Source organism: Chionomys nivalis, chromosome 8 (genome assembly GCF_950005125.1).
Source record: "Chionomys nivalis chromosome 8, mChiNiv1.1, whole genome shotgun sequence".
Lineage (NCBI taxonomy): Eukaryota > Metazoa > Chordata > Mammalia > Rodentia > Cricetidae > Chionomys > Chionomys nivalis.
In genome coordinates, this window is record NC_080093.1 from 75303142 (window position 1) to 75447320 (window position 144179).

Below are 144179 nucleotides of genomic sequence, written 5' to 3' on the forward strand. Positions count from 1 at the left end.
CATACATCAAGAAGGGTGTTAGAGGTGCATACACAGGTTCAATGCCTTAGAAATGCCTGCCTAGGTATACAGACCTGTGCCTGTCTGCAGACTGCTTCCCTTGGTAGTGTTTTGGGAAATCGAGGGGCTTTTCCCACTGTAATATGCTGAAGTTCAGATTCCGGTTAAGCAGGATTGCTGCATTTCAACAAGCTGTCAGATGATGTAGGGCTGGGCAGCAAAATTTCAGAGGACTCTGCACTATCCCTGACAGGAGGAGACCATCCTGGTGGTATATGTCTAGAATCCAGGCGCAGTGGTCAGAGCCAATGTTGTACTGAATTTAACATTTTTTAAAAGTATTATCCCTGTTCCTTGAGGAAATGATTGCCTGCTAGAGTCTTTCAGGTTTTGCTATCAACTTTGAGTGTCTCGATTATTATCAATTATTGTAATTAACTCTTGGAGTAGAGTACGAAGGGTTAACTCTGCGATCTTTTCTCATTAGATAAAGAAGATAAATGTTTGCATCTTCCCGCATTTTCCACACTCAGCATATCTGAAAACAGGACGACTCATCTCCTTGTTGCTTTGCAAGAGGGTTTTAGTTACTGAACTAGTCACGTTTTGTACCAGATGTGAATATTTGTTGTGTGCAATAATTAATCTTCATTGCCAACCTGACTGGATCTAGAATCACTTAGGAGATTGAGATACACTTTTGAAAGTGTCTGTGAGGGTGATGCCAGGACAGGTAACAATGTGGGGAGGCCCACCCCATGGGCTGAGAGCCCAGATGGAATGAGTACTAAGAGGAGAAGGCTGTCAGGGCACCCCCTTTCCCTGCTCCCCAACAAGCATGCTGTGAACTGAGTGTCTCTTCCCTGGAAGCCTGCCATGGTGAACTGAGTCCTCTCACACAGGAGTCAAGACAGTTCCTTCCTCCCTATGATACTTAGTCTTGGTTTTCAGCTTGATTGGATCTGGGATTGACTAAGACTCCTGTGTCTGGGAGGGCATTTCCTGGGAGAATTAACCAAGGGGGAGGGCTGTCCCCCAGAGCGAGCAGCACCTTCCAGCAGTGGTTCACCTGTGGAGAGTATCGAGAGATAAGCTGATACTTTTGCTTGCCCACTTTCACTCACTGGTCTGTGTGCACCTACCCCGTTGCTGTTACTGCTGCCATCCTTCACTGACATCAGACACCAGTTTCTCCAGCCTCCCTGGTATGAACTGAACCAGCAGCTCCTGCAACCCCCCAGCAGCTCCAGCAATCCCCAGCAGCTCCTGCAACCCCCCCAGCAGCTCTTGCAACCCCCCAGCAGCTCCTGCAACCCCCAGCAGCTCCTGCAACCCCCAGCAGCTCTTGCAATCCCCCAGAAGCTCCTGCAACCCCCAGCAGCTCTTGCAACCCCCCAGGATGTCAGGGCCATGTTGGACCGCTGGGGCATCTAGCTCTGTTAACTGAGCAGGTTTGGAGTTCTCCAGCATGCAGAGAGCAATTGCTGGACTACCCAGCCCTCCCTGTGGAAGCCAGTCTAACACTCCCATTGTGATGTATGCTCATTCTCGCCCTCCTGTTCCTCTTGAAGTCTTACATCCTTTTTTGTTGAGTGTTTTAGTCACAGAAATAATAAAATGAATAAATGTGGGTTTGAGAGATCTGATAAGGTATAATTCCACTTTTCCATCTGAGGAAAGACTTCAATACCCCTTTGTGATGGTTTGGCATCTGAGATGAGAGGCTCATCTGATGAGATCTGACTTTGTGAGTCAGAAGGCTTACTAATGCCCTCCACCTTGTCCTTCAGTTGGAACACTGGGAAGCTCCCTTTGATGTGGTGTGGGTCTGAGGAACAGGTTCTTTTACCCAGGTACTTGCCTGATTCTAGACTGAGACAAGACTAGGATTTTCTAATAAGTGAGCCCCACTCAGACAGGGAAGAGGGACTGAATGCCACCACCCAGGTCTACTCTGAGAAGAGAAGAGGTAAGTAAAGAAACAGTAGGGGTCCCTGAAAAGGCCTTATCTCAGAACCCAGTTCTAGAAGGCAAAGACATTCTCTTACAAGAGTTGCGGTTTTGTGTTTTAGTTAATGTTGATGGCGTCAATGTTTCTATTTCTGAGAAAAATGGAGGCTTCATTTTCAGATAACTGAGGAATGAATGAAGTGGTGGTTTAAGTCCCTTTGGTAAGGGCCCCGAGGAGATGGCTCAGTGGCTAAGAGCACTGTTGCTTTTTGCAGAGGATGAGTTAGGTCCTAGCACCCACATTTCACAGCCCACAATCAATCACCTACAACTCCAGCTTGGAGGGACCGGATGGCCCCTGAGGGTAACTGCACACATGTGCACATACACGAGTAAACATGCACACAAATAAAAATAAATAAAACGAAGGCAATTATTGCATAAATACTAGACTTGTCAGTTAGATTTCCTGAAATCTTATCTTTACAAGCTGAAGGTGAGAGTCTTTTTTCTTTATATTTTTTTATCGGGGACAGAAGGATCAGCTCATTATTCGACTATTGGCTGTGATTTGATTCTAGCTCATTTAATAGAGAATAGGTAGAACAAAAAAGTTCAGGCCGCCGATGTATCATTTCATATATAAATTTTGATTTCATATATAAATCATTTATGAGTTGAGTCTCGCGATCTTATTAGTATTGACCCAAGGCTTTTAATTCTCTGTTCTGTCTCTCATCTTACTGAACTCACCACGAGACACTGAGTGGGTAGACTGATAAGTCGGTTTTGTTTTTAAACGACATGAGAAGAACCTGTGTTCTTTACAAAAGTGGTCCAAGTTTTCAGCAACAGGAAACATGTCCTTCTGCAGTAGCCAATAGGGAATGCTATGTTCTCTCATCCATTGCACCTCAGTTACATTTGCAGGCTCTAGGCAGCACAAAACAATGAATCCCTTGGCTAACTGTGCCAGGTAGAATTGGCAGCGTATGCATGAGGCCCAAACCAAAAACCTGTGTTTGTCAGAGAACTCTTGGCATCCAAATGGAAAACACCAAATTACTCCATCCCAAATGTTCATTCACTTGATGACCTGAGAACCATTCGGTTACCATTTCTCCAAAAGATTAATTGCTAAGCACGTGTGATAAGAAAAAAATTAAAGGTAGTTTCAAAACATACTTTATAGAAGGGTCACAATCTCTCTTACCAAGAAAACCCTTCAGAAAAGTCAGGAGTCACTTTACACTTGAACCCTTGTAAAAATCTCCATATCAAAACATCCTTGAAATGATTTTCCTTCGAGCCATGCTTCTTTGGTTATATACAGCTTGCATTGAGCTGAATCGATGCTAATCTCGGATGTTTATATAGGTCGCCGGATGGACTTGTAACAGAAAAGGCAGGAAAATTTAACTCAGCGAAGGCAAAGAAATTGCACCCACATTTGGTCCTCATTCTTGCTGCTGTGAACTTATAGTGCAAGTGCTGGTTGTAAGCAAGGGCTTAGGTGGTTGTGACAAGAAAGGCATGGCTCCATTTCCACAATTGATTGGCAGAGAGGTCAGTGGTCCCAATGTCCCGGGGATAGGGGTGTGGGACTGGGAAAAAATTCTCGTGGTGCTGCTGTCGCAGAAGTCTTGTGGACCTTTGTCTTTTTGAAGGAAGTAATTAAGTCAAGAAATATAGATAGCTTAAGCAGAAGTTTATTTATCAGCGTGAAGTAAACACTCCAAAGAAAGACTAGAGTGAGTTGCCTCAAAGGTGGGGAGCAGCCAGTGGGCTCCACGTTGAGGATTTAAAAGAATTTTCCACAGATATTTAAGAAGCAGGTGGCATGCCCATAGGAAAAGGTGATCCCGTGCCTCTCAGATCATGGTGGAACAGATCTACCTTTTAGAGTGCTCTTCTCATAAACCTCTAGAAAAGCTCTCAAGAGAGGAGTATCCAAGATTCACTGTGAGTGATGTCATAGCGACACCAGGTCTTTATGAATGTAGCCCTTTCGTTAGTGGGATGCCCTGATGCCCTAATCTCTAATATAGTAGGAATAACCTAACTTCAACCTCAAAGATGTTGAACCACAAAGGAGCATCTGACCTCTAGAAGACACAGCTGCAAGGTGAAGCTGCCGTTTCCTTGGTTACTAAGATCTAACATGGTACCTACCTGGCATCATCACCACTTGGGAGTTTGAACAGGGAAGTGTCCAAACGACCGTGGCAGAGAGTTTCTAGATGGTGCAAAACAAAATTGTTTTCCATGCTGACCAACTCACAGTCTCTTATTCACTGTGCTTTGAGCGGTTGTGGACTCCTGTATTAATCACCACACATGGCAGAAAGGAACTGGTAGGTAGGTCCACATGCTCTACACAAGGCCACACATGTGAGGAGCACGGATTGGACTTGAGAGGGGGCGAGAAAAGAGGACACAGTCTGGCAAGCAGGGAACGGGGAAGGTGAGGATCCAGAAGGAGTTGGGAGATGGGCAAATACAATCAGAATACATTATACAAAAGTCTCCAAGAACTAATAAACACACACACAGAGGACCCAAAGCTAAAGATTATAGGGAATTTAGGGATTGACTTTTCATAAGCATGAGAAGGGGGAAAAGCAACATTTTATATCAGCGTATTTAAGCACGTGATGTGATTTTTAGATAGATACTAATCCCTCAAGTAAGTCAGACAGGACACTCCGGTAGTTCACTGTGCCCTCTAATTTCCTAAAAATTCACGTTAGGAAGAGACAAAGGAAAGAGTCATTTTTTATAGATCAAAACAGTGAGGTATTGGAAATTTCATGCAGTTCCATATTTTAAACTAGGGTTGGCAAAACACATTAAAAATATGGCAGATCATCTAGACACAGCAGGCCTCTGTGCCAGGTGGAACAGTCGTGACATTGCTTTCCAAGCTCAAAATCTTCGAAGCTAGGCTGTGGTGCTGTCTGGAAAACTATGAGCAAGAAAGTCAGGACCGCGAGGGGTGCACCCACCCACTGAGACGGTGGGGCTGATCTAATGGGAGCTCACCAAGGCCAGCTGGACTGGGACTGATGGAGCATGTGATCAAACCGGACTCTCTGAACATGGCGGACGATGAGTGCTGACTGAGAAGGCAAAGACAATGGCACTGGGTTTTGATACTACTGCATGTACTGGCTTTGTGGGAGCCTCGTCTGTTTGGATGCTCACTTTCCTAGTCCTGGATGGAGGGGGGAGGACCTTGGACTTCCCACAGGGCAGGGAACCCTGACTGCTCTTTGGACTGGAGAGGGAAAGGGAGGGGAAATAGGAGGATGGGGGAGGGAGATGGGAGGATGGGAGGAGGTGGAAATTTTTAATAATAATAATAATAAATAAAAAAATTAAAATGGCTTTTATCCTATCTATCTATCTATCTATCTATCTATCTATCTATCTATCTATATCTATCTATCATCTATCTATCTACCTATTTATTTTTCTAGTGAGTGAGTTTGCTCGTGTGTGTGCGTGCACGTGCACACATGTGATTTGGAGATCAGAGGGCAGCTTTCAGGAACTGATCTTCCGCTTCTGACATGAGTCCCTGGGATCGAGTTCAGGTCTCTTGGCAGCAAACCTCTTGACCTCCTGAGCCGTCTCTCCAACCCAGTGTCTAGTTTCTTTTTAAATTACCTGAGAACTGTTCTTAGAGATAGTTCTCTCTCTGTGTCAGCAGTTTCTGTAGTCACCCTCCTCTTTATAAAACTTCTATTATTAATTGCACATATTTTATTAGATTCCTTTTTCACACGAAGTCATTGGACACTGGTGGCTAATCATTTGCCCACAGCCAATCTAAATAGCATAATTTGTGATTTAGGTTCAAGGAGGGAAAAGATAGTCTTACTTTTTCCCCCCCTCTACCAATCCAGACTGCTGTTAATTAATAGTTGCTATACAACACCATCTGGGCATCCAACAGAAGCATCTAATTTAGAGTCTCATTATTGTATACGGGGAAGGCTAACATGCAGATTATCCCAGTTCCTGTGAAAAAGGAACAGTATTTTGATGAGTGTCTCTCATATGAAGATCTCTCTCTACTTCTCAGATGTCAGTTTGGATGTGAAGGACGGCTTAGTTCTCCTTTGAACTCACACTGTGAGATCATAGAAGACGCGGTTCTCATTGGCTTTCCTCTCTGCCTTAAACTCCTGGTATAGTGGCTCAAGCCTTAAATTCCAGCACTTCGGAGGTAGAAGCAGGTGGATCACTTTGAGTTCAAGGCCAATCTGGTCTATCTACAGAGTGAGTTCCAGGAAAGCCAGGGCAACACGGAGAGACTCCGTCTCAAAATAAATAAATAAATAAATAAATAAATAAATAAATAAATAAATAAACAATCGCATAAAACAACCAAAAATAAGATGTATCCAGAGGCTCAGAGCTATGTTTCAGCCCAGCTATAGGACTTTTTCACTATGATATTCCCGGACGTGATCATAGTGTGTCCAACCCCCTTTTCTTTCCCTTCCCCCTCTTTACCCACTGCCATTGTCATGCCACCGAGGATCTTCCTGTTGCTCTTCCTTCTCTTCCTCTTGTTCTTCTTCAAGATAAGCTCTTCCTGTGTTACCCAAATCAGCCTAGAACTTAGGATCCACCTATCTCAGCCTACCGAGTGCTGGGATTATGTGTGTGTGACCCTGACACTCAGATTTTACCTTTGGAATTACAGAACTTTCCATCTGGAGTTTTGTGTTGAGTTAGCAACTCTACTTCCCAGATGTCAGTTTGGATGCAGAAGGAGGCTTAGTCCCCCCGCCACCCCGTCTTGTCCTCACCATCACATAGGAAGCGCCAGGCTCTGCGTCTGATGTCTTATTCTTGTTACCACCTCTCAGGCCATGATGTCAGAAAAGATTTGATGAGTGCCGTGAACAACACAATACACATCTGCTCTCTAGCCTCGGGCCTAACAAACTTTGTGGATGACAACTCTTAGAAGATGGTTAAAATGTTAGCATGGAGGCACACACCTCTTCCGTATAAAGACAAGGAATTCAGAGTTACAGGTTGTAGGTTTGAGCCCTCACTGTGGAACTCGGGCCACGCTAGCTAAAGCTCTGGCTTTCAACTTCTTCCTTCTGTGAAACAAGAATGAAATTTTTAGTTATTACAAGTGAAAATGATAAGAAGTCATGTGAGAGGGCCCCATTCCCTTAATCCAGTGTAAAAAAAAATCACGTCTTATTATGTAAAGCCATGGTTGAACTCCTACCTAAAATACCTCTGTGCCCTGAATTCTTCACCTCTGCCATTTTGTCTTTCCATCATCATCTTACCCAGGATCCATTTGCTGTGCCCAGGTCTAATGGTTCGGAACTAAGAAGGCCTCTGCCAGGGTTCCCAGAACTGAGAAGGTGGTGGAAGAGGACTGTGCAGCCATTGTCAGGAGCCTAGGACTGGACTCCATGAGGCCAGGGCCCACCTGTGTTTTGTGAACTGCAGAAGCCTAGCTGGCCAAAGGATGAGGTACATGACTCTCTCTCGGTCTAGAAGAAAACAGAGCCCCTCCCTAGACACATGGGGGCAGGATAGCAATCCCATCAGTGGGTGATAAGATGGTACTCAGCCTGGGACTCTCAGTCAAGCTCCACACTGGAGTGTTCTGGGGCAGACCATGCTTGTTTGTCAGTCATGATCCAATTAGCCAGGTGTCATCAATCTTTTACAGTCAAATGGGCATCAACCAGACACATGTCAGTCATGAAGAACCATCTCCAGGCCTTTGAGACACGTGGGAACAAAATAAATGTCAGACTCATACAAGCATCCATTTTTGTTAACGAGTCTGTCAAGTGAGCAGGGGATACACACTCTGGACAAGGAGCAAGCAGGAAGAAGGCTGATTTAAGAATTCCAAAGTCTCTAAAATTCATTCTGTTTTTCTCTACTTTTCTTTTGCATCTTCCCTCCATGGTTTGGTCCCATTTTCTCTGGCCTAGAGACGGTAATGCATGTCTGTGTGTACCAGGGGAAACAGATTTCGATGACAGGAGTCAGATAAAGTGGTATTGTGTTTTCTTCTGAGGCTGGGCTCCAAAGGGAACAGGTCAGATGATAGAGACAGGAGCAAAATCCCCTCCATCCAGCGGTTACCCTTGCAGCCTCTGCCTTAATCTGTTCATGAATCCTAAACAAAACTGCTCCGGCTGAGTTCTGGCAAATGATGTCATTCCACCTTCTAGTTCTGCTGGCTAGACGTCCAAGGCCTAAGCAATGGCAAGTTCAACCAGTCTCTTTTTCCAAGAGGATGGTTTGTAAGTGCTGTGTCCTTTGGTGGTGCAACAGACAGAAGGGCAAAGCGACTGAACTCACTCCATTAAGCCCCAGGACGGGGTGTGCGCAGTCTTCGCAGCCTATTTGCCTTCTAAAGGCTCTGCCTGTTGCTACACTGCATTGCGGATTAAAGTTCTAAAGGAATCTAGGGGAGGACAGATAGTCAAGCTGTGATTGCCATGTTCCATCATTCACCAGGCTTCTCTTCAGCCAGTTGAGCACCTGAAGCACTTGGTGGCGTTTGTTTAGGTGCCGTAGAATATATGGCGAGCAGTACTCAGCAGTAGAAGTTGAGTTAGTGAAGCAACGTGTCCTCTGTCAGAATTATATACGTGAAGGGTAAAGACCTGGGCCTCCTCCACACAGTCATTCTGCAGTACGTGTGCATTTGATCTGCAGAAACGGAAGATAAAATTGCTGTGCCATTTAAATCGTGTCTCCCTTTCTTTCACTGACAGAAGGGAATTGAGCTGAGTTGGATTGAAGCTTTGTAAAGGGGTGGCTCCCTGAGTCGCCAGCTGAGGAGCATCTGATTCAATACCGAAAAGGCAGTTGGTTCAGGTCCCAGAGCTCAGGTTAATTCCAGGCACCAGGTACTTGAATACCTAGAAGTACCTGGCTGCTGATTTGTCTCCTCGGGTCTTTTCTGGCTGGGGAAGCTGGGAGAGGAGCAGTCAGGCAGTGGTGCACCCCGCGGGCTTCTTCTGATGAGTTGGCTGTGTGCAACTCCTATCTATCCACTCAGTCACACTGCTCTGGTAGCTAGAAAGTGGGCGCCGGGGACGTTTACACCAGGGATATTGGCAGATACTGCAGCTGATGTTGCCCTTTGTTCTGCCACTTCCTCGGAGATCTGATTTACTAACTTGGTATTGAAGGTAGAGAAAAGTTGGTGCTGGGATCCCCTACCTTCAGAACTCAAGTGTAAAAGAGGAGACAAACTGGAGTCTCAAATAGCACCATGTATGGGGAGCATAGGGGCTCTTCCTAGGTCCGTTCTGAAAATTGGTTGGAAAATGTTGGTAAGCAGGTAGAACTCGGATTTCCTTGTAACAGAGCCTGTTAACTGTCTCTCTGACATCCATTTCCCATCTTCCCAGGCATCAACAGTCTAGGTTGATACTTGTTCATCAAATAGACTCATTCTCTGGTTTTCTTTGCAGTCAGAGGTGACCAAAAGATATAAGTGTCTAAATAAAAATATTTGTTGCTGCAGAGATCTTAGGATGCCCCATGAGGGGGGCAGTGCCCAGGTTCTTAAGATATCCCACAATGCAATGCCCAGGTTCTTAGGATGTCCCACAATGCAATGCCCAGGTTCTTAGGATGCACCATGTTTCAATGTTCAGGTTCTTTGTGTCTCAAACCATGAATTGAGCAAGATGCATGTTAATGGGCAATCAAGACCCCCTTTGAAGAGAGAGCAATTCTTTGTCTAAGCTACTGTTCTCAACAGAGCAACCAGTTAAGAGTGCTTGTCCGATGAAGCACCATTTCCATGCTTACTGTACAGTGGCGAAATGCAGTAAGGGTTTTATAGGTGCATGCCAAGGCATTTGCACCTGTTCTCCCAGCTCCCAGAGATTAAAGCAGCGTGTTTATTCTGAACCAGTTTCAACTGAGCCACTTGATCCTGGGTTGGAAGAACAACTTTATTCAAAGTACATGAGAAGAGACAGGGTGAAGGGAATTGCTATGAGCTCAGTTCAGCTAGAGTTGCAGGGCCTCGCAGCTGGCAGGAGTCTAGCAGCTGTGGCAAGCTCTACTACCAGGGAGCAAATAAATGAGAACAAACTGAGAACCTACTATGTGCCAAGCAAGAGTTTTCTCACCTAATCTTCACAGCAAACCTCCTATCATGAGTACAATATATGTCTTAATTTAATAATGATTACGTTGTCCCAAAGAAGAAATAATTTGCCCAAAGTCATACAGCTAGGAAAGAAAAGAGTTTGGCTATTGACCCCCGGAGTGGTGCTCTTTCTAGCTTGTTTCCTGTTGCCTTTAAGGTGAGGCAGGGCAAGGGAAGCAGGGACTGACCCACACTCTATCGAAATGAAGATGTATGTTCACAGGCCACAGTCCCAGAGCCACAGATAGCAGCTTCACCGGAAGCTTTGCTCCATAGAGAGTAGTCTGTGTCTGGAACAAGGTAGCCTGTACTTGCTGCACTCTGCTTCCAAAACAGAATTCCTTACATTTTCCCGTCCCCCTGCACTTCATAAAGCAGCCAAGAGACTGAGTTCTACCGAAGCGGGTAGGTGAAGGGAATGCTACCACCCTGTACAGCCCTTAGGAGCATCATTCATCCCTCGAAGAGGCTATGGGTAGAAAGGATGCTGTAATCTGAAATAGAAAGGATGTTATAGCCTCAAAAAGAAGAGACAGTTTTCTCCAGAACCCTCTTTGGATCCTGGGGTGATGGTGTATGAAGAAGGGACCAAGGCCAGCCAATGGGACATTAGATCTCTGACCCACAGTCTCTTCAGTAACTTACCTCCAACAGTCTCCATTTGGCCTCTTTATCTCTCCTTGCTTTCAGCTCAGCACCAATTGTGGAAAGACAAACACAACCATTAAACCACTTGTCAGAGAGCCTCTGGCCAGCTTCCCAGGGCCAGCCACCTCTTCTCAGAGTACACTGAGTCCTTCTTTCCCTTCCTATCCCTTGACTTGGAGGATCTGCCTAATGCGAGGCTCCTTGCTGTAGCGAGAGAGCCGCGCTCTGAGTCAGTAGCCCTGTTTCTTCTTTGTTTGGGTGGACTTTATTTCCTGTCCTCTTTCTGTGGAGGGGAATGTGGCCATGTGTCACCACCTGGATTCACGAAGGTGTGAGGACTCTGAGTCCCTGGCCTTGAAGACCAGCCAGCCATCTGCATTGAGATATTATCCCCAGAGAGAGGCACACTTCAGTCTTTTGAGGTATGGCTTTGGGTCTGGTTTCCACACCCCCACCTCGTGTGTGTGCCCCCTGAAGAGACCTCTTGGTCTCAGATACAAGAGTCAGACGCCATCGATTTAAACTGCATGGATGTGGGACTTGTTCCACTGTCCTGGGGGCAGCCTGAGGGAGAGGGACCGTTTACACTGAACGAAAACTCAGACTTTGTTGAGCAGTTTCACACACTCTGGATTTCAGTCATTTAAACTGGGATTTTAAAGGTACTTTAACACCTTTCATTTGCATACAGTGATTGATATGCTAATTACAGGAGACATACCTATTCATTAAGATGGGGTGGCTGCTTAGCCCAGGGAGTCTGTGGGTGCAATGCAGAGGAATGATGCTTATCTGCACACAGCATCCAAGAATTTTTACAGAATCATTATGGAAAGTTGAGATAAACGATCATATTTTACTGACTCTTTATCAGAGGCTTCTTTTATGTCCTCGTGAGATTCTGTGTCTCCATGGCCATGACTTTGGCCAGAGTGTGGCTCAGGGCACCAGCACGCTAAACAAACTCCAATAGGAAGTGCTATAGAGTGATGTATTGACATCCACATACAACTTGTCCTGTTCAGTAGCCGCTCAAAGTCCAAGTTCCAGGAGGCAATGGCTCCTCATCCTCCGTGTCACGTTTTCAGATCCGCAGGGGTAAACTCACAGTGCTCTCTCCTCAGCATCATGGGCGTAGTCACCTGCTGTCCTGGAAGACGGTTGGCTCACCACTCACAAGATGTGCCTGAACGTACCGTTAAGGCCTCAGATTTTGTGTCTTTGACCCTGGTAAATCACATCCTGCCTTCCAAAGACCTACAGGCACTTAGGACTTTTACTGAAAACAATAATTCTTCACTTGGTCCCACAAGATAGGATGCAACTTTGTTGTCTTTGCCTTCATTTTGGACCTGGTTCCTTTTCTTTGGGTCAACTGCTCACCTCTGCATGCTGGCGTGATAACCACCCTGAGGGTGCCTACTAGAAACACTAGATGTTTAGTCTATCTTACTCTCCTCCAAGGCTAAAAGGCATGAGGATCACAGAGGCCTTTTACTGTCAGCGTTTTGCAAGGTCCTGTTCACAATCCCCAAAGGCCATTGAAAAATCTTTCATCATTGTCTTAAACCTGCAGTTGCTTCCAATTCCAGGGACAGCGGAGCCTTGAAGGGACAGAGCATCTCACAGATGAGAGATATTACCTACGAATGGGAGGTGTTCTGGAACAGGGGTGGTCACCTGGTCACCAGATTTCTTCTCCCAAGAGATAAGGTCTATTTGTACCATCCTGGAGAACCAGAACTGGGCAAGAGCATCCAAACCACACCTTGACCAGGGTGGCATAATTATGTCTACCTGGGACCATTCTCCCTCTGTTTAAATCTGAAGCTCTAGTCAGTGCTCTGAAGATAGGCTTAGCGTCACATACCCCCTTTATCTATTCCTCTTCCCAGTGTAAATATGGACCCAAACCCCTCTTTCTACTTTTCATCACTATTCATCTTGTTAATTGGTTTATTGGGACAGGAGGCCAAACTGCTTGTTGGGGCTTTTGCCCTAGAACTCTGCTAACTCCTCCATAATGTCTGGCAGAGCCCATGATGGAACCATCCAGGAAGCAAACTGCAGCAGTTTACTTCCTTGGCACATAGTTATCCAAGGTCCTAGTCTTCAGCATCCATCAATACATCCATCCATCCATCCATCCATCCATTAAACATTTGCTGGGGGACAGCTGTAGGTTAGCAACACAATCATGATCTTCAGAGAGTTCATGATCTTTGTTGGAAACACATTTAAATGTCTAACCATTATTTGGAATAATAAAATCTATTATTGACAAACTACCAGATTGTTGTAAGGAGGCCATTAGTTTGTTTCCCAGCTGCCCAACTAGCTCAGCTGGTAGAGCACGAGACTCTTAATCTTAGGGTCATGGGTTTGGGCCCCACATTGGGCACCAATTGGTTGTAAGGAGGTCATTAGTTTGTTTCCCAGCCTCCTAGCAGCTCAGACCCAAAATAATCACACAGAAACTGTATTAATTAAATCACTGCTTGGCCTATTAGTTCTAGCTTTTTATTGGCTAACTCTTACATATTAATTTAACCCATCTTCACTAATCCATGTACCACCATGTGGCTGTGGCTTACTGGATAAGTTTCAGCGTCTGTCTCTGGCGGAGGGGCTACCTGGCTTCTCCCTGACTCCGCTTTTTTTCTCCCAGCATTCAGTTTAGTTTCCCCCACCTATCTACCCTATCAGGTCAAACCAATTTCTTTATTAACCAATGGTATTCACAACATACAGAGGGGAATCCCACATCACCAGATGAAGACAGGAGAGTGAGCAGATGTCTGCATAAGGAGATGGCCTTACAAATGCTAAGCAAGTGATACTTGAATGATGTTTTACTAGGATCCTGGTTTTTGATTGAGATGGAGATATGGGGCAGGAAGAAGAGCAAGCATTTCAAAGCAAAGGAGAGAAAATGAGCCGAAGTATGAAGACTTGAAAGGGCACAAGAAGGCATGCAATTCTGGGATTTTGGAGGAGAGGATGGGAAGAAAGCAGGAGAAGAGTCAGATGATGGGAGTTAGGGCCATCATGGGTGCCATGTGGGAGAGACTGGACTCCATCTTGAGAGTCTGGGACATTCAAGGCAAGATGGGAAATACCTACATGGTCCAAGCAGTTTGTGCATATTAGGGAAGGGGGCTATGTAGGAGCATAGGAGCTCAGGAGTGCAGATCCCATCCAAAAGTGGTCACCATCTCTCATGGCAGAGTATAGGCTTTATGTAGCCAAGTTTCCATTTTTTTTTTTTAAAAAGAAACGGAAACCCTACCCTAGGATACCAGTACTTTCACCTGTAAGCACTGCCAGCTGTTTCAAAGCTTCATGCTGGCCAAGCAAAAATGTATCTGATGCCCCCTCAGTCCTTGGACCTTGAGTTTGCTATTCTCAGTTGAATGTATCTAAGCAGAGATATTATCCAGTCAAAATGCTGGGCCTGCAGTATATGACTTTAATCCCAGATACTCAGGAAGCTGAAGCTAGAAGACCTTTCGTTCAAGGCCAGTCTGGGAAAAACTTAGTAAGACCCTACTCAAAATTTGAAAATCTAGGAGCAGGAGACAGAATCAGTAAAGCCTTCTGAGTAAGGCTGAGAATGTTGGTTTGGTCCTGAGAACCCAAGGTAAGAGCTGGACATGGTGGCATGTGTTTGCAATCCTAGCATGGGAGAAGTGGACACATGTATATCCCTGAGGCTCTCCGTTCAGCCAGCTAAGCCTAACTGGCAAGCTCCAGAAAAGTAAGCGACTCTGCCTCAAAACAAACAAAACAAAAGAGCAAAACCCAAGGTGGACAGTCTACCTGAGAAACAATACCCTAACACTAGCCTCAAGATAGGTCTGTCTTAAGAAAACAGTGTAGATAGCCTGCTTGATACATGACACCTAAGACCGAGCTCTGGCTTCCACATACATGTGCACACATGTGCACCCACACATACATGTGCACATGCTCTGCCATTCTGAACACATGTGTCCACAACACACTAACACAGTAAGAAAATAAATGCAAAAATGTCTGGGCTATAACTTAAAGGACATTTGCCTAGCATGTGTAAGGGTCTGGGTTCAATGCCTCGCCCTGAAGATACAGGAATAAAATGAACACGTCCCTTACAGATCTCTATGCGATCTTTCTGTTCCAGACCCCTATAGCTAGAAGGCATCCCCATCTCCACCCTGGTTTCTCCCCACACAGTCTTCACACCCCCACCCACCCCTGACTGTTCCCCAAGGTCTTCCACATCACTGACTACTTCTTCCAATGGGATTTAGTGATGAAGGAAGGTCAGGCTTAGAGAGAAACACTCAGGGTTAAGGACACGAGAGAGCCATATTTATTTCACATGGACAAGCATGATTCCGTGCATGCCGAACATGAAAGCTCGTGTGAAGAAAGTACCCGTAACAGCAGAGTTATGTGCTTTTGTCCACAGGGAGCAGGGAGAGTCAGAGAGAGAGTGCTATTCAAAGACAGCTTCCTCCAAGCACAGTGGAGACCACAGGCTTTGAAGTCACTGGCTTGTTTCATCATCACAGAGTCCATCTTCTGGAGTGGCCCGAGAAGGGTTTTTGGCGCTGCCTACTGTTGATGGGCTGCTGCTTTCTGAGGAGGGTGGAGGGTGTTCTCCTAGCCTACCGCTCAGTGCTGCTGCAGGGAGATGAAGTTCAGAGGGAAGGTACATGCCACATGGAATTAACAAGTCCACCACCGAGCATACAGTGATGGCATGGACCGCCGTTCTCACAGCAACAGAACCATCTCCACTCAGAATATCCCCCGACACCGGGAGATCCACTCTTGTTACAGCAATTCCCCAAGGCCTCTCACCGGTGGAAGGGAGCAGATTCTGGAACTGGATGGCTATGCCAGAAGCAAGTAGAACTTTCCCGGACAGAGCAGGGACCACCAGTCTCTCGGCCTTTATTCAGCTTCCTGGTTCCAAGATGATCCATCATAGGGTTCAAGATGGGAAGAAGGGCTGGAGACGAGGAAAAGCGACTCTGGGAGGGAACCTCGTGGAAGAGACAAGAGTGGGGCTCTTGTACCTCTGAGTCTCACTCCCACCGGAAGTCCTGCCCAACGGTTTCATAAAATTTAATATTATAAGGTCTATAAAATTCCCGGAGCTGGTCTATGACTTCAGGGTCGATCTGGACATGAGTTCTCCCCTTTGATTTGCCCAGGCATCGCGGCAGGAGGGTCGACTCTGGTTTTTTCAAGCAAGGGAATCCTTTGGTCTTGTTGAAGTAGAAGTGCTTGTCTGTAATGAATCGTTTGATGCCCAGGAAGTCCTGGATGCGCCCCATCTCGCCAGCCGGGTCAGTGATGAGCCGCTCGCCACTGACGAAGTGGATCTGGGCCAGGGGGAAGTACCGCAGCCAGCTCTCCAGGTGCAGCGCATACATGCCGATGCGGATCGCGTTCCAAGACACGTCCACCAGGCCCAGACTGCGGTTGCGAAAGGACAGGCCCTCGAAGGTGGGGATGTCCGGTTTCTTCGAAAGTGTCTGTGTGTAGTCAGAGATGGCGCGGGTCACGGGGTTCCGCACCACCACAATCAGCTTGGTGTCTCGCGACATGTTGAAGATCCGTCGAGGGGCTTCTTGAGTGACGAAATAGCTAGGCGTCTTCTCTAGTGTGATCTGGGTCTCCAAGGTCCTGGGCATCAGGCTCCTGGGGGAGCAGAAGCAACACATCATCAGAAAACCTGGCTGATTTGGGGGCACTGCTGTTAGCTCTCTCCACTTGGTAACCCACGCAGGCCTCTTTCTCCTGTTCCATTTGAGTTTCTTACTTAGTGAGGGAACTCACTTCAACTCATGGTGAATTTTTAAAATAAAATTAACAAGGGTTTCTTGAAGGCAGAAACAAACTGAATATTTGTCACTACGGGGTAAGCAAATTGTTTAACTAGCTAGTAGGGTCCCGTAAATCTATATGCATTACTATGTAATGATCTCCAACATACAGTAAACCTCTGGATCCACGGGTTCTCCAGCCATGAGAGCCGACCAGCCGGGGATCGAAAATGGGGAGGCCAGGCAAGCATAAAGGCCCGAGTTTGGATCCCCAGAATCCATATAAAGATGGGTGTCTGTATGTCTGTGAATACCAGCACTGCTATGCAAGATGGGGAGAGACTCTCTGGGGGCTATTGGCCAGCTAGCTTGGTATATGCAACAGAGAAACAGAGAACCTGTCTCAAACAAGATGAAAGATGAGAAATGGTTTACCTGAGGCTGTTCTCTGGTCGCCATATACATGACCTGCCACACACACATACACACACACACAGAGAGAGAGAGAGAGAGAGAGAGAGAGAGAGAGAGAGAGAGAGAGAGAGAGAGTACAGAGACACACACAAAATATTTTAGGAAAATGCATACATGCTAAACATATACAGATATTTCTTTGTATAGAATATTCACCCTGTATTATGTTCTATAAGCCAATCACCTAGAGCTAAGTTTGGGGTGCACACAAACACTGCGCCGTTATATAAGGGACTCCAACAGCCACAGAGTTTGGTTTTGTGGCGACTTACTCGAAGGACAACCCTATCCTTCATAACGAAGAAAGGCCAGATAAGGCTTCTTATCTTAGGAAGGAGACGCAGGACTCAGACAATTGTAGCTAGTGCCGTGGGGGAAACTGTATGTGGGTGGGGAGAGCCAGGCAATCGGGGATAAGTGAGAATTACATTTGATTGTATAATCTTTTACGCTGCTTGAAATTTTTAATGTGTTTATTATGCATTCAAAAAATACAAAGTAAGCCACTGAGTATTATCCTGGCAAAGAAAAAATTTTCTTCAAATATATTAAAATCTTTTTTTTTTTTTTTTTTGAGGAGCAAAAAGCCTGCTTTTGCAAGAATAGCAACAGTTCTAGAAATGAGTTCTGACGTCTTCTATGGAAGAGCATCTGAGTTACACCCTTTGTGTAGGCTGCAGGAAGCTCAGACCTACCTCTCCTGGCTGGTAGCCACCTCCTGCAGAGTCAGGCAATACAGCCCTCTTCCCCTTGTTTTTAATTTTCTGGCTCTGCTTGGGACTAGTAGGGATGAAGGTAGCAACTCTGCAGTCTCCAGTCCACAAGTCTCTCTCTCCAGCCTTGATGGAGAACACCCCTGTCCACAAGCATCTCTCTCCTGCCCTCATCGCTCTTTTTTCTTTTTTTCTGAAGGTCATGTTTTGTCTTATAATCCTGTATTTCTTGCTGCCAGCAGCTGGGGGGCATTAAATAAGGATGTAACTTTTTTCTTTCTTCCTCTCTGCTTCTTTCTTTGTTAGTTTGTTTCTTTCTCCCCTACACCTCTTTTTAAATAAAGATCTCTGGGTTCTTTCTATCCTAAACCAAGTCAATGTGAAATATTTTGGGCTAGGTCTGTTTTAAAGCTTACTTTTAAAGTTCACACTGAGTCAGATGAGACCAAGAGGAAAGCAGAGTTAAGCCAAGCCCTCTCCCCAGTCCTAGTGCCCTCCAAAGGGACACTTCATCAGCCCCTAAAGCGTCCATCCTCACATTTGTTGGCGTCCCAGACTCCCCATTCCCAGCATCCTCCCTGCCTCCTGTCAGCTCCCCTGGCTCCCAGCTTTCCAGCTTCCACTCGGCCACCAGCGTTTCTCTGCTTTCCTCTAGAGCAGTGCGTCTCAACCTTCCTAACGCTGTGACCCCTCTAACACAGTTCCTCATGTTGTGGTGACCCCCAACCATAAAATTACTTTTGCTGCTATATCTCATAACTGTAACTTTGCCCCTGTTATGAATCATAATGCAAACATCTGCGTTTTCTGATTGCCTTAGGTGATCCCTATGAAAGGGTCGGTTGACCACCCCAACTCAGAGGGGTGGTGACCCACAGGTTGAGAGTCACTACTTCAGAACCCTTTACAGGAAAACCTTGGGCCTTGTCATTGAAACTGTTACATTTCTAAAATGTTTCACCCTGCGATCTATTTTAGGGCAGTGAAATGAATTTAGTGAGGACTCCCCCAAAGACAGATCCACATGAGACCTGTGGGTGTGACTTTATTGGGGGAAAGAGTCTGTGCAGAGGTAAAGGTGAAGTCCCATTCCTGGATGTGTGGGACTCAAATCCAAGACAGTGACCCTAGACACACAGGGAAGAGGGTAAGCGGGCACAGTAAATCAGCAAACCTGCAGGCCAGGAACAACACTGTTGCCACCAGAAGCCATCACAGGCCCAGAGCAGTGTTCCTTCACAGTACGTCCAGGAGACTGACCGTGTTAGCCATCTGACCTCCGACACTGTGGAAGAATCACTTCTGGTGCTTCAGTGTTACCTGGTTTCCAGTCTGTTACGGCCGTCCCAGGAAATGACTGGTTACAGCTTTATCTCCTTTGACCTTTACCACAGTTCCAAACTGATTATACCTCTCCTCAACTTTGTCTATGAGCAAAGCAAAGCAAACCAGCCTACAGTTCACAATCCCAGAGAACCTAGACAACAATGAGGACCCTAAGAGAGACCTGCATGGATCTAATCTACATGGGAAGTAGAAAAAGTCAAGATCTCCTGAGTAAATTGGGAGCATGGGGAACATGGGAGAGGGTTGAAGGGGAGGGGAGAAGAAGTGAGGGGACCAGAGAAAAATGTATAGCTCAACAAAATCAATTAAAAAATTTATATGAGCTTCTCAATTTTTTTTTTTTTTTTTGGTTTTTCGAGACAGGGTTTCTCTGTGGCTTTGGTTCCTGTCCTGGAACTAGCTCTGTAGACCAGGCTGGTCTCGAACTCACAGAGATCCGCCTGCCTCTGCCTCCCGAGTGCTGGGATTAAAGGCGTGCGCCACCACCGCCCGGCGAGCTTCTCAATTTCAATTGCTTCCATATTCTGGATCCAATGATCAACAATTTCAATATCATCACCATATAACACTTAGTCTCTCAGTCTCTAACAATGTAGCATTCCAACTGTTCATCACTTCCAATTCTGCACCCAAGCTTCCAACCAGCAGACGGGATTGCCTTCAGACAGTTATCAGTTCTAGCTTTGGCTGACTCTTCGGCTGTGTGTTTGTACAGCACCCCTCTCATTCGGCAATGCTTCACATTCTCTCTGTAAGCTCCCAGCTCTGCTCCTCTTACTCTCTCTTAATATGGGACAGTGTCCCCACACAAGGAAGGTATAAGCCCTCATAGCCCGGCTCTTTCTGTTTTCCTCTATCCCATCTTGAAACTGACTTTTTTCTGCATCCCTCCCCAGGCCCTTCTACTAGATTCAGAGAACAAGGTGTGCTGGGCTCGTGGTCCACCTGTGAGAACAAGGTGTGCTGGGCTCGTGGTCCACCTGTGAGAACAAGGTGTGCTCGGCTTGTGGTCCACCTATGAGAACAAGGTGTGCTGGGCTCGTGGTCCACCTGTGAGAACAGGTGTGCTCGGCTTGTGGTCCACCTGTGAGAACAGGTGTGCTCGGCTCGTGGTCCACCTATGAGAACAAGGTGTGCTGGGCTCGTGGTCCACCTGTGAGAACAGGTGTGCTCGGCTTGTGGTCCACCTGTGAGAACAGGTATGCTGGGCTTGTGGCTCACATGTGCTCACTCACTTCCTTAGCCTTCCTTGGATACCCATCCTTAGGCTCTACATTCACTGTGTGTGAAGGCCGAAGCAACTGATAATTTTGTTTCAAGAGCCAAGGTATGTTTCAACGCTTATGGACTGAATGTTTTAATAGTGGTTATTAGTATGAACTGAGCCAAGTTTTATTTTAATTTTGGCTTTGTATTCTTTTCTTATTTTTATTCCTTTACTCCATTTTAATAATTCCATATTTATCAAAAATTTTAAAATATTTTTTAAACAATCTTTTCTCATTTTACATACAAACCCCAGTTCCCACTCCTTCCCCTCTTCCTGCTCTCCTACCTTCCCCCCCAACCTCCCATTCACTCCTCAGAGAGGGTAAGGCTTCCCACGGGGAGTCAACAAAGTCTGGCACATCACCTTGAGGCAGGACCAAGGTGGGCCAAGTTTTACATGTGGGATATCAAGCCAGGTATGGTAGCATGTCTGTAACCCCAGAACTTGGAAGGCAGAGGTAGGAGGATTATGAATTTAAGGGTAGCTTGGGCTACATAGTGAGACTCCCCTGCCTCAAAAGGAGGAGAAGGAATGGGGGAATTAAAAAAAAAAAACCCAAATGCATTTCAATAGAATCTTAGGGTGGAGTTTCCTAGACAAAAATTTGGTATACATTATAATTAGAGAAGTGGGGTTAATGTTGAGAGTAGATATATTGCATTTATGGGGCAGGGCCTTAAACCACTTCTAATGGTTTTCCAAACTCTGTGGGAGTTATTCATGCAAAGTTCTTCCCCGGCATAGAGACTTGGCATTTGATAGGCCATTAAATATATTTCTTTGTTAAGATACAATAGGGACTATCTGAGAAGGAAATGATGGAGACAGTATTTATCAAGCTTTGGTAGACCAACTGTGAACTTTTGCCTTCAGCATCTATTAACATCTCCCCCTTTGTTAGTTTGGAAATTTCTGATCAATTCTGGTGACCTCTAGAGTGGCACAGTGTCCCGCTGTTGGACACTAATAGACACTCCGCCATTCTAATTTCTAATAGGCACATCAGTTGCAAAGCCAACATAATCAGTGCTAAAACAGAGGGACCAGGCTACGGGCTGGAGAGTAAATCAGCGGGCATGAGCACGGACTGTGAAAGCGTGCGGCTCTGGGTTTGGATTTTGGTAACCACAAAAATCGCCAGGTGTGGCTAAGAGAGGCATCAGAGACAAGAGGATGGCTGGGACTTGCTGGCTACCAGCCAAGCTGCAGGTGCAGCGAGAGACCCCATCTCAAGGAAATGAGGTGTAGGGGAAGTGTCAGGTGTAGGGACACCCAAGGTCCTCCTCTAGCTTCCGCACACACGCGCACACACACATAGGCATCCATACGTCCATATTTGCATCCATGTGCACAACTCACACAGACACATGTCCACACACATATGCATCTCTACTTGTATACACGTGCACATTGTACACACCACACACACACACACTTATGCGTTGCACGCAAGCCAGATTATAAGTAAATTCACAGTAGCTGTGCCAAAAGTTGCAGGGCTCCTGTGCACAGCAGCCTTTCTCTAACCCCAAAGAACTCTCTGGCTGTTCATTTCTTTACTTCTATATTCATCTTCCTCTAGGTCATTGGAGAAGAGCGTGGAGCCTGTGATGATACCGTGGGAGGGGGAGGCTGGATGTCCCCTCCATGTCCTGCACACACAGGTGGGGACATGAGACTGCGCCTTAAGGTTTTCCTTTTCTCCTGTGCCACAGATGGAATTTTGCTTGTTTACAGTTTCTAGCAAACAGCAGAATGCTGCTCCCACTGCACATCCCTCTTGAGTCTGTATCCCTTCCTTTCTATGTAGTTCAGGGAAAAAATACCGGGAGACTTGTTTGGACTTGTGCCCCATCTGTTGTTTTAACTTGCTCAGCAAGGATTTTCCCACAGCTAGTCACAGTCTGGATTTCTCTGGACAAAGTCTTGTGTATGGGAAGTTTTCCTGCATCTACGTCTGTGCACCAGATGTTTGCAGCGCCCATGGAGTCCAGAAGAGGGTGTTGGATCCTCTGGACTGGGGTTATAGAGGATTGTGAATCCCCATATGGGTGCTGGTTGAACTTGGGTCCTCTGGAAGAGCAGCCCATGCTCTTAACTGCTGGGCCATCTCTCCAGCCCTTCTCTATATATTTGAGATTTCAATGGAGCCAATGACCTCTCTAATCCAGGAATGTTCTGGATTCTGAGTCTCTTTCAAATTCCTGACTTTCTCCAATCTGTTCTGGATCTTTCCAATAGGTTATTTCCCCTTTCTCGTCTTCTCTACAATCATCCTGAATGACCCACTTCCTCTCCCAGCCTTCAGTCATCATATGGGAGGTGATTCATACGTCGAAATGGAATCTGTAACTTCAGCTGTTCTGTGTTCTACACTTCACCTCAACAACCCAACTTACTAGCTTCCTCCTCAAATCATATTGCTATAAAGGCCATGTCTGTCTTTTTTCCTGGGAACATCTGCCTTCCCAACCTTCCCAAGTCTGTGTCCTCCTCACCGAGTCACGGGGTGTCCACCCATGTTTTCTCTCTGCTGCCATAGCTTCCCCTCTCGCATGCATGCTTCTCAGGGCTTCAATCCACTCTGCCACCAGGGGAGACTCTCTAAAGCAAATCAACTCAAGCCTCAGTGATTCTTCTGAATAAAGCCTGTATTCTGTGGAATATGAATTAATCCCCTTCAGTTCCTGGTTAGCTGATGGTCATGCCACACTGAACATAAAACCTGCTCTCCAAACCCAAGTGTTTTTTTTCATACGTATTTTTCTTTTGTCGAATGTAGTTTTTGTTTCTTTTCTTTTTTGGGTACATATGTCTGTGAGTCTGTATGTGCACGCACTTACGTGTGGAGGCCGGAGGTCAACCTCAGGTTTCATTCATCATGAGACCAGGTCTCTCACTGGCTTGGAGTTTGCCGGTTCAGCTAGGCTGGCAGCTGTGGAGCCCCAGGGGATCCATGCATTTCGGCTTCCCCAGCACAGAGATTGCAAGCATCTGCCACTACCACTGTGCTCAGCTTTCTGTGTAGATTCTAAGGCTGGAACTCCTCTCACTTATGTGGCAAACACGTGGCCGGCTGAGCTGTCTTCACACTCCGGGGTTTTTCATTTTCCAAGGGTTGGGACCGGCTTTTGTCTTGCTTGTTCTGACGAATGCTTCCTCCTCTTTACAAATCCAAACTGAAGTCACGCATCTGCGACACTTCCTTGTCATCTCCTGGCGTTTTGTATTCATCGGCATCATCCTGCCTTTTGGTAATTATCTCTTATGTCTCCTTTTATTACCAGAGAGTATTAGCTAGCTATCTGGACATGCCTCTTGTTTATTCTTGCCTTCGGCATATAACCCCGCCCACTATCAAATCTCAGAAACAGGTCTATTGGGAAGGGTCCGGGTGGGTTAGCTTTTTGTTGCTGTGACACCAACATAAAGCTCTACATAATCAACGGATAAGGAAATACGTTTGTTTTGGCTCACAGTGTTGGACGGTGCAGTGTGTGGTTAGTGGGCTCCATTTCTTGGGGCCTGTGGTGAGCATGTAGGGAACACGAGGTTGAAGAAGGTCTGCTTGGCAGGCAGGAAGCGCAAAAGGTGCTGCCACTAATACCCTCTTTAAGAGCATAGTTCAGTGATCAAAGGCTTCCCACTAAGCCCCGCCTCTTAGAGGTTCTGCCACCTCTATGACCTCCCACTAGCACCACAGGCTGGGGGCTAAGCTAGTAACAAATTGGCCTTTGAAGACACCGTTGCAAACCACAGTGTGGCTTACAAGTCTTAGGACATCAGTACAGGTCTATAAGCTTAGCACTTCTTTAGCATTCTGGCAGAGGAAGGCCTTGGCAGAGAATCCTGGGAAGACTTCTTTTTTTTTCCCATTGTTTTAAAGATGTCGCTGTGGCCATAGATGAAACGGACTGAGGTGAGAAATCCCCGTTCTGCTTCCACCACTCACTCCAGAGGCAGGAAAGAAAATGAAGCGCAAAGGGGCGCATCACGCAGTGTATCTGTGTTGCTCTCTGCGCTTGCTCCCCAGTTCAGGGTGCAACGCTGCCCCCTGGCGACGACCCTGGGAGCTCCTGGAGAAGCACTTCACCTGGACCCCAAGCCAGACTAATTCAATGTGAAACTCTGAATACAGGGCCCAGAAGCTCTGAATGCAGGGTCCAGGAGCCTCAGTGTGAAAGGCTGGTGAGCAAAGGCGGATGGAACAGACTGTGCCACACACCCTCACACAGCTTGTCATAAGTAATGGCTACAGTGCGCCCCATGCTGCTCCCCCATACATCCCTACTCAGTGAGAATGGGGTAAGGGTCTATGGCTTGGTATTTTTAATTCTTTTTAGACAAAGTCTCATGTATTTTAGGCTGGCCTTAAACTTCCTTTGTAGTCAAGGGTGACCTTGAACTTCTGATTTTTTTTTTTTTTAAACCTTCATCTGATGAGTGCAGGGATCACAGGTTTGTGCCACCACACGAGGTTTCTGTGGTTCTGGGGATCAAACCCAGGGTGTGCATGCCAGGCAAACGTTCTCTCCGTGGAGTCACATCCTTAGGCCCCAATCCATTTTAACAGCGTATTTAGAATTCCCACCACCATGATAGGGCTGTGAGCGCTCAGAGTTTGGATTGCTGTCTTTGTCCATAGCTGTATTCTCAGTGCTGGGGAGGAGGCAACTCTGAAAAATCTCATTGAGGGGAGCAAGAAAAAGAGAAGGCTTTCACTTGGGAAGAGCGAGACCGGGTGGGGGGGCATGCATTACTACCTTGTCCCACACCTCAGAATTCTGTGCTGTGTCATCTGAAGGAAAAACTCAAAGATTCTTGCAGAACTTACTAGAGAGAAAAAAAAATCTATTTTTTTTCCCAGACATGACAAGATAGGTGTGGAGAGCATCTTAAGGGAGGACAGTTTCTTTTAGCTTGTGATTCCAGAGGTTCCAGTGTGTGAGCAGCTGGTTTTGCTATTCCTGGGTCCGCATTGAGGCAGGATCTTCCTGGTGGGGAGCACACGCAGCACAGAGATGCCCAGCAGCTGAACTGCTGGAGCTCTGGATGACCTATAGGAAGCTAGACTCATGTGTAGAGCTTTCGGCCAGGAAAGGAAGCCACCAATGCTTCTGGGGAGCTGAGTTTAGGTGCAGACCCCAACATGGGGAGCAGGAGACTTCACTTCCCCCAGTCCTAGTTAACGTTAATGTCTTGAGGTGGAAACTGTACCGCACATGTCTTTACATACACGGCACATAGTAGGTGCTAAAGAAATGATTCCCCCAGTGAATATGAAACTGGAGAGGGGGCTGAATGGACACGATAGGACCCTCAAAATTCTGCCCTCCTCCCCCAGTGAGACATTTTTTTTTTCCAGCGAGACTTCAGGTCTTTCTAGTCTTTCAGTGTGAACTCAGTCAATGGACCAACCAATTTGGTGACGGCATACGTGCCAGTTTTAGTCTGTGTCCACTCTATAGCGCCACCATCTGGGGATAAAACCCTCAACATGCTAGCCTTTGGGGGGCACTCCCTAGCCAAACCATGATAGGTTTTCATCATCTCGGGGCTCTCTGCAAATTAGCTTTCTGACTCACATTGGCCACCCAGCGGTATACAGATGGTTCCCTCAGCTCCCGCTGTCCGCACGAGGTGCATCCCGCACACACTGGGCCTGCTGGAACTGGGCATTGTTGGGAACATGGAGTAGGCGTGCCTCTGATTATTACAGAGTCCCTGGCAAGCTTCCTCTTTGCTAAATCTGTGTGTTCTGCACTCATGCTCTGGAAGGCCCAGCTGCCTGGGGGACTTTGGTGATTTATTAGCTCCTGAGTGGGCAACGAGGCTCCTTGAAAAGCACCGCGGTCTCCAGAGGGATAATTAGCAGCCGCGGTGGAGGGAAGAGGCCTCGTTGCAAAGAGCGCATTCTGAAAGAAAACCTGCTAAACCTCCATGCCCGGCCAAGCTCCAGACACTTGTGGCTATTTACCCTTTGACTGGGGTAGACATGGCCTGTGTCAAGAGGCCACTTCCTTCTGTGTCCAGAGCAGCAACCTTATAACGGTTAAGTGACCCAGGAGCAAAATTGTAAATCCGGTTTAAGCTCGAACAGTCACTATTGCCCATACGATACTGAACCAGAGAGCACATCTGCAGCTCTTTTGATTCTGGCGGTGGCCACTGCTGGGTTACAGCCAGAGTGGACTATCTAAAGTCCAGTCAGTTCTTCCCTAGGCTATTTTTTATGCTGAGGGACCTTTGACATGTGCCCTTTGCATGAAGCATGTCTTAGCCTGTGTAGCCGAGTATTGCCTCTCCCGTGAAGCCTTCCCTGACTGATCTCATTTCCTTCACCTACAGGAATGAGACATTCACTTCTATCCTTTAGGATCCCACGGCACCTATTCTCTGAACTGAGCATCCTTTAGTGTCAGGTCCCTAAAGGCAGGAATCCTTCCTGCACCTCTCTGTATCAATACGGCCCATTCCTGTACCACCATACATTCAGGTGTTCATTAATTAAACAAGCATGCATTTAGCATCTGCTACATCCCACGGATACAAAGATCACACCTTTTTTCCCCTTAAGGAGTTAACAGCCTTGTGGAAAAATGGATTGAAGGGGGGGCTGTGCATCCGAACTCAGCTCCCCACAAGAACCAGACACTTCATTCTCTGGCAAAGGGTCTATGTCTGAAGCCAGTTTCCTGTAGGCCCCCAAAGTCCCCAGTTAGTTCTTTTTTTTTTTTTATTCTTTTTTACTTAAAATTTCCAACTGCTCCCCGTTTCCCATTTCCCTCCCCCTCCTCCCACATATTGCCCCCTCCCCCCGCTCCCCTCCCCCTATCCCCACTCCACTTCTCCTCCCCCTAGTCCACTCCCCCTCCCTCTCGATACTGAAGAGCAGTCCAAATTCCCTGCTCTACAGGAAGACCAAGGTCCTCCCACTTCTATCTAGGTCCAGGAAGGTGAGCATCCAAACAGGCTACGCTCCCACAAAGCCAGTTAATGTATTAGGATCGAAACCTAGTGCCATTATCCTTGGCTTCTCATCAGCCTTCATTGTCCGCTTTGTTCAGAGAGTCCAGTTTCAACCCATGCTTATTCAGTCCCAGTCCAGCTGGCCTTGGAGAGCTCCCAATAGATCAGTTCCACTGTCACAGTGGGTGGGTGCACGCCTCGTGGTCCTGATTTCCTTGCTCATGTTCTCCCTCCTTCTGCTCCTCATTTGGACCTTAAGAGCTCAGACGGTTGATCCAAATTGGGTCTCTGTCTCTCTCTCGATCCATCGCCAGATGAAAGTTCCTGTGCCATTCTCCTTGAACCTGGAATGGCTACCAGAAGCCCAGGGCAATGTCCCCAGTTAGTTCATTGGGGCACCTGAGGATAGGGAACCTGAAATGAACCTATCCTATAATCATACTGATGAATATCTTGCATATCGCCATAGAACCTTCATCTAGCGATGGATGGAGATAGAGACAGAGACCCACACTGGAGCACCGGACTGAGCTCCCAAGGTTATAATGAGGAGCAGAAGGAGAGAGAACATGAACAAGGAAGACAGGACCATGAGGGGTGCACCCACCCACTGAGACAGGGGGGCCGATCTATTGGGAGCTCACCAAGGCCAGCTGGACTGCTACTGAAAAAAACATGGGATAAAACTGGACTCTCTGAATGTGTTGGACAATGAGAGCTGACGAGAGCCCAGTTAGTTCTTGTTGGCACCCAAAGCCCATCAACCAGTCAACTGATTAACCCTTCACTGTCAAGGCTGCTCTCCTCGTTGCCCTAAAGATAGGAAGTCGATGCTCTGGACAGTAGGTAATGATCAGCAGAGATGTACAACTGGCCAAGAGGCAGAGAGGAAAGATTGTGGAATGCTCAGCCCTAAGAGGAATATGGGCCCCTTTCCCCTCCTCTAAAGGCTCAGGGATCATTTCAGAAGAAGAGCAAGGAAGAGTGTAAGAGCCAGAGAGGGTGGGCGACTACAAGGAGCCAGTGCTTTCCAGACACAGCAGGGCAGCTGTGCGTATGAACTCACAGCGATTGTGCCAGCATGTGTAAGACCTGCGCAGGTTCAAGCCTGACCGAATCCAGCACAGGGAGGGTGTTTCACATGAAGTCCCCGCTCCTAGTCATGGAGTCATTAGCAATTGTTAACTGCTAGGCGAGAGAGAGAGACAGCTTCGCCTAAGAAAAGTCAACTGCTCTCCAGTGGAAGATCTCATATCCGAAAACATTCGGGCAGTACAAACGTGCCTTGAGAGGAAACAAAAGGCCACAGAGTTGGGTGGGAAGGAAAGGGGATGGAGCTAGGAAAAGTTTGCAGAAAGATGAATATGATAAACACATTGTATGAAATTCTCAGAGAACCAATATATACATATATTTGAAATTTGGTGACAGTGTAGAGATAAGGAATCTTTCCCAGGGGATAAAATTCACAGGTGGCCCAGCCCTTGACAGGCCCTCCTAGCTGTTGAGGGAAGACAACATCACCTAGTCTCTCTGCCCCTTCTGTTGTGACTCTTAGTTTTCAAAGGTCTCTAGTAAAGCTGTACATGAGCATTGTGGGGTTTGTCTTGAATTCTGTTGTGCAGGTGCAGATGTGACTCATGCAGGGGGCACTGGTTCTTTTAATGGCCAGCATGCATTCAAAGTCTTCAATATCAGAATTCAAGAGACAGTTTATTTTTTTTTTATTGCAAAATCTTCATAACTTGCCCCTCATAAGGGATGAATGCACAACAGCTATCAGCCACGGACAGGGTCATACACCACCAATGCAGACAAGAACAAGCCCATAGCTGCTATTTAGCCTACAGTGTCTCAGCCAAGATCTCTTCTACGCTCAGAAACAGAAGCATCTTGCTTTCAGCTTCACAATTAGCCCAGCTATCAGCAGTTCTGGCTCCTGTTTGGGGGCTGTGGTAAGTGGGACACAGAGAAGAGGGGGGGGGATTCACCAACGCAACAGTGTTGCTGTCTGGATGCAAGAGCAGCTTCAGCAACTGGAGGAAAACGTGAGAACATGAAAAATTCATCTTGGCACCAAGACAGCCTTTCTAGGCATGAGATGGAAACCATGGAGAAGTTAAAGCACATTAGAAAAATATGTCTCTGCAAGGGGAAAGAATTGCACGGAAAAGGAAAATAACAGCACTGGCTAATTCTTGTAGCAGGTCAGCTGGGAACACAGAGGGCTGGCTTCATATTTTTTCATTTACGTATTCTATATATTTTCTCTGGCTCCTCACAAATAGCAAGTTCTGGAGAAACAGCCAGTAGAAGAAAGGAACACTAACAAAAGGAAGCCACCTATGGAAAATAAGTTCATGCAAACAATCTTTGTCTCTCAACACACTCTTTTAAAGGAATGCAAATGAAAATCATGGTGAGATCCCGTTATTCACCTATAACAAACCATTCATCCACTGATGATGTGGGTGTGGGGCAGGGAGGGGTGCACACACGTGTCACAACGTATTTGTGGCAGTCAGAGGAAACCTCAGTCCTCACTTCCATCTTGTTTGGGACGAGGTCTCTTGTTCACTGCCTTGCACGGCAGGTCGGGTGGTCTGTTCTTGCAATCACCTGTCTCCGTTTTCATCTAGCCCCTAGGAGTACAGGGTTGCAGACGCATGCTACCGGGTCTGTGCCTGGCTTTACATGGGTTTTGAGGGTCTGAACGCCGGTCCTCTCACTTTCCTGGATGCCCCTTACCTGTGGGGTCATCTCCCCAGCCTCAGGCTGTATAAATGGTGACATCTGTAATTTAACAAGCGTGTGCAGAACGAAAGCCTTCCTGACATGGCAGGAGCACCGACCAAGCACTTCTAGGAGGGCAGTGAGACCAGCGCACAGGCTCTGAATACGGCCATTGAGCGTCTGCAAATTCATCTGCTCAAATGTGTGAAGACTTGTGGGGGATGGGGATGCTCACTGCAGGAATTGTGGTAGAGATGGAAAGGTATCCAACAGAGAGGCCCCATCTTTCCTCCTTGGGACCTCCTCCCTTTTGTGACCTTGTTTGCTCTGTCCCAATAGGTTCCCAAGGGTTACTTTTCTTCTTACCACACCCAAGGAGGGACCACGGCTGGGGCTTGACAGGAAGAGTTAGTGGAAATGTGGTATGTTGCTTCAAGGCCAAGGTGATACTACAACATCATCACCCTCTTCCCTTGTCTTTTCTGGGACAGAAGACTCTAGAATGGGACCAGTTCAACAAATAGGAGGGACGGTGGTCCCCCTCCAACTAGGAGATGCCCTCGCCCTCTCTGAGCTATTGTGAGCCAGGGACAAGCATTCTGTTTGTTTGTTTGTGTGTTTGTTGTTATAGCTGTGAGCATGAACCTAACTACCACACACTGTAGGTAAAAGATGAAGACCAGGACCAAAGCTGGGTGGCCATTAGTAGGATGTGGTTTAAATAAACCATAATGAGGTTGCGCCGTGGATTATAAAGCATCTTTTAAAAGCGAGACAGATCTATTTAAAGACAGGCATGGAAGAGCGTCCAAGGTGCATTATTAAGTGGAAAAGGCAAACTGCTGTCAGGTTAATGTGACACTATTTGCGTTCACGATCTACATCCATATGCTGGCATGTATATGCATGGGACACTTCTGAAGTGATGGCCGAAGTGTTTTTAGCAGTGCTTCCCTTCAGAGAACGACCTTGGGAGGTCTGCAGTGGATGGTGGTGTGCAATGGGAATTTATATTCACCTTTCGCTTTCTGTGCGCACGGTCTTGCTTCTCTTCTTGACAGTGAGCACGTGTTCTTTGCCATCAAGAAATCCAAGCTTACCAAAAGCTATTTTTAAAATTCTCCATTGATATCATTTAGGAAGACAAATGCCTGCATTGCAGATTGAGGGAAGGAAGATTGAAGTGGCTGAAGAGTGGGTGGGTGGCGAGGACATGGCAGGCATCTTTTCTCTAGACGCTGGCCCGGATAGGAGGCTTGGGGGGGACCGTGGGTGTCGAGTGTTTTTGCGACTGCGTGAGCAGCCCTGAGAAGTTTCCTGGCAACTGGACCTCAATTTCTCAGGCTCCATCTGTGGCTGAGCCTGGGGGCACTGGCTGGAGGTAATTACAGATCTGCTGTTTTCCTCTGGGCTTCTCTCCTCTTCTTCCCCTCCACTCTGCCCTTCTCCCAGGGTTAAGCCAGTAAAATCCCTGTGAGGACTCACCAATAGACAAATTCAGTAGGTGTCAGGAAGAGGTCAAGAGCCCTCATTTCTTTCCTGCTCTACCCGGAGGCTGACTTGCCGGTCGTGGCCATCGGCGTAGCCAGGTGTCACGGCAGCCCTGGTGATATTGGTGCACGGTATGTGTTTGATCAAGGCTTACAGTAGTTGGCACAGCCGAGTAACTGGTGTCCGGTAAGGGAGTTGTGCACGATCCGGATTAGTATAAACAACAGCTAGGATGTAAGTCAGAGCAGTTCCGTTTTAGCTTCCTCACCCGCAACAGGTGGGTGGCTCAGACTTCCTCACTGTCCTGAGGGCTAAGGCGAGGTGAGCAGGGGATAGCCTATGCTAACCATAAAACACTGTGCCTGTCCTTCAATGGACTTCCCGTTTTCTATTTGATTTCCCTCCTCGGATTTAAGTCTTTTGGGGGAGACTGGGGTCAGCTTCCTCTCTTGCTGCTGTTCTCTGTGTCTGCTCTGCTTCCTAGCTGAAGACCTTGAACTAGAGCTTAACACTTCCACCCCCTCCCCCATTAGTCTTATTCCTGAGCCCACTGCCTCTGATTCCCATCCTGTCTCCTTCCCACGTTTCTTTCTCTGAACCCACCTCCAAGTGCCAATTTTAGTGTGTGTACCTGTGTGCTTGTGGGTTTTGTTTTGTTTTGTGATGGGGCCCAGGTAGCCCTGCTGCTCAAACTCATCGTGTGGTCAGGGGTGACGTTGATTTTCTGATCCTCAGGGCTCCACTTCCCGAGTGCTGGGATCACAGACGTGTGTCACCATGTGCAGTTTATGCGGTGCTGGGGATCAAAGCAGGCAAGCATTCCACTCACCGAGCCACAGTCTCAGCCCCTAATTCCAACTTTAGTCACATTTTATTTCACCTTTCTATGGCATCTGGAGCCATCTTCTCATTCCTTCCTCCCTAAAATGTTTTCTTCTTGGCTTTGGAAATGCATGTTCCCGGTCTCCACGCCTATGTCACGTGAGTTTTTCCAGGGCTTTGCATTGCTCTCCGAATGTCTCCATGAATGGCTCATCGACCACCTGTTGTCAAGTGGCGTTGTCAAGTGACACCAATGTCTGAACTATAAGCAGACCTGGCTGGTTGCCTCTTATCTCTGACCTTCATCACAGCCAACTCAGAGCCATCTTAGCTCCTCACACAAACCAGAGCTCCGTGGCCTTTCTCTAGCTAGGGCCGACCTACTCGAATCCATTCGGATGCAGCTTACTCTTGTGGGATACTCCCTAGTGACACCAGAATCCAGGAAACAAGCTAGTAATGGCTTCCAAGTGGCACTGAGAGGGTCATTATACCCGTTGAGGTTGCCGCAAGTCAGTCTGAGACAGTACACAGACGAACTTTAAGAGAAGCTTTCTCCCTCCTTGATAGCTTGCTCACTCCTCCCCTTCCCTTCCTACAGAACGGCAGATCATCTGTAGAGACCTGAAGTAGACAAACACCATGGAGCTTTGCAAGTGGCAGTGAGGGCCTGAAGCTGGCTGCCCTCCCCCTCCCCCACCTAAAAACAAATTCTGTCAGAAAACACCTTAATCAGAATGGCTTCCGTCACAGACTCCTGGCTGCCGACAGGAAGGACATTAGCACACAGGACTGGTTTGCCATGCTCCTCTGGCCATGTAGCTCTCCCCGCTCCATGCAAAGGTGACTTTACCCCTTCCCCACACTCTTTCAGATCACCAATGTCTGCCCTTTGTTGATGAGCATGGCTCATACTCCAGAGGGACAGGAAACCATGGGGTCAGGTGAAAGATGGAGGGGACCGACCCAGCGTCTTTGGATGCCAGCCTCCTTAGTCTGAGCATGTTTATCTTCCTAATCTCCTACCTCCCCTCACCTCCTAAGGTGTGTGCTCAGATCCACTGGAAGTTTCCTGGGTTCTTGCAAGATCTCCAACCAACAACAAATCAGTAAGTTTAATATATATTAAATACTTAATATTTTAATATATTAAGTATATTAACTCTTACAATTTCACACACCAGGGTCCCCAGAGATATGGATGGATTTGCATGGCTGAGTTCCACAAATTGGCCCCACTTCCTGCAGCACAACAGTGCCCCCTAGTGGAGAGTGATACTGCTCCAGCTGGTGGAGCAGACACAGGCAAGTCCCCAGGTACCTTGGGCAAACTTGACTGCTGATTAGTCTTGTCTTTGTCTCTCAAAAGTTGTAGGCACATCAATTTCTTTACTAAGTTTCATGGCTGAAAAGGATATCAGAGGTTGGTTTCCTGATCACTCAGGGAGTAAGAGGAAGCAGTTATTGCTACTGAGCCCACTGAGCACAGCCAGCTCCCCCACCCCCACAGTCTTTGCTCTGATGTTACTGAAGTGTGGCTGTGGGGTTCCCAATGCTTTTTGTCAGATTCAAGACTTGCCTAAGTTGTACACATGTGGATTCTTGGCTCGCTTTGATGTAAAACAACTCTACATTTCTCCTCCTCCTCCTCCTTCTCTTCTTCTTCTTCTTCTTCTTCTTCTTCTTCTTCTTCTTCTTCCTCCTCCTCCTCCTCCTCCTCCTCCTCCTCCTCCTCCTCCTCCTCCTCCTCCTCCTCCTCCTCCTCCTCCTCCTCCTCCTCCTTCTTCTTCTTCTTCTTCTTCTTCTTCTTCTTCTTCTTCTTCTTCTTCTTCTGCCTCTTCTCTCAAAGCCTCCAGGCCTGTCCTGTCTGATGCTAAGACTTGAGTATTCTTTCTGTCCAGCATAGTTAACCCAAGCTCTTTCCATGGCCTGCCCTATCTCACCTGCAGATCAAACGTCACCACGTGCCAACATGACTTTCTGGTTCCACAGTTTCTTTCTCGTGTTGCTTTAAGCACAGACATGTGAAGACGTTGCATATCTGTTTATGTGTTGCTTTTCTCCCGTGTGAGTCCCCCACTGGACCCCATCAGCGGGAGATGCTATCTGCCTGTCTCTGTAGCTTCACTCCTTGTCACGGAGCCAGTCTCATCACAGGCAAGAGAATGGGCATGAGTCAGAGCCACCAAATATCTTGCTTGCCGAGTGAATAGCATGGGAAGGAATCGGGACCTGAGTCAAAGGGACATGGATGGGCTCCTTGAGGGGAGAGATCTGCTGAAGATCTTTACAAAGGATTTCCCAAAGTGTGTTTACATGTGGTCTACAGCATACAACCAGTTCAGGGATGAGGGGGCTTTCTTTTCTTACAGTTGAGTATTTATCTTAGCATATTCTAGGGAATGGCCAGAGCACTGTAATGAAGACATAGCATATCATCTATTCATATCATTTACTGAGCACCTACTGTCTGCCAGCCGGCTCCGAGGTTATGGCCACAAATAAAAGAGACGCAGGGCTTGCCCTTGTGAAGCTACAGGTTTGCTGGAGGTACTGAAGAGCAAAAACAACCAAACGAACTTCATTACAGCACTTGAAAGAAAAAGGAAAAGGAGGAAATGGTAGGAAGTGAATGAAGCGCCCAGAGAAGCCCTGACCTGGACCAGATGTCAGGCGATGAATACATCCTTAGATACAGATATCAGCATGAAAAAGAGGAGAGGATAAGAAACGGCAGGGTGGGCTGGGGAGATGGTCGGGGATAAAGTGCTTGCTCTGCAGGCATCCAGGAACCCATGTGAAAGCCAGGCATGGTGGAGTGTGTCTGCAAGCCCAGTTCTCCTTCGGTGAGATGGAGGCAGAAGGAATGCCAGGAGGACCAGCTAACTTGCATACAAAATGCAAGTTATTGGTGAACAATAAGACCCCGTTTCAGAGAAGGTTGGAAGGCGAGGACTCACATCTTAGCTTGTCATGACTTCCTGCCGTGGACATGGCATGCTCCTGACCACACATACACACACACACACACACACACGGCATGCTCCTGACCACACACACACACACACACACGGCAGGTGAGGTAAGTGCAGGAGCACCCCATGTCAACAGCCATCAGGAGCAGTGCTAGTGACGCAGAAAGTAAAATCAGAACAAACCTGAAGCTGATATTTCAGTTCTAGCGTCAGGGTCCACAAAAGAACTGAGCAGAGAGATGTTGGAAAGGGGACAGAGAAGTTGCAGCAATGCGTAGTTTGTAGGTAGAACAGAATGAGAGGCCTGAAACAAATTGGCTAGCAGTACCAGGGAAGATTTCATTAAGCAGACATTGCCAGGGTGATAAGATGACTACATGGGTAGACCGAAAGGTTATTTACTCTTAATGAAATAAACCACACAACCATGAATTTAAGCACCCACCCACCAACCTACCATACCTATCCTATAGAAACACATCGTCTCAATCCTCTTAAAGGACAGGTAGGAAGCAAGTGTTTTGAAAGCACTATAGGCATATGGCGTATGTAAAAGAAACATTTCTACAAAGCCAAGCTGGATAAGGACATCTTAACTGCAACAAATGCTAGGGGAAAAAAAACAACAAAGAAACAAAATACAGATTACCATCTGTAGAACTTTGTAGGGAAAAAAAAGACTCCTAATATTTATTGTTTAGTCAGTTTGCTTATGAAAGCGAAGGAAAGGCATTGAAAAAACACTCAACGGTTCAGAAAAACATCACATCCTGCCCTCCAAAGAGTCCCCTGCAAAGGACAACAACTGCCCAAGTGACAGGGTGACGGAGCTCGAGATTGCAGAAGCCGTGCATAAAAGGACAGTAATTAGGGTTAAACCGTACTGAGGCCGATAAGTAATGCTTTTAGCTTCCACTGTCAAAACTATTCTTCTAGCAAATGCCATGTGTTCTCATCTACATGCAAAGCTAAAAAAAAATGAGCACATCTTAAGAGAAGCAGAAAGTAGAGTAGTGGGTACTGGAGGCAGAGAAGGACTGGGCTGGGCAGAGGGGAGTTGGGGCACAGCAATGGGACTGGATAGGAGCCAGTGAGGGTGACTGAGGTCAGCAGCAGTCAGCTGTGTGTGTTTAAAGGTACTATGGAGGACTCAAGTATGAGGAAAGGGGATCTTATCCTTTGCAAAAGATGACCAGGTCCTCTAGACTCGATGACACTGGGCATAGAGATGAACGGGTTGAGATAAGGAGCCAGGATACTGGCAGGCAGGCAGGTGCCTCTAGTTGGAGTGACAAGTAGAGGACCTCCCTCAATGGACCCTCTGAAGACAAAGACATGAATAAAAGCAGATGATTGACACTTGAGTGGCTTCATAAGGAGTGGCAATAATGAGGAGAAAATGTATTCTCTTCTCCAGGCCCCCTGTCTCTCTCTCCATTCATTTTTGTTTGGTGGAACTGGGATCGACCCTGTGCTTCCTGTTTGCTGGGCACAGACCTCCAAGCTACAGCACCAGCAGCAAGTGGGAGCTGACCCAATATTCCAGCAGCTTGGAGATCACCTGTCAGGACAGATCATGGGGTCGTGTCCTCTGGAGATGAGGACCCCCAGACTCGGTGATACTGGTCACAGAGAAGAGTAGGCTGGGGCACAGATGCTGGCAGTAGACAGATGGACCTACTTGGGGTGACAGGGGAGGACCCCTCTCCAAACAGACTGGCCTTCAAGTCCTAGCTCTCAAAGGACAACGCCTTTTCAAAGCTGCCAAGCTGCATTGAGTTCAATATCATTCCAGTGAATACAAAGTTACAACTCAGAGCAGAAAGAGGTCAAAAGAAAATTAACATCCCCACAAATTAGAACTTAGTAAACTCAACATCGATTACTAAGTGAGAATCATGAGATGGAGAAGCCAGGAAGCCACATCTTCAACAACAACAGCAAAACCGAGCATCCGTCTTGACCCAAGAGCACCAGGGCAGCAAGGGAGCCGAGATTAGACAACAGCTGACAGTTATTGGGAGGCTCATGGCCAGCATAGTTCACACTCACCTCACACGTGGTATTGCATTTAAATCTCTCAATGCCACTAGGTATGTGTCACTATTAACTCTATGACCTTATTTTTCACTTCGGAAATTAGGTGTGCAAGAAAAAAAAAAACTGCCTAAAGTCCTGAAAAGTAGAAGCCGGCATTTCCTTTGAGCTGTCTACTTTCCGCACCTCCTGGCTAGGAGCCTCATTAAAGCTAGGCAAGACAAAGATGCCCACTAACACAATAAATATTTAATATTGCTCTATAATTTATGGACGACTCAATTAAAACCTTAATAAATGGAGAGATGGGAACTCGTAATGTTAGTAAGACATCAGTTCTTCTGGAATGAATCTATAAGTCAAGTGTGATTCCAACCCAAATCCCAAAAGGATTTAAAAATTGAATTTGACAAAATAATTATAAAGTTTCTATTGGCTTAATAAATTAATAAAAAAGATCCAGTCCATCTTATTAGAAGTAAGAGCGATGGAAGCAGGAAATTGCCACATCCCATATGAATGCATGTATGAGAGCTGTCGCAATTGAAACAGTGTGGCTGTGGCTTGGGAGCAGGCGGGTGGAGCGTGGACGAAAACAGGCCAGAAAGGTGCACAGCTGTGGAAAAACAGCCTGCAACTGCACTTCAGCTGTTCTTTCTTTCCTTCTGCCTTCTCTATTCCTCACTTCCTTTCTCACTGTAGTCAGCGTCTTTTCTTTTGCTTGTTTCTTTCTTTTCTTCATTTTTCCCCAGTGTTAGGAATCAAAACTAGGGTCTTGTACTTACTAGTACTTTGCCACTGAACTGCATCTGCAGCCCCAGGGGTAGAGTTTCCAATAACTTGAGAAATTCTAGTGACTGGGTCTTTGGTGGACTTAGAGATTTCTTGATTCAAAGCTCATCCCAATGTTAATAAATGAGCAAAATAATTAAATGTTTAAGAACAAAACAATGGGCCCAGTGAGATGGTAAATGTGTGTGTGTGTGTGTGTGTGTGTGAGAGAGAGAGAGAGAGAGAGAGAGAGAGAGAGAGAGAGAGAGGAGGGGAAGAGAGAGAGAAAGAGAGAAGGAGGGGGGAGAGAGAGGGGAGAGAGAGGTGAGGGGAGAGAGAGTAGAGAGAGAACAATGACATAAACAATAGTAATCCTTGCAGACTGGGAAAGACTTACAACCCCACTACCTGAGCTAAAGAGCAAAGGGGAAATTTTGGTTCTGGCCACAAAATCTCCAAAGTTTTACATAGAGAACAGCAATAATAACAATGATAAAAACACGAAGAAGAAGAGCATGCAAAAGCCAAGCTCCACTCCATAGACACCAGGCATGCCGCTAAGATTAACACACAATGTGTCTATAAATCATTAAGAAAATCACCTCAAGAGCCAGAGGGATGACTCAGCTGGGAAAAGCACTGGTTGCTCTTGCAGAAGACGTGGGTTCAGTTCCCAGTCCCACATAACTGACTGACTCCTGTCCCACAGCCTACCATGCCCCCTTCTGGTGTCCTCAGGCACCGCATACACATGATACATAAACATACACTAGGGCAAAATAAACATAAATATATACATAAACATACATAAATATGTAAATAAATACATACATGCATTTATGTAAATAAATATATAAACATACACTCTGTCATAAAATATTTTAAAAGCCTCAGTAGAAAACTGAAAAATACATAATTATTCAAAGATGCTTTAAAATTGGCAGACATTAAAATTCAGTAGCTATCAAAATAATAAAAAATAAATCCAAATACGACAATGTTTTGACCCATCAGAATGTTAAAATTATTTATTGTACTCAGAAATGTGCGCTCTATATAATCATTGGGGATACAAATTCATTTGCATTTTATGGAAGACACCACTGGAATGTATCCTGTCAAAATATTGAGATAATTGTGGGAAAGTTTTCAAGGCCATTTAGCATATATAAGTGGTAAAAATAACAAAATTAACTTAAATGTTAATTAACACAATCCTGTTATTATTGGCTTAAGGAAATGCTATGCCGTGATTATAAATTGCACTTTAGCAGCTATTTCAAATGGGGGAAAAGTTGATGTTTAGTACATTTAAAAATGATATAGAAAATGTTTTATACATACCCCCATGTATGTATAAAATTTGGCTATTCAAAGGAAGAACCCAATTTCCTCCATGATAGTCTAGTCTCACCTCCTTCCCCCTCCACTATAGAACACGCTGCTCCTTGTCTGGTGTTCGTATAAAATTCTCCACTTCTTCACTCCCAATGCACTTCTAAATTCTAAATAAAAACAGAGCTACAGTCCATTTCTACCAAACAAGTTGCAACAGCAACTTCAAAGAGAAAATAAGGTATAGACACCTAAAATGTATTAGATGAGGTGCAAGGAGAGATTAGGGTGAGGCTCTGGGAAGGGAAATTGGAGGTTCAGGACTGTAAGGAAACTCATTTCTCATCCTGAAATGTAATTCCCAAAAGATCTAAAATTGGCATAGTATTCAAATTCACAAGGGACAAAGAAACACAAGCTAAATCCCATGTAATTCTGACTTTATAGCTAAATTTAAACTAGTCAGATTAAAATTCAATTTAACTTAAAATCAACATTTTGTAATTTCATCTTTGTAATACAAATTACATCTTTTTTGTACCTTCGACTTTTTTCCCTCAAGTACCTTTTCCCCAAATGACTGTAGAAATTGAAAGTTTGAGTCTCTGCCTTGCTATTTAACACTGTGTAGTCACCGGCAAGCCATTTCACCTCCAAGCCTCCGTCTCCCTACTAAAGAGGATTAAATGAAGCAGCCCCTACAGAACTGTGGAAAGGATTGGGAACGATATGAGGAGATGTCCCGTGTGTGTCTGTGCTTAGTGGGCTCCTGTTAGCTGTAGTTACTATCACAACCTTATACCTGCCTGGGACTGGAGAGAGAACCCAAGCAGAATGCAATTATCCACACTGGAATAGAGCCAGGATACCTGCATTGCAAAACACACAGCTGAATGCTCAATCAAGACACCGGTGTACACACAGCGAGGAGCATCTCCACGCTTCCCCTGGGCTCAGGAAGTAAAATGCATTTCACATGGAAATCTGCTTGCTTTTAAAAATTCCACAACTAATTAATCAGTCTCCTCATCGGCCCTGTCTACGTGAATTAACTAAACCTGTCAGCAAACCCTGGCCCTTCCCTGTTAAACACAGGTGACTTCTACCACATCACAGTGCCTCCGGCAAGACACCAAGTGCCAGGGTATTGGACAGTTCAAGCTAACTTTTACTTAGCCCCATTGGCAGGCATTTCTGATATAGTAGGTCAGTTTGATGGCTCTTTAAGTCAGGGAGGCACAGTTTACTTCATATATTTTACACAGATTCAGAGATAAGTCTGACATAACTTCTACTCCTGTTTGCTCACACCCTAACAGAGTGATCACACGTCAGCTGTTTAACCTCGGCAAGCCCCACCTTTCCTGTCTATTAAATGGAATTTTTGCAGTAACTGCTGTGTGTAATTAATTGATGTGAGGAGGTTGAGAGTTACATGAGGGGTAGTTTGTGTAATACACAGGGACTGGAGGGTTCTAAAACACATGGTAACAAGCAGAGCCAGGTAGTGTTTGCCTGTGACACCAGTCAATTGGAAGGCTATGGAAAGGCAGGAGGGTCCCAAGTTCAAGTCCTGCCTGGGCTACAGAGTGAATTCAAGGCATGCTTGCCAACTTAGTGTGACAGTCACAAAGTCAAAAATAAAAGCAGGGATAGGGCTATAGCTTGGCCATAGAACACTTGCTTGGCATCCATGTCTCTGTCTCTGTCTCTGTCTCTCTCTCTCTCACACACACACACACACACACACGGAGGCAGGCAGATAGACAGACAGAGACCAAGGGACAGAGAGACAGTGATAAGGAAACAATTTTAACCCTGCTACTGCTAAGGCAAAACAAAATCAAAGACACAGGTGCATTTGCCTTAGATCTGAAGGGTATTGGGAAAACGTCCTCATGAAGACCACGAGAGAAGGATCTAGAAAGGAATTACAGAAAGGTGCACGTAGCCAAGATCGTTATGGATGGGGTTGTCTCCTGTGTATGTGCGTGCATGCATGTGCATGTGTGTGCATATGTGTGTGCCTCTGTATGTGTGTGTGGTTATGTGTGTGCATGTGTTTGTGTATGTGTGTGCATGGCACACGTGCTCACAGGTGCTCTTGCTTGTGCAGGTGTGTATGTGGAAGCTACAGAGTGACATCAGGATGTCTTCATCAGTTAGATCTCCACCAGGTCTCTTATGTGTCTAGAGATCTTCATTTCAGTGAGAGTACTTGGTCAATGAGAACCAGGATCTGCCCACGTCCAACCCCACCCTGGGTTAGGGACAAGTGCTGCCACTCCCAGTTTCTACATGGGGTCTGGATCTGAACTCAGGTCTTCATGCTTGTCCAGCAAGCCCATTACTCATTGAGCCATCCTCCTGGCCTCGTACTGAGATTTCATTAAGAAACATGTTAATAGCTAGAAAATGAGTCAAAAGATGTTTACACTGTCCTCTGAGTTAAGCATATAAATAACTGGCTTATTAGATAGTCTGAAACAGAAAATGTGGAAAAAAGTTGTTAAAAGTCTGGTTCTATTAAAGCAAAATATATTTCAGCAAGAAAAACAAATGCTCTTTTAGGAAGGAATATTCTTTAGAACCTCCACACCTGCTACAATTACTGTAGATGGAACCACAGCGGTCAACATTGCTTCCAAGGCTGTTGTATAAATGTAAGTCGATCTTATTGAACCCTAAGACCTCGTATGGAAGTAATTTCTGATTAACAAGGATGTCATAGGAGAAACATTAGCTTCTCTTCTGCTTGTGCAAGATGAACCTGCAGGAACCCTGGGATCCTCCTCCTAGAATCAAGACTCTTGGGATGGATGAAGGTGTTTACTGTTAGCTGCTGGATCCTCCACTCAGCCTTAAGAACAAGCATTGCATTTTTTTTGTCAAAAATTGACTATTTTCCAGAAACTGAAAGGTGGCTCCCCAAATCTCAATTTCCATCTCATCTCCTAACTGTGGCAAAACAAACAAACAAACAGTAGGAAGCAGATCCAAGTTGTAATGTAGTCTCTAGTGCTGGAAGATCAGGGTACTCAGTAAGTCTCAAGCTCTCTGAGCCTCTGTTCCCATGTGTATGAGATGAATAAAGAATATATACATTGTGAGCTTTTGTAGGATCTCAGCAGAATGCATGGGCGGTGTCAGCATAGTGCCCCGCACATGCAAGACGGAATGATGCTCCGCACTGCCTCCCTCTTTACTTATTGTCATGGCAACCAAGCTGGTTTTGATTGTACATTTATCACCAAAATTCTTGAATCAGAAGGTTCTGTTGTTCTTAGAGCTTACTCCTTTGTTTAATTCTAAGAATTTATACAAAAATTCGGATCTGTATACATCCACATCTTTGCTTTTGTCTTTTCGGCTAGACGTAGCCTTGTGTAGCCAGAGCATAGAGGAAGGTGGGTTGGTATTGACTGTCACGATGCAGTAGCTATTGTACAATGTTGTCAACTGGTTCACTTGATAGTGAGTGCTGTACGCTGCCCTTGGTGCTGCAACCAGCTTTTTTTAAAGCCTTAATTAAAGAGCCTACAATCTAACAGAGAAGACAAATGACTACAAAGGAAGGAGAAGTGCTAAAAATGGAGATGAATTCCAGGCACAAGGACATCAGACGCCTAACTTGACTCCAGAGCATACATAGCTGTGTGCATGAAGCCAGCGTTACTTGGTGCAGTATGTGTCCTAACAGCATGAAGTGGGAAGGAGGGTGTGTTTTCCAGGACGCACCAGAAACGCCAGTGCTGTCTGCTGCTGTAGTCGAACGAAAAACTCTCGACACACTTAGTCCTCTGCTGATGAGCTCATGGGTGTAAGGGAGCTGAACACCAGCACTGACGGGGAGACGGTAGACCAGGGATGGGCTCCGAGTCTAGGTTTGCTGCCCCACCCCCAAGAAGCAGACTCAGAGACAGGATTTTCACGCAATGCTCTTATTTGGAAGGTGATCTTAGGAAACAATAAAGGGTGTGGACAGAAAGGAAGCCAGTCAAAGCCGCGTTACCACTGGGAGAAGCGAGGGTCAAGAGATGGCGGAGAACACCAAAGAGAGTTGTCCCAGCCAAGAAGTCTGGAGCTGCTCTTCACAAGCCCTTGCTGGTGTCTGTTGAAGGCAAGTTCTAGACCTATGAACACCCCAGAACTATGGCCAGGAATGCCACTATTATGTGACAGCCTTCAGCATGCAGGGGTGAGGACTGGGGCAGCTCTGAGCAGAGCACAGAGGGCCTACTATGAGTTCATGTGTACATAAGTGTAGGCTGGGATGTGCATGCATACACGTAGACTGGGATGTGCATACATACGTGTAGAATGGGATGTGCATACATACGTGTAGACTGGGATGTGCTATGTAGTGAAAGTTTGTGTTGCTGCAAAGCACTGTGGTTGAAGTCTCCAAGCTATGACAAGTGGATGTGGGGACATGGAGGTGATTAGGTCCCAAGGTCAGAGTCCTCATGAACTGGATTAGTGTCTTTACGGGATCTTCCAAGAGGCCCCGTATCTCTTACACCACGTGAGGACCAGTGAGAAGACAGATCTACAGGCTGGAAGCCAACACTCTGATCTTAGACTTGGCTCCTACTGTGAGCAATGCATGTCTGTCCATAACTCACCCAGTTTGTGGTATTATGTTGTATCAATTTGAATAGATTATGACATTGGCTAGTGACAGGTTTATAGAACAAGGTTGCCTGTTAAAGGGCTTCCAAGAATGGCTCCAAAATTTAAGGTGAAATAAATGTTTTTATAGGTGCCCATGGGATAATAAAAGTGTGAGGCAACCAGGCATACATGCACTCGCGCGCACGCACGCGCACACACACACACACACACACACACACCTCTTAAGAACACCAGGGACTTGAGTGAATCAGGGCTCATTGTTCCAAAATAAGATCCATGCTGCAGTGTAATTGTCGGGTAAAAACCAGCCAAGGAGAATAGGTCAAATCCCTCCCTCTGAAGGTCCTTCAGCCTGTGTGATTGATTTTCAACTCTGTGAAGCAGAGGCTGCCTTTTGTGTGATGTGGCTCGGTGCTTATGTACTTGCCTAGGATGTGTCAGGCCCTGAGTTTGGTTCCCTGCACTGCAGAAAGTAAAAGCAAAGCACCTGCCTTGGGCCTCCTATTTAAAATTGTGTGGATTTTCTTCTACCCAGATGCAACCAAGGAAAAATGGAAACCAAACCAAGCATCCATGGATCTTATTTTGGAACAATGAGCCCCGATTCACTCAAGTCCCTGGTGTTCTTAAGAGGTGTGTGTGTGTGTGTGTGTGTGTGTGTGCGCGTGCGTGCGCGCGAGTGCATGTATGCCTGGTCGCCAGGCTGTCTCCTCTGTGGCCAGGCTTGCCCAGAAGAGATACATTTGTCTGTTCTGCACAAGACTGACAGTGGCCCTTGGCCTTCTATGAGAACTCCTTCACTGGCTTTTGGGACAAGGTCCAGCTTCAGAAGTGGGTCATCCTGGCTCTGTGTGCAGTGGAGTGACCTAGACACACCCTCACCTTACAGCACCTCGTCCCTAAGTTGTACTTCCTGGGAAGGCTTTCTGCTGCGAGGACCAAGTAGAGAAACACAGAGCTGTATATCAATTTGTTTGCTGCAGGAAAGCATCTGTTACTTTGCTATGTTTTGCAAGGAAACTTGGCATCTCGTATTCATAAATGGGTTGCTTGGAGTTTAATTGTACAGCTAACTGGAACTATAAAGCAGAATTCGTGGCTGTCTGGAGAGGAGTTTGAGGGAGAAGCAAACGAGCCCACAGGACCACTTTGCTTTGAGGAAAATCTGAGTGTTAACTGCACCCCCTGAAAGCAATGCGCATTCAGCCATCAGTCCTGGAATGCCAGGGAGTCTGCCTCTCCTGGAATGCTGGTAAAGGGAGGTTACCCCTCTCATGCAGTCTCTGTCACACACCCCCCCTTTCTCGCTCTCCCTCCTCCTTCTCCCTTTGTCTCACTGTCTTGCACATGTTCCTCTTGAGACACGGTCCTGTTGTGCAGCCAAGCTGTCCCTGAACTTACACACTTTCTCCTTCCTCCCAAGTAAGTACATCCTGGTATTACAGGCGTGCACCTTCACACCAGACATGCAAGACTGATTTCTTGGTGTGTGTGAACTCATGTATAGAGGCCAGAGATTGACATTGGATGTCTTCCACAACTTATTTTTCACAGACTAAACTTGGAGCTCACTGCCTGGCTAGAATGGCCGGTCACCCCCAGGGATCCTCTGTCTCCGCCTCTCCAGTGCTGGGATTACAGACATATGATGTCACCCTTGCCTTTTATGTTGGTCCCAGGGATTCAAACCCAGGACCTCATGCTTGAGCAGCAAGCATGAACATCTCTAATAAAAACACTTCACTTTTTGAACAGCCCCAAATATTGATTCCAGATGTGTAGACTCTCAGAGAGTTTGAAAGCAAAGCTAGCCAGGCCAACTGAAATCTGTGGCTCCCAGACTTTGGACAACCAAAAATGACAATTAACCAGGTAAAATATGCTTGACTTCAACCTAGTTCCATATAGAAGATCCTCACTGAATTGGGGGGAGGGAGCCCATTTTCTCCCTAGTAGAGGGGGCATTTCTGGTATTAAAAAAATAACAATAGGACAAAAAAAATTCCCTCAAGGGGACACATGCTGAGGCCACTCTAATAGGACGTGAGATTTGAAATCAGTAGCTCCAAGTTCAAACATTTTGTTCTTGTGGGGGTCTTCTTGACTCCCTTCAACCTCATCTCCAAAAGCTATGGGTTCAGTTGGTGGCTGGACTGTCCTCCTGTATTGGAGGCTTGAGGAGGTGTAGGTGGGGGGTCAGTCCCTCCCTGAGGGAGTCTTTGCTCTGTTGTGTCAGCGGCACATCGTCTTGAAGTAAGAAGTGCAGTGGTTTGGGGCAGAAGACTTGTCTGGCAACAAGGAGGGATGGTTGAGCAGGCATCTAGATGGGATAAGAGCCTGCCTAGCTTCACAGGGATAAAAGAGGCAGTGAATAAAATTTTCCCTCCATTTTGCAGATGGAAAAGCTGATGTTAGGGAAGTTATCCATGGTTACCCAACTTAAACGTGACAAAGCAGAGGTTCAAACCCAGGAGCCTGTTTCTGTAGCGCCTGCATTGGGATTTGACTTCCCAGAACTATCCCCAGGTCCCAGGGGATAGTTTATAATATTACTGTAAGGAGATCTGGATTTTCCCCAAGTGGAGCATATGGATATCTGGGATGTTGTTGTGGTCTGAGGATCTCAGCGCAGCTAAGTTCACCTCCCTCGCTGATCCCAAAGAATCTCCTTGGAAATCCCCACATATGTTGTTTTTTAATATGAAACTAGAAAAAAAGAAGATTTTTTTTCATGTGAAATTTCTCAGTTTTAAAATGTTCTTCTTAAAAAACAAAACAAAACAAAAACACCAAGAGCTACAAAACATATGATAAGGCTCAAGTCAAACATGTCTGTCGCTGTTCGCAGGCAGCCTGCATGTCTGGGACACTGTATAGACTTGGTTTTTTCTTTTGTTGGTGTTTATTAATGACTAACAAAGTGCCAGAGACCTGAGGAGATGCTGGAGGAAGAACAAGTAGGGAACCCGCAGTGCTTGCTCTTAGAGAGCTTGCAACCAAATGGGTCGGGCACGGCTGGCATGGATTTTCTCCCTCCCCTCTCTCCCTTTCCCCCACTCCCTCTTTCCTTCCCTACCCCTCTCTCTCTCTCTCTCTTGCTCTCTCTCTCTTTCTTTCTTTCTTTCTTTCTTTCTTTCTTTCTTTCTTTCTTTCTTTCTTCTTTCTTTCTTTCCTTCTTTCCTTCTTTCTTTCTTTCTTTCTTTCTTTCTTTCTTTCTTTCTTTCTTTCTTTCTTTCTTTCCTTCCCTTCTTAATATAAGGCCTGAGGTAGTTGTCAACCATCTTCTTCAGTCGTTTCTCCATCTTATTTATTAAATGCTTAGCTTTACTTTTGAATTAGCACACAAGATACTGATATCCCTCTGTGACACTCAGTGAGCTTTAGTACATCTCTCTTTTCCTCCCTCACCTCTTCCACCCCATCACCCCTCTTTCCTGTCACATCTGTCCTTTGGCTCTCTTCCTACCAATCCTTAGCGTCTACTGAGACTGAGGATGACAGCTAATCTTGCTTTTCAACTTGATTAAATCTAGAATCAAATAAAACCCAAGCAACCGGACAAACCCTTGAAGGATTTTATTGATTGGGTCATTTGAAGTGAGAAGACCTTCCCTAAATCTGGATTGTGCCTTCGAATGGCAACCCACATAAAAGGACAATAAAGAAGGAATCATCTGCCTTTTGCCTGCTTGCCCTCGCGCTGACTGGCAAGTTCATCCGTCCTGCCGCCGAGTCGTTGCTTGGTTGGTATTAGAACCCATTTCTTGGGGACTGCAGCATAGACCGAAGACTGGTAGCACTCTAAGACATCCCTGGGACTCCAGCGCCAGATCGGGACTGCCGAGACATCCAGTGTCATGAATTAAACAACCACCAGACTGTTGGCCTTGGTCTCCATCAGGGCACAACCATTGATGGACTCGAATCACATCCTACAAGCTACTCTAATAAATCATGTATATCATTCTATCAGCCCTGTTTCTTAGAGAGCCCTGACTAGTACACAGGGCCTCTCACTTAACCTGGAGCTTGTCACTTTGGCTATACTGGCTGGCCAGCAAGTCCTGTGACTCCTCCACCTCTTCAGCACTGGGAACACAGGCATGAGCTGCTACACCAGGCTTCTTATGTGGGTTCTGGTGAATCTGAACTCAGATTCTCATGTTTTCATGGGAGACATTTTTCTAGATGAGGTATCTTTCCAGGCAAACTCAAGGTTTTAGTTTTATGCTATGAAGTATCTTCTCCAGCTTCCCAAGGTTTTTTGGTTTTTCAAGACAGGGTTTCTCTGTAGCTTTGGAGCCTGTCCTGAAACTAGCTCTTGTAGACCAGGCTGGCCTCGAATTCAGAGATTTGCCTGCCTCCGCCTCCCAAGTGCTGGGATTAAGGGCATGTGGACCACTTCCTTGGGGTATTGGACAGAGACATCCATCCACACTTTCATTACATAATATTTACAGCCTGAGATCTCAGAGGAGAAACTATTTCTATCAGCTTTTCTACTGCAAATGTGAGGGGATTTAGGATTAGCTACGTTTGAGTCCTGATGACTAACAGACTAGCAGCTTCCTGATTGGCTGGCCAGGCTGCAGGTTCACTTTCATGGAAGCAGGGTTATTGGATGCATTCCTCAACTAGGACCACAAGTCACAGAAGTTGTTCCACAGTGGCAACAAATAAACAAACAAAAACAAGGCCCAGTGCCAAAGAGGGAATGACGCTGGCCAGGCAGAATCAGCAAATATCATCTAGATTTTACAGCATCCAATAATTTTACCTCACAACCCTGTTGAAGAAAAGACAAACCAAGATAGGATACTTAGCAAACATGAGTGATTTCTTAAGTCTTTTGATGGCTCTCTAATACCTATCTTAGCAGAGAGTCCTTAAACGTTCCCACAGGCGGGACTGGATGCCTCACAGAGTTTTGTGGGCCACTAGAAGCTTCACGTTTTCTCTCATTGTGATTCACTCAGTCTGTGGTTGACAAATTGGGGTTTCTTCCCAGACCAGTGGCCCCTGAGCCTTGTCTGGGCTTCATAACCACGGAATAATCCCCAGGTTTTTACGGAAGGAGGCTGAACGGACGACCTTATCCTCTCTGGGAGTTCAAGAGAAGCTTTCAGATACAGACTTGGAGGAAGAATTCAGTGATGGAGTTGCTACTTTCACATTAATTTACACCACAGCAGCCCCCAGAGGGGCTGACAGACTGGTGGATGGCAATGCCTGCTGGGCAGGCAGTCACACTGGCGTTGTCCCAAGGCACTCTCCCTCCCTCACCACACCATAGACACAGTTAATATCACATAAAATGGGGCCAGATCACTTGGGCCATGTGTGCACAGTGTCAGGTCTGTGGGGGTGGCTTCCCAACAGGACAGCCAACCCAGCAGAGGGCATCGAACTCCCTGCCTCTTCCACCCTCTGTCTTTGCCCTTTCAAGGACACAATCCACAAAGGGGCTCAATTGCTTTCCCATGGGACTCCGTAACAGAGTTGAAGACATGAGCGCTTACCGCATCAATAGTCCTTCCCGCAGGACATTAGGCACGTGGAATCTCTAGGGGTGCTCTACCTGGTACCCACACACATGGGAATTCAAGAGGCCACCATTCAAAATGATTTGCTGCTCAAAAAGCAGAGCCTGGATTTTGGGTTATCCAAACAGAATGACATAATATTGAATTCACAGTGAAGATCCAAGTATTCTACTTCTGATGGCTACCTCCTCTGCCTATCTTTAGTGACTTGGTGTCAAAACCAAGGGTGCGAGCCCTGGAGTGAGGCACAGGATAGACCTTCCATATTATCTCTCCACCTGCCCTCATTTGATTGAGTATAAGAGACATCCATGGATACGTTAAAAGAATAATTAATAACACTACCAACAACACTAACAATGCAGACCTTACAAGATTCAGTCTTTAGAGTCCTCTGTCAGTATTGATTGCTGCTTCATGCAGGCATGCCTTTGCAGGCTTGACCCCCAGCTTCTTACATACAATCTGGAATGTCCCTTGAATTCCGCTTAGCTGCATTTAAGAGTCGATCCCACTGGGGTAACCCAAGTCTGAGGGAGCTGGACAGGGTGGTGTAGCCCCCAGTGTATTCCCGAAAGAAAAAAATGATCAGATGGGTTCCAATTTATTTGGAGTCTAGCTAAGTCTTGGGCTTTAGATTTTGAGACTTTGAGAGACACAGAACGCTGCTTGTTTGGGGAACCAGTGACAGAACCAGGATGCAGAAGAGAGATCTCAGGAGAGTCGAGAGTCATCAGTTCAGCTGTTTCAGCTCCTGGCACCTGGAGGTACTCTGGGTCCCGGTACTTGTCTGGACCACGACGTGTTCCAGCCCCAGCAGATGTCTCTGTCCCTTCTCAGCAGTGATGCCTCAGTGAGCAATGGCTTTTCCCAGACAGCATATGGCACTGGCAGAGCCTGGTGTTCTAGAGACACAGACGCACAGTCATGTGGGCCTGCTGCCTAAGCAGCTGTGGTCAAGTCAGGCCTCACAGGGAAGCAAGGACTGGAGGGCTTGGTCGAATCTCTGCGAACCGGCTGGAGACGAGCTGAGCACTGGTCATTCTGGAGCAAACTACTTCCAGCACCAACATTTGTGAGTGGTACACGTAGGACGACAACTCACTGCAGGGATCTGCATTCACTAGAAGCTGGAAGTTGCTTAGTTTAGCTTAGTTTCGATAGGGTCTAGCACTTACAAAAACAGCTAAAGAAACTCTCCTGCTATTGACTCCTTTGATGCCTTCTCACACTGACCCAAAATTTGGCCGTGTGACTTGTTTTGACTAATAGATCATAAGATGCAAACACTTGAAACTCACTTAGGCACCAAGGTTTGCCCTTCTGTGGACCCCGAACCCTTTGGCTACCATTGAATAAGACCAACATCTTACTGGAGAATGATTGGCCGTGTGGAGACATGGCTCTCATAAGTTCCAGACCAAGCTTTCATATGTCAGTCAGCCCTAGTTGACCTGCAAGATGACCACAGATGCAGGTATGAATCCAACTGAGTTGAGGTAAGTCTGACCCAGACCAGAAGGGCCATCCAGGTTACCTTGAGCGAAGCCAGTACCCTGGAAAGTTGCTATACTCAATGCATGGTGATTGCTTTAAGCTAAGTGTTACAGTCGTTATACAAAAGCTATCTACAACACCCCACAGTGTTAATAAAGAAATTTATTAATAAAGTATTTGCATCAAAGAGAGTGGCAATATGCTTAAGATTACCCGTGCCAAGACAAAAACACCCATCTCCTTCCGCTCTTTTCCAGCCTGGGATATGTGTTTTAGATGGTTATTTAGTAGAGGTCAACAGAAGATGCTCCAGGAAATTCACGATTAAAGTCAGGGAAGACTTGATGAATATTTAAATATCTGTTGTGTTCCAGGCTTTGAATTTGATGTTTTAGAGGCTCTGTTTGCCTCCAATATTTCCATTCCATGGTCAATGGAATAAATTCTGCTTCTGGACTTGAGGAAGTCAAGTTGCAGAAGTGCTGCTTGCTGGAGGAATGGTGGAGTTTGGCTCTGAACTCCACTCTGCTAGCTCACATACTCCTCTTGCCTTCCTTCTCTTCCTCTATCCCTTCTTTCTTCCTTCCTTCCTCCATCCCTTCCTACTGCTTCTCCCCTTTGTTTTCTTGAGACAAGATTCCACTGTGTATCCCAGGCAGCCTTCAACTCACAATCCTCCTGCCTCAGTTTCTTAAGTGCAGAGGTCACAAGCACGCCTCCTGGGCTACACAGTGAGTGATTATCTCAAAAAAATAAAATAAAAGACATTCTTCCATTTTGCCCTTCATCAGCTGCCAGGGAAGACTGTTCAATAGGATTATGTTTGGGGCTTCAGGATACAGTTTGGAAAACTGCCATACTGTGGGACACAGGGGTGCCTCCCTGCTTCTCAGAAGGGTGACCATCACCTAAGGGTAGAAGCCAGGTTTTCTAGTTCAAACTTTTTTGTTTGGTTTTTGTTTTTCGAGACAGGGTTGCTCTGTAGCTTTGGAGCCTATCCTGGAAGTAGCTCTTGTAGACCAGGCTGGTTTCGAACTCACAGAGATCCACCTGCCTCTGCCTCCCGAGTGCTGGGATTAAAGGCAGTGCTGAGTGTAGTGAGCTGGACAGCGTGGATAAAGAGCCCCAGGATACCCACTCCGCTTCAGACGACCCCTGCTGCTTGCCACCTGGTTGCTAACAAACAAGAAGATGGGTCCCATGCTGCCCAAATCTCCCATTTTTTCAAGATAAATCATGTTATATTTTGAAGGCATCCAATGATATTTTTTTCCCTCAGAATCCTATGTGAGCCAAGCAAAACTTCTGGGGCAACAGCAGCCCAGGAGCAGCATTGACTGTATTTGACACAGGAGATGAAGTTCAGGGCAAATGACAATAAAAATCAGGATACGTTTAAGGAGGAACTTATCTCCTGGAAGAGAAGTCGGAAGTCATCATCTTTCCGGTCGATATGAGAAGTGAAGGGTAGATTATTAAGTAGTTCCTTCCTGGGTTTATCTTCAGGCTGCTACTTGCCATCCGGATATTCCGCTGACAGATCGCAGGGCTGTCCCTGTTCTGTGCAAAGAGATTTACAGGCCAGCTTCTGAAATGTTCATTTCAGGGTGTCTGCTCTGCTACCGGCTTGTTTGGGAATCTAAGGCACACAGATCTCATTTCCATCAATAATAAGCAGCCTGGAGAACAGGGGCCATCTGTAGTTGTTATAACTGGCACCCAAGTAAATGGTTTTATACCTGGTCACTTTCCCATGGGGCCATTTCAGCCCTTTCACTCCTCCCAGCTGACCCTTTCTTGGCCCTGGAAATGTATCCCTGTCCTTGCCAACATCAGTGATGGAGCCAAACACATGGGCAACCCATAAACTGTGCCACTAGCAGCTGCTACTGATGTAGTCTTACAAGGTTCTCTAGGACTTTGACCCCCAAATACCAACCCCTGTGGATAAAAGGGTATGGGGCAAAGCCATCTATCCATCAAACATTTATTGATCACCTACTATGTGCTTAGTGCTAGTCCAAAGCCCAGACATGGACTGACCAGAAAAGGCCAAAGTCTCAGGGGTACCGGGAGATGGGCATGGGATGTTTCTGACAGGTAAGTTATATTAGAGGGCTCAAGTTCCAAACAGGAAACTAAACCAGGGAAGGGTGGGGGTCTGAAGGGCTGAGGAGGCTAAAATTTTTCAAAGGTGGGGGAGGAGATTTCACTCAGATGTTTGAGTAAGGGCCTGCAGGGAGTGGGGGAGATGGTGGTGGACTGGACAGGTGTGCAACCCCCCGGGTGGGCTCCATTGGTATCAAGGAGTCCACTGTTGCTAGGATGGACAGATAAAAAAAAATACAAAGGCTCAGCATATGTCAAATACGTCAAGAAGTGATGGAGGTCGGGGTCTAGTCTCCTTCATGTAACCTGTTTTACAGATACTGTGTGGGGACAGATGAGGAGAGGCAAGGACAAAGGAGGACTCACTTAGGAGACTTGGACTGTCATAGCCAAACACTTAACTGTGACCGCCCTGACATTATTGTCTGGGCATTCCCAGGAAGTTCATATTAGCTACTGGTCTGCTTTTGCAGCAAAACCCCGGACAAAGGCGATTTAACAAGGGGAGGGTTTGTCTTCTCTTGCAGTTCTAGGGTCCAGTCCGTCTCCACGGGGCACACATGAAGGAACGTGAGGCAGCTGGTCCCACTGCGTCTGCACTCAGAGAGCAGAGAGGTGTGGAAGCCAGGGCTCAGCTCGCTTTCTCCGTTTTAATCAATCCAGGACCCCGGTCCAGTTAATATGGGTCTTCCCATCTCGCTGACCCAATCTATCTACATAATCGACTACAGCCTCTCTCCAAGGTGATCACAGAACCTGTCAGCTTGACAACCAGCAGTTACAGGCTTCATGGATGTCCAGGAATTGTAAGTGCTATGATGTCTGTGACTCATACCTGAGCAGGTCCGCTCAAGGCAAAGCACCTCAGAGGTCAAAAGGTGCACGGTGCATTCAAATGGTTCAAGTTCATTCCACATCAGAGTGAGCTCTCCATAAGCACAGGCAGGCTTTCAGAGCTCCGGGCACCTCTCAGAAACTCCACTTGCAAGTTCAGGAAAGTCCACGATTGCACGGCTCTGTAAATCAGCGCCAGCATTTTGGAATATGGCTACACGACACTCCCTGAGAAGATGGAAGGCGTACCTCACTGTTTTTATACTGTATTCTCAAGGAGTGTGTCTCCAGCAAGATCATGGCTCCACGTCTGATTTCAATCCATGGGCTGGTCCAGGGCTTCTTCTGGATGCTTGGTCTAAAATAACAAATGGCTGGAGATCTTAACTCTTAGGTGGCAAAGTCATTTGCAAAACCTCACTCAACTCCTGTTTCAGTCAATCTGAGGTTTTCTCTGACGATATCCCAAATCAGCAATCAATACGTGCATTTCCTGTTTCTAAAACAACGACAAAACCCTGCCCAAGAGCACAGAGCCGGAACTCGGCAGAGTGGGCTTGAACTCACAGCTGTCTGACGCTGACATCCCATCTTGAGTCATGACCTTCTAGATATGCTGCGGATAGGCTCAGAGACTGGTCCAGCAGCCCAGCTCAGGGCGGGTCTGTTAGGAGTCAGCTCTGTCTCCTAAGACTGGTTTCACAGAGGCCTCCTTTTCCAACTCGACTGGGCTTCTGGGCTGTGTGCGTAGCAACATAAATCCCACGCGCAGCCTTTGCTTTAGCCCCTGTTGGGAAGACGGTAATTTCATTGTGGTCCCACTGCTGTTCAGATGTTCATAAACAGGTCCATCATCCGTCCTCGGGAGACAGTGTTTACAAGCAATTCTTCCCCACAGAGTCCAGCATCAGAGGTTCCTCAAGCTGCTGCCTCGTTAATGGGCCATCTTCATACTTGTTAATGTCTAATTACTGACAATAATGGGCCCATGTATTTTAAAAACGAAATTATGAGTTATATTCAATTAGGAAAAACACTTGAGAAATCACCGAATAAATCTGGAGAGGGACACAAAGGACCGGGAGTTAAGTTCAAGAGCGGAGCGAGCTGTGGAAGCAAAATTAACTCCAAGAAGAAACGGGTCGATGCCTTAAAGTGAAAGATGGAGCGTGATTGTGTATGAACTCATCAGAGATGAACAGTGGTCCCGGGCAGGGTCAGGCCTGGAAACAGATCTGAAAGTTAATCGTTGCTGACATGAAAACATTTCCCGACTTTGCATTCTCTGGTTAATATGCATCGAAATAACACATCTGCCAAGGAAGGAAAGGAAAAGGGGATCTTACATAATCCCCGTCTGCGGTGATAAACACTATTAATAGTGTGTTGTATATCCTTCTGGACATTTATGTTTCCATTTGTGAGTGTGATTTGGTGCCCGTGCAGTAATTTTTAAAACAGAAACAGAACCGGACCAAATGGTTGCTTTTATTCCATAATCATTTCACATGTGACTGTGGACTATGGATAATAGTCTTAGCTTACACTTGCTCCATCTTTTCAAATAGCTGTATAGTATTCCAAGTCGATCCCGCACATCAGCGTCTCTTTGTGCTTTGAGTGTTCGGCACAGCTGTATCAAGCACTCCTGAGGTTGAGCAGGCGTGAGTAGGCGTGCACTCTGTGTCCTTGAACTTCTCTGGAAGAAGTTTCTGGTGTGACTGAGTCAACTCAGCTAGCCAAATCTCCTTCCAGAAGACTGTTGTATCAACCACCATGTATGAACAGCATGCCAGAGGCTCTTTGCCATTTGCCAGAAGACTTTGGGGGTTAAAGGCTTCACCCATTATCTCACTACATTCTTCCTGGCAAATGAACTGACCGCTTTGTCTTTGAGTTGTTGGTTTTCTACTTGAATATCCTTGTTAGCGCCCAGTATGAGATCTTCTTGTTTGTTTGTAATAACTGTTTACTAGTTAAGGCGATAGATAACCCCTGACTTCATGTGTTCAGGATCCCACTGACCATCTTACTGTCTGTTTTGCTTTCGTGATTTGAGAAAAATGTAAGATGCCCTGTGTTTAAACAGATGAGATGGTTCTAATCTCTATCACCTAAGCCTAATTTCTTAGTTGTTTCTTGATACATCCTGTCATGAGCACCGTATTTACATTTTCCCACCATTCTGTTGGTGTAAAATGTTTTTATTTTTAATGTTAAATCTATAATTACTTTAGGACTAATTTTTGGTAGGCATGAGGGAGAAATCCTCTACTGCATGGCTAGATAGCTGTTCCAACATTACCAGCGAAGTTACCTACTAACTAGCTAACACCTTATCACAGACTAATTTCAAACATGTTTATGGATTTTTCTCTTATTCATTGATTTTTTTCCTCTAATGTCACCGTTTTTAAGTTATTATATATTCTCATTTCATTTAGTGCAATATTCTTAATCTGTGTTCAAATAAATACTCACTTTTATTCTAATTGATCCTCAGTTGAACTTGAAAAGCTTCTTTTTAACTGAATAAAAAGAATAGATAATCTGGAAGGTGACTCACACCCAGGGACATACCACAGCTCCACACTCACGTGTCCGGCATACACCCCACAGCTCCACATCAGATGTCCTGTATACACCCCACAGCCCTACACTCAGGTGTCCTGTATACACCCCACAGCCCTACACTCAGGTGTCCTGTATACACCCCACAGCTCCACACTCAGGTGCCCTGAAGACACCCCTCAGCTCTGGCACTCACTCGGATGTCCTGCGTACACCCACACCTCCACACTCAGGTGTCCTGCATACACCATCTAGTAATGGTTTAAAGTTTTCTTCATACAAATTCCTCCTGGAATTTATTCAAATATTTATCATTTTTGTACCTGTTATATTTTTGTATACCCCCCACATATGGTCCAGTTGGTTAGTGTGTGTGTGTGTGTCTGTGTGTGTGTCTGTCTGTCTGTCTCTTCCTTCTAGTTAATTTCCTTGGGTTTTTAGTAGACTATGCTAGCCTCTGTTCATCATGGGCAAACATAACTCTTTTCAGAATTTGTATCAAGTCAGTAGTCAGTATTTCTCTCTCTCTCTCTCTCTCTCTCTCTCTCTCGTCTTATTGCATTGGCTACCCCTTCCACAACAGTATTACATAACTGTTGACATTTCCAGGCTCTAAATTCCTTGTTAAGGAAACTACAAGCAGGTGTCTAGGTGTCCCTATCATATGGAAGGTGACCCTGTAATCCCAGCTCAGTGTTTTGTTAAAGGCAGGACCACTGGCCTCCATCAGGGCCTACGTTAGAAGCTGTCCAGCTGATGGTGCACTCTCTCTTCTTCTGCAGTGTTTTAGTTGTATTCTTGGGTTTCCCAAAAGGAAAACATTCCTGAAAGAGATTTTACTTGGCTGCCAAGCGCATTTCCCCTAAATTCTCTGGATGTTTATTTCCCTTTGCTATTTTTTTTTTTTTGCTGAATATTCAACTTCTATGTTGTTCAGATTCCCTATCTGTATCATCAGTGTAATGCAGTTACCATATAGCCAAATAAACAGGGAGGATTCTTTTTCTGATGTCTGAACACCATACACAGCCTAGCTCCTTGAAGACATGATTGAACTCTGTCAAAAAAAATCCTTTTGGCCTGGCAGATTTTTCAAAATATTTCCATCATTGTTGGGATGTTAGTTGTACTGTATTTTCTTGTAAATTTCTCTAGAAACCATTTCTTGAATATTATTTTACTGCTTAGCAAATGTAATTTTTTGAATATTTGCCATTTTGTCTTTCTCATATTGTAGTTTGGTTTTACCCTCTCTCCTTTCCTCCCAGTCCTCCGTACTCCTTCTCTTCCTTTCTTCTATTTACCTAGTCAGAAATCTGTCCATTTTATTTTCTGAAAGCAGCAGTCTCTGGGGGAATCTGTTTTGTTTGTTTGTTTGTTTGTTGTTATGTGACTTGCACGTAGTCAGGCTCCACTTCCTGGGAGAAGCCCTGTTGCCCACAGGACATCCTCTGCAGCCACACTTGTACCAAACAACCGAAAAGTTCTGACGTGGACTAGCTCAGCTATGGGCACCAGCCAAACTGTCTCTCCAGGTGACTTGGAGTTTAGAATCCAAAGTGACAATTAATAATGCCTGCTATGTACTCAGATGACCCTCAGCCATCGTGGTTCATGTCTACAGCTCTTCATGAATTTCCTGTGCTTTGTGAAATTCCCTCGTAACTTTGTAGAAAATCCACTTATTCTTCTGTATATGAGCTGAATATGCTCCTTCTATGCACAGCTAGACAATATTTAAATGAGACAGTAGTTGAGGGTTGGGCGGCCATCATATAGAAACACCCAAGATGTGACTGCTATGTTGTCATAGCTTCAACTGATGGAAGGAACTACAAGGATTGTATGAAGGCCAGCCACTCCATCATCTTGAAATTTAAATTTCCATATAACTGCAGTGAAAATGTTTGTCTTGTACATCAGAAGTGGCCCTAGACATGTGAGCTGCAGGCCAGGGGGCTTACAGATGGGGTAAGGACTTCACCAAACCCACCATGGGAGGAAACTGTGGGCCACTGAGTGCTGGGAGCTGCAGAGGAAGAAGGGAAGGGGTGGCACCTAGCCACATCACCACTGGGCCGTCTAGATACCCTATGACTGTGAACCCTGCGAGCTGAGGTCATTTGCTGAATCAGAGGTGCTGTGGCAGGAGCTGGTGACTTTAAGGGCAATCAAAAGAAAAGCACTAACATGAAGGTACACACGCACGCGCGCGCACACACACACACACACACACACACTTGCAGTGCCTATGAAGGCAGAAGGGGGCATCAGATATCCTGGGACTGGACTTCCGGGCAGTTGTGAGGCACCTGTATGGATGCTGGGAACTGAACTCAGGTACTCTAAAAGAGTAACAAGTATTCCTAACCACTGAGACATCTCTCAAGCCTCTAGGTTGGAAATCTAAAACATCTTTGTTTTGTTTTGTGTTTGTTTGTTGACGAAGAGGGGTATAGAATCTGGAGATGTGTGTAGAATGGCTACAGAAAGTGGAATGACAACTTTTTTGGGCACAAGAACAGTCCTGTGGCCCGAGGGGACAAACGGGCAATGGCGTTTATGATAGCTCAGAGGGCAAACCATTCTCAGACACCCATGATGAGTTTTATGCTTCTGGAGGTCCTAGGGATGCTACCAGAAAACCCTTCCTTCCTTGTGGACAGCCCATTTCCAGCGGGGCTCTCTCACACTGCATGATGGAGGGGGCTGTATACAGCTGGCGGGGTGATGGCCCCCAGCACGCTGGATTCAAACCCCTGAGAGCCAGGTCTTTTTTGAGAAAACAGTCTTTGCAGATGTGTGGGAGCCAAGATGCCCTCAGGGACCACTTGATGGTAACCTTGGCTGGATGTTAAGGGTGTAAGCAGTGAACAAAACAGACCTGGGTATATCTGATGGGCTGCCTTGGTATGGCATTGCTATAGCTTGATATACTTTGATACGGCTCCTCCCGAGGGAAGAGTTATCCTCTTTCCTAATCTTCTTCCCTCTTGGCTCTTGGCCTTGCCTTTGTTTTCCAGGACCAGCAACCATATTTGTCTATCCCCTGAACCAGGCAATGTTTGTATACAAATCCAATGCTAGCATCCTGGGTAAGTGAAAAGGCTAATTCTTCAGCGAGGTCCCCACAAATGGACTGAGAAGGACAGCAATAGAAGCAACAACAATTTCCAAGTTCCAATGATCTAGAGGTCCAGGGTAGGTGGGCTGAAATGCTTCAGGAGCAGGGAGGCCACAGAGCTACGAAAAGGGGATGCTAGAGGTAATCAGTGATAAACAGCTGGGGCTGCAGCTTACCAGCTGCCGGGTTAGGAGGCCTTTAAGCCACTTCTGGGGGCCCCTCCGCAAATCTGCCACCTCTCTGGAGCCTAGAACCTCCCAGTCTGCAATCTTTGCAGCCTGCCGTGTGAATGAGACACCCACACAGCTGCCTTTGGATCCTAATACAGTAATGCCTGGTGGCTTGTTGGTACCTTCATTGATTTATTCATTCAATAAACGTATAGTGAGCACCTAGGCAACAGAGGGTGCTGCGTTCCTCCATATTGAGCCTACAGTGGTAAATGAAGCAGGGGAAGCGTAGGCGTGTTCACACAAAGCGGGAATGGAGAAAACAATCTGCCGTCTTCTCATGGAGGAAGGACCCAGGAACACAGGAAAGGTTTCTCTTCTGAATACTCTGGGCTGGGGTTTGCAGAAAGGGAACGGCAAGCCTGGGCAACAGAGAAGTCTAGGAAACAAGGCAAAGGCCCTAAGGTAGATTCAAGAGGCAGAGAAGGCCACATCTGGGTCAAAAGTGGCCACATCACAACCCCAGCGGCCACTGTTAGAGCCTTGTGTTTTATTAATTCGTTGTCGAGTGCATGTGTATGTGTGTGTGGTGTGTGTGTGTGTTCACTTTTTCTGTACGTGTATGTGTGTCTGTGTGTGTGCATGCATGGAATGGCCTTAGGTTGAAATCAGGAATCATCCTTGATTGATATTTCACTTTAATCATTGATTCAGAGTCTCTCGATCGAATTTTGAGCTCGCTGACATGGAGATACCCTGTCTCCACATTTGAGGCTGGAATTACAGATGGGCCTCTGTGCTCATAGAGCATTTGTGTGAGTATCTGAACTTGGGTACCAATTTTGTGCAACAAGTGTCTAACCTCAGCGCCATCCCTACAGCTCCATCTCAGGAAGTTATATTTGTCTGTGAGTCTAGAAAGTGACCCCAACTCCATCTTTGAGTTAGAAGATACACTTTGAGTCTTGCTCTAAAAGTCCCTTGTTGCCCAGGTCTCCGTGCATTCTTTGCTATTTAGGTGATAGCAAAGGCCTATAGGAGAGGAGATGGCAAGACTAAAGTTCCTCCTGGGACCACTTCAGAGTCCCATTACCTGAGATACATGCCCTAGATGCATGTATTCAGTTGGCCTTCTACTGTAGTGATAAACACCATGACCAAAAGCACTTGGGAAGGAGAGGGCTTATTTCCTCTATTCTCCATCATCAGCAAAAGCCAGGGCAGCAACTCAAGGCAGGAACGTGAAGTCACAGAGGAAGACCGCTCACTGGCTTGCTCTCACACTTAGATTCAGCTACCATTTTATACATCTAGGCCTACCTGCCTAGGGATGGAACTGCCCACAGTGGGCTGGGCCCTTCCACATCAATCATCTGAGATAAACCAGTCAAGATAACCTGTCCCACCCCAAGTTTTCCCCTCAAAGCCGTCTTCTGGGGCCAATTCCTCTGCGGAGGCTTCCTCTTCCCAGATGTTTGCGTCACCGTAACAACTAGTCAATATGATATATTTGCATACGATCATAGTTAAGTATGCTGCATATTCTTGAGTAGCTATGATGTATAAAAGCAAGCTGTAAGGGCAGGCAGGGCATGGCTGTTGGAGTTTCTTCCTTCCACAAGCACGTCCCCAGAGCCTATGACAGCCTGAGGTGGCCCGCAGTGCCAAGGGCTGCAGTAGTGAGTGAAACAGAACTTTGTCGGAGATGGGGGGGGAGGACTGAAGACCCCCAATAGGAAATGACGCGGGTGAAGGAAATCATTGCACCAACCAATAAGGGCCAAGGCAATTAAAATACCAAAGTGATGAGGGCTCTGCTGTGTATGGAGGGATGGAGACCCGTGTAATTTTAAGTAGGACTTTAGGGAGATACTAAAGCAGGGATTTCGTAAACCAGGGGAGTTAGCCACGGTGGTAGCTGCGGGAGTTTATGAGGATTGTGCCTGTAGGTTTAGAGGCTTCAAGGAAGTGTGCCAAGGAAGGGTGGCATGGCCTACATCCAGGGAGGGGTCAGACGGAGCTGGGAAGCACATGATCAGAACTGTCTCTGGTTCTCTAACTGTCCGACCCTCCCTGTTCACCCGGCCTCAGTGCAACTGCCAGCTTCCCTGAGAAACACCCTCAGACTGACCAGCTTGAATTCAGAGCCGTGGTCAGCCCTTAACAGTGTGCTTGCAGCCGGTGTCCTCATTTGTCCCTCGGTCCTGCTGGAGATTAAAGTTTGCAGGTTTCACTGAGTGTAAATCATGGGTTGCAGATTTCTGGGTTTTCCATTAAGAATAAGAGTAGAGGCTTTGAAAACTGACAATTCCCATGTAATTTTAAGTATAACTTTAAGGGTAGGCCAACTTTAAGGATAGGCCAAGCAGCGGACTGGATTCTGGGTGGAGGTTGGGGTGGTGAACCAGTCTGGCCCAATAAAGAAGACTTTGAGACCATAGGTGGTCTGGGTACAGTCTCAATTTAAGTCCCATTTTAAGGAAAAGTCAGCCTTGGAGGAGTAGGTTTTCCGATACTCAATAAATTTCTTCTTTAAATTTGGAGAGAGAGAGAGAGAGAGAGAGAGGAAGAGGGGATGAGAGGAGAGGAGAGGAGAGGAGAGGAGAGGAGAGGAGAGGAGAGGAGAGGAGAGGAGAGGAGAGGAGAGGAGAGGAGAGGAGAGGAGAGGGGGTCTGGCAGCCAGCATGCCAAAATGAAAGTAGAGGGAACTTATTTTCTGCAAAGGCTGACAGAATACGCCACTGTTGGTTATCCTGCCTTCTTCAAACTTGGGGGTCCTTGGCACCTTCCCCAAAGTGTCCCCTCTGGGTTGAGAGCGACTAGGAGCAGTTAGCATTGTCTGTAAGCAGTGACAGTTTACACTGGGGGTACTCTGAAAGACTCCACCCTTGCCGCCTATGCAAAGACTCCAATCTGTCTCATGTGGGCGATAGCTGGGAGAACCAGCAGGGAGGCTGGACCAGAGAAATAAGGGCCATGCAGTCTCACGATATTTCAGATGAGTAATGGTTTGGATTTTCTCTGCTACTGGTCAGAGCGCTTGGTCGTCCACACGCTGAGTTCGTGCATGTGATCGCAGAGAGACCTAGTGAAAGGAGCCATTTTCCAACACAGAAATGGGCTCAGAGACGTGAATCGATTTGTATAAGGTCACGCAGTGCAAAGCTGGGGACTTGTACCCTGGCTGTCTGCTGCAAGTTCAGTGTTTTCTTCTCAAACCTCCTTATTGAACTGACTGCCTCCCCAGAATAGCTTACTCTCTCGGGAACGAAAGAAGCTGGCCCCACACAGGCCTTCCTAAGATTATATTGTGATAACACTGTGATCCAATTATCCCATTCCTCATCATTTGAGAACAGAAAACATTTTGGTTGCTGCAGCAGCTGAAGTTTTCTGCTAGCACACAAGCACAGTCCATACCGCAGATGTTGGTGCGTGTACGTCTGCCTTCACAGTCAAGGGCTCTCTGTAATAGGAGCAGGCGTTATCCTGTTACCTTCGGGTCTAGCCAGGCTCCTGTGTCCTGTAGATACCAGTAAAGGTTTGTAAAAATGAATGAATGAATGAACAGCCACCGGAAGAGCCGTGCTCCCAAGGAATGCCTACCGTCTCTCCTTCAGCTCCCCTCCAATGCACCGAGGGGCTTATTAATTATGGATGAAGCTGGAAGCTCTGAAACAGAAGCTGATGTGGGTATAATCACACCCTGTGTTTGCATGATCATAAGTAGATTATTAAAAATGGATAAGGCAGACATAATTGGGCTCCAGCCTACCAGAAATCTTAGAGGAAGCAGATGGAGCGTTTGGGCATTTTCTGTGCTTTAATCTAAAGCAGCAGGAAAAAAGAGGAATTGATTAGAAGATTGTCTTTCACGTTCCAGTATTGATGCTAGGGCTATCATTAGCAAAGGGGGCACTGCAAGGGCTCCCCCCAGCCCAGAACTGGGAGAGACACAGGGAATTTTATTTAGAGAGAGTTCAACTTTGTTCAGCCTGTCAGGCTCCTTCCTGCGCTCGGGCAACTGGCCAAACTTGTAAGTGAATTTTTTTTTCCCTAAACACATTTCCCTTTCATTTTGCAATGGGGCTGGGAAAGAAATTATATTAACGAATTTTCCGCTGTTTACGCTTTAAAACAACCTCAAATACCCACCAAGGGGCTATGGGTGGGGGCAGTTTCTTAAAAGGAACCATTGGATGGATTGCACAATTAAAGAGGAGGCAGTGCTTCCCAGGCTTAGCAAAGACACAGGGAGCAAGCACCCTGTGAAACAATCGGAGATCAAGATCGCCTTCCTCTCGTGAGATGTTAAAAATGTGGAAATTCGCAATACTATCTTCAGCTGCCTACTAATCACGAACACCATGTTGGCGGGAGAAGGAGATCCTGACCTATTTGTTTATTCATTCATTCATTCACTCATTCGTTTGTTTGAGAAAGGACAGGTAGGCTGGGCCTCATTATGTTGCTCAAGATGGCTACATCAACGGGCAATCCTCCTGCCTCAGACTCCTGAGTGATTAGTTTATAGGAATGCATAACCACATCTAGCAATGATTGTGTGTGTGTATGTGTGGATATGTGCATGACACATGTGTGTGCACGCGTGCATGTGTGTGTGCACGTGTGCATGTGTGTGTGCGCATGTGTGTTTCACCTTTGCATGTTAGTGCAGACGCTCGTGTATGCATGTGAATGTGGAGATCAGAGGACAGCCTTAGGTGTCTTTCCACTTTGTTTTGTTGAGACAATCACTCAGTAGAATTGGGGCCTCACTGATTCAGACAGGCCAGCTGATCAGGGAGACCCCAAAGATCTACCTATGTTCACGGCCTCAGTGCTGGGATTGCACGTGTGTTCTCCCATGCCCAGTATCTTAAATGTGGGCCCTGGATGTCAAACGCAGGCCCTCACGAAAGACAGGTACTTCAACAACTGAACTATCCCCGCGGCCGCCAGCTCTGATTGTTAAATTTTGAGTGGGGAGTCCTTAGCTCGATGAGTCTCCTAGTCATCACCCATAAGCAGAGGTCTCAGTAGTATCCACTCTGAGTGTGGTGTGGAAACTCAGGGGAGCAGCACACATGGGTGCCGACTTAGGCTGAGTCAACTAATGATTGTTCAGCTTACCACGGTGGTAGGACAGCAAGCCTCATTCAGTAACAATTGCGCTTTTAATTCTGACCTTGCCCCGGGCTAGTGCTGCATGGATCCATCTTTTCCTGAGATGCTGGGCAGCCACAGCCAGCTACAACTTCTGTCTGGCCATGCAGTCACAGCCGGAGAGAGACAACCAACGCTACAGTACACTATGATGCTAAGCTGGTATATTCAGAAGGTTGAGAGCGGCACGTGCATTAATGACTTAAAATATTTTCGGTGTAATATGTGTATTTGAGGGATGCAGCATCCCCATGGTATTTTTATAAAGCACCGGGACAGTGCCTCTTGGGATTGCACACAGCAGTGTGCGGCAAAGGGCTTCCTTCAATCTGGTGTAACTTTGATCGGTGTGTCTTTATTCTTCCCCACTGGACACCAGCAAGTATCCGACAGGAGAGAGTCAAGTCATGGTAAATGGCCCCATTCTGCTCTACCACAGAAAGAGCTAGAAAAGTGTTAAGACACAGAAGAGAATAGTCAAGACTAGAATCCAGGGAACTCCCAGCCTACACACCTGGTGAGGGTGGGCTACTCCCTCGGGCTCTCTGAGGTCATTGCCTGCTTGAAGGTCCCTCAGGAACCAAACAGAAGCAGAGATGAGCCTAGCTTGCTCCTCAAGAGTCTAGGAGCAGGGTTTCTCTGTATAACAGCCCTAGCTAGTTCCACTAGCCCTTGAAGGCCAGGCTGGCCTCGAACTCACAGAGATCTTCCTGCCTCTGCCTCCCGAGTGCTGGGATTAAAGGCATGTGCCACCACTGCCCTGTGACAATGCCATTTTCATGCGTGTATATCATATACTTTGAGAATAATACCCCAGCCCCACTACTCACTCCATTCTTCCCCCTCCTACCCCTTCTATTACAATCCCTTCTGTTCTCCAGGCAGCTTAGCTTCTACTCTCATGTCATCTGTACGTGTATGACTTTTATTTACAATATTCTTGTGTGTGCGTTTGTGTGTGTGTGTGTGTGTGTGTGTGTATGTATTTCAGAAGACAATTTTGGGGAGTTGATTCTCTCTTTCTACCTTGTGATTCCTGGGACTTGAACATTGCTCATCAGTTGGGTGGCAAATGTCTTTCCCCAGTGAACCAATGCACCTAACTAAGCCCAATAGATGTTATTTTATGTGTCTGTAAGTTCCAGGACCCACAAATCAAGGAAAATATGAGATATTTATCTCTCTGAGACTATCTTTCCCATTGGAAATGCTCAATGCCAATTGGCCAGGATGGTGAGAACTGGAGCCTTTAGTGGACATGTGGACTTCTGTACGGGGTTGTCAGAGGAAAGTCCTAGATTAGCAACAGGTTTCCATTTCTGGGAAAAGACAAACTATCAGGACTTAAACTTAAAGATGCAGAATGGTCTGAAGAAACTGTATCAGGACTGACAGCTAAGGGAACCATCGCAGCCTGCAAGGAGAGTCCCGAGGAAAGGTGTCCTGAGAGAAGACCTTTATGCTGTTTGCAGAAGGTGCCCCTACCAAAAAACTTTAAAGGTTTCCAGAAATCCATGGTGTTTATGATGTGACTAAGTCCTCTTCCATATGAATGGAGCCGCCCAACTGAGTCCACTCATGGCCTGCTGTATTTTGGAGGCAGGTGACTTTGCAGAAGAGGTGGGAAAGTCCCCTATGACGTATGTGTGCCCTGTGTGCTGCTTCCTGTCAGGGGTGGTGTGCTGACATCTTCTTAGGATTCGGGTAGATCCAGTTCCTGCTTAACAAGTAAGCAGGTGTCTCTGCTTGGCTAGTCAAAATATCCTGTCTGTCGATGTGAGGAGTGGACCAAAGATCTACAAGTGATGCAAGGACTAAGTAGCCTTTGTCTGGAATGCTGAGAGAGAAGAGAATGTTCTTCCGAGAGAGAGAGAGAGAGAGAGAGAGAGAGAGAGAGAGAGAGAGAGAGACAGAGAGAGAGAGAGACAGAGACAGAGAGACAGAGACAGAGAGAGACAGAGACAGAGAGAGACAGAGACAGAGACAAATTGTTTCTGACAACCCAAAGGCTAGAACCACTCCTGCATTTCTGCAGCGTGCTTAGAAAGCAGCTGGGCCTTGGCAGCGGTCAGTGGGAAGGTGAAATGTCTTCTCCTAAGAGTGGGTATCATGTGAGCAGCCAAGAATCTGCCACACTGCTAGATGTGGACACTTGGGGAGTTTGAAGCTTCTATGGTGGCCTTGCCCATGTGAAGTGTCAGCTCAGGGTCGGAGTTGGCACCGACTCCACCTTTGTTCTGAGTATCAATTCCTATAGTTGTAATTTTTCTGTTATAAAACACCATGACCAGAAAAGCAACTTAAGGAAGAAAGGGTTTATTCTAGCTTGTGGTTTCAGAGGGAGAGATTTCATCATGGCAGGGAATGCATAGCGTGACAGCAGGAAGCAGGATGATCCCACTTCATCTGTACAGGGGAAGCAGAGAGAGGGGGGAGGAAGGAAGGGAGGGAGGGAGGGAGGGAGGGAAGAGAGGGAGGAAAGAGGGAGGGAGGAAGGGAGGGAGGGAAGAAAGAGGGAATAAGGGAGGGAGGGAGAAAGAAAGGGAGAGAGGAAGGGGAGGGAGGAAGAGAGGGAAGAGGGAGGGAGGGAGGAAGAGAAGGAAGGAGGGAGGGAGGGAGGGAGGGAGGGAGGGAGGGAGGGAGGGAGGGAAGGAGAAAGGGAAGAGGGTAAGGCCGTAAACCCTCAAAGCTTGTTGCATGTTTCCATCTCCTAAAGGTCCCAAAACCTCCACAAAGGGCGCCACCAATTGGAACCAAGTTCCAACACACGAGCCTACAAAAGATATTTTCGTTCAAACCACCAAAGTCTTTAAATTTAGAAAATCTCTCACCTCAAGGTCCAAGGCAAATCTACTAGAGGAAAGAAAATGGGCTGGAGTGATAGCTCAGTGGTTAAAAGCACTCGCTAATCTTGTAGAGCCTCAGGTTCAGTTCCGGGCACCCACGTGGAGGCTGACACCTACCTGTAACTCCAGTTCCAGGAGATCTGGTGCCTCTCCTGACCTCTGCAGGCACTACATGCAAATAGTACATACATGTATACATATGTATACATACAATCAGGCACGTGCACACATACACTTAGATATTTTTTAAAAAGAAAAAAAATTCCCAGACCCCAATAGAAATTTCATCAATTAAAACCAATAAAAAGGGAAAAAGTAAAGTCTGTGAAAAATGCCGGTTTTAAAAGAGAAGAGGAAAAATGTTCTTCTCAGAGCAAATCTACTGTAGGAAGCAGAAGGAAATTCCAACAGCATTTCTTTGTGCTATTGAAAAAATTGCTTTAAGAAATGCAGACTCAATGAAACTACAGTATGGATGTGAGGAGAAGGCAAAGAAAAAATAATTATGCTTTTAACACAGAGAGAAATTGAACTATTTAAAATGCATTTGATACAGTAACAGCTACATTAGCAAAGCAGAAAAACGGCTCAGAGGATGCTGGCTGGCTGAAGCCAGTGCCGCAGGTCTCAGAGGAGCAGGACTGAGAGGAACGTTGAGGACAGACGGTGCGGTGTGGCACAGCGGAGGAAGTGTGTGTCTGTGGTTGGTTTGGGGCACTGGGTTGTAATCTGCCTGCAGTCCCAGCACTGGGGAAGTTGAAGCAGAAGGGTTGTGAGAACAAAGTCGCATGGTAGCCCACTACTCTAGGAGCTATGTGAAAATCACATATGCACATGCACCAGATACCTACAGGAGAAGAACTTAAGTGGAGTTGCCCATCAACGGTAGGACAAAGTCTCCCCCAGACACCACAGGCTAACAAATAAAAACCCCAGTGCCAAAAATGGCTCATCTCTATTGGAGATGCTGGCCAGTGAGACTCGAACATGATAAGCTATTGCCTTTCCTCTTGGTTACTATCCAGGGCCTGATATAAGACCAGATTGCTGAAGAGACCAACGCTCGAGTCATAGAACTTGACAAGATGAAGCTGGTACTCTCCTGGAAGCTAGTTCCCTACAGGTTAGTTCTCATGGCGCTTGAAAACATGGTGTATGCCATCAGAGGGGGAAGATAATCACAACCCTTGCCCGGTTGTGAACCCACCAAGCTAGACTAATAACTGTTCTGGCAAGACGTGCCCAGACGCATGATAGTGGCATGATGTTATGGCAATAACCAACCACTTTCTGATTGAATCTAAGACCTGCTCTACAAGAAGGAACTCACATCCGGCACCATGACCAGGGCCAAGAACCTGTGGCTAAGTAGGTGCTCGTTCTTAAAGGAGAATCTAGCTATTGTTCTGCTAAAACAACTGCTAATGACTTATTATTATACCCATAGGTTAACACATCTCTCAGCTGTCACTGGAGAGCCTTCTCTTTTCAATGGGAGAGAATTATCACGGAGATCCACAGCTGGTCAAAGAATACAAGATGACAAAGTTCTCTGACTTCAACTGGACGTCTATACACACCGCTCCACCTAGGCTCAAGGATGATTTCGCAAGAGGGGGTGGAAAGACTGTAGGAGCCACAGGTGATGTGTGATGATGACAGAACTCCTCTCCAGACCCAACAGGGCAGTCACACAGAGAGATTCCCAGCAGTTGTCACAGCATACATAAACTCAAGCCAGAGACAACCCAGCATGGAGGAGGGAGATGGGCATGAAGCTGGGGAGCTAATGGCAATGGACATCTGTGGGGACAGGGAGTGCCAGTTTCAGAAAGGCATGGTCCCTGTGAGTTGATCGTGTTCCAGTGTCTAGCCCGCTACCAGAGAGTGTGTGGGCAGCACAAATTGGACTCCATAGGTGTTCGTCTGTCCGTTTGTTGGTTTTGTTTTAGAGAGTACACAAAGTTGGATGGATGAGGAAGAGGAGTAGGTTAGGGAGGTTTTGAAGTGAGGATGAATAAGATCAAAATATATTGTATAAAATTCTCAAAGAATTATTTAAAAAAATCACAAAAAAGAAAACCCTAGGACTTCGGGAATAAATAAACCTAGAGAACTTGCCGGGCATCTGTAAGACCCTGGGCTTGATCCCCAGGAGAAAGGAAGAAATGGGGGAGAGGGCACACAGGGTGCGAGGAGGAAGAGAGTGCAGAAATGTATGTTTTGTGCAAGGATGAGATGAAATAAATGTAAGAGAAATAATAATATTCAATGTGAGGGGAAAATGTTCCCAAGTTAAACAAAAACCCGGGTCTGTGTTTCAGAATACAAATCAAGTCAGAAAAAAAAAATTCACGAAAAGAGACATGCATCTTGGTGAAGTTTTAACTTCAAGGAAAAGATCTCTATAAATACCCAGGGGGGGAAGCTTAGAAAGGAGAGGAGACAGCCCAGCCTCACATCCCACATCCATGGCAGGAGACATCAAAGACAGCGCTGTGATTTGAGGGTTCTGAAGCCTGCAGCCCCAGGGCTCTGCACTCACAACCCCAGTGCTGTTCCACCCAGCCCCAACAACAGGAAGGCATTCTCTAGGGTGCAAGAGCCCAGAAATTCCAATGTCCATATTCTACAGAATTGAAGTCAGATGGCTGCCATCCTTTGGCTGATTCAAAACACAATGGTCAGACCACATGCCCACACTTTGAAAAGGGAAATCTTGTGTATTGGGGGAAAACAAAAATCACTCATCAAAACTGACTAATGAAGAATTAACCTGCTTAGACCAGTAACTATGCCAGGCTTCTCATGTGATCAAACAAGCAGCCTTGGAGGAAGCCCCACGACCTCAGTGGGTTTGTTTATTTTGGCTCTGGCACTGGAGACTGGGGGCAGAGGAGCTTTCCATAATTATATTGTGGCAGCCTTCCCGTGTTGGAGGAAGCTCAAGCCCCACACTCCCTCCTGCTTAGTTCCCCTGCCTGCCCTGTGGTGGGGTGGGGGGTGGAGAGATGCTGTGGGAGCTTCAGACTGTCCTGGATCTAGCACAGATTCCTCGACCTTTCTTAGTCCTCCTGCCTCAGCATCCCGAGTAGCTGGGATTGAAGCTGTGTGGCACAGCAACTTAGGTAGCTTGAAATGTCTGTCATATAGGTGGGGCCATTCTTAGTACATGTCCAGTTTTCCTTATCCAAAATACTGTGTACCAGTCATATTTCATATTTTTAGTTTTTTGTTATGGGACATTTGCATACATATGATGAGATACTTTATAGACAGGACCCACGCTTAAACTTCGTATAATAAATTTCACATATGCCTCACTGCAAAACGAGAAAGTAATTCATAGGGTATTTCCAGTGTGTCACAGTGTCAGGACATGTATGTGATTTTCCATTTGTGGCGTGAAGTCAGCCTTCAAACACTTTTGGATTTTGAAACACTTGGGCTTTGGGACTTTTGTATTAGAAATGCCCAAGCTATGTCTAAAGCCCTATGCTCATGGTCCTCCGGTTGTGCTCTGTTGATTCTCATTGAGGAGGTGATGGGAGGTAGAGGTACACACAGATGCTAGTGTTAAATGGCCATTGTTACCCCCCCCCTTCTCATTTCTTCTCCGACTCATGAGCTAGCAATGGTGGAAATCCTACCCACCATCCATCTATCTCCCCTTCTCCGTGGAAGAGGTCGTTTAGAACTCTCCGATGTCTAGTCCTGTCGACATAGGCAGATTTAAAAACATGGCCCGGGGGTGGGGGTGAGAGGCAAAAGAGAACACCTGAGTGATTTACTAGTAGGACTCACCCTATACGATGTTCAGTAGCAGGCAAAATTAATCGTCATTGATTATTAGGCTTGGATCTGAATATCCCCAGAAGAGTCATGTGTTGAAGGCTCAGCCCCCATTGCAGCAGGAGACCATTAGTCTATGGATCATAACCGGATGGAACATTGAGAGAGAGGCTCTGGAGACTGTGTAGGCGGGGCCCAGCTGGAGCAAGTGAGTGAGTTGTTAAGGCTTTACCCTTAAAGGGTATATTCTCATTCATTCATTCCTTCTCTGTCTCTCTCAACCTCTCTCTTCCTTCCTCACCTCCCCCATTTCTGGCCATCAGGAGTTGAAAATCTCTGTCCCACCACGTGTTTTGCACACCCTAAAACCTCTGAAATCATGAGGCAACATAAGTCTCCTCTTTAATCTAACGTGGGCATTATCTCGCAGCAACAAAAGGCTATGGTGGTGGAAGATACAACAGGGATGACCTTGGTCAGGACTGATGGCGTAGAAAGGGCTACAGGGGTCTTTGGAGGCAGTAGAATTTTCTATCAACAGAACTCCTGAGAAGCGATTACACAGATGACAGATATAAGGATTTATCAGGTTTTCCTGCTTGATTTCTAAATTGAAATATATATATATATATATATATATATATATATATATATATATATATATATAGAGAGAGAGAGAGAGAGAGAATTTCACACATACCTTCAATGTCTTTTGATCATATTGACCCCTCTCTTCAACCCTTGCTCTTCCAGGGTTACCTCCAATCACCCTCCCCTACCAACTTCATGTCCCCCACCCCCTCGCCAATAGCCTGCTGATCCCAGTTTGCACTGCTCCCATAGTCCTCAGTATGAGACCGTTCACTGAAGCATGGTTCACCTTCCAGGGTCCACACCCTCAAAGAAAACTGGCTCGCCATCAACTGCCAATAGCTCCTCAGCCGAGACTGGGGCCTCATGAGCGCCTTCATCCTCCATGCTGGACTTCTAGTGGCTTGATCTTGTGGAGGTCGTGCGTAGGCAGCTGCAGCTGCCGTGAGCTGATGTGAGCTTGCCGTGTCCAGAGACCCTGCTTTACTCCAGCCCTTCTGGCCTCTGGCTCTTGGAATCTGTCGTCTCCTGATCAAAGATGGTCCACGAGCCTTGGTGGGAGGGGTGTGATATATATTCTCCACAGACACTAACACTCTGCACTTTGAACAGTTACAATGTCAACTCTTAAAATTCTTCCACATCAGATATGTATGAAAACTTATCTGATACAGAATAGAAAATAGTTTGTTCAGTAAATTTTTAAAAAATCTGTAATTTTTTTTTTCCTGTGTCAATTTAACCTGATTCTTTCCTCAGCTTGGGAACTAAGATGCTGAAAAGATGGGAAGTTGGGGGGGGGGGGTTATGAAGAAGCACTAGGAACATTTGTCGTTTGGTCTGGAAAAACACAGAATGGATTAGGTTCCTTTGAGAACACCATCACCACTGCAGCAGGTGGCCCTCAGTGCCGGAGAGTCCGGGCTGCAGGGAAGGAGAGAGTATGTGATGTTTTCTGCAGGAGAAAATCCATCGTTATCACCATCTGGAGGGAAATCTTAAATAGAATGTGATAGGAGGGGGAGGAGGCGCATTCCTTGTGAGGAAGAGACTCATTAAGGCTCATGGTGGTTATGGTTAGCTGTCACCTTGACAGAACCTAGAATCGCTTGGGAAATGGGCCTCCGGGAATTCCTGCAGGAGATTATCTTGTGTTCACTAAGGTGGGAAAAGCCCACCCATGGTGGGTGGCATCATTCCCTGGCTGGGATCCCGGGATGTGTAACTGGAGAAAGGAAGCTGAGCAGGGGTGTGCATCCATCACCTCATTCGTGGTTTTCAGTGGGTTACGACCAGCTGCTTCCAGCCCCGGCTGCCTTGGCTCCCCTACCATGGTGGACTGTGCCCTTGAGCTGTGAGCCAGGACAAACTCTTTCTCCCTTAAGTTGTTCATCAAGGTACGTTATCACATCTATGGGAAAAGTAACTAAGACAGGGCTTCGTAGGGCAAGAGAAGCTGTAACACATGAGGGAGGAAGGAGAGACCTTTGGCATCTAAGATGTCCTTTCTCCCAGAAGACTATGAACTACGAAGAATCCACAGGCCTTCCCTTTTTGAGAGAGAATGACCGGGGACCAGAGCCAGCAAGGAGATTGCAAAGTTAAGTGGGGAGGAACATTTTATTGAGCTTGCCTCATAAAGCATGGTGTTCACGGTTGCCATTGTGGCTGCCATTTATTACCACAATAATGCTGCATTTAAAGCCTCCCACAAAATTCAGGCTTCAAATAGCAATCGCTTAGCTGTACTCATGTGTCTGCAGGTGGACTGGAGTTTTGCTGATGTGGACCAGGGCATCTCACTCACCTCAGCACCACTGACATTTTACTTTTGTTTCCACATATGTGTGCATGCCTACATGTATTCAGGTGTACATATGAGTGTCCATGCATGTGGAGGTCAGAGAAAAATGTTGGGTGTTGTTCTTAAGGTAGCATCCATCTTTGCTTATTTTGATGTGGGGTCCCTCACTAACCCAGAGCTCATCAAGTAGGCAAGACTGGCTGGCCAATGAGCTCCAGGGATCTGACTGTTTTCACCTCCCTAAAGCTTGCAGTGCAAGCAATACACCACCATACCCAGCTTTTTTTTTACACAGGTGCTGAGGAACTCAGGTCCTTGTGTTTGCACAATACGTGCCTTACCGATTGAGCCATCTCCCCACTCCTACTACTGACATCTGAAGTTATTCCTTGTGGGGACTGCCCTGAACAGTGAAGGGTATTTAATAGCACCCTTGATTTCTACACACTGTGCCTATAGTAACTACCAAAGATGTCTATTCCCCAATAGGAAAAAGAATCACTTTTGGCTGAAAGCCACTGGCATGACAGGCTTGGGATGGGCTCATGTGGGCTCAGGGGACCAGGCTACTCCCAATGTCTAATCATCTAAACCAGCTAGTTACCTGAGATGTGCTCTTCTCATGGGCAGATTTAGAGGCCTTAGAGAAATCTGTTACACAGACACATTATAGATCATCGATCATAATCAACCATCATCCTTTAAGCAAGGCACATGGTCAAGGTTAGTGCTGATGGAGCAAGGAAGAACACCAAAGCTCTCAGTGGGGGAGATAAGGGCCAATACTATGGGACAATGACCAGGCCATAAACATTAAAATTGACTTTAAATTACTCTAGTGTGGATAGTTCTTTATTTTTAATATTAAACAACTGTAGAGGGAACTCAGGAAATACAATATAGTAGAGGATGGAAAGCCAGTCCCAGCAGTGAAGACTTCTAAATCCAGTCCTGGGGGATGAAGAGAGGCAGATCCTTGTGGTCCCTGGCCAGCCAGCCCTTACTACTTAGTGAGCAACAGATCCTGCTTCTAAAAACATTGTGCATGGCTCCTGAAAAGACCTCTGGCTTCCATATGCATATACACAAGCATGCTCACATATACACACACATGCACACACACATAAACCACAAACTCTCTCTCTCTCTCTCTCTCTCTCTCTCTCTCTCTCTCTCTCTCTCTCTCCTGCTGTACACCAAAGAAAAACAAATAGTGGGTGTGAAACTCCCATAAGTATGGAAAACAGGACCCATATTGGAGAGCTCAGGTGTTTACAGCCCAGCTAACATCCAACTGCAGTACTAGGAGAGGGACTAAGCAAAAACTAATCGCCTAAATGAACTCATGAACTCCGTGGAGGCATGAGAGATAACCAATTATTGGTTTACTTAACCGAGTTTTGAGGTGGCTTGGTTTTGATAACCAGAACACTGCCATGCCGTTGCCGGCTAATATTTCTAGGGCTCTGTCACACCGGGGAGGGATATCATGTCCGTTCAGCCTCAGTGTGAACGACTGTGGTCCATGCCATTCAGTATGGTTCCTCCGTCTCTGAATACATTTTCTGCTCTAGCTTGCTTCCTATTGCTGTGATAAACGCCCCAACCAAACCAGCTTAGGGAGGGAGACGTGTGTGTGGTTTACACGCCCATCTCTGAGGGAAGCCAAGGCAGGGACTCAGGACAGGAACCTGAAGGCTGGAGCTCAAGCGGAGACCTCGGACAAATGCTCCTTGTGGCTTGCTCAACTTTCTCGTACAACCCAGGGCCACCTGTCCAGGGCTAGCACTGCCCACAGTGAGATGGACTCTCCCATATCAACCCTAAATCAAGAAAGCATTCACAGACGGGCAATCGGATGGAGCATTTTCTCAACTGAGCTTCCACTTCCAATTTGACTCTAGCTCTGTCAGGCTGACAAAAACCTTACCTGCCCAGCATACCAGTTTGGAGAAACCAGTTTTGTGTGGTTTGACAGTAAATTCCTATTAGGAGTTGCCATTTTTTTTTCAAATGAAATTATAGGACACCTAGCTAAATTTGAATTTCAGATAAGCAATAGCTTTTTAGTGTAAGTATAATACATGAGAAAATGGACCGACACTAAATAGGAATTTCTTGTATAAAATTCAAAGCTATTTTCTCCTTTAAAAGTTAAAATTTGTATTCTTGATATTTTATTAGATACTTTGCTGCTGTGACAAAATGTCTGATAAAAGCTTTAGCTCACAGTGGGAGGGTGGAGTCTATCATGGCGGGGAAGGCACCGCTGCAGGGTGTGAGGCTGCTGGTCACATGGCTTCTGCTGTCAGGAAGCGAAGGGAGGGGAAGAGATGCTGCGCTCAGCTTGTTTTCTCTTTTCAGTTCAGTCTGGGACCCCAGATTTGGAGACAGGAGATGGTGCCACCCATATTCTTGGTGGGCCTTCCTACAGCAGTTAGCGTTTTCTAGGAACTCCTTCACAAGCACACCGAGGTTAGTCTCCTAGGTGACTCTAGATGCTGTCAGATTGGAAATCAAAATGAACCACTATTTTACAAACATATTCTTATCATGCTGATGAATGACATTCTCAGTGAGACTTCCACTTGGAATACGCTGTGCACTGACTTTGTCCGTCCACTCTACATCTAAACAACACTCACACACACACACGTCACAGCACATCCTGGAACCTTTCCTAGCCCCTACTAATCCTTCTTTCGCCTCTAAATCCTCCTTCCTTCCTTCTTTCTTCTTTCTCTTTCATACATTGTGTTCTTTAGTCTCTACAGCTAATCTTTATGATTGAGCAATATTATATATATTACACATAATATCATATATGTACATTCATGAATATATATGACATATGGAAATCAAACTAAACAAATAATCCACACTTTGTTGTGTAGAAGCCACTCTACTCCCAGACTCTTCTTCCAGGGTTTACACTAAGCATTGTTGTCCCCAACTCACAGACATCACTCCAAAGGGCCCAGAGAGCCGGAGACCCTTGTTTTATGTGGGAACTACTCAAGGGGACACTCGTCTCTTTGCTGAGTTGAGTGCTGCGAGTTATGGGATGGTAAGCCAGAGGAAGTAGATTTTCAAGGAGCATGTTGAGCTCTTGCTGGCGGGAATATTAGGAGCCAGTGACCTCTCCACCTCGTTCCCTTTCCACACCTGTGCTGAGCTGGGAAGCAGATGGTGGAACACAGCTCGAATCAGCCACACCTCTGATTGACCACAGCCAACGCACATCTGCTGCAGACTTCAAGGGACATGTAGCAGAAATGAACTGGCTTTGTGGGAGCTTAGCCTGTTTGGATGCTCACCTTCCTGGACCTAGATAGAAGTGGGAGGACCTTGGTCTTCCTGTAGGGCAGGGAATTTGGACTGCTCTTCAGTATCAAGAGGGAGGGGGAATGGACTGGGGGGAGGAGAAGAGGAGTGGGTATAGGGGGAGGGGAGCGGGGGGAGGGGGCAATATGTGGGAGGAGGGGGAGGGAAATGGGAAACGGGGAGCAGTTGGAAATTTTAATTAAAAAAGAATAAAAAAAAATGAAAAAAAAAAGAATAAACCTTTACCGTGCTGAGCCACTGCATTGGGACATTGGGGCTTTTTGTTACTACAGCACAGTCCACTCTATCCTGTCTTTCTACAAAGCTTTAGAATGAGAGCCAGATAGTAAAATGGTGGTTTCTCCACACATAAAGATTAAACTGTAGCATCTACACAGAGAACCATTTAGTAAAGTATCTGTGTATTTGTCGCTTTTCTCATCATTGTGATAAAAACAGATGGTAGGCACGGCAGGGCAGGCAGGGCGGAGTAGGCATGGCTGGGTAGACATGGCAGGAAAGGCATGGCCGGGCAGACAGGGCAGGGCAGGCATGGCATGGCAGAGTTGGCATGGTAGGGTAGACATGGCAGGGTAGGCATGATAGGGTAGGCAGGGCACGGCAGGCACGGCAGGGCAAGCATGGCAGGGCAGGCATGGCAGGGCAGGCATGGCAGGGCAGGCATGGCGGGGTAGGCATGGCAGGGTAGGCATGGCAGAGTCTGTGGTGGTTGTTGGATGCGGGAACAAGATACTGCTTGCTAAATAGCTTGGTGGATCGGGAAAGAGAAGCAAGGGTCAGGAAATGGGACATCAGAACTAGAAAATAACCCACAAAATCTGCCTCCGGTGACTCACTTCCTCCATCATGGCCCCATCTACAGAAGTTCCCACGATCTCCCCAACAGTGCCACCCACTGGGCACCAAGTTAAACCCTAACAGTGTGTTTTCTGTAATGTATGCTCTCAGAGTCCGACTGGGGTGGCTGATTTTAAGAGCAGGACAACTGGATTGTATCAAAGGTTAGTACAGGAATAATGAAAAGGAAGTCCTCCCTAGAGGGTGGGAAGCCAATTCTATCCATTTATGGCTACACATGCAAACCCAGTTACTTAGGACCCGTACCTTCTCCCTTGCCCTATGGGCGTTGAAATACTCCATGCTTAAAGATCATTCCCATTTCCCAGATGAGGAAAACAATGCCCAAAATGTGACGAGGCAGTTGCATCGTCCAAATCTGCTGGATAGAAAATGTTCAGACTGTGAGAGCTTTTAAAGTCTCTCAGGTTGAATGGGGGATCTTAGGAAACAGCTGGATAATTTTATAGTGCATATAACCCGCTGCTAAGATGAACGCAATCAAGCTAAGGACCTCGGAAAATCACCGCCGTCCATGCGACAATGTCAGGGTTTCTTCACTTGGCAGCAGGAGTGGGGATAATCACAGAGTCCGTGTAAGCTATGGTCTCTCTAACAGACAGCAGAAAACACGGGCAAGACAGAAATCAACTTAAGCACTAAGGGGACTTCTCGCTGGGGGAGGGTGTGAGTGAGAAGTCACAGGGTCCTCCAGACAGAAGACAGGAGTACAGCTGGGAGGGCATGGCGGGGGCGTGTGCTCCAAGGCGACAAGTCCTTCTTAAAGGTATTTCACAGCGCTTAGAAACAACCCTGGGTGTTTTAAAAACACTGTATGGAAGTTCTTTTTTTCTTTCTTTCTTTCTTTAATTTAAAGCTTGAGTCAACACCAGCACCTTTTGCTCTATTTTTTGGTGGAAATCAGCGTATTTCTACTCAAGAAATGTTGACTGAACACTATATGTGTTGCAGACTGAGACCCTGGGCAATATTGTTAAGGAGAGGGCCATTGTGTCTGTGGACTATCTACACTAACCACAGCTTTGTAAATATTTAGGAATTTCTCATTTTGCTCCTGTAACAAACCTCAGGGGGCTTGACTCTTTACAAATGAGGAAACTGAGACCCAGAAGATGAAGTGACCCATCACCCAAGATCAAAGAGCCAATATGTAGAAGAGAATTATCTGGTCCCCAAGTCACATTCCGTTACATCTTGCTGCAGTCAAGTAACCATGAATATGGCACTACTTAATAAGAGGTACAGGACTCCAGAAAATACTTAAGGGTGTGTGTGTGTGTGTCAACTGGACAGTCTCCTCTGCATTTTCTGTTTTTTCTTTGCTTGTTTGTTTTGTTTTTGGTTGTTGTTTTCTGTGTCGTTAAGGCAGGACACCAACCCCCCAAGTATGTGTGTGTGTATATATGTGTGTGCGTGCACTCTGCATGTACACCCCTACACTCTGACCCCACCCCGTGTATGTGTGTGTGTAGCCCAGACTGGCCTCAGATACATGCCTTAGCCTTCCAAGTCCTGGTCGTGTTGATGTGCACCACCACACCTGGCCTCCTCTTTGTCTTTTCAGCGCCATGTGTCCAGAGTGAAGCATCCTCCTGACTCTGTGGTTTGTCATCATTGTTGATCTTTCCACAACATCTTTCTTAAGTGTTTATTAATTAATGTATTTGTCTATGTCCTTCCCCTCTTCCACTGGGAATCCATTCTCACGTATTTAATGTTTGTCTTTTGGCTGGAGTCTCTTCTTGAAATACGTATATTGTTCTGCATGTGGGTTTTAAAATTTTATGTGAGTGTTGTACAACAGCTCTCCCTTTCCTCTATTTTTAAACTTAGTGATGCTCCCTTTCCTCTATTTATAAACTTAGTCTTGCCACATCCTGGGTGCTCTGACCTACCCAATTCTAGGAGCTGGAGAGAACCCGGAGATGTGCATGGCCTCCTTTGTCTGCCCATTGCCAGGGGTGAGCATCAAGATGATTTCCAACATTCTCTCCCCTCTTCATGACTACCCTATAATGGTTGTCTTTGACCCTGCACTCTTAGGAAGTTTTGTGAGAATGTTGTATTAGTTAGGGTTCTCTAGAGGGCATAACTGAGAGAGACAGAGACAGAAAAAAAATGGTGTGTGTGTGTGTGTGTGTTTTAAAGGGGCATTCATTAGAACGTCTTACAGGTTGTGGTTCTGCTAGTCCAACAATGGCTGTCTCCTAAAGAGAAGGACAAGAATCCTGGGGCTGTTGTTCAGTCCATAAAGCTGGGTTTCTCAGCTGGTCTTTGGTCTATGTTGGAATCCTGAAGAAGTAAGTTTCAACACCAGCAAAGGAATGTCTCAACAGCAGGATAGATGAACTTCTCAGAAAGAGTGAGAGCAGGCAGGCAAAATGCAAAAGTTTCCTTTTTCCATGTCCTTTTATGTTGACTGCCACTAAAAGGTGTGTCCCAGATTTAGGGTGGGTCTTTCCACCCCAAATGATCCAGCTAAGAAAACCCTTCACATGTGTGCCCTGTTGTTTGATTCTAGCTGATTCCAGATGTTGTCAAATCAACAACCAAGATTAATGCCTTGGGCTGTCTACCCAAGAAGGGAACTCTAGGCTTTGATATGCCTCGTTAGACAGCACATCGAGTCCACCTCCCATCAGTACAGTTCTTTGACCCTTTTATTTCTGAGCACCAATTTAGTCTCCTCCTGTCTAATAGGTATGAATGACATCCCAGACTATGTTTAAGTTAGCATCTGTGGTTAAAAGTGTACTCCTTTGAGAGGGAAGGGAATAATGGGAGGAGGGAGGAGAACAGGAGGGAATGGGATGGTCAAGTCGGGGGAAGCACAGAAAGGGAGAGCAGGGAAAGAGATATCTTGATAGAGGAAGCCAATATGGGGTTAGCGAGAAACCTGGCACTAGGGAAATACTAGTGCATCACACGCTTCTTAATCCAACCATCACAAGCACCCCCCCCACCAGACTCCCACCCTAACACATCACTTTACCATAACATTCCACCCTTGGATCCCTTGGCCTCATGGCCAGCTTGTAACTTCAAAAGTCCTCATTGTCTGAACAGTTTCAACACTCTTAAAGAGCCCAACATCTCCTTTGAGACTCAAGGCAATCCCTTAACTGTGAACAAAATAAAGAAAATAGCAATAACAACAGCTTATACCTGTTCAGTATGCAATGTCTCAGAGTAAACATCCCCATTACAAGAGGGAGGAATAGGGCACAGCAAGGAATGATGGGACCAAAGTAATACTGACACATTGCAAGGAAAATGCCCAATCCTGCAGCTCTATACCTGGCCTCTGGGGCACTTGGTGGGACGCTTGCTGCTTTCAAAATGGAATGAAAGGTGATCAGGTGATTTGTGCTGTGGCACCCATGGTGTAATTCAAGCACTAGACAATCGCATGGTGGGGGGTTGGTGATGAGTATTTCTGTGCAAAGTTGCCGTGCTATTCAGGGAAAAGATAAAATACCGATAATTTCTAGTTCAAATCAACTTCATTGTAAGAACTGACAGACAGCACATTTCCAAAATCCATGAGGCTGGTGATGGCTTGTGGCCCCCAGTAGAGGAAGACAGTCAACAGGGCCTCTGTCCAGTGTTATAAAATGTTTCCTGTTTGCCAGGAGCACCTTCCTTTCTCCTGTTGGTGATGGATTATGGACAAAATGATCTCTATGCCATGCACTCGAGCATGCCTTGAGATAAACGGCTCCCATCTTCCAGGGGAACCATTTTCTCCTCCCGTGCATTCTGGCCATCAAGTTTTGAAAGCTTCCAGTGTAATGATGTTTTCTGGCCAGGCTCAGAACATGTAGATGAGCTTGGCCTCAATGCTAAGAAAGAACAAGAGTATGACGGGGCATGCACACCACCAAAGGGAAGGGGCAGGGGAGAAATCTTGCTCTCCTTGACTTCAGGACAATCTCAGTGGGTAAAGCTGCTCATGGCAGCTTATAAGTGAGCCTTGTCTGCTTGTACTCACCTTTGTGACTAGGTGCCCATCCAAACCAAACATCAGAGCCCACTGCTGTCAAAGACGGCGTAAGTCGTGCAGCACGGTTATCACATTATTAAAATTTCTTCTCAAGTTAAAAGCTAGTTTGGGTCTGTCTTCACACAATTTCAAGTTTATAGACTTCCCTAGAAATGGTTGGTTATTCTTACATTTGGAAGTTGAAATGAGAAGGCCTACTTCTTCTTTTCTAAAGATCACATCTATACTGCATGAACTTGACATGCCCAAGCAATCAGATGAACTCCGTGAGAACTGAGGTGTGTGGATCTGTAGCTTGAATGGGTGGGGGTAGTTTTCATCAACTTCTCAGAGAAACTTTACAATGAAAATGAGACCAAGAGGCAGCCGAGGCCTTAGTTCTAGCAGTAGGAGTGACAGGCATGAGGATGGAGGAGGACCATCAAAATCCTAGCTGAAAATGGGGGAAGATAATGTGTCGTCTTAAGGGAAAATGCAATATGCTGCTGTGAATTCAGAAAAAAAGCATGAGATTACAACTACCCAGGACAGAAAATTCCCCGCCAGTCACCGGAGTTACCTATATTTTAGCTTTTTTGCCAAGAAGAAAATGCATTGAGAAGTGCTGCTTAAAGGTCTGATTTAATTTATCGAGTGTGATTGACAGATCATTCGAAATTACAACCATTTGAGAGCTCCAGGCGGGAAGGAACACAGCTATACCCTTCCTTCACTTTTTGTACTTTTGTTCTCGCCGAGAGCTCGTTCCACGTTTGCCGAGAACTGCTCCACGCTCTTCTTGAGTTTGCTGCCGGGAGCCAGCGGTCCAAAGGGCTTTCCAGTGGGTGCCCGTGAACTTTTCTGAGCCCTGATCTTGTGTGGTTCAAACCCTTGTGCATTCGTCAAGCAAATGTTTGCTAATCTTATGATGTGCCCAGACGCTTGCTGTGTCTTGCGGGAACAGCAGCACAGACAAGGCTTCGTTTCACTTCACAGCCACGCGGTGTGAGAAAGCTCGATATAGTGAGGCGTGTGTTGCCCAGGTTTGGCAGAGGCAATCAGGGATGCACCGTGGGAATCACTCTTTGGAGCAGTTCATGGATGAGGGAGCAGCACTGAGTTGTGCTGTGCGGGCTGAGCTCTGCGGAACAGTGGAAGATCAAGTATTTGTGTCCGGGTAGTAAAGGGGATCATGGGGCAGGGCTGGGATTGTGTGGTGAAAACAAGGGGTGAGGAGATGGCTCAAGGGGGCAAAATGGTTGCTATGCAAGCACGAAGAGCAGAGTTTGGATTCCCAGAGTCCACAGTGATGCTAGAGGGCAGGCCAGCCTGCCTGTAATCCCAGAACCCAGGAAATGGAGACAAGAAATGCCCAGAGCAAGTTAGCTGGCCAGAGTAGCTAAACTGGAAAGCTCTGGATTTAGTGAGTGACCTTGCCTTAGTGTAGAAGGTGAAGAGTGAGCAAAGAGACATCCAGCACCAACCACTGGCATCTGCATTCACATGGCGCCTGTACACACGCACACACACACACACACACACGAACACGTACACATATGAGAACACACACGCACAGATCATACCCATGCACACATGCAAACAGAAAGGGACATGAGGCTGTGGAGAGATTCGTTGGTAAAGTCTTAGAAGCACAAAGACCTGTGTTGGCTCTCGAGAACACATGTATGAAATCCAGATGTGGTGGCTTGCATTTATGCAATCCCAGTGTAAGGGGAGCCGAGAACAGGTAGACCCCTGGGGTTAGTCAGCTAGCCAGCCTAGCCTAGTCATTTAGTTCCAGGCCAATGAGAGACTTTATCTCAAAGAAAGAGAGAGACAGAGACAGAGACAGAGAGAGAGAGACAGAGAGAAGAAACAAAACAAAACAAAGTAGGTAATACCTGAGGAATGACAGACAAGGTTGTCCTCTGGCATTCACATGCTTGTACACACGTATGCATCTGTATCCACAAGCTCATACAACAGACACATACACACATGGACAAAAATGGAAAATAATATGAGTTAAAGAGAGATTTCCCAGGAAAGAAGCGGCATCCCCAGAGCCTTGCCCTGGCTGCTAGAGGGAGAAAGCCACGCCCCGCAGACACCTGCGTGGCCTGTCCCTGCACAGGCAGAGCTGATCCCAGGTCTTCCCACCTTCACACACCCTTGTCCTTTAAACAAATCGCCTCCTCACTTCCTCGCAGCCTTGCCCTTCTCCGTGACCCCATGCCCTTTCATAAATGCAGTTCCAGAAGCTTCTGCCCCTGAGCTCCAGCAGCTGTGGACACCTAATCGATAACTCTTCATAATGATTTTCTCCCCAGTCCGGACTCTGGCCCAACTCTTCAGCTGAAACACACCTGGACTGCGCTAAACAAGGACGTCAAGACGGCCACAGAAGCAATTTGTCATTTATGATTTTCAAAGGACCCATTCTGTGGCTGCTGCAGGAGAGAGGCTTCCTTGGTGATGCAATGTCCCAGAAAGGATGCATCAGAAGGATGCCAGCCCCAAGACCAGCTACGAGATTACTCAAGAGGGGTTCCAAAAGGGATCCTTCAAAATCCTGCGCCGTCTGACCGTGAAGCCCCCAGCCCAAAGGTGCAAGCTATTTCATCTGGACTCTAGAGCCAGGCAGACAATCTAAGCTCATTTTCCCCCAGGTCAGCCTTCTCACACAACTCTCGGGATCCCACATTCTTGCACAATTTTCCCCTTTGGGTTACTCTTTAGTGTTTTAGTTACATAAGTTTCTTTTTTTCTCCTAAAACTCTACTAAGAGCCTAACTGGAAATGCAGTACCTCTTTCCCTCAACAGTAGGTAAATGTAGCAAATGCAGAGAGAAACTGCCAAGGTTAAACTCTAACTACACAGTTACTGTAGTTCCTGTCGGAGAAGGTGGAACCTTCCAATTCTCCAAATGAAAGAAAATATGCCAAGAATATGCAAGTTGTTGGCCAAAGGTCAAAGGAAAGTTGGTGACCTGCCTGGATCTAGAGTGGGGGTTTCCTGACTCAGGACAAGGGCTCTGGACATCAGTCCTTCCCTCCTGATGCAGGATCCCTGAGCCTTGTTCAGCTCAATGGCACAGCTGAGTACCAATGCCCTAGAAACCCTGTTCTGGGGGAAAATAGCCTGATTTGAAGAATTCAGAGCAGACTAAGGTCTGGTAGGCACATTTCAGTCAAGAGAACAAGAACAGAACCAAAGACAGGCATAAGGATGCCAGATCCAGACCAAGCCCAAAGGAAAATTGAAGGTCATGACCGAGTTAGTCATACAGGGTGGTAGATCAGGTCTTGGGAGGTACTAAGTCCCTAGTGTGTATCTGCTTCCAGTGATGGGAGGAAACGGCTGACAGAGAGTGGGACTTCTTTTTAAGTTCCTCATAAAAAAAGGACAATGAGGACTACTGAGAACTCAAGAACAATGGCAATGGGTTTTTGATTCTACTGCACGTACTGGCTTTGTGGGAGCCTAGGCAGTTTGGATGCTCACCTTACTAGACCTGGATGGAGGAGGGTGGTCCTTGGACTACCCACAGGGCAGGGAACCCGGATTACTCTTAGGGATGATGAGGGAGGGGGACTTCATGGGGGAGGGGGAGGGAAATGGGAGGTGGTGGCGGGGAGAAGGCAGAAATCTTTAATAAATAAATAAATTTAAAAAAATAAAAATAAATAAAAACTCTTGTACTTTAAGGAACAGACACACTGTGGTCTCTTATCACTCCTAGCTTAGCCCACTTAGAAATTCAGTTCTGGGAAATTCCTATGACCCCAAACTGCACCCCTCAGGGGGTTTCTTGGTTGCCCAGGGCTTTATCAAAAGTGGAGACACTTGTTTTCTTCTTCTTCTTCTTCTTCTTCTTCTTCTTCTTCTTCTTCTTCTTCTTCTTCTTCTTCTTCTTCTTCTTCTCTTCTTCTTCTCTCAAATGGGTATACTTGAAGTATGAGAAGGAAGAAGCACCCTTTGGAAATACCCTGCATCAGATGGGTGATTCTGAGGCACTGTCTACATGATCTCCTAGGCTCCCTAGCAGGATCGACTCTAACTCACCATAGTGACAAGGTGTCGCCTTTAACTCATCTTTCTCCCTTGCTTTCAGGAAACACTTCCCAAAAAACAGCCTGCAGGCATCTGTGCATCTTTGGCTTCACAGTGTAGAAAATTATATATGTCAGTACCTCATGCAATTTAGATATAGCCCAAGGGTGTATTATATTGGAAGGGGATTACAGTATTGACAATCGGCTAGAAGGGACAAATTCCTGTGCTTCTCAACAAGGGGTGCTCTACCCTGGAGAGAAAACACCTAATGCCCAGTAGTATAAAAGAAGGAAGAGGGACTATCTATAGACTGATGAAAAAGCCCAGGTTTAAAATATGAATTTCCCTCTGCAGAAACCCCTCAGTGTGAGGAAGTCAACCATGATCATAAAGTTGGCATCAAGAACAGGGATGCAGCCAGGCTCACAGAGCACTTGACTGACATACACAAAGCCTGGGGTTTGAGCCCTAGTACCATGTGAATTGGGCATGCTGGTGTATGTGTGCAATCCCAGCACTTAGGAGGTAGACGCAAGAGATTCAGGCATTCAAGACCATCCTAAGTTACATGTGGAGTTTAAAGCCAGCCTAGACTACATGAGACCCTGTTCAAACAAACAAACAAACAAACAAACAAGCAAGCAAGCAAAAGCCAGCTCCAGACTAAAAGTGGTCTTTGAACCTAGAGCTTTCTCCACTCTGCCTCTTTGGTCCCTCTTAGTAGTGACGAGCAGAAGTCTGTGGCTGTGCCGGGGGGTTGGGATGCATCTAGCTAACATAGTATAAGCAGAATAATTTCTTACAATATGCAATGAAGGTGAGCCCATAAAGAAGGAAGACTCAACCAAACTGAAAATTGCAGCATGGACTGTAACTTCTCACCTGGGGTATGTGGGAAAACTTCAGCAGGACCAGGGAGCATCCCTGAATTCAGAACTAGCGTGGAGGAGGAATGGCTTTCTAAACACAGACTTGCTGCGTGTGCAAATATCCATCTCATGATGTTCCGGGGCTTTCTCCAGATACAAGAAACCGTGGATAACACAAAGCACGTATCTGAGGCACATTGTTGGGGTGGCAGTCTGTGCCAAGTACAGAGATAGTCACCTATCATGTGTCCCAAAAACAAAGACGAGAAAGCCAATGTGGGAGATGACATGCCTATGGGGAACTATGGAAAATTCCCTTAGGTACTGGAAACCTTGGCTACGTATAGGGGCAAATATAATTAATAGCAAGATTGGACCTAGATATTTGGTAGTAGCAATTACAATGATGAAATAATATTAAATAAAAATATTAAATACAATATAAAATAATATAAAAACCAGATATAGTCCTTGCTATGGGCTTGGTTCTTCTTGTAAGCACTGTGCATACATTAATTCTGGGCCTTATATGGTCTCTATACAAGCAGACATCACACCTGTGACACCCAGGAGAAAATACAGTACAGAGCAGGGAAGTGAGCATCACAAACAGACACACTAGAGGGTAGAGGAGCTTGGATTTGAACGAGGGCAGCCTGGCTCAGAGCCTGTATTTTTAACTGAAGTAAAGGGAGAAACGTATGTAAGCATGTTAGGCGGAGAGGAAGAAGTACAGCCAAGTGAAGTACAGCCTATGAAGAGGAAAAGGATCCAGCTGACATAGGATTCTCCTCTGCTACACAGTCACAAAAGCCTTGTGACAGATCATACTTTCAAAGGTTTTAAAAAAGATTTTTGCCCTAAGAATTCCAATCCAGCCAAAGTATTATATGCAAAAGGAACAGAAAAAGATTCTTCAGTGTGCAGTGGGCTCAGGTTAAGACACTACCGCAGGGCTGGAGAGAGAGCTTAGCTGTGAAGGGGCTGCTCATACAGAGGACCTGGATTCGATTCCTAGCACCCACACTGGGTGGCTCACCCCTGTAACTCCAGTTCCAGGGCATCAGACCCCCTCTTCTGGACGCTGAAGGCTCCTGCAAGAACATGGTGCATATAAACTCACAAAGGCACTCACACATAAAAGACAAAAGAAATACATCTTTTAAAATTGATTAAGAGAAAAATGAAAGCCATTTAAAAAAAATTGTGGGTTAGAATAGAAAGCTCAGAACCAGAACCAATAAAGACTGGGGTGGCTAATGGCGGTCAGAGAGGGCTGGTCTACGGCTCAGTTGGTAGAATGAGGAAGCCCTGGTACAGCCTGCAGCACCACATAAACCCAGTGTGGTTGGTCATGCCTGTATCCCCAGCACTTGGGCAGCAGAGTCAGAAGGTACAGAAGTTCAGGGTCGTTCTTGACTATGAACTGAGTTCAGAACCTGGTCTCAAAAGCAAATAAACAAAAACAAAAAATCCAATAAAATAAAAACATAGTTGTGAAATTTAGGTCCCTCTTCAAATTAAAGAGCAGAAGACAGCTGAGAAAAGCTGTTTTCATAATTTTATGTAGAAGCGGATTTTGTAGATTGCTGCCCTGCGCTCTGTAGACTTCCCTTTCTTAGGCTCTGGGCTAAGGCTTCTGTATTTATTTGCTATTGCATTGCTCTCCTGTCTCTGCTGCACACCTCGGCACCTCTGCTGTCTGTCAGTAGAGTTTGTGGGCAGTGTCGCTTACATCGGTTCAAGATCCCAGCCGTGTCTCTCTTTGCTGAAAATTAGGTTCAAAACTATACTTATGAAATATCATCTTTAGCACTTTTTTGTTTCTCTAAGAAGATTAAATGTTTGATTTATTTTTTTATATTATTTGTATTTTTATATTATTTTATATTATTTGTAATAATCAAATATTATTTATATTTGATTTATTTTTTATATTATTATTTATTTTTTTTTTTTTTTTTTGGTTTTTGGTTTTTGAAGACAGGGTTTCTCTGTGGTTTTGGAGCCTGTTCTGGAACTAGCTCTTGTAGACCAGGCTGGTCTCGAACTCACAGAGATCCGCCTGCCTCTGCCTCCCGAGTGCTGGGATTAAAGGCGTGCGCCACCACCACCCGGCTAAATGTTTGATTTTCACCTAATTCTTTTTCAGTATCATAAAGTTTTTGGCCTTCACAGATTCTTTAAAGTATTCTTGAAGTTACATTCTTCCTTCCATATCTATTTTTGTCCATTTTACAACTTTCTCAAATGGCTAATTCTTGTATTTGTTTATTTTTAATCATTGCTCCTAGCTACTGCTTTTCCACATCCATTAATTTCTTGCCTCTCGGAATGATTTCCTTGTTTGCTTAGGCTGTCTCCTCCTTCCTCTGACTCCTGGGTTGGATTCTTAGTAAACGCATGTTCTGCAGTTAACAAAGAACCCTAGCTGTTGTTGATAAACTCTTCAGCCGCATCTGTCTGGTCTGGGCAGCTGTTCTAGGTATTACCATTGTTTGCTACACATTGCAGAGTTATGACACTGAAATTGTTAACTGAATGACTGGCAGGTGCAATTGTAATTCCCAAGGTTAGCCTTTATATGGTTTATAAGACACAGTTACACAAACATGTTATTTAGTAATATGCAGCACATAGAAGTAGCAAGCTAAAGTAATCCTAAAATTGATTACTTCCATAATCAGAGAAATCAGAATTCATAGATGTCAGGCTGCTGCTGTTCATTAAATATCACTACATTGTTTAACTGTTAAAACTGTGTAGACCAGTGGTTCTCAGCCTTCCTAATACTGCAATCCTTTAATACAGTTCCTCATGTTGTGGTAACCACACCCCACCATAAAATTATTTTCATTGCTACTTTGCACCTGTAATTTTGCTACTTTTATGAATCATAATGTAAATACCTATGTTTTCTGATGGTCTTAGGTGACCCCTGTGAAAGGGGTCATTTGATCTCCAAGGGTCATGACCCACAGATTGACTACTGATGTAGTCATGAGGTCTTTGATAAATGTCAACATCTCAAAAGCAAAGTGGAGTCAAGTGCCTGTCAGCCACGCTATTTAAACAGTGTGGGGGCTGCATTCACATGCATTCACTGTTCCGTATTACTCTGTATTCACATGTATTCATTCACTTTACTCTGTATTCACATGTCTTCATTCACATGTTCTGTATTGCTCTGTATTCACATGTCTTCATTCACATGTTCTGTATTACTCTGTATTCACATGTATTCATTCACATGTTCTGTATTACTCTGCATTTGCCTTTTCTGTATTGTTCTGTATTCACATTCATTCACATGTTTTGTATTACTCTGCATTCATGTGTATTCATTCACATGATCTGTATTACTCTGCATTCACATGTATTCACATGTTCTATATTACTCTGCATTCACATGTATTCACGTGTTCTATATTACTCTGCATTCACATGTATTCACTGTTCTGTACTGCTCTTTAGCAAGTATTTGATCACCTATAAAAGCACCTACTAAAAATCCAGATACAGATAAGACAACTTCCACTCCAGAAGAGGAGAGAAAGAAAACCCCACTAACTAAGAGAGGCAGGGTGGTGTGGAGGGGGCAGCAGGGAAGACGAAAGCTGAGCTTAGAGGAATCGATGTGATCCTAGCACTCGGGAAACTGAGGATAGACAGTCTCTGTGAGGCCAATACTAGCCTGGGCTACTCAGCAAGATCCTGTCTGAAACAAAACAAAACAAAAACAAAAAACCACACACACACACACACAGAGAGAGAGAGAGAGAGAAAACAAAAAGATAAAGCAATAAGCGACTTCTAGAAAGTCCAAATATTTTCATCCCTGGCGTACATAAAACTTAAAGCTTTTATATTTGAAGATGAAGATTATCAAGATGGAGCCAGGTCTAGAGGTCTGGGTCTTAGTTCCAGCTACACTCAGGTAGCTGAGGCAGGAGGATCACAAGTTCAAGGCCTGCCAATACTATATAGCAAGTCTAAACCCAAGCCCAGCCTGGACACTTAGACTCTCAACCTAAAAAGCAAAAATTGTCAAGGATGCAGTTCAGTAATGGAGGGCTTACCCCGAGGGCTCCAGGCTCCGAGTTCAAGCCATGTAACAGATTTTGTTTTAAGTAAAGGGAAAAGAAAATCATCATCAGGCTTAATATAAAGACAACAGCAGCCAACTCAACTGTCAGGAACACATCAAAGGCTGATGTCAGCTCGAGGTCAGCCCAGTCATTAGCACCAAGTGCCTCCTCTCAAGACAGATGAAGAAGTACCCAATGGACCACATTAGCCAAATTTTTAAGAATAAAGACACAAATGGACTAAAACATTTTAAAAAATACTTATAACAAATTCCACATTAAAGGGATATAATTTCTTACCTTGAACTTGCAAAGATCAACTAGATTGGCAATATTAGAGAATTGGCAAAATTGGAACTCGTTGTCTGACAAAGGACAAAGACCCCTTTCAGATCCCCTAGGGAAGAACATACCCCTCTCTTAAGATGTGGGGGCTGGGGTGGGAAAAACTGGAAATTTGTACTAAAATTGAAGCTTCCGTGTTTTCAATGTACTTAGTCTCAAAGCTAAAATTTCCCCAAAAGACATTTTATCCTGAGGGAGAACTGGGCAACAGCCTGCTGCTGCCCTTATATTAAAATTTTCAGGAACAGAAGTTGGGAAGCAATTGAAGAGCTTATCAATACTTGGTTTAAATAGACAGCTCTCCATCTATCCAGCCAAATGCTGCAAGGCATTTAATATGATTGTATAGTTCTATGCTTTCTGGCATGAAGGAAGCCATGTCACATTGTTAAATGAAACTGCAACTTATAAGATGGCCTATGACACACAGGACACTTACTATATACATGGAGGTGTGTGTGTGTGCGTGTGCATGTGTGTGTTTGTGTAAAATAGTATACAATATACACAGTGATTTATCCAGAATAGTAAAAAGCGATGCTCTAATAGTGACCACAACCCCAAGGACTGCCTGAGCAACTATGTATCTATCCTCTTATCTGTTTCCTATTTTTCCCCACATTGCACAATTTCCATCTCTTCAAAGGTTGAATGCACAAAGCAAAAGACATATAAAAGGTCGATCAAGAATCTCTCCTATCCATGTCCTCCATGCACCCAATTTTACTCTTAGGAAGCTACTGTTAGTAGGTTGAATTTTTTTTTTCTGTAGCCATTCAGAATTTATGCATAAATAAGAACATTTGAATATATTATACCCTTTTCCTCTTTTATACAGAAGATAACATATGTTTTTCACTTTGCTGCTTTGGGGTGTGCCTGTGTATGTGATTGGAGACTGAGCCCAGGGTCTTGTGCATGCAAGTCAAGAATTCTACTGCCGAGTTACATGCACAACCCATGCTGTTCTTGTAATTGAGCAATATATCTTAAGAATGTTTGTAAATTTTCTTGATCTGCTGTGCTGAATTCTAGCCGGATGCCTCTTTCTTTGCTTATTCATTTACTTATAGATCAATTTCTCTTTAATCCACATAAATAAAAGCAGTTCTACATAGAAGAAAGTGAGGGCAACAACAGGGATCAAACATCTTGATACCTGATGTGACCATTATTTTTGAAATATGCAAATCCCAAGCTGACCCTCCAAGAGCCCAGGATACAAGGTAGGTGGACCAGCACTGGGGATGGTAAAGTGGAAATACACTGTGCCTTTCCATAGACACTCACATGGGACAGAAGATGCTGAAGAGGTGGGCACCTCACCACACCTGGTCATCCATTCCTTATTTTCTTCACGACACACCCTACCCTCTCCTTCTTTTCTGTACACACTGCTGGGCACTACAGTCACTCTCCTGAGTAATTCTCATCCATGGGATGGCAACGCCCACCTGTTTTTGGCCTCTGGTCTAGGTAGTTTGGGTAAAAACACTTCATTGAGGGGAGAGACAATATTATGAATGGCATCTTAGTTCTCTATAGAAAAGCAAAGTATTTCAGTGAAGTCAAGTGACAGACAGGACCCTGGTCAGGTTGCAGGAGCATCTCATGTGAGCACTTTAAAGGCAAGCCCTGCTGGTTCCCTTCTGTCCCGGGCATGTGGTCTTTCTGTCTAGTCCCGGATGTCATGAAAGAGAGGACATGCTTGGTGGCCTCTGATGAACACTGTTTGAGGAGTTGTGCAGCCCTCGGGACTCTAGAAAGCTGAGACTCAACAATGTGTGTGGAGAAGAGCTGTGGGTATCTACACTCCAAAATCATGTTCTTCCCAGCCCTGGCTGCTTTGGCCAGGAGGTTGCTTTATAGGGTTTTGGTCTCTGCTCTGTAGACTCATGATGGAATCTGGTAGGGTGAGCAAGAGGATGCTTCTAGCTCAGCCATTCCGCTCTCTGCCAGGGAGGCGTCACCACAATAGGTTCACCCCAGCCTTGACTTCACACCTCTGTGTTATTCAGGAAGGTATGTGTGGGGCATGGAGTAAGATTTTAATGCAACTGCAGCCTTGAAACTAACAGCTAACAAGGATAAAAGTTAGGAAAGCTTGAAAACTCAGAAGACAAGAAGAGCTATCCCTTGATAATTAGGACTCGCATTCTACTGAGTGTGCATCCATCAGTCCCTGAGTCCTACACTTAGGACGTTTCTAATATTTTCTTTTCTAGTTTTATCTTTGAAAGTATACTATAAAGGTAGACTTTAATAGGGTATTCTGTGCTATGAATTTTGCCTGTTTGTTTGTTTGTTTTGGACTGCTAAGTTTAAACCCAACACTTCACACATGTTTGAGAAGTTTCTATCACTGAGACGTACTCTGACCCTTGTAGTTTGTGTTTTAATATTTTTTAATCTGTTGTTTAAGAGTTCACTCTTGTATGCAATGTGTTTTATCAGATCCACCCCATTCCTTCCCAAACACCTGCTTGTCCATCTCAATTTCACTTTCCCTTTTTTGTAACTCAGTTAACCCTTCTAGAGCTGTTCCCATCTATGCATCTACAAATGTTAACTCATGTTTGGGTTTGTTTGACTACCACCCCGGACAGGATACAGGACAGTGGCTCTCCTAGGTCAGTGGTTCTCAAACTGTGGGTCACAACCCCCTTGAGGTTCAAATGATAGGGCTCATATATCAAATATACATTATGATTCATAACATTTACATTAAGATTCATAACAGTAGCAAAATTACAGTTAGGAAGTAGCAAAGAGATAATTTTATGGTTGGGGGTCATTACAATATGAGGAACTTTATTAAAGGCATTAGAAGGTTGAGAACCTCTATTTTAAGGCAACCCTACAGAATAGCTCCCAACTTGACTGTTTTTCCTCTAGCTCATAGGTTTGCCTGTTTGAGAGTGTCATATATAATTGGAAACAAACAGTACATAACCTTCTTCTCACTCAGTATGGCATGATGCCTCCAACACCCATCCAAGTCACGGTGTCTTTTAAAGGAGTATTTTGCAAAGGTTTCACACAGGTGGGTTTCAGGATGATTGGGAGGAAGCCTTGTGTTAGCCCTTTGCAAGTGTATTGGCGAGTAAAGATTGGAACTTATCGAAACCAAAGTCCAGATACAAATTATGCAAAACCGATCAGGGGGGAGATCTAAAAATACTGCCGAGCTGGATCTGAAACTCCCATTTTTCACGGCTGCGTTCGCTTTCCCATGATGCCCCATCCATTTGCAATTTAAATCAGAATCACAGCTTTTTAAACCACTCAGACTCGGTAATGTCAGCCAGTCCCTCCCAAGCTGTTGATGGACTACGACAACTAAATATGATACAGTAATACGGTGACACCAAAACCGGAGGAGCAGAGGTGGGTCAGCACTTTCAAAAATGTGGGAGACGCAGCACCAATGCTTAAAAGATGAGGTGGTACACACCGCCGCTTTACCACCACTCAGTCATGTCATTAGCAAGTAATTAGCCTTCCCGTTTCTACATCTGAGTCTCCTACTTCACCATGGCTAAAGTCTTAGTTGCTAGAATGCTGGTGATAGTTCTCTAAGTATGTGTGAGCGTGGGAGTGTGTGTGAGCATGTGAGTGTGTGTGTGTGTGTATTAAGGCCTTACATGTGCTAGACAAGCACACTACCACTGAGCTATATTCCCAGATGTCTGATTGTTTTTTATTTTCCTGCTCAACAGAGAAAAGCTGCCTCAGGCAGAGCATGGTGTTAAGCTAATACTGAGCTCATGGTTTGGTGATGACTGTGTTTGTTTTCTTGGTTACTTTCTGTTTCTGGCAAAAAGTGGCAAATCTCATTAATGATGGTGATATAAAGATCCTGTGTGTGTGTGTGTGTGTGTGTGTGTGTGTGTGTGTGTATGCATTCATGCAAGGGCACATGCCTTTATGTTAATGTGTGTGTAAAAGTCAGGAGTTGAGGTCAACTGTTCTCCACTTTATTAGTTTCCAAAGACTTATTTATTATTATTTATGTGTATGGGTGTTGCCTGCATGCATGTCTGTTCACTATGTATATGTCTAATGCCTACAGAGGCCAGAAGAGAGCATTGGAACCAGAGTTATATATGATTCTGAACTGGCATGTGGGTGCTGGGAATCAAACCTGGGTCCTCTGGAAGAGCAGCCAGAGCTCTTAACCTCTGGCACATCTCTGCAGCCCCTACCTTGTTTTTTGAGGCACAATTTCCCATTGAATGTAGAGCTCATCAAATTGGCTAGGTTAACTTCCCATGATCCTCTTGTCTCTGCTGCTCCAGTGCTGAGATTACAGTGCATGCCACTTTATCCGTCTTTCTGACATGGGCTTGAGGATGGCTCTCATGTCTTAATACTTGTGTAGTCAATAATTTTCTGACTGAGTCATCTTTCCAGCCTCCTAAAGTTTCATTTTTAAGTGATGTAGGTAGGTAAAAATTATGAGAGGTCATTTATAGAGTATCAAATAAATGATATTTGTAGGTACATGAAAATTAAGTCATGAGGATTTCTGGAAGCCCCGTGAATGCAGAGGTATGTGGACATTGCCTCAAGAGGCAGGGTAGAGTCTGGATGACTTCTGGCTTGTTGATCAATGGCTCCCAGAGATGGGCACACAGTCACAATGGACCATCCTTGGCAGCAATGCCTCGCTTGATTTTGAAGGGGTCCGGGTTAACCTGGCAGCCCATTTGTTATCGAGCTATGGCTACCTATTCTGGCCATGAGTCTCTTCTTCCTCCAGCCCCCAACCCCAACCCCAATGTTCCTCTATCCTTTTGTGCATGCTTAGAACTTATCCACAGAGGTTCTTCTCAGCTGATCTTTATGGTCCATCTCTGTACATCCCTGGGGCTTCTTCTTGTCAAGAAGATCTCCCTCTCCAGGATGGATTCCATCTATCGAAGTTCCAGAATCAGAGGACATTGACATTCACTACAAGCAAGATTCTCTCTAGAATGGGAGCCTCTAAGCACCAGTCCCATCCTGATGCTGGTGACAAGAGAAGTGTGGACGGATGAAGAAATGGAGCCATTGTGAAGACATCGTGAGCCTGAGGAGTGACCAGGTTTTGCAGAGCATCCAGCTCATGGAAAAGCAGCTTGGGACAGTGACAGTATCACAAATTCAGCATCCCACAAGAGTGCTGTGAGCACACACATGATTGAGAAGGAGCAGCAGAGGCTGCTGGCTCTCTCCCTGGAGTCCGGGAATAGAACCAAATGGGTTTCTCCAATCGTGTATCATCCTGACTCTGGGCATTCTCCTTCTCATTGACCCAAATGAGAAGAGCATAGCATTCTGAGAGCGAAAGTCTGCTCTTTTCTTGGCATAGCCATAAGCTAACCGATAAAATCATACCTGCTTCAACCACAGCTCTGGAAAGAGGACCAATGGGGGGTGACAATAAAATCTAATACTGTGTGTTAGACTGACTTGTTTCAGAGAGCTATGGGATAAAAGAAATTGAGACCATCAGCTCATATAAAAAAAACCAAGGCATATCAGTATCTAGCAACACATACCGCAGTATATGAGCAGGAGAGGTCCTGTGGTGCCTGCTTCTGAAGTCTACTCTCCCAGTTTCAAAAAGACAGGTGACCAGGGTCTTAGTTTGGGTTGTTATTTCTATGAAGATACACTATGACCGTGGCAACTCTTATGAAGGAAACATTTAATTGGTGGCTCGCTTACAGTTTCAGAGGTTCAGTCCATTACCATCATGGCGGAGAGCATGGAGGTGCGCAGGTAGATGTGGTGCTGAAGTTCAGAATGCTACATCTTGATTGGAAGGCAGCAGGAAGTCAACTGACTGCACACTAAGGGAAGCCTGAGCAAGAGAGACCTCAAAACCCACCCCACAGTGACACACATCCTTCAATAAGGCTGCAATGCCTAATAGTGTCATTCCCTTTGGGGTCCATTTTCTTTCAAACCACCACACCCAGTAATACTCTGTCCACATAATTTTTTACAAGAAGTTTTGAATCAGTAAAACACAATTACGAATGGAGAATGCATCATTTGTTTTTGAGGCAGGGTCTTGCTGTGTAGCCCAGACTAGCCCTGAACTTGCTACATAACCTAGACTGCCCCAAACTTATGATCCCCCTTCCTTGGCCCCCCTAGTGCTGGGATTATAGCTGTGCACCACTCTATCTATTATATTTCAAAGGCCTTTTTTAATGAAGGGAGGGAAGGAAGGATGGCAGGGAGAAAAAAAGGGAAGGAGGGAAGGAGAGAGGAAAGGAAGGAGGGAGGGAGGGAAGAAGAGAAAGAGGAGTGAAGATTTGGTGATACAAAGATGTTGAAATGGGGCTGGAGAGATGGCTCAATGGTTAAGAGTACTGGCTGCTCTTCCAGAGGTCCTGAGTTCAATTCCCAGCAACCACACAGTGGCTCACAACCATCTGTAATGAGGTCTGGTGCCCTCTTCTGGCGTGTAGGCATATATGGAGGCAGAATGTTGTATACATGATAGATAGATAGATAGATAGATAGATAGATAGATAGATAGATAGATAGATGTTGAAATGGTTCTTAGGGCTTTGGAATGAGCCCCTGATTTTTGTTGGCCCACAGTCAATATAGTTCAATCATTTATGAGCCACAGAGCCCACGAGAACACTCCATCTTTAAAGCGTTGAACTAGCCACTCTGGGAGGCTCAGTCCCTTCCTCTGGTTCCTAAAGCTATTTTCTGATAGCCTAGGATGTCCCACCTCTTCTACATGTTTCTCTAGGCATCAGCCCGCTGGCGGACATGGAGGTGCTTAGATACAACCTTATTTCCACAGTTATGATTAGAATGAGTCCCAGGTTCAAGAACCCGTAAATGCCTTTTACAGAGTGCCTGTCTCCTAAAGGAAAGCCAACATAGTCTTTCCCTCAGCAGAATGTCTAACAGAGAGAGATCTAGCCATTTTACCTAGGATTTCTGCCTAACTGAGAAGTTCATGTTGGAGAAATACTAGAAAGGCAACCAGGGTGGGGCTGCTGCCTCTCCAGAGCTCTGCGGCGACTTAACTCATTTTTCACCGAATTAATAATTCAGATCCCACACCGTTCCAGTGAGAAGTGGCTATAACTGCAGAGAGTTTAACCAACCACTTCTGAAGATGGGGATTGATCCTGGGAAACGCTGCCTCCACTTTAAGCCATCTCGCCCGAGCAAAATGAAAGCTGTTAGAGGATTTCATATCTTCATTAAAGCCATCAAAGCAGAAACACGCTGCAAAGAGGCTGCCAAGGCAGAGAACGTTCCCTATGCCTCAGCGAGTTTGGAACCCGATTATCTCAGAGCCATGCTGGTGTTCAGTTCCTTCAGAAGGAAACCACAGGCGTCAGTCTCCGATCTGATCACGTCATCAAGACAGCTGGACACAGCTGTGGGTGGGGCTGGAGCCAAGCGGAGAATCTGGGTGACACGTACAAGCGACATGCGCCTTTTGGGGGCTGGATAAGATCCTCCAAAGGACGTCAAGACGTCATCCAAACACTTCATTGTTTAAAATGGGCCCCAAAGACCCCCTAGGAATGAGTGCTCTGCCATTGACCACCTATTTTGGAATGAAGAATGCAGGTTGCAGTTGAATGAATGATGTTCTGTGGTTAGTTTACCCACCCATGCCTGTAGATTTGGAAGGGTTAGGTTAAAACCTCAATGATCTTTAAAAGCTTAACAGAAGAAACCACAGATGCTCCTGTAGCTCATCTGTGCCCAACAAGAGCATGGCCTTTGTCACCCTCACTGCTACAGTCATCGTCTTGCTTGAGTTCTCCCACACACCTTGCCCTCATCACCCAACCCCGAAACCATGTTCTCAGACCATGTTGGGCATCTGCCCCTGGGCTTCTCTGTCCACCACTACCATTGCTGCAGCCTTGTCCTGTCCTGCTCAGGCCTTGCTCTCCCTATCAGAGCAGCTCCGGAGAGCTTGTTAAGACAAGTCAGGAGGAGGGCTGTAACTCAGTGGGTAGGGTGCTCGCCCAGCGTGCACGAAGCCCTGCTTCTGCCCTCAGTGCGGCATGAAAACCAGACATGGCATGCTCCTGTAATCCCAGCCCTCAGAAGATGGAGGTGGGAGGATTCAAAATTCAAGGTCATTCTTGGCTACATAGCAAGCTTAAAACTAAACTGAGATACACGAGAACCTGTCTAAAAGCAAAATCAAACAAACAAACAAAAAAATCAGATCACAGGATCCCAGAACTCCAACTACCCAGCTCCCTCTCATTGACTCAGAGCAGAAGCCAAGGCTCTTGCAGGAGTCTCTAAGGCCCTGCTTAATCTGTCCCCTGCTGCTCCCTGAATTTATTATGTTTCTCCCCATTGCTGGACCCACTCTGACCACCCCGTCCTGAGGTTCTGCGGATTATCACCATTACTCCACTGTCCTGGGTGCCATCGGAATCTTTGCATTTGCTTTTCTCTTTGCTAGACGGTTCTTTCCATTAGATTATAGCATTCTTTGACCCTGTACCACCTTTGGGTCTTAGTTCAAATATCACCATCTCAGAGAGACCTGTTCTACCCATTGGCAATTGCAATCCCTTGCCCCCACCAAAACTTTTCTGCCCTTCTCCCCCATATATTCTCTCTCTCTCTCTCTCTCTCTCTCTCTCTCTCTCTCTCTCTCTCAGCATCATCTGACACAGACATATCTTAACTGTTGACTGCAGAGGACGTGGGCTCTTGTCTCAATGTTTCACTACTTTCTCTCTCTCCGGTGACTTCTATAGAGCCATTACATAGTAGGTGCTCAATGGACATCTGATGACCAAGCCCCAAACATACAGATTCTGTATTTTCTCACTCTGTCAGAAACCATAAAGTAATCCAAATAAAAGGATGTAAGTTACTGGTAGCCTCAGAACAGACTCATGGTCTCAGCCAGGCCTTACATCTGTGCGATTCACTCAACTAATATTTCTTGAGGGCCTACTGTGTGTCAGGCTCTACTCTGAGCTCTGGGATGTCAGCATAAATGAAACAGGCAAGGTTTCTGTACCTAATGAGCTTTCAAAGTTGAGAGAGAGAGCAATCAAGATACACCTGACTTCGAGCAAGAAGCATGCAGCGAACAAAAAAAAAAAGCAGAGAAAGTTACAGAAGGGTGAGGAAGGGGAGCTGGCCTCTAGCGGGTGGCTAAGGAGGGCTTTGCTTTGTTTCCTTTGGTGTTGAGGAGGTGAGATGCATATCACCTGAGACCTGTGTTACAGAAAGAACCGAATTGAGAGACAACTGGGAAAGGAAGCATCCCAGTCGAGGCAAAAGCGACTGCAAACTCACTCAAGCTTTGGCCTCAGCTGCAAGGCTTCTCACTGTCCTGCCCAGCATGGGGGCCTCTACCCTGTGACCGCACAAGTGCGGGGAGTTTCTGCTGCTTAGGTCTTCCTGAATTGTATTTCCCATTCAGCTCCTGACAATAAGACCCTGCTTTCTGAGGTGCGGTATGTGTTTGGCACATAGCAAGCGATTACCAGGTGGATGGCACTGATGTTGTGATTTCACTAGAAGTGAAATTGTGGAGTGGGTATGTTTATACACAACATGCCCACAAGGACCCCTCTCCATCTGCTGGCAGGACATCACCTCTGGCTGTCTGCTCCTTGGGGGTTCAGATCATACACCATCTCTTCCAGGAAGCCTTCCTCTGACTAGATCCCATCTCCTTTCCATTCTACTCTTGGTCTCCTGGTACCTCTGTTGCACTGCTCTCCGACTTGTGTATGAAACCGTCATGGGCATCTCAAAACCCCAACAACATGTGAGAAGCCCAGAGGCAGGACCCGAGTTCTATTCATCTTTGTGTTATTAATACTGAAGTAAATAAAGCCTCAATGATGGTATCAATGGTCAATAATCACAGTTAATATTTGTTGGACACTTTTTTGTACAAGAAATGTTTGGAGCACTTTTATTGCCCATTGAGTCTCCACTGCTTCCCGATCAGACACTCAGTATGATTGAGCCCCGGTGTGCACTTTGCCAAAACACAGAACACTGTGCCAAAAAGAAACAACAGGCGGGTGGATACACAGCCAGCAAGTGGTGGAGCAGAGATACCAGCACAGTCCTCCCGACTTCAGGGTCTGAACTTTTGATTGCTATTTACCCATGCTCCATGTCTGTGGTTTGGTTTTTGGCAGATTCTCATGCAGTATGATTTAAACTTATTAAATAAGAAACCCCAGAATAAGAGAATTTCTGTTAATTGTTCATTGCAATGAATAACATGATGGTGTTGCAGGATATTTGTTTACACTGGGAGAAGATGTGTCCCTGTGATTGGTTTAATAAAGAGCTGGATGGCCAATAGCTAGGTAAGAGGGAATAAATAGACAAGGCTTCCAGACAGAGAAAAGAACTAGGAATAAATCTAGGCATGAGAGAGATCCTTCAGACACTGAAGAAGTTAGACATAGTACAGAGGAGAGGTAACCAAGCCACATGGCAGAATGCAGTTTGATAAAAACAGGTAAATTTAAGTTATAAGAGCTAGCTGGGAAAAAGCCTAAGCTAAGGTCAAGCTTTCATAATTAATAATAAGTCTCCTTGTCTTTAATTGTGAGCTGATGACCCAAAGAAAAGCCCGACTACACAATGTCATTTCTACCCTTGTATCTTCTAAATGGGAAATGAACCATCCTTATATGCATTGTATCCACACTGTATATGCTACCCACCTGCTACTCAGTAACTGCCTTAGTTATCAGACTGGCTATCATAAAGTTGTTATTTCAGTATTGCATGCCTCCCACAGGTTCAGATGTTGAATGCTTGCTTTTCAGATGATGGCACTAATTTGAAAGGGTCCGGAAGCTGCTGCTTCTTCTTCTTCTTCTTCTTCTTCTTCTTCTTCTTCTTCTTCTTCTTCTTCTTCTTCTTCTTCTTCTTCTTCTTCTTCTTCTTCTTCTTCTCTCTTCCTCCTCCTCTACCTCCTCCTCATCCCTTCCTTCTTTTCCTCCTCCTGTTGTCTCTCTCTCTCTCTCTCTCTCTCTCCTCCCCATCTCCTTCCTTTTGCTATGAGGTAAGAAGTCCCTTTGTCTGACCCATGTTCTCATCACTATGATGTTCTTCCCAAGCACATGGGACAAATGACCGCTAAATCTTTGAGCCGAAATACATCCCTCCTCCCTTGAGCTTGTTTCTCAATGTTTTGTCTTGGTACCTGTGCTAAATAATCCCTATTTACTTAATCATAGCCCCAGGTTGCATGGGTAGCAGTGCTGGAGATTTGGAGATACCAAGGAGAAGCTGTGACATGCCTCCTTACGAGAAAAATGGAGGATACAATAAGATACTGAGAGAGAGACAGAGAGAGAACCTAACTTTCAATAGTGCATTGCTACAAATGTTCTGTTTTCATAATTATTGCTACTCACTTCTCACCGTACCTAATTTATGGATCACATTTTATTATACATGTGGGGGAAAAATCACAGTGTATATAGCATCTATGTTTACACTACCCATAGTTTTAGGCTTCTTTTTTTCGAGGCTCCCAGGTCAACCAGGGGGCATAGCTTCCATGTTGATTCATTTGTCTCCAGCTTCACAGTAGGTTTGGGGCTCTTTGCCCGGCAGTGGGCACTAAGGGCAGGGAACCTCTTAGCAGCAAGCCATCTCCCCAGCAATACTGACGACTGCTGCCCCATTAAAGGCAGGGTCTGGGAGCCTTGTCATCTACACCCGGCAAATGTCTCTGCTAACAATGTGGGCGAAGTCCCAGGGACTGTTTTCTCCAGGGACTGTTTTCTCACACACCTTCTTCCACTCTTGGCTCAGGGACAGTAAACAGACACGGGAAACAGAGCTGACTCCCTGCTCTCCTGAATACAAGCTTCATGCTTTAGTTGCTCTCTCTTTGCTGTGACTAAAATGATCTACAGAAACAAAGTGGGGAGGAAGGGCTTCATTGTGGCTCATAGTTCCGGAGGGTTCAGCGTATGTCGTGGCAGGGGTGCCATGATGCGGTGCACGGTAGCCAGATGCCTGGATCAGCAGCTTGTCATATCGCAGTGGACCTGGAAACCAAAACTAAAACTAGGTAATCAACAACAACTACCCATCACCCACTTCCACTAGCTAAGCTCACTTCCTGAAGACTTCATGGTGCCCCAAAGAGTAGCAGCAGCCAGGACTGAGTGTTCAAAGCACAATTCCGGGGACCATTTCAAATTCAAGCTCTAACGCCTCGTGTCATTCGCAATAGAGTGTAAGAGACAGAAGCCTGCGCAGGCATAAATGCGCATGTCTGTGTTGAGATCAGAGATCACCTCCGGCTGCCGTTCTTCAGGAGCCGTCTACAAGGTAGTGTGTATTTTCTGAGTTAGGGTCTTTCACTGGGACCTGGGGCTCACAGGGTAAGCTAAGCTACCTGGGCAGTGAGCCCCAGTAGTCCTCCTGCCTCTGCCTCCCAGTACCGGGATTGTAAAAGTATCTCAGTACCTGTTTTTATTGTTTGTTTGTTTGTGTTTGTTTGGTTGGTTGGTTTCCCCCCAATAATGGGAGTAGCAAGGAAGCCTGGTGGCTTGATATATGTGTCCCTTTAAATGCCCACCATACATTTTCTTGAGGGTAACTTGGCTCTCCCGAAGCCTCGGTGTGCTTGTGAGCACTGTACGTTGGAACGTTTCTCTTAATGCTTGCATTTGGTCTGAGTTTTCATTTTGTTTTTCCCTCCCCGTCATTAACAAACCATAGGAACCTAAAATGCCCAGAGCCACCGATGCATTCACTTCAGTTGGGTTTTCTATATACTCCAGGCATGTTGCTCATGATGTTGGTCATACCCTGTGTGACTCAAAGAATCTGCAAAACACCACTGCACCGTAGGAAGGAAATCTGCCATCATTTTAACTGTGGCTCTATTTATAGTGCTCACATCAAGGAGGAACTTCTCAGTTTGGTACCAATATTTCCTTAACCTATTAGTGTCTCCTGATATCCCCACTAAAGACAGAGAATTCTGTAGGCTTGGAGCACTCCAGCATGCTCTCAATAACACTGCTTCCCCCGCCCCCAAGCTGTCTGCTTTGAGATCACCTTCAGAAAGTGATGCTGGCTTTCCATTAGGGTGGTTTATTTAAACAAGTTTGCTGTGTAAATATATTTATTTGAAATGCATTTGCATAAACTGTGTTAGGTTTGCAAATAGATGACGTCATCAGAGGGATGCACAAAATGGCCGCTTGTCATTTCTTCTCAAAAGAGGAATGTTGTGCCTAAAAGATGAAGCATTTATGACTTCCCTCTGTCATTCTGAGCTGCATTACGTACGTGTATTGAAGTATGCTATTCATTCCAAAGTAGGAACTAAATGAAATGATGAAACCTCGTTCTTTAAGAAAGATTATAATTTTCCTTTACTCTAGAGAATTTATTTATGTATACTATAAATATGATTATATCCATTCCTTACTCTCTCCACTAACTCCTTCCATAAACTCCTTAACATGTAATATTATATAATTTTCAAAATTAAGTTTATTTCTTTAGATGATGCATAAAATATTTCAAAATGTGTATATAGATGGCGGAAAGACTTTGATCTAGAAATTGTTGCTTAAGGGTCATATGTTTAAGACTTGGTGCTTCTGGGAGTAGTAGAACCTTTAAGAGAAAGGGCCCTACAGGCGGGGCTGAGAGACCTCTGAGCTGGAACTGACCTGAAACCCTCCTACTGAGGACTAGAGTTCATGGTACCAGAAGGCATCAAGCAAGGTTCCAAAGAAGAAAAGCAACCAACCATCCTTCCAAGCCATGATGGCAATGAGAACCTGCCTCATCAAAAGCCAGCAAACCCAGGGTGTAATAGTGGATCGCATACCTTGGTGGTAGCCAACAGCCCTCTTGTTAGACTTAAGACCCACTCAACAAGAGGGAGATCATGTCTGCTACTGGAAACCTAGCCAACTACCCAGGGCTACTGAAATCCTGGGTCTCAGAAAAGAATCTACAACTCCCATAGCACAGTCCCTAACTACATTATAAAGAGTGATCCTTACACCACATAGAAATGCAGTTTTTATTTCTCATCAAGGAAACCTCTCTTTGCAACAACCCTCCAGAGATCCTTACAGAAACCTCAACCATCAAAATGCAGAGTTATGGATCCCAGTCACAATGGATACATCTACAAAATGCTCTTTCACCTAAGGCTCGGGTAACATTGCAGAAGAGAGGGCAGAAAGATTTCAAGAACATGGAGTTTACTGTGAGAGTGTGTCTCCTAGTGACATCAGGAAGCTACACGCATGAAATCTCACCAACATTGCTGCCTAAACATGACATGAACAAGGACAACAATAATAGACTTGCTAACACGGATGGGCTAAAGCCCAGCAAGCCTCAACCCTACACAAAGAACTACAGGCAACTAAAGAATTCTGAAAGCAGGAGAAATAGTCTTCCCAAAGGAAGAGCACACTAATTGGTTATCCAATACCAGATGATGAATCATGAAAACATATGTACATCTGGCATTATACAGGATGAGTCGTTCATATTTATGTATTTAGGAATATATATGTATGTACATATATGTATGCAGCAACAAATAATGAAAAGGGGGCTATGAATTCAAAAGAGAGCAAGGGGTATCAATGAGAGTGTTTGGATGGAGAACAGAGAAGGAAGAATGATGTAATCATAGAATAATCTCAAAAACTGAGAGAGATAATTTTTTAAAAAAGAAGTTGGGTGTTGTGGAAGGTGTTCGGTCCCTGGCATGTGTGTCCTCGGAGAGAATAATAGGAATCTAGACGACTTCTCTCTTTCTCCTGTGCTCCCGACCATGAGATTCGGGCTTCCTCCACCCACTCAGCATTGTAGACTGTCTTTGCACACATCCTAAGAATGGAGCAATTGATGGTGAGCTGGAGCCTCTAAAACTATGATCCACTTTCCTTTTTTTTTTTTTTTTTTTGGAAAAGTTAAAAATTCCTTAATTTTTTATTTCTGGTACCACTACCACAATCTACAGGGCAATATACCTGATGTAATGAAAAGAAAAAGAAAGACAAAGCTACAACAGATAAAAGACCTCAGGAATGTACATCTAATCGACACTACATTGCATTAATCAATAGCTGCACTTTTTGCCATCTGTGGCTCTGACAGTCCTGAACAAGAAGGGCCTCCTGTTTAAGCTGCGGTAACTTTTCTGACTATGGATCATCTCTCCTTCTGTGGCAGATTTTCACAGTTCCTCTAATGCATTCAGGACGACTGTCTCAAAGTAACCTGCAGCTTTCCTGACAACTCCTCGCTCTCTCTCCTGCTAAGAACTGTAGCCCTTTTCTGCTGTTTTTTAAAACCTTCTGCTACCATAGCCACCACTTCCACCACCTGATCCATAGCCACCACCATGGGGACTGCCTGAGCTTCTTCCACCAAAACTGCCCCCTTTCATGGGTCCATAATTTGATTGCTGGTGTCCACTATAATTTCCAGAGTCATTACAGCTCCCACCACCATAGTTACCTCCACCAAAATTTCCTCCTTCATTGTAACCATCATATCCTCCTCCTCCACCACCACCATATCCACCTCCTTGGTTTCCATAGCCTGGTCCACCACCACCATAGCCTCCTCTACTGCTGTAACCAGGACCACCACCATAGTTGCCACCATCACCTCCAAATTCATTATACCCACCATCACCACCTCCATAACTACCTCTGCTGCCACCACCTCCACCACCATAGCCTCCTCTTCCACCAAAGTTTCCACCATGACCCAAATTACCTCCACCACCTCCAAAGTCCCCTCCACGGCCCATAAAATTGCCAGATCCACCTCCACAGCCTCTCTGTGATCCAGCAGACTGCATCTCTTGTTTAGAAAGGGCCTTTTTCACTTCACAGTTATGCCCATTAATAGTGTGGTATTTCTGAACAACAATTTTATCAACTGGGTCATGGTCATCAAAAGTCACAAAAGCAAATCCTCTCTTTTTCCCACTCTGCCTGTCTTCCATAACTTCTATGGTTTCAATCTTGCCATACTTTTCAAAGTAGTTTCTCAGGTTATACTCTTCTGTATCCTCTTTAATACCACCAACAAAGATTTTCTTCACTGTTAAATGGGCACCAGGCTTTACAGAATCCTCTCTAGAAACTAGTCTCTTTGGTTCCACCACACGCCCATCAACTTTGTGTGGCCGAGCACACATAGCAGCATCCACCTCTTCAACACAAGAGTAGGTCACAAAACCAAAGCCCCCGGAACGTTTTGTTTGGGGATCTCTCATTACCACACAGTCTGTAAGTGTGCCCCATTTCTCAAAATGTTCTCTTAAGCTATCATCTGTGTTTTCAAAGCTCAGACCACCAATAAACAGTTTCCTCAACTGTTCTGGTTCCTTTGGATCATGGTCTTCCATTTTGAGACCAGACTCGCCTCTTCCAACTCGAGTTCAATATCACCACTTTCCTTCTTAAAGTTGCCTATCTCTGGTATTTTGTTATAATAACTGAAACCTAACATAAGGGGACTAATTACCACCTGAAATTTCAACACACATATACATTGTGTCATGTGGATATCAGTATCTCCTCATTTATCAGTTCTTTACAGTGGAGCATTTGAAATTCTCCTTTTGGGGGGGGATGTGGATTGCATTTTTGCTATCCTTACTCACTCTGGTAAGCAATAGCTTACCAGAGCCTTCTATCCCTACCTGTAACTCACCCCTCACCGGCCAAGCCTCCCTCTGTCACATTCTACTCAGCCTCAGCTAAGTTTAAATGAGATCACTGAAACACAAATGTTAAGAAAATGATAAAAGAGGTGGTGCACTCTAGTGACTGAACTCTAGAAAATGCTGGATTCGCCCCTCCGGAATGGGAGCTCTGCCATGGATCAGAAGATGGTGGTGGGAAGTCCCTCTAGCCTCCACCTAGAGCCGAAATGGGCGATGTAGGCACCGAGAAAGAACTATTGCTAGCTCCTCTGGCTGGAAGTTTAGGAAGACACAACCGCTAATGGGTACCTAGGAACCCCACATGATGCCAAAGACCCCATGACCAAGCCAGCACATCTGGCTATGTCTCCTGGGAGAGGGTTCTCAAGCGGAGCCTTCAGTGCCTCACCCAGTCCCATTTTCCCACAGAGAAAGCCCTGGGGAGTGAAGCATTGGACCAACAGCCCAGCTGTGTAGCCTGACAGGCAGCAATTACCTCTGAAATGCTACGTTATTTCCTCTCACTGGTGGCTTTTACCCACCTTGTCAAGCTGCTCATGGGCTACAAAGCACTTCAGCCCATCAGTGCAGCCCATTAGGAGAAGAGAGTGGCAGCAGAGCCAGCCCACAGCAGCCTGGCACCGAGCCTGGCCAATGGTGGGCGTTTGACAAATAAATGGATTAACCCACCTCAGAGTCAGCTCTGGGGGGAAGTGGTGGGTGCCACAGACTTAGCTTGGCTGCGTGACCTTTTAGACCCCTCTGGCCTGACTCACAGCTGAGCATCTGCTTATCTACTTCCCTCCTCCTTGCCCACTGGCTGTGAGCCATCTCACAGAGAGTTGGCCTCCCCTCCAAGTCCTCCAGCAGATCCGGATCAATAGGGAGCTGTGTGCTTCCGCCCCTCCACACCTACCCTGTCACTCAATCATTCAGAAATGATTCATGGAGGGCTAACCAAGAAAAGAACGCTATTCAACACTGCTGAACACTGGATGCGGAGAACATTTAAGAAACACTCAGGAAACAGTGCCTGTTGACATTGACTGTGCACCAGAATGGATAGGTGCTCTTGCGACGTGCCTCCTGGTCTATGTAAGTAAGTGTCTCTTTACAGCTGCCCACGGAGAACATGACAGAGGCACATCTCTGGTGGGCATCTGCCCCACACCTTCCCTAGTTGTAAAATAGATGCTTTCAGGAAGATGGCATGGGTAACAGTTGAAATTTCAAAATGGATACAACTTCCAACATAGACCCCTGCTGCTGGCTATTGAGATACCATGTCGGGCATTCTCCATGTAACCAGCAGTCCTTTGGAAGATGGATAGAGTTCTGGGTGACTGGGGAAGCCACACTTTCAAGGCAGAAGACTGGTGAGGAGCAGTTCTGCAAGCAAGGTGGAAGCAGAGTATTTCATGGAAGCTGGAACATCCACTATTCATTGTAAGGCATTCTAATCTCAGAAAAGTTCAAACAAAACAGCTATGCTTACTTTCTCGATTAAGCGATACTTTTCTCTGTTTTAACAATGTGTATTCGGTGAAAATCTCAGGGCCCACCAGGGTCTTCTTCACAAGCTCAGGCCAAAGCTTTGGGGACATCCCATATTCTTCGTTCCCAGCTCACGTAGTTCCTTGAAGCTCCAGAGAAAAGTAAGACCAACTCTCCCCTCCCTTCCTCTTTCCTCCTGGAGCAATGATAACTCTGCATTTGGGATAACCCTCAGTGCTGGAGAAGAACTTTACACACACTGGACTGACTACTATAACTCCAATGTGCTGCCAAGGCTCACAGATGGGGGACTGCCACACTCAAAAGTTTCGTTTAATCAGAATGTGCCACACTCCCCTGGACCCAGGTAGGAAAACTGCTCATAAAGAAAGACGCTTGTACAGAAGACCACACATGTGTGGGGAGGGAGGTCATAGATCACCTGAACACACAGTGAGAAGAAGTCTGTTTCACATGTTGATCTGTTTGTTCTAAGATTTCAAAGCCTTCTGTGTTCTCTTCTTCATGCAGAAGGGCCCTGTCTCCTGCCTGTGGGCTTCCTCCTAAGGCCTGCTGAGCCCGAGTTTGGCTTTGCTGTTACATATGAGTCACGGATTTGGATGAGCTTGATTATTTGGTAGGCTTCATTCTGTGCTTTCCAGTCTCTGTCTTACTTAGACCATCGTCCCTGGGGCAAATCCTGTGTCTGTTTGTCTTATACAGTCCCAAAAAGACACCAATGCTGAGCAAGAAAGTAAGCAGAGATATGAGATGGGGTCTACGTTTTATAGCAAGTTCATCTATCAGTGTTTGGACACTGGCACAGAGTCAGTTATCATGTATTAACTTGCTCCTGGTGGCATTTTAGTGCATTTAGAAAAGACTCCCTTCTTCTCCACATGCACACCCTGCCAACACATAGGGCTAGCACAATCAAGACACTTGAAACCAAACTCACCTTCCTCTTGAACCCTAAAGACTCCTGGACACAATACCAATTATATTTCTTCATTAAACGATGATTATACCAAATAGGTTTTATCAGAGGCAAACTTTGGTAAAACAAAAGTATCTTATGTGAAATCTTAGGTTGTTGAATGTTTTCATATAAGGTATCATATATGCTTTCTATATGATGTAAAAGACTAGGTCAGACATCATTCTCATTTTTAAAGGTGGGTAAATAGATTTGCAGAAATATGAGGTGAAATTTTATCAATGCAAGGTCAGGAAAGAGATGATGGGGATGGAGGGGAAAGAAAGAAGCAAGGAAAAGATTGGGGAAAGGGTAGATGGAAAAAAGAAAAAGAGAAAAAGGTAGGCTGAGGGAGTGGCTCAGTTGATAAAGTATTTGCAGTGCACACAAGCAGGAAGGTCCCCAGAACTCACATAAAGCCAAAAACCCAGGAGCAAGCGCCTTTAATCTCTCTGTTGAGGAGGCATTTCCCTGGAAATGACTGGTCATCCTCCCTAGTGGAATCAGAATCAGTGAGCTCCAGGTTCAGTGAGAAACGCTGTTTCAAAAACCAAGGAGGAAAAGGGCTCAACTTCTAGTTTCCACGCATACACTCATGTGTGTGCTTTTGGGTACACGCTCACACCACACACACATGGAAAAAAGGAAGTCTGAAACTGTTTCTTTAGCAGAGCATTCTTCAGCCCATTTGGTGGCAGCAGCAAGTTCAGCACTAACAGTTGTGTTAGCAGTAGCGCTAATGGCAATAACAGGAGTATTGGTAGCAAAACAGCAGTAATTGTGGCGACAGTAGTGACACCATTGGCTTGCCTCTCTTTTATACCAAAGATTCTCCCATGGGACTTTCATATGCAATGTTTTAAGGTTCATCCTTCAAACCTGGGATAATTATAATGGCTCCATTCACAAGAAGGCAGCTGAGACTCGGGGTGATCACCCTTTTCCAAATTGCATAGCATCTAACAAGGTCATCTCTGGCCTTTGACATAATGGATTCTGCCCTGGGACTGTCATCAACCTATTTTAGCTTTTCCTTTTCTTCTGAGCAGCTAGTGGCTTCCACCCTGCACCCTTCCAGAACCATATACTGCATCTGGGAGGAAATTTGAAGAGGGGAACTCAGAACAGACACACAGGTGAAGTTAGAGCCAGACACTAGATCACAGAAGGGTCTTAGAGGAATTCCCCTGCGAGAGGGCAGGCTCTCTAAAAGTGGCCTGGCTTAGAGGTTCCCAAGGAGGGATTAGCACCCAGCAATAAAGAAGGTGAGGGTTCTATAGACTTGCTCCTTTTGCTGATGGTGTCTCTCTGGCTATATCAACTCTGCCTTCATGGGGAAGTCTCACCTGTGGCTTGATGGTCGTGATTCTTATTTTCCCATTGTCTATCTGCATTTAGACCTTCTGGCCTAAGAAGTGGTGCTTCAGGGCTTCAAAATGGGACGGGTATCATAGACTCCACTACAAGCATGCAGCTCTACCCCAGGAAACCCAGGCCACAGCAGTAGGTAAAAGGCCCCTTGAGCAGATATTGTAAGGAATCTCAGGAATCCCCATAGTTTCTGCAATTACTGCATGTTACTGAAGTGATGGTAAAACAGAGAGAAACAGTGCCTAAGTAGGGGAGTATATTACATTTTGTGGAAATAGCAATACCTATATGAAATCCTTGACCTCGGGTGGGTTTGCATCCCCCCTTCAGAAAAAAAAAAATCACAGAACACACAGCCCTTTCCTGAGTGCTGGAACTTCCCAGTCTTCTTGAGAAACTGATGGGTATCATAGTTATGACCAGACATCCAGGCTAACCCTTTCTTTAGAGAAATATCAAGAAGGAAAGAAGAGTGGGGGGGGGGGAGAGAGAGAGAAGTGGAGCTGTCAGTGTGCTTCATGTTAAATAAAACCTACCAAGATTCAGCTGAGAATTTTAGCAGAATCCAAATGTGCTAGGGAGAAAAAAAAAGGCATGGCTCCCATCTCCAAGGTTCACAGCTAAGCTGGCTTAGAATCACACATGCCAAGGTTAAAAATAAAAAGCAGCCATCCCTGAATGACACAGGCACCAGAAAGGAAGCCTGAGGTATGGCAGTTTGGTGGAGGAGGGAGGAACAGAGAAGGAAAGCCTGGCCTCAACATAGAGGTGTTTATGGGAGACACATTACCTAAAAGCTAAATGTTCAGAATTTTGCTATTTTGCACTTAAAAAGCACTTCACGATGGAAAAAGATTTCATAACGATCTTCATATTTCCCGTCGAGGAAACCCTGGCATGCAGTGAGTGTGGCTGACCTCAAGCAGGGCACTAGTGTTCAACGCTTCTGCAGTCTATCCCCTGGGTTCTGGTTCAGACAGTGTTTGCCCATAACTAGATGAAACACTCATGGGTCACCGTTCAGAAAACATGGTGGACCATCGGCATTGGCATGAAGCCACACCTGACTGTGTGCCAAGAGTCCCTTGATTGACTCCACTACAGACAGTGTGTTTGCCTCTTGGGGACAGTATGTATCCCATCTCTTGCTCCTAACAATCATAGCTGCTGCTGGCCAGGGCTAGCTGAAAAGGGTGACAAGCCATTCCCATGGGTCCCCCTTCTTTGGAAACCAGAACTCTTTGTTACAGCATCATTAAGGTCATCTTTCTAATGAAACCATCCTTTGTCCAGTAAGCTTGTGAGTCTAGTGACTAAAGGGTTTCTTTTATGCGAAAATAAAAAAATAAAAAACCAGCCTCAGCAACTGTCAGCCACCATGGTGACTCTCCACAATTCCATTACTATGCAGAACTGTCTAGAATGTCTTCAGGTAAATTCCATGACATCAGAAGTCCATACATCATCCTCCAGCCCCAAAGGCGCTCTGACTCAGCCCCTCTGTGGACCTATCCTGCGGTTCCTCACCACACAGGGTGTAGAAGGCCAATGGGCACTAAAGGACTGGAGAGTGAAGGCTGCCACCTCAGTGAAGCCTCATTCAGACACCACCCACTGGGTGAAACTGTAGCCAGCAGAAGTCCAAGGGAAGAGTGGACATTCTAGGCATGTCTGACTATCCCTAGGACTCATTCCATCTAGCCTTCCTTTTAAGTGTCTACCTGTCTTCCAAATCCCTCCTGTTGGTTGCTATTTTAAAAGCACCCGCCCCCAACGCTGTCATTTTTACATCTTTCAAACACTTTGAAAAAGTCTTGGCAGGCAAACAGGGCAAGAACTATTTCCCTGGCCCTGATGATGCATGGAGAAAGAGAGGCTGCCAGAGTTTGAGGAACTTGCTCAATCTCCTTGTCAGAGCCACGACGAAAATACAAGGTTCCTTCCTTTCTTCCAAGCTCACTAACCCAGAACTAGGGAGGCTAAGGGAGTGAGCCCCAGAAGGGTAGCAAATCTTTGCAGTTGAGACTGGCATCCTCAAAGGGGCAGACCTTGTTCCCTTTCTCATGGCAAGAACTCCGGGCACACTGTCATTTTGTTGGAAATACGGGACCCTAGCCAAGCAGGAACCACCCCAGACTGCCTTTGTCCTGGCTTCCTTTTCTCAGCGTCAGGTGCCACAGATCAGGGAAGAACAGCTTAGGGTCAGAGTAGGGCTGTGGTCAGATAACCCTCTGCCTTGGGCAAGCAGCCCCATCCGCCCTAAAAACTGGACAGGCAGCCGGGCGGTGGTGGCGCACGCCTTTAATCCCAGCACTTGAGAGGCAGAGGCAGGCGGATCTCTGTGAGTTCGAGACCAGCCTGGTCTACAAGAGCTAGTTCCAGGACAGGCTCCAAAACCACAGAGAAACCCTGTCTCGAAAAACCAAAAAAAAAAAAAAAAAAAAAAACTGGACAGGCAAACCAACCTTCCAGCCAGCACCTATGTTTGACTGGAAATGCCCCCTTTCCTATAGGGACCCCAGGGACAGGAAGGACTGCCCTGCCATTTGCACTTCAAAGAACCTCGTGTGGAACTAGTCTCCAGGAAGTTTGGGGTGGATCCCCCCACAGTAATAACCCACATTCCCTTGCCAGCTTAAGAATGCAAGCGGTGGCTCAAAGGATGGAGCGGACCTAGTAGAGTGGAGCTGTGGTGGCCCCCTTACCTGTACCAGTCCAGCCCTCGGCCGTAGTTCCTGTCGAAGAAGTGGGGCTCAGTGCCCAAGGCCCTCACGTCCGGATGCACACGGATAAACTCCAGCACCGCCCGGGTTCCCCCTTTCTTGACGCCCACAATGAGGGCTTGGGGCAGCCGTTTGGTGCCCACCTTCGGGGAGCTGGAGTGGTTGGACCCGGAGAGACGCGGTGCTGGAGCAGCGGCGGCCGGCGCGCTGGGAGCGCTGGGCTCACTGGGCGTCGGCCCCGGGGGATCACACGGGCGGGACTTCGCCAGAAGTTTCTGGCCGCTTGCGCTGGGGCTGCGGAGGCAGCGTGGCGCGCCGAGCAGGCGGCTCTGGCCCAGACCGTCGCAGCAGCACAGGAAGCTGTAACACAGGTAAGTGCAGGACAAGGACAACGTGAAGGCGAAGAGCAGCCTGCGCGCTCTCCGCGGCTGAGGTGGCCCCGCGCGGCCCAGGACCCTATAGGCCATAGCTCCATGGGCTCGCGCCGGGGGTCATGGTTTCTGAGGTGGCACCTGCGGCGGAGCTCCTGTGTGGCCCTGCGGTCGCCTAGAGGGCTCTCGTGGCGCTTTCCCCGCCGTGCGGGTCAGGCATAGTGGACGCAGTCTCCTCCGAGGGTTGCTGACCTGGGCGAGCACCGTGCCCGGGGGTCCCGGGGACGGTGACTCCTCGGGGACCGGGTGGCTGCATTGCCAGCATCTCCCGGTGCTAAGCGATGGGGGCTCCGGGTAGCGGGGCGGCTCCTGGCACTCTTCAGCTCTCACGCGGGTCGGGTTCTGAGCGCGCCCAGCTCCCGAAGCCCCATTCCGGATGCTCGGAGCGCCTTTCAGGGGACGCTCGGTGGCCGCGCGGCTGTGCCGGCGGGAGGATGCGCGGACCGGACGGTGGCGCTGGCGCCGGCCGCGATCAGGCTCCTCGGGAAATGCCGAGTGGAGCGCGCTGCCGGCTCTATTTAAGGAGTCGCCTGACGTCAGCCGCGCGGGTCCCCCGAGCCCGCGCCGCGCCCGGGGACCTGGCCCGCCCCTTGCACCCCCACTCTCTTATTCCGCTCAGGTACAACACTGCCCTAGGCCCTCCCCATGCGGACTGCTCCCTAAAGAGTCTTGACCAGCTTGGAGCGGTGAGGGGAGGGTGACCAGGTACACTGTGTACTCCTGTGGGAGTCTGGACACCCCCACCACTCTGGCCTCTTGACACCTGAGTAGAAATTATACCAATACCCACCCAAGACATAGACTTGGGTGCTGATGCAAACACCCAACCCTGATACTCGGTTCCACTACACTCACCCACACATGCACGATGCACGCACAGGAGGAGCAAGCTCACCCTAATCCGGACACACCCCAACATCCCACAGAGGGTGGTGAAGAATACCCCTAACACCAGCCTAGGAACACAACAAGGACACCCCCCATCCCCAGTCATCTCCTTGGACCAATACACACAGCCTGGAATCTGACTTCGCGCAGTATGCGTACACGCCTGGGACCCGGGCGCACACTGTAAAACGGATGGGTGGAGGAACAGAGCATGAGTGAGATTCCGTGACTAGTTCCCAAGCCCCCTAGCACCCGCGCGCTGACTCACACCCAAGCGTCTTGCTCTGTCTCGCACCCATAGAGCAAAAACCTCCACCCGACTCGCACACCACCTATCCCGCTCCATTCCCCGCTGCCCCCTCTCCCCGCCCCCTCGCCCCGAGCCTGTAAGGAAAAGGAGCCCCAGAGCCGCAGATTTATTCATCTCTTGGCGGCCGCCCCCTAGCGGTGGACTGCTCCCCGGGGAGCTGTCCAGGGTACCAGATGCTCTATAAGGGCCGGCGTGTAGCTGGTTTCTTCACAGTGAACATTTCCCAGTGGCTAACCCCAGAAAATGCTTGCATGCGAAACCCCGGTACTGTCTTGAGAGGTCACACTAGTACCTGGTTAGAACCCTGCATCCCAGGTGGGAATGCTGTCCCCTAATCGCGATACCAATGTTCCCAAAGTGTAGACTCTCACAAGATGGCTGAATGACCCCTCCACCACTCTCAGTTTATGTCAGGCTACTGATAACTTACTTCAGGGCAAGGTCTGTGTATTTTTTTTCCCGAGACAGGATATCACTGTGTTGCTTTAGTGCCTGTCCTGGAGCTAGCTCTTGTAGACCAGGCTGGCCTCAAACTCGCAGAGATCTGCTTGCCTCTACCTCCTGAATGCTGGGATTAAAGGCGGGCGCCACCACTACCCAGCTGGTCTGTGTATTCTTGCTCAAACTAGGAAATACATTTTCTCCTCAAGCCATGCCTATCCCTAGAAAACTTAGACCAGACTCTCTACTGTAGGCACTAGCATATTCCCTCCTGCTTTCATTTCTTCTTCTTCATCTTCTTCTAAAGATAATCTGATGCCAGGATGTGTTAGCACACGCCTTTAATCCAAGCACTCAGAAGGTAGAAGCAGGTGATCTCTGTGAGTTCGAGGCCAGCCTGGTCTACAGAGTGAGTTCCAGGACAGGTTCCAAAGCTACAAGGAAACACTGTCTCAAAAAACCAACCAAACAAAAATGACCTGAGTTCAATTAGACATTCCCATGACAGCTGGGTGTAGGGCCATTCACTGGAGCATGGGCAGCTTACCAGTAGCCACAACCTCTGAAGAAAAAGGGTTCCCCAAGGGCCATCAACTGCCAATAGCTGCTCAGCCAGGAGTGGGGCCTCAGGAGTTCCTTCTCCCTCTCTCCTGGGACATTGACTGGCTTGATCTTGTGTGGATTTTGTGCAGGTGACCAATGACATTGTGAGTTCAGGGGTTCAAGGGTGTTGACATTTTCAGAAAGTACCATTTCATAGGTCTTCTCCCCATCTTCCAGCTCTAACCCTCTTACATCCCCCTCTTCCGCAATGTTCTCGGAGCCTTGGGAAGCACGTGATAGAGATGTCCTTTTCAGGGCCGAACGCTCATAGCCACTTATTCTCAACGCTTTGACCAGTTATCAATCTCTGCAGTAATCACTGCCTACCGCGAATGGAGGCTTCTCTGGCGGAGGCTGCACAGACCAACGCCTATTTCTCCAAGTGTACTCTGCACTTTAGAATCTTAATTCTGGCAATTGCTAGCATGTATCAAGTGCCATAATGAACAAACTACTTAAAGGCTTTACCTCATTTATCTTTGGAGATAGGTATTATTATAGGCATTATTGTAAGTCCTAATTTACAGAGAGTGGAAAGAGGTTAAATAAACACATACTCAGTAATTGGCAGAGCTAGGATTAAACCCAGACAGTCTGGCTCCAAGATTCAAGGTTTTAAAATTACAGAGCTCTGAAGCTTCCGAACTTCCTTTGAGGAGTATTCACATAATTCCATCCCAGGCTACTCTCCTGGATAGGAATGATTTTGTCTAGATTGCTATTAAAATCTGGTACCCAGGACTGGATGACAATTCTAGACGTAGAATGAAAAGTTCAACAGGATCTCTGGTAAATTCTATTTCTAGTAATCCCACCTAAGACTTCCCCCTTCCCATTTTTTTCTTGTAGCTACATCACACTGCTAACATCTCCAGCTTGCCACCACGTAACATCTCCAAGTGTTTCCTACAAGTGCTGGTGATTAAGGCATAGCTACCCCCTACTGTACTTGCACAGTGGACTTAAAGGGGAAAAAAAAGACCTAACATGTAGGTCCTTACACATTTGACCTGATTAAATTTCATCTCGTCTCTTCAGTTCATGGCTACAGTCATTTTTTTTTTCAAATGTCTGCTTGAATCTCAGGTCATGACTTAGCTTTCATATTCTTGAAAAAAATGGGAAGATTAAATTCACACTTTATTTTTTGAGAATTTTAGAGATTGATTCCTAGTCTTTGTACAGCGAGGAACACACTACCACCGAGCTGCATTTCCAGCTCTTGGCTTTACTTTTGATTCTCTGTGTCTGCTGGGCGGGTGTTTTGCCCTCTCTAAGCCACAGTTTCTTTAATCTGCAAAATGGGGCCGCTATGAGCAAGCGCAGAAGCCTCACAGCACTAAGGCTGTAACTCTGTAGTTATATGACTTCCCTTTCCAAAGCAGGAGCCCGTCTCTTGGCACTATGTCACCTCCACATCTGATTACAATTTAATTAATTCTCCACTCAAATTGTTAATAAAAATGTCAAAACAGATATGCTGAAAGGGGTTCTAGTGCGAGCTTTCAAGAGTTCTTCACATCACCAGCCTGCTATTTCAGCACTCCATTGTTAAAATCGCAGGGTTGGATGCAGTGTAATCCACCGCGGCACACCTTTTCCTTAGGAAAACGAGCCCTGGACACAGCTAGACCTTGTCATTTTGTACTTGCTTCCATTTGAAAATTACTTCAATTTTTTTTTAAAGTTCAGATACATTAGAAACAGGTGAGTTTTCTCCTTCAAACCTCAACCAGAGTAAAGACCCAGGCTAGTAGAATTTCTGAGGGGATGGATGTGGCAGCGCCAGAGATTCTCCCTAGGGAGTATCCAGTAGTAGTATGAGTCAGGTGGTTCATCAGATAGTATTCACTTAGAGAAGGTATATATGTTTGGTTTTCTACCACATGCAAATCCGGATGAAGATGATTCAGGACTGGCACGGAAGTTCCTCAACGGTAGGGAACCAGGCTACTGCAAGCTTTGCCAAGTTTTCTCCATTGTAAAGTCATCCCAAATTCCGTGATGACCTAACCACCTGCTGTCAGCTTGTTCATATTCTGATCATCAGTCTGAATGAAAAGGATGAGAGATCCATGCCTCTACAGGAGCGACATATGTTCTTCATCTCTGAGCCACCACTCTGGGTTCCAGACTTGGGAGTATTGTTACCAATGAGGAACTTGCAGCTACTGTAGAAAAGAAGCAAACATCTTAAGGACCCTTTTATGGGTCATCTGTATTATTTCCACACATGATTGATCAGTACTATCACATGTTGTAGTGGTTTAAATAAGAATGGCTCCCATAGGCTCACATATTTGAATGCTTAGTCACCAGGGAATGGAAGTGTTGGGTGGAATTAGAAAGATTGGGAGGTGTGTCCTTGTTGGAGGAAGTGTGTCACTCAGGTGGCCTTTGAGGTTTCAAAACCCCAAGCCAGACCAAGTCCCACTCTCTGCCTGTGGATCAGGATGTCACTCTCAACTATGCATCTAGTGCTATGTCACTCCCTGCAGTAATGATAACAGCCTACGTCTCTGAACTATTAACCAATCCCCCAGTTAAATGCTTTCTCTTATAAGAGTTGCCTTGATCATGCTGTCCCTTCAGAACCATAAACAGTGACCGGGACACCAGCTTTCCAGCGTCAGGTTACCTGTCAAAGCATAGTCTTAGCCTTGGGTGACTATACCTGGTTCAATATGGATATTTTTAAAAATTACCGTTTAGATTTATTTTATTTGATGTGTATGACTGCCTTGCCTGGATATATGTATATATGTATATGCAATGTGTGTATGCCTGATACCTCAGAGGTCAGAAGAGGACTGTTGGATCCCCTGAGACTGGAGTTACAGACAGTTGTGAGCTACCATGAGAGTATCAGGAACTGAATCTGGGTCCTCTACAGGAGCGACAGATGTTCTTTATCTCTGAGCCACCACTCTGGGTTCCAGACTTGGGAGTATTGTTACCAATGAGGAACTTGCAGCTACTGTAGAAAAGAAGTAATCATCTCTACTACCTTGAAAATTATTATTTTTTTCTGTGTAGCTTATGTGGGCTGGATCTAGTTCAAAACCAGATGTGTGGCCAAGCCCAATGTCTTTATAGCTCTATTTCCATGAATCTAAGCAATTCAACTCTTTCCAGTGAGAATTAACCACAGAATTTGTATGGAACTTTCTTTTCTTTATGACACCCTGGACAAAAAGAGCTTCAACTCCAGTAGTCATATGAGCTGCCAAGGGGGCTGTCCTAGCTTGCTTTCTGGTGCTGCAATAAGCAACATGGCCAAAAGCAACCTGGGGAGGAGCAAGTCTATTTCATCTTACAGATTGCAGTCCATCATCGAGGGATGCCAAGTCAGAAACTCAAGGCATGAACCTGGAGGCAGGAACTAAAGCAAAGGTCATGGAGGATGCTGCTTACTGGCTTTTTCCCCATGACTTGATCAACCTTCTCTCCCTCCCTCCCTCCCTCCCTCCCTCCCTCCCTCCCTCCCTCCCTCCCTCCCTTCCTCCCTCTCTCCCTTCCTCTTTCCCCTCCTCCTCCTCCTCCTCCTCCTCCTCCTCCTCCTCCTCCTCCTCCTCCTCCTCCTTCTTCTGACAGGCTTTATCTGTGCAACAACTCTGGCCCACTTTACAGGCCAGCCCAGCCTTGAACTCCCATAGATCTGTCTCCTCTGCCTCATGAGTGTTGGTATTAAAGGCATACACCACCATTGTCAGCTATCAGCCTGCTTTCTTATCCAACCCAAGGAACACCAGTCCAAAGATGACATCACCCAGTGAGTTGGACCCCTCCCACATCAATCATTAATCAAGGAAATGCCACATTAGACAAGATTTAAGGGCACTTGGATGAAAACTGACTGAGGTGGGAAGGTGCTTAATTTTATGGATCCGAAAACCTGAAACTGTTATGAATCGGAGACAATTATAGGTCCAGCTACTTTTTTCAACTCCTCTGTTTCTCTGTGTATTCAGTAAAGATTACTGACATAAGAGCAACAGAGATTGATTGTTGGCTAAGATAAGTATAAAGGCGATTAACACACACAGGACAAACACTTCAGATAGACCCTAGACTAGAAGAGTAAGGTTCAGAGCTGATGAATGGCAGCGTTGCCGTAAGGCAGCACTGCCGTAAAGATCCTTCCCTCCCACAATGATGCCCTGCGCTGAAGACCTTGAATTTGAAATTGTAAAACAAGGAAGTTCTCTTTCCCTTACATTTTTGGACCTAATCAAGTCTCATTATTCAGTTTTGTTTGAGAGTAAGTTTCAATTTTTTCCCCCTTGGGAGCCGAGTTTTGTAAAATGTAAGAAATCATTCCCAAAGAGAGTGATTCCGGGGAGACAGAGGGCAGTGGAGTGGCGTGGTCTGTTGGTTCCCTTCTGGGAGACACGGAGTTCACATCTGAGCCCAAAAAGTGGGCATAAACATTGCACTTTTAGAAGGAGGTGGAAATAAAGGTGAGGGAAACTCAACCTTGCTCCATTGTCTCGATAAACCCAAAAGCTCAAGTGCCCCAGATCCTGTGAACAGGAGGAAAATCCCGAAGACCAGGGGCTTTGAAGATTTTAAGAACTAATGTCTAAACCCTCCTTTACTTCACACTTTCGTGACTTTTGTTATTGGCAACAATCACAGACCTAATAATAGACACCATTTATTGCACCAGGAACAAGGGTTTGGTTGCATTACCTAAAAGTTAATCCTCTCAATAAACCAATTCCATATGCACTGTTAAAATTCTTACTTTAAAAGAAAGGACGCCATCTCCAGGGGGTTGGATTTCCTATGTTCTCCCAGATGCCACAGCCCAGGGGAGTAGGCAACAAAAGCATGAGCCTGGAGGTTCAGCGCCAGCCTTGCTCACTCTAGCATCTTTCCACAGCAGTCCAGCACCAGTCAGTCTCTCAGGCCCTGCATTATTTTACCTCTTTTATCTCATCTCCTTCTCTTGCAACCATGCAGCTACTTCCAGCTCAGTCTGGTAATTAGAACTTGGACTACATATTCATATTACCGTATTCTTGTTTTCTTCATATTTTTCCCCCTTTTGGTCAACCACTAAATGCGACACCTGTTGAGGTTCCCAAGGATAATATAACATTTCATTTCAAAATGTACCTGAAGTGCGATGTCAGGGAAGATGCTAGCCCCCGTCCACTCCTTTGCTCAATACTACGGTATAGCAGACTGGGAATGGCCATTTTCCTTAAGCACACGCTTGTCGGTGAGACTGGCGCTACTGTTGGTGTCAGTTTCGCTCCATCAAGTTCACAAGATACACCCCTCAGTTGTGCAAGAGGGGTGAATGCAGGATAGCTCAGGGAGAAATATAAAGATCTCTCTGTACTTGTTAGTTTGTATTGTTGTTGATGTTGTTTATAATATTTGAGACAGAGTTCTCTGTGTATCTTTGGCTGTCTCGGAACTCACTCTGTAGACCAGGCTGGCCTCGAACACACAGAGATCCGCCTGCCTCTGCCTTCACATCCGATCTCTGTATTGAACTTTTAACACTTTCTTTTAACTTCTTTCTTTTTCTTTTTTTCTTATCTTTTTCTTTTGAGACAAAGTCACACATGGAGCCCACACTGGCCTTGAATTTATTGTATAGCCCAGGCTTGCCTCAATATAACACAGGTCCTCCTGCCTTAGCTCCCTATGTTCTTTGGTCATTTTTATTAGGTGATAACATTCTTGATGTAGACACAAATGAAAATGCCAGCAATCAGGAAGGATAAACACCCTAACAGTCAGAACCTTGTTGCTATTTTGCATATTGCTGGTTTTGTTAGGATTCTGACTGTCCCCTTCTCATCTGTGTTTATTCAGTTGCCTGTTTGCTTATGGGTCAAGCATTTTCTACTGCTTTGTGAAACATAAACATTCTTTTACTTCACAGCATTGTGAGTCCTTTTCCCAGCATTAAGCACAGCTCTATGTAACAGGGCTTTCAGAGAGAGAAAATGGTCCATGAGAAATGCTAATCTGAGGGAGGCCTAAGCCTCCACCTGTTATCAGTGGAGGAAGCTTCAGCTGCATGATAATTAAGAATTATACAAAGTGGGGGTGAAGAATTGGTCCTGGTGAGAAACTGGAGATCCCTGGATCCAACTTTGCCTGATGCTGTCCCTTAAAGAGACAGTAAAGCACAGAGGTTAGGAGTGTGGTCTCTGGGAGCAGACTGTTTATGCTCAAATGCTGGTTTTGCTTCTGGCTTAAACAAAACAATCAGTGTGAAGCCTTCAGGGTAGAGTCTGGCTAACGGCAGTCTTCAGTGAATACTGGCCCTGATAACACTGAGAGCGGCCAGTGGCATGGCTCAATAAATTTTCTTTTTGGCCTGAGTCATTTTGATTGATACAAATGTACACACTTCAAAGAGATATACATCTCTCAACCAACCTGAAAATTATACTGATAACAAAATAAAATCAAGTTCAACTTTGAAAATCACCCAATATCTCTTCTTCTGTGAATCCATTGTACAATCCCAGTATTTAAATATCCCCACAGAAGGGACCAAACGCCCTCTCTACACACAGCTCATGGCAAGTGTTCCCTAAGTGCTTCCTGGATAAGTAGGCAGATAACATCCCCAAAGAGCCAGCTGTCAAGATGACAACTGCATTAGCCACGGGACCTGGCTCACTTGTGTTAAAGGACCAAACCGTCCGTTCGTCAGTTACTCCTCTCATGACCACTCCTCTCTTTACTCAGTATGGATAATAGATAAATCTCAAACGAACAGGATCAGCACATTGTTGGCTGTCTTGTGGAGTCCTTTGACCCACTTCCTCTGTACTAGATTTCCTGGCTGAGATCATCTCTCTTCCTACTCAGTGCTTTCACCAACGTAGTTGAATTCTGCCAGTGCAGAAGTGTCCTGACCAGTACCACTTAAAATTCATCATTTCCGGTCTCAAGTGGCCCCTCAACACTTCCTTGCAATCATGCTACACTTTCTAGCCCATTCCATCTTGAGTCCTCCCATGAACATCCTTAAGACCGCCTTCCTCTTCCCGCACCCTGATACCGCCTTCCTGGGCCCTGCAGCTGATGACCTTGATCCCACTTCGCAGGGAAGTCAGAGAAATCCCTAGAGAACTTTGCCCCTCACCTCTTTCCCCACTACTTCCCCATGTGCCAGCATCTATGGACCTGGATACTATCTTCTGTCCTGTTAATGTGATTTTATTGTGTGCTTTTAGATAAGATTCTTTTGCTTGTGCACACATCCAATCTATTCCTGTCTTCTCAAGGACGTAACCCCAGCCATCTTTCCATTCTTATTCTGTATCATCATTTCTTCCCCCTTCCCCCGTGGCCCTGGACTGCTCCCAACAGCATACAAGTGTGGGGCTCTTGATTCCATCTTTAAAAGAAACTAGCCTGTCTTGAGCTCACCTTTCCCTCCCAGGGCTGCTCCGTTGATATTTTTCCATTTACAGCTCAGCTCAAAAATCATCTCTGCTCCTTGACTCCTCCCATTGCATTGGTCCAGGGGCCTATGCTGCTCTGGCTTTTACTGCTCCTGCCCCCATCTTAAAAGACTGCTCTTTTTAAGGTCACCCAAGAGTCTCATAATGATAAATCTAATCCGTTTTAGTGTTTCTTTCAATGCTACAGTGTTAGGTAGGGATCAAACCTAGGGTCTCTCTCATGTTAGACAAGCACCTTATCCCAACCCTCCCTGTAGTCCTTAGCCTTTCTTGATCCTACATACAGGGAGCAACAGGCACAGCTGGCATGCTCTTCTCCCAGCTGTGACCCCTGGAATGCACAGCTTATGATATCCTCCCTGTTTCTTCTTCCAAGTCTCCGTCAGTGGTTTTCTTTTGTTTCCATGACCTCTAACTTGGAGTGTCTTAGAGATTAGTTTTGACAATGTTTCTTTTCTATCTAGGCTCATTCTCTTAGTGACATTATAAGTTCTCAGGGTTGATAGGCCCCCTATGTACCTAACAAACCACAAATATGCATTTTCTCTCCCCTGAGCTGTCAATTTCTCAGTGCTCCACTAGGGTGTTAGATAGACATCTTTGTAAATGGAGGCTGCTCTTACATTTCCTGGCCATCCATGGCCCAAATAATCACACAGAAACTATATTAGTTATGACACTGCTTGGCCAATAATTTAATCATATTCCTAGCTAGCTCTTATATCTTATATTTTTGGTTGTGAGCCTAGCCTTTAACGGCTGAGCCATCCCTCCAGGCCTAGCTCTTGTATCTTAAATTAACCCATTTCTATTAATCTGTGTATTGTCGTAAAGCTGTGGCTTACAAGAAAGGTTCTGGTGGCATCTTTCTCCTTCAGCAGCTACATGGCATCTCCATGACTCCCTTTCTCCCTCCCTCCCCCCCTCTCTCTCTCTCCATATATATATATATTTCAGTCTGGCTATATTTTACCATGTCATAAGCCAAAGCAGCTTTATTCATTAGCCAAAAAAAGCAACACATATAAAGAAGGAATCCCACATCATCTCCCCTTTTCTGTCTAATTAAGGAGAAAGGTATATTTACATATAACAAAACAGGTATCAAGTAAGAATTACAGTTACAATATTTATATCTATTTTATCTTTTATCATATATGAGGAAAACTATAATTATAACTATCTAATCTTCAACTCTATCAAAGACTCCAGAAGGATATATTACCTAAGTAAATAGGAAGTACATTGTAAGCAACTTCCAAAACTCTAGAATTGACAGAGACATCTCATTTCACTGCCTGAACAATCACCCAAAGTTCTTCTGGAACGTTGGGGCATCCATCTTCAGTTTACAGACCCATAGTATCTGACAGACTTTTCCATGAAGCAGGAAATTTGAAAGACTGTTCTGCCTATATTGGCAGTTTGTCAGTCACTTTCTTCTGTGTCCTGCAGAACATCTGGCAGATTCTTTCAAGAAGCAGGAACCCTGAAGAACTGTCTCACCTTCTGTAGGCAAGTTTATCAATCATTTTTCTGTGAGTCTTGCATATCCAGTTTATACAGCAGTCCTGTAAGAGAAATTTATTGCCCAAATGGTTAGCCTTGTCACACTGAAGGCAAATTCCATAACGAGTTTCTTCAATGCCCATCAACCTCTCTGAAGTAATTGGTGCTGCCAGAAGCAAACATGTATCACTGTTGAGAAAAGTCTAAGTTCTTAAAACATTTTAAATGTCGCATTCTGTAGATTTTTGAAAGGTCTGAAGAATACCTATCCATCTGAAATATATCTCTGTACATCTAGAAAACCTAAGTAACATGACTACAAGTTTGACTATCATAAATGACATCTATTAATCTGTAATTTTTAATTATATATTACATTTTTAAATGAGTTGTATAAAGATAATACCTTAAACAAGAGTAGAAATATACATATAACAATATTGACCTAAAATTTGTATCAATAAATAAAAGTCCATACCAATGTAAAGTATTCATCTCTATATCATATCTACCACCATTTTTTATAAAGAGATCCACTGTGACCATTTAACCATTTATAATCAACCCCCTTTAAATGAAAACAAACATTTCTAAGCAATCATTTTGGGAATTTGAGTGTTGTTTTCTACAATCTGCTTCCTGCTGTTTGTTGGGCGAAGTATTTAGGGTTCATGGAGACCTTTCAGCTTGATAGTCTTGTTCCATAAAACCATATTAGCCTGGAAGAAATTCACAAGTTCTCATCCTCTGTGGAAACAAAAGCAGAAGTTCTTTTCCAAAGAACATATCCTTAGACACAAATTTTAAAGTCAAGATATCTTTAAAATATATATGTTGGTTTAGATTAGCAGCCCCCAGAATCAAATGTCTCTCTGCAGTTGAAAAATTCAAAGAAAACACAATAATATAGATAATCCAGATTCTCTGTGTATTTTCCATCTTTATGTGGCTTTTTTCTCTATTACTTTTTAATATTTATTTTGTTATCTTTACTCCTCTAATCTATGTCTTTTTGTAACTGTCTATATTCTTTGTTCTCTCTCTCCCAAGCCTACGTATATTTTTAAAACACACTGTGTCTTGTTTAGAGGTCTTTTATGTCTGAATCTGTCCTATTGTGTATCTGAAATTCTTTTCTGACAGGGTGCATTTTAAAATGGTAATCAGTGTGGTTACAGCAGCCCTGGATACTGGCTCCACCTCTCTCGGCCTTTTACATGGTGATGGTAGTTCACTACCAACTCTGGGACCACCAGGTAGGAGCCGTCCTCACCACTTCAACTGTGGGAAGCAGTTGGCCCATGCCACCACCAAGTAGCTTGCAGCACACTGCCTACAAACCTCATTCAAATGTTTGGCCTTCTGAAAGATCCAAAGCTATTCGTGCCTCCAGCACGAATTAGGAAGCTGTCTCTCAAAAAAGCCACACAGTTTTTGCTGCTAATGCTGAGTCAAGAAGCCTTCTTTTAAAGGAGCCCTGCCTCTGCTTGCTGCCAGCAAACACAGCCTATCTGAAAAAAATAATGTGGCTACCAAGAATCTGTGCTTTGCATTTGTTTTTTGTGGGTCTAGAAGCCCCCCTTTTTTTCTTAAGCTTTTTTGGTCTTATGTAGATCCATGCCCCAGATGGTGGGTAGATGGAGGCTGCTCTTACATTTCCTGGCCACCTATGGTGTGAATAATCACACAGAAACTATATTAATTACCACATTGCTTAGCAGATATCCCATTGCTGTTATCCCATCCAAACCACCATCCTTTTTCATCTGAATTCCAGAGGCAGTACTGTAACTACCCTCTCTTTCTCCCTCTCTTTCTTTCCCACTCTCCCATGTTGCCCTTTGGTTTGAAAGTTGCCATATCACTGAAAACTACATTTCCCAGAATCCACTGCCACGTGGTTTTTAGTTAAGTTCACTGAAAGGAAGTCCATGAAGGAGACAAGAAAATAGACAGACAGGGAAAAGACAGGTTGTTTATATATAACATTAGCAGTAACAGCAGTGGTGATTAAACTGCTAACTCATGGTCACATAGCATGGTGCTTGCAGCAGGCATACCTTTAGACTCAGCCCCACAGAACTCACAGGCTGTGCTTCACCAATGTAACAGCCCCTCAGACAGTGTGACCATGGTAACAGTAGTGTGTCTCCAGCAATCACATCCTGCAGCAACTGTGGGCTTTTAACATCACCTTCCTTTCTGTTCCCACAGCCAGGGAGTAATTCCTGCAGTGCTTAATGTTTTTAAGTAACTCTAACTTTCCCTTTCCCTCCTCCAACCCTTCCATCACTTTTGGATCTAGTTCCCCCACACAGACTTCTTTTGTTTGAAATACCTAGAGCAGTTCGGCTTTCTGGACAGATGTCGTTAGAGCCCAGAGGAGGTCTTAAGTCCAGTTTCAAAAGCAAGCTGGGTTTGGCTATTCAAAGCTGTCTGTGGCTTCTGAACTTACTCAGAAGCTCCATTCTGGGGCTAAAGACTTGCCAATAATGCTGGAAGTCTTCTGATACAATAAGCCAAAGGGAACGGTGCCTGATTCCTAGGTCATTCCCCTCCACTTTGCCCTACACTCTCTCAGACAACCAACAGACTCAAAACCTACTTCATTAAAAGCTTAGTAGTTAACAGAAATATCCATCAGGAGACCCATGAGTAAATTGAATGATTTTCTTTTTCTTTTCAAGAAGACCAAATACACTGATGCTAATAGATTTATACAGACACAGAAAACACAAAGTATGCACTTGGGAGGTGGCTCAGCTGGTAAAACATTCTCCCTTCAAGCATGAGGACCTCAATTTCAGCCCCAGCACCCACATAAAAAGCCAGGTGTGGGGCCAGTAAGATGACTCAGCAGGTGAAGGCACACACAGCCATGCCTGATTCTTTCAGTTAGGTCCCCAGGACTACACAGTAGGAGAGGGCGAACTCCCAAAAGTTGTCCTTTAACCGCTGCCTGTGTCATGACTTGTGTGCTCACATACACAAACACACACACTACAGATAAAGACATACAACAATTTTTGAGAATCCAGGTGTAGTACGCTGTGCTTCTAATCCCCGTGCTAGAGAAGCAAGATAGGAGGATCACTCCAGTTTATAAGCTGAGTGGCCTAGCCTAATCAAACAGCCAAACACCCCAGTGAGAAACTCTGTCTCACAAAACCAAAACAAAACAGAAATTGTTTCCTGTTCAGTTAAAATTAATGAAGCTTTGTGCAAATCCAGAGGTAGCCACAAGTATCGAGAGAATGCCACACTGAATTTTGATGGGTTTGCTTCTTAACTAGTAGTCTTTTTGTCAATTTTAAAGAGTAAGTCTGGTCATTTTAACTTAAAGAAAACCATTTAGTACTGGGGCAAGGAGGTTTGCTTGCTGTCCTGACAATTCCCTACATGCCTGCTATGTTTAGAAAGTTGTAATCATACAAAGCATGTTGGGAAACTAATCTTCCTCACTTTATGTTGACACTTGACCCTTACTACCAGTCCAGGGTCACCCAAAATGGGGTCTTCTGATTTTCCTGTGGAATAAGTAACGATAGAGGAAGCCACACTGCTTCCCAACGGTGCACACGGCAGGGGTTACTTGGTGGTGGCAGCAGAAGTATAATGATTAATTTTCTTGTCCACTCTACTGGATCTAGAATCACCTAGGGCAGCAGTGAGCTCCCTCTGATGTGTTTGTGTCCATGTTTCTAGAGAGGACTGATAAGGGGAAGACCCAACATGAACCTGGATGGCCCCATCTCACTGCCTGGGAACTTGGACAAAACAAAAGGAGAAAAGAAGACAGTGAGATCATTCCCAGGATTCACCTCTCTGTTTCTGTCCACTATGAAGTGAGGGGCAGCCTTCCCACCTCCATGAGGCTCTGCCCAAGACCATGGAGACAAGGAGCCTGAACCAAACCCTCAGAAACCATGAGCCAAAATAAGCAACACTCCCCTGGTTGTTTTGGTCACAACAATGCAAAAGTAACTGAAGTCGGATCACAGTCCTCAACCCATACCTCCCCTGCTTCCCATATGGTGTGATACCTCTAGGCACAGAACTTTTCGTTACTTGTCTGAGAAAGAACTTCCTGTTCTAGACTGGTAGTGGCAGCTTTGCTGGCTTTGAGGTGCCTGGCCCTGCTTCCGATTTTGTATTGTAATCTCGACATTGCTGTTGTGCCCTCTCAATTTTCTTCCTTGTGGATTAATGCCTCTGTTTCCTTCACTTCACAGTGGCATTGTGAAAACGTAATGCACACAACAGAGGGCTCCTGAAAGAGCCTTGAACTTCGCCGAGAAAAAGGCCCTCGGGTGGCACCCATTGAACTGTCTCTCTTGGCCAGAGAGGTTGCATTTCCATGTCCAAGTCTCCAGCCCTGGCAGCTTTGTGGTCACCACAGGTGGCAAGCAACAGGCATAAAAACAGTTTAAGGAGCTCAGGGGCTGGGCTGTGGGGGACCTAACTAATTTATACTGTCCAGACAGCCGTGAGTCACTCCTCAGGTGAAAATGCGGAGGAGCGCAGACGAAGATGCAGTGGCTTTTGACAGCTCCCCGACATATTTTTAATGCATTCTCATCACCCCTAAACTTTCTAACATTATCACCATTTAAGCAATATAATTGTGTTCTTTTAAAAGATATTTCATACACAGAAAAATGGGACAACACCTCTGTGTTTCGGGGTGGGGGGCTTTGAGAGGCGCGTGCGCATGCTATGGAGAGAGACACATTTGAGTGCTAGCTTGCGCATGCTATGGAGAGAGACACATTTGAGTGCTAGCGTGCACATGCTGTGGAGAGAGACACATTTGAGTGCTAGGATGCTCTGTAATTTAATTTGTTCACACAACATAGTGACACCTATGGGCTGAACTCAGTCTCTGCAAGGCACTCCATCGCAGGTCTGCTGTCTCTAGTTGGTAACAATTGGGATGAAATTTAGCTGCATCTGACTGAGGACCACCCCCCCCAACAATAACAACAATAGTTTGAATAAAATATAAATTTATCTTATTTCAAAATTGTCCAACAGAAGGCAGGCCGGGTCTGTATGGAGTTTGGTGGTGTCAGCCCCCCAAGCTGCTTCCAGCCTCTGCAGCTTTGAAGGTACCCCACCTCCTCACAGAAGATGGGTGCTAAGGTTCTCTCAAAAGCTGGCTCTCCAGTGAAATGATGGCTTAGGGGATGGGAGAAGGGGTGCTGCCTCCTTCTGAGTAAAACCTGCACACTTTTCATTTGTTAGAATTTAATCGTGTGGGGGACAGAAAGATAGCTCAGTGGGTAAAGGTGCCTGCTGCCAAACTTGATGACCTGAGTGACCACACCATGGCAGGAGAAAACAGTCACCTGTAAATGGTCCTCTGACTTCTGTTTGCATGCAGTGGTACTTGTGACCATACACACACACACACACACACACACACAGATACATAGGCAGACAGATACATACATACATTCATACATACATACATGATAGATGATAGACACATAGATAGATAAATAGTTGCATTTTTTAATTTAAAGAATTTAAGTGCGCAGCAACACCTGGCTGCATGGTAGGACATAGCCACTTTTGATGGACAAAATTATCAACTGCTTGGAATTTTCCTTCAAAAAGAAGGTAGATATTTGGAAGACAAGTGGCAGTTCAGTCTCAATTTCTTGAGATTCTAATTCTTAGGCAGCTTTGGGGAACCTCTTTTGACACAGAGCTCAGTCACGTATTCTCAGCCAGTTAGACCAGATTCCTGCCTAGCACCGGACTTGTTTCTTATGTGCCCGTCACTAACATAGTGGCTGGTTCCACGAACATGAAGCTGAGGAGAAGTGACCTGGGACACAGGGGTCAAGAGTACATTCTAGAGATCTAGGCTGTCTCCCAACCAAAAGATCTCAGACAGCCCATGGAGGCCTAGTTCTGCTTGTCCTGGGAGTGGACATGAGATGAGCCCTCAGTAAAGGGCACTTGCTGCCTCCTAGTGTGAGATACGCATGGTTTTTAATTTCAATAATTCCTCTCAAAGTAGCCATGTTAAGCCACACTCCAGCAATTCCATCCAATCTCAACTCTGCAAAGTAAGAAATTAGATTTAAAATACATCTTTGAGTTAGATGCGGTGGTGCATGTCTGCAACTAGATTGTTGAATCCAGTAAGAGCGGCAAGAAGAGCTCACACTCGAGGCTATCCTTGGCTGTATAGGGAGTTTCAGGCAAGCCTGAGCTACATGGGAAGACTGTGCCTCAGAACCCCACAGCCTTCCAACATAGCTCAATAGCAGCGCTCTTTCCAAGAGTGTTCAAGGTCCTGGGTTTGGCCCCAGAACTGCAAATTCAGGTCATACAGAAAATAGTAGACGTGTAATTGCTGGCTTTATGTGTATTCCTCTGTTGCTGAGCGTGAGAACATTTTTATATGTTTCTAAACATTTGAAATTTCTCGTCTGGAATCTTTCTCTTCACTGACTTTGCCAAGTTTCCTGAAATGTATGTTTTTGTGTAATCTGAGACAATGCTCTCAAATTGTTTCCAGTTGGATAAGCAACTGTCCAAGAACGACTGGCGGATGGTCCTCTCTCCTCACCGAAATAAACCGCTCCATCCCTCATCTCTGTCTGATTCTGTAGCTCTATGCCTCAATGTTTACAAATAATATTGTCTTCACGTTTCGACGGCAATCTTAGCGAGATTTTTAAAAAGACATTTAAATCAGAAGAACCTGAAGAAGGACATGCTTTTGCCAGTTTTAGATGATAAAGTTACAATAATCAAAGCAATGCAATTAGATCAACGCAAGGCAGACAGACCAAAAGTACAAAGCACATGGGACTTCCTCTCCTGTGTAGGATGGAATGGGAGTATGGTGGCTAGAGACAGTGCAGTGTGTCCACCTAACAAATCCCACATGCATTAAAGCTTTAATGTTAGAAATTAAGCCATGAAATAATTTCAAGAACATTTGGAGAACATTGTAAACATAGTGGTAAACAAGAGAACAGCGAAGGATGAACGTGTTAAGTTTACCCAAGTGACTATTATATATCTGTGTATTGAAGCAAAGTGAAAACAGAGAACCTCCAATGAAATTTAAAGCAAATGTATTCAAATTGTTGTCACTGTGACAAATGCCCAGGAGGAACAAATTTAAGGATAAAAGATTCATTTTGGCTCTGTAGCCACCTGGGTCTGTTGCTCCTGGGTCAGGAGTACTGAAGCAAAATAGTATGGTGGAAGGCACAGGGAGGAGAGTTGGGGGAGAGGGGAGGGAGGGGGGGAGAGAGAGAGAGAGAGAGAGAGAGAGAGAGAGAGAGAGAGAGAGAGAGGAGCAAGAGGAGGAGGAGAAGGAGGAGGACACGAATCAGAGTCGGGGTCTTGCCTTCAAAGGCACCTTCTCACGAACCCCCAGCCAAACTCCATCTTCTAAAATTGTAGCTGGGGACCAGGCCTTCAACATCTGAGGAAATACTTTATATCCGAACCATGACGCCAAGGAAAATTATCAGTCACAAATATCAAACAGAGCTTTAATATTCTCAATGAACAAACGCTTTAGAAATGAATAAGAAACACGAATCACGGTGGGGGAAAAAAACAACTGAGCACAGAAAGAGCTGTTTTGGAAAAGAAGAAATGACAAAATGCACGAGGGGAAAAACAGCACTGAACTCACAAGCAGACGTTAAATAGAACTGATCAGCTGTCAAGCTGGCTGATACCGTTTAAATGATAAGCAATAGGCTTATGGGGAAAGAGCTTAAAAACTTGAGCTATTACATCAGAATAGCGGTTCTGCAAGATAATTTGATCGTGAGTGTCATGAACTTTAGAAACCATCTGCAACTTTTTACTCCAGAATAAGGGTTAATTCTAAGAAAATAGATTCTAAACGTGTGCATAGGTTTGTGGAAAGAAGGAGTTTCTCTGATCGCATTGCAGGAGTATATAATTGGAAGCCATCTTAAAAGTAATGCTGTACTCTGTGACTTTTTACTTGACTGTCTTGTAGTCTTTTGCTCTCTTCCCTCCCAGTTCAGAGTTAGCCAGGCAAAGGCAGATCACAGATGAGAGACGAAAGGAGAGCAATAGTAGACATGCCTGTGTGAACTTGTCCCTTTAACCCGCCAGCCTCGTGCCTCAGTCCTGGCTTCACATTCAAACCACCTGGAGAGGGTTGGAGAGCCGTGCACGCATACACTGCTCTTGTACAACAGTCAAGTCCAGTTGCCTGATAAACGCCAGAATGCTCACCGCTGTCTGCAACTCCAGCTTAAGGGATCCACTGCCAATGTGGGCACTGGTACCCATGTGTACAGACACACTTAACAATACAAAATAAAATAGCAAAAAATAAATCTTAAAATCGCCTGCAGAGATTTTAAAAAAAAATCCTCTTGGATCCCGGGCCTCACTGGAATCAATTCCGTGGGTCCTGGATAAGGTCTGTGGGGTTGGTTTTCATTTTAAAACTCCATGGATGATTCTTATGTGCAGTCGGCGTCAAGATCCATTGCTAACCAGAACTCCCTTTAAGTTGATTAATTATACAGGCTAATAACGGCCCTCAAAGAAACCCCAGGGAAGCCAGGCCACTGCTTGTGTCTGGCTGGTCAGAAATGGGCAGCGGCTGACCGTACCTCCCAAGAGATGGGCTCCTGGGGACACGCGAGTGCCGCACCAGCAAAGCGTCTGTTTGATTTCGTACCCAAAGGGCCATGGGCAACCTTGACAGGCACACTTACTAGAGGATTCTTGAATGTGCTGTGACAAACTGCCATAACAAAGCTACACACCAGTCTGAGTTTCCATTTTTAGCCTCTTTATTACCTCCATCTGTTGATGGGGGTGGCGGCGGCAAACACCGAGTGTGAGCTGCGGCATTATCTGGTATTGTATAAATAAAGGCAGACAAACTCCTACAGAGTCTCCCACTTGCGGGGGGGGGGGGGAGAGTGGTGGCTACTGATCCCTAAGTGGGTACCTCCTTCTGTCCCTGTAGCTTATTTCTACCCTCCCTCCAATCTCTGCTGCCTTCTCCTCCACCTCAATAACAAGTTGACAGTTTACACTCCATTTCACACAAACAACTTTTTTGCTCCTCCTTGCTCACATAGTGATGGCTTGGGGCTTAGCTGCAGACCTTGAAAATGCTTCTCTATTTTCAACAGTGACTATCTATTCCATAATCCCTATCCGCCTTCCTGCCCCCGCTTTTCCCTGTCTATGGCTGTGAGCTGGAAGACGACACCATGGTTCACTTCAGATGCTGCTACCTCACTAAAGGAGGAGCACACTAATATAGAACAAAAGGAGGGCAAACACAGAGATAATGTTTATTGTGGTGTCCAAGTTTCTGGGCCACTTTTATTTCACTAAGATCCCTAAAACAGAGGAGCTAGAGGGGGGAACATTCCAGTAGCCCAAGGTACAGCTCCTGAAATTCTGTCATTCACACCAGCACGTGTATCTGCCACACTGTTTCTGTATCAGGGCTCCATCTCTGTGTCTGTGTTTTTGTTCTGAGTCACGACCTTATTCTGCAGTCCAAGATAGCCTTGAACTCATAGCAATGCTCTCTTGAACTCCTGAGCGCTGGGGTCGCAGGCATGTGCCACCATGGCTATCTCTCGTTCTTTAGATACTGTTCTGGTTTCATTTCTGTTGCTGTGACAAAGACTCGGAGCAAAAGCAAGTAGGGGAGGAAAGGGTTACGTCAGCTCATAAGTTTCATCTCACTGCCAAGGGAAGTCAGGGAAAGAACTGGAAGAAGAAACCATGGAGGGTGCTGTGCTGCCCGCTAGCTTGGTCAGAGGTTTGTGCTTAGCTAGCTTTCTGATACATCCCAAGACTACCTACACAGGGAATGGTGCCGCCCACAGTGGGCTGGGCCCTTCTGTAGCAGTTAACAATCAGGACAATCATCTACAAACATGCCCACAGGCCAATCTCAACTGAGATTCCCTTCTCAGATGGCTCTAGACAGTGGTTCTGAACTGTGGGTCGTGGCCGCTTTGAAGGTATAATCAGATATTTTGCAAAGCAGATATTTACATTACGATTCATAACAGTGGCAAAATTACAGGGATGAAAGTTTTTAGCAGCAAAATAATTTTATGGTTGGGGGTGGTGTGGTAGTTTCAATGTAATTGGCCCCATAATCTCATAGGAGGTGTGGCCTTGTTGGAGGAAGTGTGTCATTGTGGGGGTGGGTTTTGAGTTTTCCTATGCTCAGGATACTGCCCAGTGTGTCAGTTGACTTCCTGTTACCTGTAAGATGTAGGATTTTCAGCTATCTCTCTAGGACCATATCTGCCTGCATGCTGCCATGCTCCCTATTGTGATGATAATGGACTGAACCTTCAACTTGTAAATGAGTCACCCTGATACCCCGATTAAATGCCAACGTGTCTCATTACAGCAACAGAAACCTAACTAAGACAGGGGGTCACCACAACATGAGGAACTGTACTAAAGGACACAGCATTAGGAAGGTTGAGAACCACTGGTCTAGACTATCAGCTTGACAGTTAAAGCTGTTTTTCAGTTAAACTAGTGTTTGTATTTAGTCCATTGTTTCTCTCTGGCACTTCCTGACGGTGTTTACCAAAGCTCTACACTCCCATGATACTGCCAGTTGTGCCTAGCAGGGAAGGATATGGGACAATGCACAACCACAAAGTCAGGTACATGCCATCATTTAAAAGTTAACTCACCTCAAATCAGCTGCCGGTCATGAGTGGCTGGGGGTTATCTGAAAGCTGATTCTCAGTTTGCAGAGGGTCGCTTCAGCCCTGCAGACAGAGCCATGGGTTGTAAAGCAAAGTAACCCACAGTTAATAGTTAATCCTTAAGGTTCCGAGAAAGCTGCTGACAGCCTGCTCTCATTCTCCTAGGCTTCTTTATTTCTACATTCCTATTTCTAGAACATGCATTTCTCTATCCTTATTCGCGGACTCTTCATCAACATGTACCTGAGACATGGGGAAGGGAGAAAGGAGAAGATGAGAGAAGTCTTCTCTCTGACAGCAGCATGGCTTCACTCCCCAGTCTCTCACTACGCTGGCTTCCATTTCACTGTGAGTCCTTAGCCCTAGTTCTACAACTGCAACTGGCCCCAAAGAAACAAAACCAAAAAACCTGGTGAGAGGAAAGCAGGCAGGCCCACTGTTAAAATCACCTTGAACTCATCTTGATTACCTGCCCCAAAGGACACACCCAGCAGTGAACTCACTAACGGGTAGCAGGACTCAGACGCGACACTTGCGCCATATTAGATTCTTTGTCAGGAACCGATCTAATTTTTAATATTCTGGTCCAAAGTCATCTCCCAATTTGCCCTCCTAGCTGTAGATCTAGGAGCCTGGCCAACCTGTGCTCAGAGTCTGGCTGCTCTTACTTCCCAGGGGACCCTGATCATATTAATGGAATCTCTTAGCACCTAGGCTTTAATCTCTGTTGGGGGTAATAATAACAATGAGGATTACATCTTGGAATTGTTATGAAAATTAAGTAAGAATGGATGTATGGAGATTGCCTCGCCCGCGCTGCAGGCACAAGTGAGTACTTAGAAAAGGTTAGCCTCCAGGTGTCATTATCAGCATTGTTATTCATGAGTCTCTGGGTGAACTATAGATAACGTTCAAGTGCTAACCGGTGGCCGTGGACATCCTCTCTTATTTTGCGCATTAAGAATGGACCTTCTTGCACGTCAGTATTGGCAGCAGACAAAGCCCACTCTCTTCTGCACGGGGAAAGCGTCAAATTTCACTTTCTTGGACTCTGTTACAACTAGAAACGCTCAGACGTTTTTACTGTGTTGTTTTGCACAGAACGGCAAGCGAGCACAGAGAAAGCGGCTGTGATTGCTAAGGAGATTGTCATCGTTAAGGAGGAAGCAGCTTGTTCCGCACTGCAGCAGTAGCAAGAGTTCCCTGAATGTAGGACTCTCCCCATTAAAGAGTCCCTCTTACAGAAATGCAAACTCAAAAGAGAGACTGTGATGCTTAAGAGCAGCTGCATAGGAAAGGGTCGGCCTAGGTTCTCTGGCCAGGGTGCTCAGAGGCCACATCAGATGTGGAAGAAGGGAGCCAGGCTCTGAAGCTGGCAGCAGAACTTGACAGCATCAACCCCCGTGTTGCTGATTTTGCAGACATGCAAAATTCAATAGGGGTCATGAAGGCTTGCAAACCAAGGTTCCAGAAAGTCACTGAGGCCTGGCAATGTGTGGCGGGTTAGATTCTATCTAAGGAGGCCCCGGTGAGTGACCGTTACAAGAAGCTGAAAGAAGCTCAAGTTGCAGTGGTGACGCAGGGATGCTGAATCCACAGGAAGTTTGCAGAGCCAGACCAGCAAATAGGTTGGTCACATGTGCTATAAGCATCATAGACGGAGGGGTGGGGCTGCCCAAGACCATCAGGGTCCAGATGACTCCACCACAAGCCTCAGATGGTGGACCTGGAACTTTGGGGGTTAGAGGTTCTTCTGCTAGATTTTGCTCTTTGGCCCAGTCTTTTCTCGCCATACTCTTGTTCCTTACTCTTGGTATGGAAATACAAATTCCAATCTTATTTTACAAGTGCTTAGAGTTGAAGGATTGTTTTGAGTGGCAGATGTTATGTCCAAATCTGTGGGGTCCCCACAAAAGCCGACAAAGGAGATCGAGTCCCATATGTAAAAGCAAAGAACCTTTATTTTAATCAAGTTTACAAACTTGGTCTCTCTGCATGTCCAACGTATTGGAATAACCGGAAAGCCCCGAGCTCAATTAGAATTGGAATTTTATAGTAGTAAAGGTGGGAGTGAGGGGTTTCTGAGGTTTTAAGACCCCTGATTGGCTGACATTCATCTATGGTTTCCTGGTGACTGTGTGCTGGCAGGTGTTTCTATCTACAGTGCTGGGATTACCAGGAATATCCTTTGGTTTGTTCTTGGGGTGGGGGGTCTGGTGATCTCAGCTTGTAACAGCCTGCCATGGGCTCAGGGTAAACAATTGAGACTCCAGCCTCCATTGAAATTTGTCATGCTGCCTTTTAATGAGATTTCCTACCTTTCTCCAACGTCATTCCTTACACTAACGAGGAACGTGTTCTCTGATTGCACACATAGAATCACATGCTATGCAATATTTTGGAATTGACCCTTTTCATAAATGGCACAATTTCATATGGTGCATGCATCATCAGTTTGTTCCTGTTTGTGCTATGGTTACCCTGCGATTTCTTTAGTCATGGTACTTGCCAATTACAAATAAAGTCGCTATGTGTGCATGTGAGGAGGCTTTAGTGTGGATATAACTTTTCATTTCTGTGGATAAATAAATGCCCATGAGCTCAATTGTGGATCAAGTAGCAATTTGAATGTTTACCCCAAAAGAAACAGGCAAACTCTTGCCGAGGAACCATCCCATTTAAAACCTTGCATGCCGTCCACTTTCTCCACATCCACAGCATTCGCCGTTGTCACTGCTTTTTGATTTTGGCAGTGCTAATTAATAGGTGTGTAGTGACACACCTACAGAGTCAGGGCACATTTTCCTCATGGTTAATGATGCTTAGCATCCTTTTGTGTGCCTGTTTCCCACTCCTGTGTCCTTTTGGTAAAAGCTTCATGCCTTTCAGACATTCTCTAGGTTGAATTTTTAAATCTTGTATTAAGAGGTCTTTATATATTCTCGTGGTCTGCAAGTGTTTTCCTTTTGTGTCTGCAGCCTTCTCATTCTTTTCACAGAGTCTTTTTTATTTGATTTCTATTTTATGTCTATGGGAGTTTTGCCTGCACATACGTCTGTGCTCCTCCTATGTACCTGGTGTATCTCAGGGAACTGGACTTAGAGATGGTTGTTAGACACCATTGGAGGTGCTGGGAATTGAACCCTGATCTTCTGCAAAAATCAGCTCCTTGATAGGGTCTTTTAAAGAGAAAGTCTTCTAACATTTGGTGAAGTCAAACTCACCAACTTTTCCTTTTATTCACTAATGCTTTGGGTGCTGGGTCTAGGAATTCATATTTTTCTCACTTTTCTGAAAGTTTTAGATGTAACAGTATATTTTACATTCCAAGCTATGCTCCATTCTGTACCTAACCATACAAATAAATACAAATGTGTGACCATAGCAAAGGAAATCCTATCACAGCTCAGTCCTGTTGTATAACCTAATTTTCTCACGAACCTTTATATCATGGACCTTTTGTATACTAATACAGGTTTAATCTCTTTGGTTGTCTAGCAAGTCACTGCATTGATACATCAGAAACCAGGCATATTTTGAACCTGCTGATGCTGTCCCAATATCCATTTAATAGGTTTCTTTCAAGCTTAAACAGGCAGCTTTGATATCTGTTGTTAGAAGCTAAGGACTCACACAAGCACATAAGCTGCTTTCTGAGGTTATTTAAGCAAACATCACATGTTGACTGTGCCCGAAAAAGAGGTGGAACCTGGAAAATGTTTCCTTTTACCTCTTGCATCCGAGAAGCTTGCGGCTCCAGTGTAATTCCGACTCTGCATGTAAAGAGCTACTCCCAGCCCGCAGCTCTCAGGTTGTTTGTTTCTATTTCAGAGCATAGCTGAGGATTTACATAGACTTGTTTGGGAGGCCAGGAGTGAGTCATTGCCAGAGTTGAGGTTTCAGGCTTGTAGAGGTCATTGAGCTCACTCAGTGGTTCTTCCCCAGGAGCACAAGCCAGCATCGTGGGGTAGGGAAAGAAGTTAATTTACGCCTGCTCAGCCCCAGCCTGGCTTTACTAGATTACCATCTTCCAGGAAGAGCTCTAGGTTTGAGCATTTGAGAATGCTCCCCATCCCCCGATAACACTCAGTCTGTGTCCAGGACAATGGAGGGCTGCTTTGGCTCAGTCTTTGTTCACTTCAGATATCCCAAAGTCAGGATCTCTCTGGAGAGGGATGCCCATTTGACTAGTTAAGTCATCTGACCATCAGGGAGTTCCACCTACCGGATTTTAAATTTCCTTGCTTTAGAGCTCTCACCAGCTACAAGCTCCTCTGGCCATCACTGTGCTTTCTCAGGTTCAGTGCTGTGGACAATCTGAGATGGCTCATTCTTTGTTTTGTGGTTGTCTATTGTATTGCAGGGTACTGAACAATACCCCTAGCTTCTTGTTTTCACAAGCCAATCATATCTTTCTTCCCTCAGGTTGAGATTATCAACAATATCAAAGACCTGGACAAATATTCTTTCGGGGGGATTGCAAAAATCCCCAATGTAGCCTTTCTAAAACAATTCCATGTACACGTGTGCACATGCATGCCTGCCCGTGTGTGTGTGTGTGTGTGTGTGTGTGTGTGTGTGCATGAACTTGTAGAAGCCAGAGGTTGTCATTGGGGGTCTTCTGTTATCACGCCCCATTTTACTATTTTTATTATCTCTTCCTATTTTGTGATTATAATTTCATCTTACTTTGACAGGGCCTCTCTGAACCTGGAACTCACCAGTTAGAGTCAGACTGCCTGGCCAGTCCCAGGATCCTTCTGCATCTGTCTCCTGGAGCTGGGGCTGCCCTCATATGCTGCAGTCTAACCTTTTAAATGAGTACTAGGAAGCTGATCTCAGGTCCTCACGTTTGCCCAGTGAGTACTTTGTTAACTGAGCCATCTCCTCAGACCCCTAAAACAGAATCCAGCTACACAGCCCTGTCTATCCTGTAACTCACTGTGTAGACCAGGCTGGCCTTGAACTTACAGAGATCCACCTGCCTCTGTGTCCTAAATACTGGAATGAAAGACACGTGCCACTGTGCCTGCCCAGTTGCCTCAGCGACAGGTAACTCACTCTGAAGCAGACCACTGTTTGTCTCAGAAGTCCAACACTAACAACACTGTTTACTATCACACGTCCCGCTCCACGACTCCCACCTTTGAGTTATGATTCCGATTTCTGACCCCACACCAAAGCAAGCTTTACTGATTTCAGAGTCATCTCCCTTGTTCCCCTACAAGGGTGCCGCATTTCCAGATACACCCTGCTCCTTGGGTGACATATTTTCTATGTCATTCACCTGCCAAACAGCTTCCAGCTTGCTATCCCTCGTACCCGTTGGCACTGAATTGAACAGAGCATTCCAGGTGTGGCCTAACCATCCAGGGTTCGGAGGAGCTATTTCCTGCAGGCTGCATCTCTTAATGCACTCCTGGATGACATGAATCATTTATTTGGTGACCACATCCCGCTGTTGACTCAGACTGAGCTTGCGGTCAATTAAGAACCACAGTCCCTACTCACATGGCTCTTCCCTTTGCTCCATCCTGTGCTGCGGCTGATGTGAGTGTGTGTGCGCTCCTGCATGTGCATGTGCCATCTAGCCTAATTTTAGCCTAATACACTGATCTGTGGTTAAATTTCATATCCTTGGTTTCAGTGCGTCCTTTTAGAACCCGGCATCTTTTGTACCCGTATTTATAATCAGCAGAAGAGCTGTTCTGACCAGTTTGCACTGTCCTCAAGGTTTTAGGCTGGCAGCCCCTACTGTGTGTTCATACCAGTTATTGTTAGAAACATGCTCTATCTGGAGAAGTCCGGATAAAGGGACTGAGGGACTTCTGAGACAGTTTTATCAGCTAGCAGGGATTCTGTGATGTTTAGCCTCCTCCAGCCCCACCCCCACTCCACATTCTGAACAGCTCTGAACAGCCCTGAAAGGAAATGCTCACACAAGAAACTTGAGGATATTAGGTTAAATTAACTATACCATTGTCAAAGGACAAATGAAGGCTTTCTCTGTATAGAGTTCCTATGTTGTCAAAAAAAATCTGAGAAGTGGAATCGGGGGATAGTTCAGTGAATAAAGTGTTTGCAATGCAAGCAAGTATGAAGACTTCAGTTCAAATCCCCAGGGTCCACTAAAGTTAGTGACAGCAGTTTGTATCTATAATCCTAGCACTGCTCCAGGGAGATGGAGGAGACAAGAGACTCCCTGGAAGCTCCCAGTTAGCTTGGTGTCTTTCAGAAAAACAAAAGATCCTATCTCAAACAAGGTGGAAGACAAGGGCCAGCACCTGAGGTTGTCCTCTGACCTCCAGATGTGCACTGTGGCATGTGTGCACTCACACTCCCATGTGAATGTCCACACACACACACACACACACACACACACACACACTAGGTGTCGTGGGTTAAGAATAGGAAGGTGGTGGTTACCAGGGCCTGGGGGATGACTGGATGCAGTTTCAGTTTGGAAAATGAGATGTTCTGGAGATAGTGATGACGACGTTCATACAAGAGCATGCCTGTCTTCCTGCCACTGAAATTAACTTTAAAAATGGTAAAGACAAAGGGCCTACCTTGCTTGCTGCAGGCAGGCTATTGAGGCAAAAGAATTACCGCCCGCCCAGTTGCCCTCACGACTCGGTCCCAGTGCCCAAACAGGCTGAGCTGGGTGATGTTAACTTGGAGGAATGGGATGGTTGGGATAAAGGAAGGGTGGATATGGGAGCAGGGAAGTATATATCTTAATTAAGGGAGCCATCTTAGGGTTTGCAAGAGACTTGAACCTAGAGGGGCTCTCAGGTGCCCAGGGCGAT

The 144179-nt window shown here is 45.7% G+C and overlaps 2 protein-coding genes across 4 annotated transcripts; both read right to left on the reverse strand.

Moving 5' to 3' along the window:
- Positions 1-15121: 15121 nt before the first annotated feature.
- On the reverse strand, positions 15122-116046 carry Hs3st2 (heparan sulfate-glucosamine 3-sulfotransferase 2). 2 transcript variants are annotated; one of them, XM_057778078.1, is made up of 3 exons: positions 115005-115132; positions 103538-103797; positions 15122-16462 (listed from the first exon to the last, which is right to left on the reverse strand). In XM_057778078.1, exon 3 carries the CDS (start codon positions 16453-16455, stop codon positions 15844-15846), a length of 612 nt encoding a protein of 203 aa, XP_057634061.1. In that variant the 5' UTR covers positions 16456-16462; positions 103538-103797; positions 115005-115132; the 3' UTR covers positions 15122-15843. The 2 variants fall into 2 exon arrangements, with proteins under 2 accessions (XP_057634061.1, XP_057634060.1); XM_057778077.1 differs by lacking the exon at positions 103538-103797 and having other exon boundaries at positions 115005-116046.
- Positions 107085-108158, reverse strand: LOC130879488 (heterogeneous nuclear ribonucleoprotein A3-like). Of its 2 annotated transcripts, XM_057778080.1 has the most exons (2): positions 107405-108158; positions 107085-107257 (listed from the first exon to the last, which is right to left on the reverse strand). In XM_057778080.1, the coding sequence occupies exons 1-2, from the start codon at positions 108156-108158 to the stop codon at positions 107085-107087; spliced, it is 927 nt and encodes a 308-aa protein (XP_057634063.1). The 2 variants fall into 2 exon arrangements, with proteins under 2 accessions (XP_057634063.1, XP_057634062.1); XM_057778079.1 differs by having other exon boundaries at positions 107085-108158.
- Positions 116047-144179: the final 28133 nt, after the last annotated feature.

Coding starts and splice junctions, on each gene's coding strand:
- LOC130879488 (XM_057778079.1), bottom strand. CDS start 108,158: ATGGAAGACCATGATCCAAAGGAACCAGAACAGTTGAGGAAACTGTTT.
- Hs3st2 (XM_057778077.1), bottom strand. CDS start 115,489: ATGGCCTATAGGGTCCTGGGCCGCGCGGGGCCACCTCAGCCGCGGAGA. Junction 16,463..115,004: donor CGAGGGCTGGACTGGTACAG/GTAAGGGGGCCA, acceptor CTGCTCCCCCAG/GAGCCTGATGCCCAGGACCT.